Below are 144,179 nucleotides of genomic sequence, written 5' to 3'. Positions count from 1 at the left end.
AACTAGGAGGTTCTAAGGCCAACCCACCCGTGGATACCAAGGTACCCGAGTTACCAATTCAATTCAAAAGTGCTTTATTCGAGTATTACTCATAAAAGCAGACATACAAACACATAAGTTAAAAAACAATTAAATTTACAGAGGTCATGTATGACATAAGCACGTTACACAATAAAAAAGATACAATTATATTTCAACAGGATTCACATAATCACAGCTGTAAAGTTCATATAGTAAGAATCAAGTTAAAAACAGATCCAATATCAATACTAAAAATCAGTAAAATTTTTCATCCGAAAAGACACATTACGTGGGACGATACAGAGAATAGATAATCTAGCAATCTCTGATCAACTAGGCAGAGAGTAGTTACCCTACTAGCAATCTCTGCCTAATTACCCACGCCCACCCCAGGTACTTTGCAATCGCAATTATAATCCAGGTCAAGGAGGTAGGTTTAACAATACGCAAAGCTACCATACTACTTTTAGTACCCAGGTTTCTGCACATGGGCGCCAACCAAACACGTCTTGGAGCTGAATATACATGGCAGGAGAACAAAAAATGGCCAAGCGTTTCCTTTCCTTCCTCACATACTGGGCAAGTAGCTGGACCTCCATCTCTCCACTTTGATGTTAAGTTGCGGAGAGGGAGAGAACCAGCCCTTAATTGGAAAAACAGTTTCCTATCCATGGGTTTCGATATATAATCCCAATACAATTCATACATAGGAAACTGTTTAACCTCAAGGAAAGTGGTAGTCATGGACCCGTTATTAATGCTGAGCAAACTCCTATTTTCAACCCGTTCCCAAAATAAGTTTTTTAGGGTTGACTTAGAGGGGAAAGATGACCCAGCTGGATCGGACCATAATGCATTTAGTCCTAATTCACATAATGCTAATCTTAGTGATTTGAACCATCTAATTTTGTTAAATCGGTCCGCTTTAATAACATCAGAAAACCCTTCTGCATAATGGGAGAGCTCAGGGGTGGTCCAAATCCTGCGCCAATATAGTATCGGTCGTAGTTTACCCATTTCCGAGATTTCTTTCCTGCCAAGCTCATATCTCAGAGGCAGAAGCGGACTGCTCTGTGGGGTGCCTGTAAGTTTCCTTAGGAAGTTATTCTCCGATGTTTGTAACTCCTGCAGGTTTTCTTGCCCCCACAACTCAGCCCCATACAGTGCTGACCCTATTGCCTTTGCCTCATATATGATCAAAGGTGGTTTGATCGGTTTGGTCAACGATTTCCTATGTTCCTTAACGATGGTGCCAGCCAATTGCTTATGTCTTAATACTGCAATATTTAAATGTTGGTTCCATCTATTGTCATTAGAGATATGAATCCCCAGGTAAGTAAAGGAATTTACTACTTCAAGGTAGCGCCCGCTCATGGTTATTTTGGATTTAAAATTTCTATGAGGATTAAAAACCATGAGTTTTGTTTTAGAAGCGTTCACCTCCAGGCCGTGGCCACCACAAAACTTATCAAAAATTGCCAGTGCTTTTTGCAGACCACTTGGGGATTTAGATAAAATTAGGGTGTCATCGGCAAACATTAAAATAGGAACTTTTACACCTGCGAGAGAGGGAGCATCCACAGCCTGAGATTGCATGCGGGGAACAATGCCGTTAATAAAAAGGGTAAACAATGTTGGTGCCATTGAGCATCCTTGACGAACCCCACGCTCAACAGGAAATTCGACAGTGTCATTTCCATAGCCACCCCATTGAATTTTAGCGTAAGTGCCTTCGTGCAGTCTCATGATCAAGGTCAGCAGGGTCCCTGGGACCCCCAGAGCCGCCAGCACGTGCCACAATTTTGCCCTTGGTACCAGGTCGAATGCAGCCCGCAGGTCAACAAATGCTGCATAAAGACTACCTCCACCCAGTACCACAGTCCTCCACTGGATCAATTGAAAACGGAAGACCTGGTCCACAGTGCTAGTTGCTCTGCGGAACCCAGCCTGAAAAGGAGATAGAATGTTATGGTCCTCCGCCCAGTCAAGCAAATTGTTAATAATCACTCGCCCCACAACCTTTTGAACAGTGTCAATTAAGCTGATTGGGCGGTAATTACAAGGTTGGGCACGGTCTCCCTTTTTGTATACAGGGATAATTACCGCACCCCGCCATGATTCCGGGATTTCAGCACCCTTGGCAATATGATTTAGTAGTAAGTAAATGTATTTGCTCCACCTGACGGTGTCATTTAAAAAAACATCCGCAGGGACCCCATCAATGCCTGGAGCTCGGCCACTGTGTACGGATTTTAGGGCAGACAGTACTTCACTCTGAGCAAAGATGTTGTCATCTGCAAACAAGTAAGTAGGGCAAATACTATTTACAAGCTGATCCCTAGTAGAATATTGTTCGCTGAAAAATTTGACCCATGCATCATGAGGGACGTTGTTGTTACTAGCTTCTACAGACCTTTCATGACCCCATTTGACAATGTGCCAAAATAGTCTAGAGTGTTTGCGATCACTTGCACATTTCAACTTCTGCCAGTGGGCTTCGTCCCATTCTCTTTTCGCCTTAGCAATACAATTTTTATAATGCTTCCTAGCAGATCGAATCTCACCCAAATTGTTGCTCTTGATAGCGACTCCTAGATTGGATCTTGCCACCTTACAATCGTGATTATACCACTTTGCAGCTCTATATGCACATACCCTCTTTTTGTGTACAGGTTTTAGAAAATAACTTTTAATTTCGCTAAAGAGAGTCACGTGTGCTTTGGTTATGTCGTCATGGCCCAGAGGGGTCCCAGCAACGCACTCCAGGGCCGCAATAGCCTTGTCTGTCGCTGCTCCTATTTTTTCAAGGACCTGCTGGTCTGTCCTGACACCTGACCACCTTAACCTGCGCATATCATTAGTTGGTACAATCGACGGAGGCAAAAGTTGGTCACAGGGGGTCGATACAATTTCTTTAGACAGCCACCAATTATGAGAGACGCATAAAGGGTCATGGTCACTTTCTGGCCTTACTGTTACCACCATGTCGCTAACAAATGACCATATAGATATGCTACAGATGACATAATCAATGCGGCTTTTGTTTCGCCCATTATTAAAAGTCATGGCTGGAACTCGATCTGACTTGGTTCGACCATTCAAGGCTCTTAGCCCATACTCCAGGCACATTGCATTTAAGCCTAATATATCTGCCGTCCAACGAGTTACCGGAGAAGTATCTAATGTGGGGATATCCCATAGCTTATCTTCCTCTTCCCCCAGTGGGGCCTCACCAGTGATGAGAGGTTCGAATGTGCGATTTAAATCATGGTTGGTTAATGAAAATTTTTTTATGAGATAAGATCGGAACACAGTGACCAGGAATTGTGACTAAATAGAGTACTGGTTGAAGAGATGCCAAGACCAATGCAAAAAATGTAACTCTGTTTTTAAATCTTTTTAAATTTGTTTAGAATCAGTCCTGAAGAAGGTCCAAATACAGAAAACCGAAACGCCGCGTCGACTTGTGATTCTTGTTTTTAAAAAAATCTTTTTATGAAATGTATAATAATGTGTTTTTTAAAAATCTTGTACATTGTATTGTGATCATATAATAAATGTATAACAGAGTCTTATTGCAATTCTTGGTGTGGAAAATAATTTTTAATACCTCTTTGAACCACCTTTTACTGTGTTTTCTATGTAATTCATTCTGGTGAAAAAACAATGCTTAGATTTTAACTCAAACTGTTTACGGTCAAAATGTGTTTAAGAAATGCTCCTTTATTTACATAATTCACCAAAAATCTAGCCACTACAGAAATATAGCTGAGCTGAACCATAGACCTTGTCTCCCTGATTGAAGCCTGCCTTTAGAGATTGGTATTTTAAACTTTGTAACTTTACCTTTCCCGCCGAATTAACGGCATGCTATTTTTTGGGTAGAATACTCAACCTGTGTGGTTTTTGTTTGAGGGGACGCCCAAGTTTGTTTAAACGATTTAAATCGCCTGCAATTAATATATTTTTCCTTGCCGAATGTATCTCAAGGAGATTAAACAGGCTCAAGAGAACCTCAGATTTACCTTTATTTCCACCTCTAACATAGATATTATAAATGGAGATGGAGATGGGTAGATCACTAGTGAGTCTAATGAGCTGGATATCTTTTTGGTCAAGCTCCACACATTTTATTACAATCTTTAAAGACTGCCTGACCCATATGGTAAGGCCCCCCATCGGACGCCCTTTGGGGCCCTTGGTAGCAGGAACATGAAAATGCATGTACCCCAAGGCAAAAACAGGGTCACATGCCCAAGTCTCTTGGAAGATACAGAGATCGTACTTATTTATAAATCCAAACCAGTCTGCACAATCCAACTTGGAACATAGCCCAGCCACATTCCAAGACAAAAGATTCCCCGTATTAGTTTCCATGACAGAACTGGGGCTTAAAACAATCTCATTCATTAACTTATCAACAATAACATTGGAATTAACATTTTCATTGATTGGTCCAGCTGGAGCCTCAAAGGGGGACCCCTTAGTTCGATCTTTAGTTAAATAACTGGTCTCCCCAGTGGTGCTTACATCACAGGCAAGTTGCGGCATAGAGTTGTAGTTAGATGGTTGTCAATCACAAGCATCCAGGTTTGAAAAAGCAGAGAATCTATTTTCCAACCCCAAACCCCACTCTGTAGAGTCAATATCCTTCCTCCCCCTCTTGGTCACAATATTCCATTTTGTTCTTAGAATGCTTGAGTTTGGTCCGCTTCCCTTCCTAGGGTAGAAAAAATCCAAAGTCAGTGGAACTATTGAAGTTGATCTTCGCTGTGGTGGTAAGATGTTGGGCAAGATATTAGGCAAAACCCCAGGGTCTGAAAAGTGAAGGACAGCACACTCCCCCTTAAACTTTTTGACCCTATCCCCAATCCACTGAACCCTTCTCGCATTTACAAGCTCTTCCGAGAGTTGCTGCTTTCCCCAGGGAGAAATTACCATGTTGTTGGTCAGCCATGATAAAGATTTATTTATTAAGGAGGATGTTGATTCATGTTCTCCTTGAGCCAAGGGAGGGACATTGGCAAGGACAAGAACCAATGGGGAGGCTTCAACTACAAGCTCAAAAGTCCCTTTCCCAGCGTTAGAGTCAGCAACGATGGGAGCTGGTATCGTAGCATCCGAAACACCACCTGGGAAGTTAATCTGAGCTGCCATTGGTGGATTTAATGCAGGGATAGGGATAGATCCACTTTTTACTACCGTGGCTGGTTTGCTCAAAATAGGCTCGATCCTAGATAGAACAGCTTCCGGGAGTTTGCCTACTTCCCCCAGAGTTTTTTCAAGTAAACCTTCTAATCGTCTAACCTCAGAGGTTAGCTTGTCTATTTTACTGACCAGAGGTTTAACTATACCTTTAATTTTTGTATCCATCATGATCAATCATTTATTAAATTGAGCATTTGAAAGAGTAACATAGGCCTCGCTAGTCAAATCATCCTCCTCATCCTCTATTAATTTCCTCGGTGGGGTTACAACTTTATTCTTAGCTGACCTTAAACCCTCCCGTTTTGACATAACCTTTTGGTTATCCCCTGTAATCCTCGGGGCTAGGACGAGTGCTGCAAGGGGGATTGGGGACTCTTTACTAGTGGATATCTCTATCAGAGCTTCATTATCACTAATGTCTTCAATGCCAGCGACAATACCACTAGGCTGGATGATGATAGTATCATGGAGAGAATCATGTATTTCACCAGTTAAACTACTATTTTGCTGTTGCGCAAAGGGATCATCTGGCTCTATATCAACAAAGGGAGATTGGTTAGGTGAATCTAATCCCAATGAAGATCTCCTATCACTGTTAATTCTTTCCACAACATGTACAAGATAGTTATCAATAGTATTATTAGGAGTAATTTGCTTTTTCGCAGGCATAATTCAAATGGGCGATTTACTCGAGGCACTCAAGGCACGATATTTTCCCACAAGGCACAACAGTTACAATGGATGCGCTGGGTAATGATATCCGAAATGAACAAAGTACTGCAGCTGGATGTATATGAAATCAAACAGAGTTCCGGGCCCAACCCAACCTTGGCCAACCTCGGACGGCCTCAGACGGCCCGCCCTTTGTCCGGGCTTCGTCCGGGCGTCCCGCTCGCGTCCCGCGACGCGGAGGGAGCAGCGCTTTTCAAGCGCCTCCGGGCGCGGTGACCCCACTGGAGTGTTTCCGGGTCGCTGGGCAGGCTGGGAGGTGTAGTCTCCCTCCGCTCGGCGGCCGCTAAGAATGACTACAGCGGCGGCGGGAGGGAGACCGGGGCTCAGCCAGGCAAGGAGAGAGTTCTGCTAGTACGGCCAGCAACAGGCAAGTTCCCTCGCAAGATGTCGAACACCCGCTCCACCGAGGGAGCAGCGCTTTTCAAGCGCCTCCGGGCGCGGTGACCCCACTGGAGTGTTTCCGGGTCGCTGGGCAGGCTGGGAGGTGTAGTCTCCCTCTGCTCGGCGGCCGCTAAGAATGACTACAGCGGCGGCGGGAGGGAGACCGGGGCTCAGCCAGGCAAGGAGAGAGTTCTGCTAGTACGGCCAGCAACAGGCAAGTTCCCTCGCAAGATGTCGAACACCCGCTCCACCGAGGGAGCAGCGCTTTTCAAGCGCCTCCGGGCGCGGTGACCCCACTGGAGTGTTTCCGGGTCGCTGGGCAGGCTGGGAGGTGTAGTCTCCCTCCGCTCGGCGGCCGCTAAGAATGACTACAGCGGCGGCGGGAGGGAGACCGGGGCTCAGCCAGGCAAGGAGAGAGTTCTGCTAGTACGGCCAGCAACAGGCAAGTTCCCTCGCAAGATGTCGAACACCTATCCCAGAGGAGCTGGGCGCATAGGGGTCAAGTGGTGTCGGAAACCTCCATCGTTTCCAATGGCGTGCTGAGAAGAAGTGTTGCTGCCGTGGAAGTGGAAAGTGTCCCATGGAATCCAAGCCTGGATTCAAGGTGAGAAGAACCTGAAAGCAGAGGGGACAGAGTCTGGTTCACTTCACATGGCAAGGTGCTCAAAAGGCGAATGCCCACCGATGTCGGGTGCTTCAGGTGAGATGAGGTGCTGCTTGACTCTTCAGCCACGGGGACCAAGAGATTTCAAAGATAGCCAAAGTCTGGAAGTGAGCTGTCTCATGAAGGATGTTGAGTGCTGAAGGGTCAGTGTCCGGCTGGAGCACCAACAAGCCTTGGCAAATGCAACCCACGTGGAAAGAGGAAACAAGTTCTGGTGTAGACCAGCATGGTCCATGGGACTCCCCAAGCAAAGTAGAGTCTGGGCCCGTCTGGAGCAACCAAGTAAGCCCAGGAAATTAAAAGATGACCCTCGCCAGGACCCACAGGCCAATGGACCAGGGATTGCAAGGAGACCTCAAGCAGGATTACAAAGTACAGGCCCACGGAGCACACGGGGCAAGGAAGCTGGCGATCTTTGAAGGAAATACTGCTCAGGGTCAGGAGAGTCCGAAGTACAATTTCGGCAAATGCTGGCGAGTACGTGTAGTAGTAAAAGAGCGCGGTGCACAGGGGTACGGGTCACGCAGTCCCCACAAGGGATACTGGCCTCAGCTTCGCTGTAAGGGCAGATCAACCTAGAAGACCCTAAGGGACCTACCTCCTGTGTTGCAGAAATCTTCAGAGTCCTCAGGAGCTCGGGAGATGCAAGCCGGACAATCGCGGTTCTGGTGCCTGCTTTTGCAGGGGAGTAACTCCTTTACTCCAAGGGAGATTCTTCAGCTGTCCAGCATCATGCAGACAGTCGAAGTACTTGGTTTCCTCTTTGAAGAATCTTGTCCAGGTAAAAATCAAAAGTCCTGTAGCCAGGTAACCCACTTTATACCCACTAGAAGGGGTGGACAGATTCTGGGGGGTCCCTCTTATGGGAGGGACAGGACAGAGGGGTGGCTACACCCATGTCCTTTGTCCAGTTTCGTGCCAGAGCAGGAGCCACATGGCTCCTGAACCGGTTTGAGCTGGACTATGCACAGGGACACCAAATGTGCCCCTGTGCAGACTTTCTGGCACTCTAAGAGTGCCCCCACACAGGTTCCAATACACTAAAGCCTGTCTGGGAGGTGGTTACACCTCCCTGTGACAGGAAACGTATTGTAAAGGCCTTCCCCTGCTCGAGCTTGGTTCTAAATTCTGGTTCAGTGTAGATCTTAATAACGAAAGATAACAACTCAGACAATCGAAAAGGACTTGGAGACTAAACCCTTCGACTATCCACCTAGCCAATGCAATCCAATCCAAAAATTCTTTATTTCGGCCATTTGAGACCATAAAAGATTCATTAAAACATATAAAATGCATCAAACATACAATAAAACAAGGCAGGGTACATTACACAGCTAGTTCAATTCCCTGTAGGATCTAGGCATGAGGAGGCATTTAACTCTCTTTCATTACAGATCATAACACGTTAACTGAAGAGCGGGCTTTTAGTATTTTTCCCCTTATCTGCCACATGGCCATTAAAAACTTGGCAACTGCAAAAACTATATAGTGAAGGGTACTTGTCTTCAGAATTCTGTATGAATGTAGATAGTTTCTAATGCCCAAGTTCCTACACAGTGGCACTAGCCAGTATTTCCTCGGTCTAGTGTAGGCGGGGCAAAAAAACAACACGTGTGTTTCGACCTCCTCATTCTTACTGCACCCAGGGCAGATTTTATCGTCCAGCGCTGTCCATTTGCAAGTAAAAATTTTGAGGGGCAGGGTGCCTAGCCTCCATTGAATGAACAGTTTCCTTGCCATAACGGGAAATACAATATCCATAAAACCTTCAAAGTAAAAATAATTTTTGGTGTTCAGAAATTGTTCAGTTAGGGTACCGACTTTGGGGGCACACACAACGGAAACTAGACGTTTCTCCTTGAATATTTCAGCAAGCCTTTTGCGTGGAACCCCTTGGCAACCTCTTTCAGGAACCTCCCACAACTCAGGAAGTCCCGAGCGATAGAATTTTCGTTTGATGTAAGCCAACCACGGAATTCTGTCACGATGGTTAAGATTCAGGACGTGCTTGAGATCTTGCCTGTAATGGGAAAGTTCACCGGTGGACCAGAGCCTGTGCCAAAACCTCAGTGGTTTTAATGCCAATTCATCCCCTATAGAAGGGAGCCCCAGATCTAATCTCAGAGGTTGCAAGGGTGTACCTTGGGGAAGAACCAGGAGGCGTCTGAGGAAGTTATTTTCTACCTTGACGAGTTCTGTCCCAGCTTTATGACCCCACAACTCACCACCATAGGATGCGGCTGCTTTGGCTTGGGTTTTATACATCTCGAAGGCTGGACTAATGGGTTTAAAGGTGGATGTATTCACAAACTTCAGGATTGCCCCCGACATTTGGGCCAACTTTAAACGGGATCTAGCTATCTGAGGACCCCATAATAGATTTTCGTGTAAAGTTACCCCCAAATACTGGAACGTTCTGACCCTTTCCAGAGTTGCAGAACCCAATGTGGGATTAGGCCTAGTTGTAGAGGAGGGATTGAATACCATGAATTTGGTTTTCTCTGTGTTGATCTCCAGGCCATGCGCCCTACAGAAATCCCCAAACCCGTCTAGTATCCGTTGGATCCCCATCGGGGATTTGGAAAGCAGGAGGGTATCATCGTCGAACATAATAGCCAGAACCCTCCTGCCTGCCAACATCGGTGCGTCATTGTCCCTGACATTGTCAAGATGGAATATGACACTGTTAACAAAGAGGCAAAACAGTGTCGGCGCAAGAACGCAACCCTGTCTTACCCCTCTGAGAACTGGAAATCTGGAGGACAGCGCTCTGTCCCTCCCACACCTGACCTGAGCAAAATTGCCTTCGTGGAGCCTGATTATAGCCTGTAGCAGTTGTGGTGGAACGCCCAACTCCTTAAGGACCTCCCATAATTTCTTGCGGTGTACCAAGTCAAATGCGGACCTCAGGTCCACGAACACCAAGTACAGACTCCCCCTCTCAATCCTCACTGTTTTCCAGTAGAGGAGGACGAGGCGGAAAATCTGGTCCATGGTGGACGTGTTTTTCCTGAAGCCCGCCTGGAGGGGACTAAGAATCGCATTGTCCTCCATCCAGTCAAGAAGATGGTCCAGGAGAAGGCGGGCAAAATGTTTTTGGGGTACATCTATGAGGCTGATCGGCCTGTAGTTGGCTGGGAGCAGAGGAGAGCCCTTTTTAAAAATTGGTACTATCTCTGCCACCAGCCAAGTACAGGGGATCTCCATCCCTCCCAAGATAGAATTAAATATGAATAGAAAGTACGGGCCCCAGATCTCTGGGTGGTATTTAAACAAATCTCCGGGGAGTCTGTCAAGTCCTGGGGCCTTCCCCGACGCCAGTCTCTCCATGGAGTTTACTACCTCACCCAATGTGAATTCTAGTTTATCTGCGGAATCAGATATAATATCAAGGGCCACATCGCTAGCAGATTCAGGAGTGTCTTGGTACAATTAGCTAAAATGGGATTCCCATACCGGGGCAGCAATATTTGGCTCCACTGCCGATTTTGGTTCGCCTGTCCCAGTGTTGACCAGAGACCAGAATTTTCTAGAATTCCTGGTTTCCAGTGCCAGAGATAGGTCCTGCCATCTATCCCAATCCCATTCTGACTTTGCCTGGGCGATGGCTTCCCTGTATTTGCGTCTCAGCTCAACTACCTTGTCCTTATTGGTGCCGGACTTTATCGTATCAATCAGCTCAGTTTTTATCTTTTTACAGGTAGAGTTATACCAGGCTGAGGTTCGAGTCCTCTTCTTCCTGGGTAAAATACCACAGGGTAAAAAACCTCTCCTAAAGTTCCCACTAAATCTGTGTGGATTTGGGCTAATTTCTCATTAAAATCAATGGCTCTGGGTTTGTTAATTAGTCCGTCCATTTCATCTATCTTCGGTAGTGCCAATTCATAGATTTTTATTAAGAACTCTTTTGAACTTACTAGTTTCCCCCATCTTACCCTACGTCTGTTGTGACATAAAACCAAGTTCCCTGTATCTTCACTGGAGTCTGTAAGTGACGACCCTGCTTCGGGAGAGGGTGAGCCAAATCTAAACAGAGGGCGTTGTGATCGCTGTCTGAACTTTCTATTACCCTAAAATCCTGGACCTTGGACCACAAGCCTGTATCTACAAAAATGTAGTCCAACCGTGATTCGTGGTCCTTCCTGTTGAAGGTACACGATGAAGGGGTATCAGATGGAGTACGCCCATTACAGGCCCTCAGGGCGAAGTTCAAAGTCAGGGACATAATCTGCACCGCTAGAGGGGACCAAGATTTTGGATGGGGGGATTGGCATGGAGGAATCCCCCAGTAATCGTCTTCAGCAGTTAGGGCACCCTCCTTCAAGCCTTCCAAGGGTTCGAAGAGGCAGTTGAAGTCGCCGCCCATCAATATCTTGCAATCGATGGGTAGTTGCCCAAAAAATGAAGATAAATCGTTTAAAGTGGATGATTCCATGGACGCACTGACTGGGCGCGAGTACACATTGACAATCGCCAAATTAAGGGCGTTAGGTCATTTAAGAAGAACACATTGTATGTCCTCCAAAAAAGTTGGTATTATCTCTGCGCTACAGCCAATATGACTGGCCACCCAGACAGCGAGTCCACCGGAAGGTCTCCCCTTACCATTCCACTTGGCATTGATTCAAAAAGTTGCGTAACCTGCCCTGAGAAAGGGTTTCCTAGCCCAAGTCTCCTGAAAGAGACAGATATCATTGCTGCCTACTAGAGAAACCCAATCATTGGAATCTAATTTGTTGGCGATGCCTGCCACATTCCAGGAGTGGACCTTCACGGGTCCTACGGGAGTCTTAAAGGCCATTCCCCTAGTTCTCTCAGCAGCCTTGCCTATGGATGGTAGAACAGACCTATCCGGTAGTACTCCCAAATTAGTTGTAGCTTGGGGTGTTGAATTACAACGGAAGGATCTCGGGGATAAATTGGCAGGATAGCCCTGGGTACTGGTGGTGATTGTACTCTCCAAAGGAGGTGCAACAGGGTCTTGGTTGATATTAACAATAGCAACTGTCCCTGTTCCCAGCAAAGCAGTTTCGGGAGCTACCCCTTCAGTATCCCCATCAGATGCGCCCAACGGGAGTCAGTCAACCTGGTCAAGGCAACTGTATCTATTGGAGTGGACATAGTTGCCATAGACAGAAGTGTCATGGCGAGGGGGCCTATACCTTGACCCATCGATAGCAAATCCCACCCTGGTCCAACCGTCGTCCTTCCCCATGGTCAAATCTCCACCACTAGGATAAAAAAACGACAGGGGGACCAGTTCTATCGATGTATTCCCCAGACTCCCAAACCAATTACAGATGTGGGGCACAACCTGGGCATTCCTAAAGCTTACAATTATACAATCTCCCCCTTTTTTCTTAACAGTATACCCAACCCATGGGACTTTCCTAACCATCAATACTTCTCCTCTCAGATTGGGTGGTAGGGGCCTGTGAACATTTAGCCAGCTAATGACTTTGTTACGTAGGGAGTCAAAAGATTCTACCACGTTACTAGAAAGCTCAGGTACCCCCATCAGGATTAAAGTATAAGCCGCCGCCTCTGGGGGTAAGATAACTGCTTTTCGCCAGTTATGGCTATTACTAATCCGGTTAGGGCAGTCAGCCATTACGTTAGGCAATCTCTCCTGTCCCGTTGTGGTAGCCAGAGTGGGTAGCCTCGACTTCCTAACAAGCGGCACCGGAGGGAGTTGCCTGGGGAGAGGTGCTGGGACAGGTTGAGATAGAGTGACTATGGGGACATTCGCCATGGGAAGGGAAGTGGGCAGAGTTGGAACCACAGCCATAAAAGCACTAGGCGGAAGAGATATCCCACTATTTGTCCCATTTGCTCCATTAGTACTTAATCGCAACCCTTGCTGGTCCACCCTGCACCCGCTTAATTTTTCTATAGCTAAAAGTCTAGCCTCAATGCAGTCGAGTTTGATCGACAGGGGATCCAACAGGTTTTTAATAATGTCAGTGATAGAGCAGATGATATGGTCCGTGGTATTAGAGAGTCCCCCTCCAAAGATAAACGGGCCCGAATGGGAAGGTATGTGGTTGAGGGTAGGGTGTAAAGGGCTCCCCGTTTCGCTGGTGACCGCGGTGGGAGATATTCCTGAGGCATCCGTGCTGTTGTCAACGGTGTCAGGAATGAAATCTACTTTGGCCCTCTTAACACCCTTTGATTGCCTAGATCTTTTCCTTTTCGGGACTGCACCCTCCCGAAGACCCATGTGATGTGATGCAGTAGAGACATCCCCCTCTTCCCGAGTCGAAACTATCTGAGAAATCGTGGGAGACGTCGACTCATGGATGGTATGAACTGAGTCTCGATCCCTCTGTGAGTTGGATGGTGTCCTCAGCTGCTGCAGCACTGACTCTATAGTTTGATCGATGCTGTCCATAAGTGATAAATGGGTAGCGTCCAGCAATTCTGGGGATCTAACACTCGTAGATACCCCTAAGGATGCTAAGTGGGAGCTTTCCATCCCCTTCTGCTATTTGTTTTTCTAGGGCTGTAAGACCCTTGTTTACCACGGTATTTGCCTTAGCAAGAAAATTGTCCAGAGTACCTGTTACCAGGGTGACCGCCTTGCTTCTTGTTTCCCTGGTTGCCATGTTGATCAGCACCGTACTTCACGGGAATGAGGCAGTTGGAAAGTTAGGGTATCCTGCTGAGCAAACGCTTAGGGGGTAGCCCGGTCCGGTCTCTTCCGTCCTCTAACAGCCTCAAACGGCCCGCCCTTTGCCCAGGCTTTGCCCGGCGTCCCGCTCGCGTCCCGCGGTTGTGCAATGGACCTGCCTTAAGTACAATGAAAAAAGGAAGAGGAGGAGTCACGGGAAGAGGCGGCAGGTGGCGTGATGTAGGAAGCGCACTGCCCTGTGGGCCTCGCAGTCCCGGTCCCGGTCCCCGACAGTCCAGCAACAGTTCAGGGTCAGCAGCCACAGTCCCAGGGTCAAAGTGCGGGCAGTTCACCTCCAAGACGGTGAAATCCGACAATTCAGCAAAATCCAACTACGAGCGGCTCCCGCGGAACGGGGGCCCTGAGTCGAGATTTAATCTGTCAGAGGCTCTACGGGAGGAGTCACGGGAAGAGGCGGCAGGTGCGCGTGATGTAGGAAGCGCACTGCCCTGTGGGCCTCGCAGTCCCGGTCCCGGTCCCCGACAGTCCAGCAACAGTTCAGGGTCAGCAGCCACAGTCACAGGGTCAAAGTGCGGGCAGTTCACCTCCAAGACGGTGAAATCCGACGATTCAGCAAAATCCAACTACGAGCGGCACCCTAGCGCAACTTAGCTCGACCTGACAGGCATATAAAAAACACATCTTTAGAGAAAAGGCCTCATTCTTTCGCACCCAACTAGACCAGGCAAAGAAGAGACCTAGAGAACTCTTCAACATTGTAAAACGGCAAACTAACGTCACACCCCCACAAGAAATAATAGCCAACAAAGATCGATGCGAAGAAATTGCCAGCTTCTTCACAGATAAAGTCACAAGAATTGAGCAATCCTTCTTCCAAACCCCAAAGCCTCCCTCCCCCGCAACCTGCCCCCTTTTAACCACTCCTGACCAAACAGACCAAAACCTTACCACAGACAACCAGGCCTGCTTCCAACTGAAGAATTGTGCTAAGTGGACGAACTTCGAACTCATGTCAGAAATCAAAGTCTTCAATATAATTGCCAGCTTAAAGCCCACTTCCCACACTTTGGGACCCCTTCCATCCACAATAGTAAAAAATCTCAACCACATCATTGCCCCTTTCTGGACAAAAATCATCAACTCCTCTCTCGCATCAGGTTGAGTCCCAGACTCCCTACAACTAGTGCAAATCACCCCTATACTCAAGAAACCAGGGGCCGACCCCAAAGAGCTTAACAACCTCAGACCTATCTCCAACCTTCCGTTCCTAGCTAAAACATTAGAGAAATGTGTTCTCAAAACAACTCAACTAACATATGGACGACTTCAACCTGCTGGACACCTTTCAATCAAGTTTCAGGAAAGGTTGTAGCACTGAAACTGCGATGGTCAATATCTCAGATGATATCCACAGAGCCTTAGATGAAGGTGAGGCCTGTCTCCTCATCCTTATTGACTTATCAGCGGCATTCGACATAATAAACCATACAGCTTTACTTGAGACTCTGAATAGACGCTCTGGCATTAAGGACACAGTTCTTAAATGGTTCAGTTCCTTCCTTCAGCACCGTTCACAACAAATTAAAATCAACTCCTGCCTCTCTACACCATCACGTGTCAAACATGGAGTCCCTCAAGGAACGATTCTCTCACCATCCCTCTTCAATCTTTTCATGGAACCCCTTGCAATTATTCTGAAACAAGCAGGGGTTCAATACCACCCCTACGCCGATGACACCCAATTATACCACACAATCAAATCACCCAAGGATATCCTACACCTCAATACCACGCTTACCAAGATCCAATCCTGGTTTAACGCAAACCATTTAAAGCTGAACCCGGACAAAATGCAATTAATACTGTTCTCTCCGAAAAGTAACCACCGACCTATCCAACCTGACTCAAAAATCGTAATGCTCTAAACTGCTCCTTTGTCCTATCGGATTCAGTAAAATCTCTAGGCATTACCCTGGATAAGAACCTGTCAATGAAAGATCACATCAGGAACTCTGCAAAAGGTGCACTTTACTCTCTAAAACACCTCAAGAAAATTAAACTTTTCATTCACAAGGATGATCTTGACAATCCCTAGTCCTTTCTAAACTAGACTACGGGAACACATTCTAACAGGGTCACCAAAAGCTCACTTTGCCCAACTAAGGTCAGTCCTAAATATGCCAGCCAGTCTCATAACTGGTGGAAAAAGATTTGAACACATCACACCTACCCTCAAATCTCTCAACTGGCTCCCCATGGAAGGCAGATGTATTTACAAACTGGCCTGCATCACACACCAGGCCCTTCACACCCAATCCCCCACTTACCTGAACAACAAACTGGTTAAAGCAGGAAAATCAAGAACTCTGAGAAGCACCAACTCACTTCTTCTCATCCTCCCGAAACTGAAAAGAAAAGCGACGCAATGCTGATCCTTCACTGGTAATGTTCCCAGGATATGGAACACACTCCCTACTGACCTCAGATGCAACCCCTCCTTCCCTTGCTTCAGAAAGGACCTGAAACTACTGCTTCTCAACCAATACTTCCCTGACCAAGTCAACCAACCTAGACATCAATAGACTAATGGTCTCCCCTCTCACTCTGACTTTTGCTAGGAGGGGGGGTCATCTGACTGTTTCAACCAACTGCGTTCTTCACACCTCCAATGTATATTTAAGTGTGATGTATTTGCTTATATATTTTATGATTCCTCATGTTCTATGATGTAATGCAACTTCTTCTCTTCTTGTGTATGTAAAGTGCTCTGATACCCCCGGGTCTTGCTAGCGCTATATAAAACTTTATAAAGAAATAAAAAATAAGATAAAATAAGTGCTGGGTTTTGTGTAAGAGGGTGCCCATGCATGAGCAGGAACCCTCTGCAGCTTGCGGAATCTATTCTCTGAGGCTGTTCTGTGATACAGCCATACCATATACTCTTAAGTACATTATAACCTCGCGGTAAATGCTAACTTTGGAATGGCTGCATCAACATATGTTGTGTTTGGCGTCAAACACTTTGAATCTTACCCTCCCCCCCCACCCAGTCCTGGCAGCGGGGTTAGAATTCCACCCTTCTAGAGGGAGAAGACATGTACACACTGGTCTGAACGGTAATAGTTTAAAAGAGCCCCAGCATTTCAAAATGTATGCTGCAGCCACAGACACTGGTCTGACCTACTGCTGCTGGACGGAACTCCGGCAGGGGAGGACTGGACAATAGGTTTCCTGTCACAGGGAGGTGCTACCACCTCCCCAGACAGGCTTTAGTGTATTGGGGCTGGGTAGGTGCATTCAGTGAATGATTGTCAGACAGTGCTGGGGCCACACCTGGTGTCCCTGTGCATACCCCAGTTCAAAACCGGTTGCAAGGTCACTCAGCCCCTGCACTGGTGCAAAACTGCACAAAGGGAAAGGGGTGTAACCACCCCTCCCTGGGTCCTCCCATAGGTAGGACCCTAGAGTAAGTCCAACCCCTAGACTTAGTATCGTCCTTAGGACTTTAGATTACACCTGGACGAAACTCTGCAACATATATCCCCGGAACTTCGACATTCTATTTCGACTAGAAGATGGAAGAATCTCCCTTGGGGTCAAGGAGTGACTCCCCTGTTCAAACAGGCACCAAGAAGCATCTTGCTGGTCTGCATTTCCGAGGTTCCCGCCAAACCCCGAAGTATTTGTGACTCAGGACATGGACTTCCAGACATCTCAGAGGCCGACACAAGATCCCAGAAAAGCTTAGACCTGCAGCCATCACGAGAGACGTGGGACCGGAACTCCTGGATACCGTGCACCCACTTCTCAAGCTTTTCCGAAGTTGTGCATTGGGCTAATTGTAGTCCAAGATCTGAGCACCATCTGCACCGAAGACTGTGGGCCTACACTCCACAAGTGTTCCGTGGGCCCGCTTCTAGTATTCCTGCTTGAGGCCCCTTCGCGATCCCTGGTTCGTCGACTGGTGTGTCCCTCCGAAGGTAACTCTTCTTTCCTGTGGGCTTTCCTGGTTGCTCCAGACATGCCCTGACTCCCCTCTAAAGGGTGAGTCCCTCAGACCTTGCTGGTTGGCACCAAAGCCAATCTCTGCTTTCTGTGTGGGTTGCTGTTGCCAAGGCTAGTTAGGTCCCATCTAGAATCCTTGATGCAGCAATCAACATCCTTTGTGGGACAGCACGAATCCAGCGTCACCGCCTCCTGGTCCTCGTGGCCGAAGAGATAAGCCTCAGCTTTTCTACCTGCAAGCACCAGACATCAGTGGGCACCCGCTCATCACCTTCCTGGTCACTGGCTAGTGACCCAGACTTTGTCCCTCTGCTTTCAGGTTCTTCCCATCTCCGATCCAGGTTTGGATCCATCCGGACACTTTCCACTTGGTCGCCTGCAGCACAACTCAGCAGCTCGCCATCGGAAACAACGACGAAACCCAACATGAAAAGACACCTATGCACCCGGCTTCCCTGGGTGAGGTAACTCGATTACTCCGGTGCTCCCATGGGTATTGACTCTAGAACTGCCTAGTTCTGAAGGGGTTTGCTCCAAGTCCTCTTTCAAGTGTCCTCCTTCTTTAATTTTCCAACCACGACTTTTCCCTTAGAAGCTAATGGTGATTCGCGGCAGTGTTTAGACACTACACGCGTCCCCGGTGGGTCCCCTGTGTCACTACCTTGGGTGGTTCCTGGTGGCCCCAGCGGTTCTAAAGGCTCTAGGCCTTGTATCTATGACAGTCATGTTTCTTATAACACTTACTTTGGTAAGTACTTATTTGGTACTTCTTTGGTACGCCCATGGGGCTCAACGTATATTGTGCTAATTTCCTGTGTGCTAAATAAGTTTCCGAATGTACTTTTGCCTCTAGCCTCATAAAGAGACTAGAGGGAAGCCTTTGGAGACTCTGTCATTTGCATTAATCGAGTGGAACACTTGCCTGTTGGGGAGCCTGCTGACCGGTCTCTACGCCGCGGAGCACAGCGGAAAGCTCTGAACTCACGCTCCTTACTTCTTGCCCCGGCCGCCCCAACGGACCACAACTCCCAGGCTGCCTAACGGGGGCACTTCCTAATTGGTGTCATTGAGGCGCCTGGAGGCGCATAAATCGAACGGATGCCTCCCGCAGCGCGGGAAGTCTTTGGAGACTCTGTCATTTGCATTTATCGAGCCGAACACTTGCCTGTTGGGGAGCCTGCTGACCGGCCTCTACGCCGCAGAGCACAGAGGAAAGCTCCGAAATCACGCTCCTTACTTCTTGCCCCGGCCGCCCATACGGACCACAACTCCCAGGCTGCCTAACGGGGGCACTTCCTAATTGGCGCCATCAGAGCGCCCGGAGGTGCATATATCGAACGGACGCCTCCCGCAGCGCGGGCGTGCCCTGGCCAAGGGCGGGCCCGTCCGTGCCCGTCAAAGCCAGGATAAGGCAGGGCAGGGCTACATTTCTTTCATCTAAATATCGACCTGCCCCCCATGGAACAGTGACACCGGACGGTGGTTAGTGACAGTTGATTGATTTTTGATTCTGAATTGCTCCTCTTTATTTCCAAGTGGCGCATGCATATTATTATTCTCGCCTTATTTCTTGTCAGTTAATTGTCAGTGACTATGAGTAAGTCTGGTGACAAGTGGGTGGGGGTCTTACGGGTAGTGGGTACACTGGATTCTTTTTTTATAAGAGCGGAGTCTGTCCTATGCCGGGAGATTGAGCTAACTCAAAGACGCCTGTCGTTGGAACATCGCCGCGCTTCTATTGGTGTCCCTGCTACTGGCCCAATAGTGCTGTTAGAACCAGATGCACCGGAGGCCACCACAGATGATCAGGTGGTCGTACCATCCCCTCAGGCCCCATTAACGCCTTCACTGGACCCACCAGAAGCAGACTCTCCCTCTACCCCCCCCCCCTTCTCCCCCTAAAACTCGGAAACAACGCATGACTCAAGCAAATCGGGGTGATACACTTGTAAACGTAACCTCAGTTAAGAGGAAGGCAGGTAGTATACCGGCCGCACTACAACAGGCGATCAAAGTGTCCAAAAAACGGGGTGGCATACGGGGAAATAAGGGAAGTGCGGGGGAGGCGGTTGGTACAAGCATACTTACTGTGATGGATAGAAGCTCCCAGGTAGGACTGGAGCAGATGATGTTTGACTTGGAGAATCGAATTGTTCTAAAAATTGAGGAGAAGCTATTAGAACTTTTGGGACCCTTCTCCAGTAAACTTTCCAAGTTAGACACCAGGCTCGAGAAGATTCAACAGCAGTTGATGTCCCCAGCAGTTAATCGTCAGAGTGGTAGCCCCAGTATAGCTAATGTTCCGTCTGGGCCCATGGGGTCTGAGTTGATAGAGACTCGCACAGTGGTTTATACTGGGGGCGCTGTACTCTCTGAGGCAGCGGGGTTACATTTAGCCGATAATACGAGTCTGCCACTCAATGTAATCACAAGGGAATGTTCAAGGGCCATTAAAACTAAGCTTATGGGCCAGGGGATAAACAGACAGGATAAATCTCCCCCCTGAGGCAACTCCATACACTGTTATCCTGACAAACGTCCCCCCTCTACAGAGCGGTGCAGAAGAACATTGGATGTCACTGTGTAACAAGGCGCTACATCATGTAAATAACTTGACTGGTTTGGGGGGTTGTTTGTTCAAAGAATTGAGGAGGAAAGTCTGGTAAAATTTTTTAGAGGAGATTGTGTTATACTGAATTTTGCCTCATCACAGATTGTGAAACTGATTCTGGAGAGGGCGGGCACAAGGCATGGCCCAGAGGAGGGCATTGGTTTGATTCCCTTAGGGTTTTTTTTATAGAAATTCTGCAGCTGCGTCCGAGCCTTGTCAGGGCATAGATACCCACCCACGGGGAAAGGTCCTTATGATTTTTCTGTACCCGTTCAAAATAGATTTGATGTTTTCTCAAATCTGGAGGATGTTGAGTGACTAGTAACCCCAGAAGCAATACCCACTGTTGCCCACTCAATTGATGTCCAAAGAAAGGTACCGTTAGTGTTAAACATTTCCCCCACAGATAGAGCGGGCCCGATTGATTTTAAGGTAGGCATTAAGTTCCTAACTGGGAACGTTGCAGGCCTTAAAAACAAACTAGATGATCCTATCTGGAGAAAATCCTTGTGTGGGGTTGATATTATTGGGTTACAGGAAACATGGGATACTGATAACCTGCTTAGCCTAGACGGTTATACATCCCACTGTATTCCAGCTGTTGCCTCTAGTAAGGGGCGGCAAAGGGTGGGTTGGTAACATTGGTTTCGGCTAGCATCCCAGATACCCATACCCAATTGGACACAGGGTCACCACACTGCCTGGTAGTGCCAATTGTATGTAATAATGCTGGCACTATTCTGATCATTAACTTTTATAACTCCTTTGATAGAGTTACCACGATTGAACATCTTGTTGAGCTTAATTACTTTCTCGAAAATTATAGAGAAGCCAACAAAAACTCTTGTGCTATTATTGTATTAGGAGACTTCAGCATTCATTGTTGCCCTGATAAATGTCAGGTTATGGATTGCCTAGGCCCCACAGATCAAGGAGATATCCATTTTGAGCATTCTGCTCAAGGAGAATTCCTCGAAACCCTATTGGCAGACAACGGCCTAATACTCCCCTGTATGTGGAAAGAGGATGTACCCACTTTTAAAGGGAATGGAACACCCTCTATTATTGACTACATTTTTATCAGCTCTACACTGGGTGATAAGATTCATGGTTATTCAGCTATTTGGTCTACCTTTAGCGACCATAACCCGGTGGCTCTTATTATGACGGATCTGATCGATAAACCGGAGTTATGTTATAGGAGGAGGGATAAGTCAGATATCCGTCCGTGTGGAGTAGTATCCGGAGATTTTCACACCAATCTATTAATTAAGGTTGGAACAGAGATGCACACCTGTATGAATGTGCAAGCGGGGGATAAGGAGGTGTTAGAGGCATACATTATAATCTGTTCCCAAATCTCGGATGACCTTAAACGTCCGTGCGAGGTGAAAGAGACGGCTGGGGAGGGTTGGTTCAACCACAATTGTTCGATAGGTCATCGAAATTTGATGGCGGCCCTGAAACATAATCCAGTGGACAAGCCCGCCGTGGCGTCTTTAAGGGAGGTGTATAAAGACGCCCCGGAAACTAGAAGACGAGAAATCAGAGACGAGGCCTGGGACGAACTAACCTCCACTGATGTTCTCAAAAATAGTTCCAAATTTTGGGCAGTGGTCAATAAACCTTTTTTCCATGATCCCTGCAATGGCCAATTAGATTGTGGAATACAGGAACAGGAATGGTGCTCCCATTTTAAATCAGTCTACGAAGGAATGACTCGGGGGGGGGTGTGGTAGCATCCCTACCTATTGAGGATCCCTAATACTTTATCGGTAACAGAGGTAGAGATGGCAGAGGCCATCTGTAAGATGACAAGCAATAAGGCACCCGGTCCAGACGGCGTTCCAGCCGACCTTTTTAAATCGGATGTCAAGACCTGGTCAAAGGTTTTATCTAATGTTTTTAATAGGGTATGCAAATCAGGCATAACGGGTACATGGTCTGAATCGGTCATAGTACCCATTTTTAAAAAGGGAAATAGAGGGGAACCCAGTTGTTATCGGCCCATCTCCCTTATTGACTCTGCTGTTAAAGTCCTCGGTCGGGTGGTTCTAGGTAAACTCACAGGATGGTTGGCTGATACAAATACCCTTTCGGGTTTGCAATTTGGGTTTACGAAAGGGCGAGGCACAATTGATCAAAGCCTCAACCTCCAACTTTTAAGTGAAGTACACAATCGCCAAAAGGGGCACCCTATATCTAGCCTTTATGGACCTTTCCTCGGCCTTTGACCGTGTGAATAGGTCCAAATTATGGGTTATGCTCCTCCAATTGGGCGTGGATAAAACTATTGTGTACTTCCTTGCTGACCTCCATAGGGACCTATCGGCCACAGTTAGATACGACCGTAAGGGTAACTGCACAAGAAAGATCCGTATCATCAATGGTGTTAGGCAGGGCTGCATCCTGGCACCCCTACTCCTCACCTTATACATTAACGGTTTGGGCACTGTGCTAACGAAGGTGTGTAAGGACATATCAAGGGTAGGCAAACGATCCATCCCGGCATTATTAGTTGATTGATTTTTGATTACGAATTGCTCCTCTTTATTTCCGAGTGGCACATGCATATTATTATTCTCGCCTTATTTCTTGTCAGTTAATTGTCAGTGACTATGAGTAAGTCTGGTCACAAGTGGGTGGGGGTCTTACGGGTAGTGGGTACACTGGATTCTTTTTTTATAAGAGTGGAGTCTGTCCTATGCCGGGAGATTGAGCTAACTCAAAGACATCTGTCGTTGGAACATCGCCGCGCTTCTATTGGTGTCCCTGCTACTGGCCCAATAGTGCTGTTAGAACCAGATGCACCGGAGGCCACCACAGATGATCAGGTGGTCGTACCATCCCCTCAGGCCCCATTAACGCCTTCACTGGACCCACCAGAAGCAGACTCTCCCCCTACCCCCCCCCCTTATCCCCCTAAAACTCGGAAACAACGCATGACTCAAGCAAATCGGGGTGATACACTTGTAAACGTAACCTCAGTTAAGAGGAAGGCAGGTAGTATACCGGCCGCACTACAACAGGCGATCAAAGTGTCCAAAAAACGGGGTGGCATACGGGGAAATAAGGGAAGTGCGGGGGAGGCGGTTGGTACAAGCATACTTACTGTGATGGATAGAAGCTCCCAGGTAGGACTGGAGCAGATGATGTTTGACTTGGAGAATCGAATTGTTCTAAAAATTGAGGAGAAGCTATTAGAACTTTTGGGACCCTTCTCCAGTAAACTTTCCAAGTTAGACACCAGGCTCGAGAAGATTCAACAGCAGTTGATGTCCCCAGCAGTTAATCGTCAGAGTGGTAGCCCCAGTATAGCTAATGTTCCGTCTGGGCCCATGGGGTCTGAGTTGATACAGACTCGCACAGTGGTTTATACTGGGGGCGCTGTACTCTCTGAGGCAGCGGGGTTACATTTAGCCGATAATACGAGTCTGCCACTCAATGTAATCACAAGGGAATGTTCAAGGGTCATTAAAACTTAGCTTATGGGCCAGGGGATAAACAGACAGGATAAATCTCCCCCCTGAGGCAACTCCATACACTGTTATCCTGACAAACGTCCCCCCACTACAGAGCGACGCAGAAGAACATTGGTTGTCACTGTGTAACAAGGCGCTACATCATGTAAATAACTTGACTGGTTTGGGGAGTTGTTTGTTCAAAGAATTTAAAATGTCACACAGGATACCTTGGGTAGGAATGTCTGGTAACATTTTTAGGTTTAAATCATTTTTATTGAAGCAGCACAAAGAAACGGAACATACATTGCATGTGAGATGTGGGTCTGCGATGGATAGAAGCACGTGTGGGGCTCAAAAGCCTTCCTGATGACATTCCAAAAATAATCCAGCCAGCAGAATTATATCGGTATAGACAGTGCTGCAATAACGAAGAAAAATCCCTCTGAATAGACCCCCCCCGAACCCCAAACTCCACAGCCCCGTCCAGTGCTCAGGTCCATCCCACCTCGAATCTCCCTGGTACTACCTCGGAGGGACCTCCCATGTGGAGCCGTAATAGGCGAAGATATCTCGGGCAGGTGATTTCATTAAATTCAGTGGCCAACAGGGAGTGGAATGGCTGCCCAAGTTCATCAAACTGGTCTATGTCTCCGGCTAAGGTAAGGGACAACTTCTGCATTCCCAGCACATGCCACAGTCTATGTAACCACCCCGTAAGTGAAGAAATCGTGGAAGTGCCCCAATGTGTAAGTATATTCTGCACCGCAGAGCCTAGGGCGATTGCAATCTGACGTCCCCTACGGGAGAGCAAGGGGTATGTCAATCGGTTAGGGAGCCCCAGTAGAATGTTGGCAGGGAAGCGGGGCAGTTTGGTCTTAAAATGGGCGTCAATGTCATCGATCACCTGTTTCCAGTAAGAGTGTAAAAGCGGACAATCCCACAGGATATGTGTTAGTGTGCCTACCTGCCCACATTCCCACCAACAGGTTTGGGGCTTGCTGCGGTCCATCTCATGTATCTGTTCCGGGGTATAATACCAGTATGTAGATACCTTGGTCAGTGTTTCTGTTAGCCCTGTGTGGTATGCTGAGTGTCGAGCTCTATATGAAATCTGGTCCCATTCTTTATGACTCGTTCCCAGCGCTCCCGGCCTGGGTTATGAAGGTGCCTGGATAATGGTTGCAGGAACCTGTGCAAGATCTGTTATAAGTTTGGCGTCCGAAGTGCGGGATACAAGCCACTGTTCTTAGGGTAGGAGTTTCCTGTCAGCCGTCTCTCTCACTTGTGGGTGCAGCGCCCAGTGACGGACCTGCATGTAGCGCAGCTGTTCCGTCTCTGGTAACATGTATTCCTGTTTAAAGAGTGGGAAGGGGATGACGCCATCCGGACCATAGATATGGTAGAGGAAACGACACCCCGCGGGTCGCCAGTGTGTAAAAGCTCCCTTGTCTAGCCCCGGAGTGAAATCTGGGTTATCGACAGAGTGTAAGTGGCGAAGGGAAAGTGGTGAGCTCGTGTATGGTGTTGGTGGCATCCCACACCTTCAGGGGAACTCTCGTGACAAATGAAGCCTATAAGTTAGCGGGCCGGTGGGCTTTGAGTAGGAAGAGAATTTCCTGGAGTGGGCGCCCTGCTACTGCCCGGTCCTGGAAGAGACAGTGTTTGTCCAACTCCCACTTGCTCCATTCCACCAGATAGCATAGCTGTGCTGCCTGAAAGTATTTACGCAGATCCGGTATCCCCAGTCCCCCGGCCTCTGGGGCCAGAGTGGATAGTGTCCTCTTTAGTCAGGGTTTCCGACCCTGCCAGATGAAGCGCGAAACATCTGTCTGCATTTGCTGAATCCAGCCCAGAGGTGGCTGTAGTGGTAGCGCTCTGAATAAATAGAGAATCTGGGGGAGGACGGTCATTTTGACTGCAGCAATTCTGCCCAGCCAAGAAAGGGTGCTGCGTCTCCAACGTCTCCAACGTCTCAACTCCTCTTGTATCTTCCCATGGAGTGTGGCATAATTGGCCCTCACCATGGCCGGCAAAGTAGGGGCCAGCTGGATCCCCAGATACGGCATGAGGTCTGACGTCCATTGTAGAGGAAAGAGGTCCTGCAAGAAAGTTCTGGTGGCGGGAGCAAGGGACAGATCTAGGGCTATGGATTTATCTAGGTTCATTTTGAATCCCGCAACCTGTGCGAAGGTGTCTATCTCCGCGATGCAGGCCGGGAGGGCTGTTCGTGGATTCTCTAGTGACAGTATGACGTCATCTGTGTAGAGACTGATAGTGTGGGTGAAACTGCCAAACTTCACCCCCGTTGCCGCTGGGGTCTGACGGATTCTCTGGGCGAATGGCTCCATATATAAAGCAAAAAGGAGGGGCGACAGCGGGCACCCCTGTCTCGTGCCTCTCTCGATGGAGAAGCTCTGCGAGCTGTTACCATTCACGCGCACCACTGCCGTTACCATTAAATACGAGGGAGCGAAATTTTTCTCCAATACCGACTTTCGTTAGGCCCCATCTAGGTATGGCCAGTGTACATGGTTAAATGCCTTTTCCGCGTCCACCGCCAGCATCAACCTCTACCCAGGGATCCGGGAGGCTTTTTTTTATGAGATGGACGATTCGCTTGGTCCACCGTCTGTCGTCCAGGGATAAACCCCGCCTGGTCTGGATCTACGAGTCCCGGCAGGTGGGGGGCCAGTCTAGCTGCCAGGATCCCGGTATATAACTTAAGATCCACATTCAGGAGAGATATCGGCCTATAGGAGCCGCACTTGGTTCTATCTTTTCCCAGTTTGGGAATGACTGTAAGGGACGCCCGCAGGAGGTCAGGTGGAAAGGTGCCTGGAGCTGAAAAGGAATTGAAGAGACGAGTGAGAATCGGTGCTAGCGTCGTGCAAAATATTTTGTAAAAGAGGGACATGTAACTGTCCGGCCCTGGTGCCTTCCCATGTTTAAGTTTGGCAATGGCGGAGATCACTTGATCTATGCGGATATCCCTGTCTAGGAATTCCGCCAGCGATGGAGTCAGGGAGGGGAGAGCGACCGAGTCTAGATATTCCTCCGCTGCTAGGTCGTCTAGAGGGCTACTTGTGTAAAGAGCCGCGTAGAAGCTGCAGAAGGTGTCCGCGATTTGGGCATCCTCCGTGACCACGGCCCCGTCGGACCCAGAGAGTTCCTTCACCAGGTGCCGTTGGCGCGCAACCCGCAGCCTATTCGCTAGGAGACGGCCACATTTGTCCCCTCCAGTATAGTAGGCGTGCCGCAATCTCATTGCCACGTACTCCGCCCGGTCCATGTTCAGGGCTGCTAGGAGTTTCCTCGCCACTTTAAGTTGCTTCCAGATTCTGGGAGCTCCCGTGCGTTGATGCATGTGTTCGAGTTCGCGCACCCGGTGTGTGAGCTCATCTCGTTTGCATTGCCGGTCCTTATTTTCGGCAGAGGAAAGGGCTAGAAATTCTCCCCTAAGTACAGTCTTCATGGCAGCCCATTGGGTTGCTAAGGAGGTGTCGGGGTTGGCGTTGTGGGAAAGGTAGTCACGGATAGTGTCCTGGATGCGCGTCACCACCGCTTTTTTGTGCAATAAGGTGTCTCTGAGGCGCCAGACCCTGGGGGGGGTATGATATCGGTGGCAGCTGGATTGTGGTAAATACTGGCGCATGGTCGGACAGGGAGATAACTCCTATCTCCGTCTTGTTGGCTAAGGCGCACACAGGCCCCGTGACCAGGAGATGGTCCAGTCTAGCGTACGTTTTATGCACATTGGAGTAGTACGAATATTCCCTATCCTGGGGGTGTGAACGACGCCAGAGATCATGAAGATCAAGGTCCGCCAACCTGTCCCTACACTCGGACGAGAACATACCAGTTTGGGGGGTGCGCTGGGCGGACCTGTCCAGGACAGTGTCGAAGACCATGTTGAAGTCCCCCCCAAGGACGATGTGTCCGTCAGGCGTGCCTGTAATGTCCGCCAGGGCCGAGTGCAAAAAGTGTTCCTGGTTCTCGTTAGAGCTATATAGGGACCCGACCGTAAACGTGAGGCCCCCTTTCCGAAATCGGTATGCCAGCAGCCTCCCCTTCAGTTCTGCGCATTTGTGTAGAACCTCCCCCTTAAAGTGCCGTGCCACCAGAATCGCCACCCCTGCTGTCTTGTTGTGACCTGAAGAAAAGAGTTGAGTCGGGAATTTGTGTGAACGGAGTCGGTGGCAGTCATGGGGCAGCAGATGAGTTTCTTGTACTAAGCAAATGTCTGCGTGAGTGCTTTCTAAGTGGGACAGTATCACGCGCCATTTTACTGGATTATTTAAGCCCCGAACATTAAGGGACAGAATCTTAAAGGTTGTAGGTGGCATGTGGGACAGTGGAGACTAGAATGCTGTTTCCCTGCCGAAGCGGTGTTTGGCGTGGACTTGTACCCCCTATAACTGAGACCTGCTTAGAGCACTGGACAACCTACCCCCTCCCCAAACACCCCCCCACCCCTCCCGGTGCCCCCCCCGAACCCCAACTTCAGAATCCTCAGCCCTCTCCCCCAACTTCAACCTCCATCCCCCCACCCCTACACCAATGTGAAAAACGCGAGTGCAAACCATAGTCTCGGGCCTGTTAGAACAAAGTCCAAGTCCGTAGCGTGTCATCATGTAAGGAAACGTGGCAGTGGCAACTCCTCTGGCTCCCCGGCCCGTCCCACCAGTCAAGGCAATGCGTTAAAGGTTTCCCCCCAAATTCGAGGCCTCTTAGGGTGCAGCTGTAGTGTCCTTGACCACCTCCTGTACGGCCGCTGCTTGCTCCTGAGCCATTGTCTCCGGGTCAGGTTTGAGGTGCGCTTTCGATTGGCGTCGTCGCCGAACTCGCTGCCAGCCATCGCGGTTGTGCTGTATGGGCCCATCCTGCGACCTGCGTGGGGAAGCCTCCCCAGACTCCTCGTCGTTCGGCAGGTCGATTTTCAATAGAGCGCATGTGTCACTAAGAGAGCGGAGTTGGTGCAAAGACCCCTGCCATTTGAAAACAAGGCAAAAAGGATTACCCCAGGAGTATGGCACCTGATTGTCGTGCAGAAACGTTGTGACCACTTTGAAAGATCGCCTCTTCTGCAGCGTGATGGCCGATAAGTCCTGGGACAGAGCGATGGAGTCGCCCCGGAACTGCAGAGGTTGCTTCTGGCGAGCTACCTGTAGAATCCGCTCCTTCAGGGGGAAGTCCGGGAGGTATGCCAGGATGTCTGGTGGTGGGGCCGGTGCACGCCTCGTCAGGCCCCCTCTGTGTGCACGGTCGATGCGGATGGCGAATTCAGGTGGTTCCCCAAGGATATCTCTGAAGAGGTCTTGTAGGTAGCAAGTGATGCTATTCCCCTCTGCCTTTGACGGCACACCACAGACCCGAATTTTGTTTCTCCGGGAGCGGTTCTCGAGGTCCTCCGCGTGTGCCTGTAGGTCCACTTGTTGTTCCTGAAGGTGGAGGACCTCCTGCTGAAGGTGAGCTAGCTCTTCACTGCGGGTATGGTCAGCGTCTTCCACTGCGGCCACCCACTCTCCCAGCCCGTCAATGTCCCTGCGTAGTTCTCGCTGCTCTCCAGCCAAGTCCTGCTTCAGTGTTTGGAAATCTTCCTGCAGGGTGTTAAAAAGGGATTCCAGGAATGACCTCGTAATGGGCGCCTCTCCTTCCTCTCGATGTTGCCCAGTGGCGTCGGTCATTGGCGAGGGGGGCGTCCGTGTTTTCCCCCCTTTAGGGACGTTTTTGCCGAGCATGTCGGTTATCGTGCAATTGCCTTTGCGCCCCCCCGCAAGCCATACCGCTGCCAGGTTCAGGATCTTGAGGGCCACGGGGCCCTGTGTCCTTCGGGGGGCCGCTGCAGCGCAGCCCAGTCTCTGTCAGCGCCCTAGTCCGTCTTGAGAGGGGGGCCGACCGCCGAGAGGAGTCAGCCGGCGTTTCTTCGGTGCCTGGGCCTCTGGGATCAGGGCCGCCGTCGTGTGGATAGTAGGTAAGTCGGAAAGCAGTCCGGGGCAAGGCCCGCAACGTGCGCAATCACCATGGGGAATCTCAAGTCCCCCCTCAGCGTCGGTGGCGCCCGGGCGTCACACTCCGTGACCGTGCTGTGGCGCCAACCGCGGAGGGCAGGGCTCCTCGGCTCAGCAGCAGCGGGGTCTCCAAGTGCTGGGTGTATGGGTGTCAGAGGGCCCGCCGGGAGGGTCCTGCCCCCAGACGTGCAAGCCAAGGACCCGTCCCTGCCGATGTCAGTCTAGGCCCGGCGCCGGGGACTAAATTTGGAAGGCCCCCTGTGCAGCGCACGCAGGCCTCACTGTCCGCCGCCGTCCCTCAGGGGAGGGGGTCCGCCTCGGATTGAAAAGTCTCTCTCCTTCCCCCCGGAGTCCGGCCTCCGGGTCCAGGCTGTAGGCGTAGTTCTATCCGGCACCGGGGTTAGGCCCAAAGCCGGGGGCTCAATTTTGGCGACTGCCTGCTGCTCACCTCCGTCGGACGTACAATGCTCCCACGCCAGTCGCCGCTGGGTATGGAGCTTCGGCACTCCGGGGACCGGCCACTCCAGTCGGGTCCACAGCTGGGGGTTCTCGTTCAAGGGAGGGCGGTCGGTGGAGTTCCTCCCAAAGCTGGGTCGGTCCCGAGACCGCAGGCCTCACTTCAAGGTCATGTAGCTCCTGCATCGATTGCAAGCTTGTCGAGCCCCGAGAGCCCTAATCGCCCTCTACTGCCCTGCTTCACTCAGGCGCCATCTCGCTGATCGGAGTGATCCATCATTCACGATCAGCTGCCGATTCCGGAGAAACGGCCCGGTCTCAGGCCACTCACGCCACCCCGCGTGCGTGATCTACACTGCCCTCATCGACAACCCTGTCCTGATGACGATCCCGACTCACGGGGATCGAAACGCCGTCGACATTACAGCATAATTATATGGCGCAATCTACGTTTTGTGCTCCTGAAAATTTATTTAACCATGTTTTAAGTGACTGCAACTTGACCTTGTGGAGCCATCACTGTATATCTCTTTGTCACTATGCGTCGTTCACGCTGTTCACCTTAGCACTTGCACCTTCACCTTCACCAACTGTATATATCACTATTCACCAAGTGCCCTTGGGTTGTCACATGATTTGCTCTGTACAGTGCTGTTTAACTGTATTGCCATGTGAAAGACTCTCCTAATTGGTGAATAATAAGCTACTAAAACTTTTTTGAGACACCTTGTTTCTTGTTGGTGTAATGCTGATTGCATACATTGTTTAACTGCCCTCTATTGATACCTGTTGGGAATTGTTTCTGTTTATACTACATACCCATCCCAACGTGGACTATGGGTCTACTCCTGTTGTTCCTATACATCACTTCAAGGTCAGACAGGCCCGGAGAGGCCAGGTCACCACCGGGTACAGCGTCCGGTGAACCCCAGCGCCCCCAGGACCAACCGTCACTGCCGGGCTCCAGTCCCCGCCTCCGGGTGCGCCGGTGCACCCCTCCGTTATTCAGTCGAATGCGGAACAGTGGTCCGACACGCAGGGCGTTTCAGGCCGTCGCCGCCATGACAGTCTCTCTTCGCCTGGTGCGCCGTGCAGGATCAGAAAGGGGCTCCGGCTGTCAATTCCCTCGCCAGAAGCCGGGCAGACGTTTCTCGCCGCGTTGCCGAATGCAGGAAGGTGGAATCGGTGAGTTTTGAGGGGGTATTCTGCTAATAATAGGGCCGGGGAGCCGATGGAAGGACGTCTGATCAGGTCGCCATCTTGGCCACGCCCCCCTGGTAAAATTTTTAGAGGAGATTGTGTTATACTGAATTTTGCCTCATCACAGATTGTGAAACTGATTCTGGAGAGGGCGGGCACAAGGCATGGCCTAGAGGAGGGCATTGGTTTGATTCCCTTAGGGTTTTTTAATAGAAATTCTGCAGCTGTGTCCGAGCCTTGTCAGGGCATAGATACCCACCAACGGGGAAAGGTCCTTATGATTTTTCTGTACCCGTTCAAAGTAGATTTAATGTTTTCTCAAATCTGGAGGATGTTGAGTGACTTGTAACCCCAGAAGCAATACCCACTGTTGCCCACTAAATTGATGTCCAAAGAAAGGTACCATCAGTGTTAAACATTTCCCCCACAGATAGAGTGGGCCCGATTGATTTTAAGGTAGGCATTAAGTTCCTAACTGGGAACGTTGCAGGCCTTAAAAACAAACTAGATGATCCTATCTGGAGAAAATCCTTGTGTGGGGTTGATATTATTGGGTTACAGGAAACATGGGATACTGATAACCTGCTTAGCCTAGACGGTTATACATCCCACTGTATTCCAGCTGTTGCCTCTAGTAAGGGGCGGCAAAGAGTGGGTTGGTAACATTGGTTTCGGCTAGCATCCCAGGTACCCATACCCAATTGGACACAGGGTCACCACACTGCCTGGCAGTGCAAATTGTATGTAATACTGCTGGCACTATTCTGATCATTAACTTTTATAACTCCTTTGATAGAGTTACCACGATTGAACATCTTGTTGAGCTTAATTACTTTCTCGAAAATTATAGAGAAGCCAACAAAAACTCTTGTGCTATTATTGTATTAGGAGACTTCAGCATTCATTAATGCCCTGATAAATGTCAGGTGATGGACTGCCTAGGCCCCACAGATCAAGGAGATATCCATTTTGAGCATTCTGCTCAAGGAGAATTCCTCGAAACCCTATTGGCAGACAACGGCCTAATACTCCCCTGTATGTGGAAAGAGGATGTACCCACTTTTAAAGGGAATGGAACACCCTCTATTATTGACTACATTTTTATCAGCTCTACACTGGGTGATAAGATTCATGGTTATTCAGCTATTTGGTCTACCTTTAGCGACCATAACCCGGTGGCTCTTATTATGACGGATCTGATCGATAAACCGGAGTTATGTTATAGGAGGAGGGATAAGTCAGATATCCGTCCGTGTGGAGTAGTATCCGGAGATTTTCACACTAATCTATTAATTAAGGTTGGAACAGAGATGCACACCTGTATGAATGTGCAAGCGGGGGATAAGGAGGTGTTAGAGGCATACATTAAAATCTGTTCCCAAATCTCGGATGACCTTAAACGTCCGTGCAAGGTGAAAGAGCCCACTGGGGAGGGTTGATTCAACCACAATTGTTCGATAGCTCATCGAAATTTGATGGCGGCCATTTGGGCTTATTGCCGCTTATTTATAAGCCCCTTGCGCAGCTGGTATCCCACATTTTCCCTTATTAAAAGGGATGCACTGGTGGCTCATGGGGCTTGTGAATTAGCCCCTTTTTCTGGAAGCCCTTCCGGCTCTTCGTCAGACTCCCCTCCCCCTGGGTTGTGGCCACCCAACTTCTCCCTGGGGGATCAGACAGCACTGTAGGGCCTTGTTTCCTGCAGGTGCTCCTGATGGTGAACTTCAGTCAGGATACCCATTTGACAGCACACATACAGCAGCACTGAATCCCAAGATGCAAGTAAAAGTTGATACTCCCAAGGTTGTCCAATCCACATTTGTGAAGACATTGTGTCCCCACACAGTTTATTTTATATGTATTTATTTATTTTATTTAAAGCGTTTGAGGCATGATTTTAGTGGTGCTGTGTACATTTTTGGTAAGCCTGCTAAAGTTGTACATCCGTATTCAATCCTCGAGATAACCAGTGATTTGACTGCTAGTTTGAGATCCGCCTTAGAGATAATTGGTTTCACTTTTCTAATGTAGTTCAAATGAAAACTGGTGTTTTTTGCCATTGATTTGATGTGGGCTTTCATGTCTAGGTTCTCATCCAGTGTAATTCCTAGTGAGTCAACTAGGGTAGGGGTGCAATTTAACGCCAAGATCATTTTGGACCATTCCTTCACTTCTGTGTGATTATTGGTGGTGAGATTAGTATGAATTCTGTTTTTTGTGCGTTTAGCTTCAGATGATTGTTAGTTAACCATTGTAATGTCATTTTTAAGGCTTCATTCATAGCTTGATGTCTTCCCGAGACGCGATCTTGATGTATATCTGCGTGTTATCCGCGTACAAGTGATAAGATACTTTGGAATTTCGGAGAATTTCTGTAAGAGGTTCGACATACAGGTTAAACAGTGATGGAGATAATGTAGATCCTTGAGGGACTCCAATTGAGTTAGGGCATGATGGTGAAAGTGATTGGTTCACCAGGAATCTTTGCGTTCTATTCTGAAGGAAGGATTCAAACCATTTCAGCACATTACCAGATATTCCCATTCTGTCATGGAGCCTGTTCAGTAATTTTTCATGATTTACCGTGTCAAATGCAGATGACAGGTCAAGGAGGATAAGTAGACATGTTCTACTGTGGTCTAGGGCCTGTAGAGCATCATCAACAATGTGCAGTTTCGCCATTTCCGTGCTGTGTCCTGTTCTGAATCCCGACTGGCAGTCGTCCAGTAGCGAGAAATTGGCGATGTGTTGGCTCAGTTGATTTTGCACACATTTCTCTATTAGTTTGGCAAGTAAAGGAATGTTGGTCACTGGACGAAAGTTATTAGGATCTGCCGGGTCCGCTGTAGGTTTTTTGATGATGGGGACTACTTGACTTGTTTTTAGGCATTCGGGAAGCATCCCGATATGGCTGATTTCTTTCAGGCATTTTGATGGGAGTGGGGCGTTATAGTAGTTATTAGGTTAGATATCTGACAGCGTTTTAGCGATGGTATTCTGGTCCAATAGTTTGAAGGTATCCCATTGTGCCTTGTTTTTTGTTCTATTATCGACAATTTTCGAGGTGGTTTTGCTCGTTGAGGGTGTTTGGTTGTTAAGGTTGTCCGCTGCTCTCCTGAGCCCTCTTTCAAGCGTGTTGGCCTTGGCGGTGAAAAATGTTGAAAATTCTTCACAACTTAGTTGTGTTTTTGTGATTTCTTGGGCGGACTTGGCCAACTTATTGGATTGTTGTGTTAAGATCTCGAATAGTTTCCGTGGTCTGTTTTTGGCATTGTCCAGTTCTGATCTAATAAATTCCTTTTTGGAATTGAGGATCTTTTTGTTGTACTCGTTTCTGATTTTTCTGAGGGATTTCAGTTCGGGGGATGATGGGTGTTGTCTCCATTTTCTTTCCGCAAGTCTCAGTTTCCGCCTGTCTTCATTCAGTGTCCCATTGAACCATGGATTAACCTTGGCTGTAACTCTTTTCAGTTTTAGTGGCAAGGTGGCATTGACTATTTTTGTTACTGATGTAGTGCAGTGGTCTGTTAGATCATTCACATTCTGCAATTTTTTAGGTGGATTTAGGTCCTTCTCACAGCTTTCTACTAGTAGTTCCATATTCGAGTCTTTAGTGTACCGCATCCACTTTTTGAGTTTGATAGGATTTTGTGGTCTTGTCCTTTTTCCATGTGGGTATCAGGAAGGTTATGTCATGGTGATCTGACCAGTCGCACAGCTCTGTTGAGAGAACTGAAGTATTATCGTTTTTTTTTTAATTATCCAGTTCAAAGTAGCTCCTTTTGTGTGTGTTGGCTGTGTGCATGCTTGGGAGAGGTTTAGCTCTGCTAAAAAGTCTTTGAGAGTGTTGACCTGTTTGTCGTGCTGCCGTTCCAGTGTAGATTAGAATCCCCTAGAAATATGTTATTCGCGTCAGTGTTAGAGTTGGCCGTGATGATCTCCATTAGCTGGTCTATGAAAGTCACATTGTTTCCTTGTGGGTGATACAGCTCGTGCAGGTTGCACCTCTGATTGTTGGCCGATCTTATATTGAGACCTAGGTATTCACAGGATTCTAGAGGGTCGGATTGTATTTGGCGAACCTCTATATCCGATCGGTGAATGCAGGCTATACCACCCCGTCTTTTTTAGTCTATCAAGTCTCACAATGTTATACTGAGGGGGCACCAGTAGATCCATGAACAGAGACGAGGATTCCAATAGCCATGTTTCAGTAAGGATTGTCATGTCAATTTCCTGGTTAATGATGAGGTCAGCTATGTCTGATGCATGTTTAGCTGCGGACCGACAGTTGAGCAGTAGGCATTTCAGTGGTTTCCCTGCGCTACTTGGGTTCCGATTTTGCAAATCGGTGATTAGCTGGACTTGTTGTAAGTTGTTAATGTTGGGTTTCCTCTCAATCTGTCTGGATGTTCTGTTAGCATCGATCTGGACTGTTCTATTTTCCTCCCCTCTACTGCGGTCAGTAGGCTCATACTCCCGGAGTAAGGATAGGGTTTCTTCTTCCGTTAAGTATTTTCGATTCCTATCGGGTCGATTGTGCCTATTTGGTAATGACATTGCCGTCTCATTGCTCTTTCTTTGAGAGTTATATACTAGTTCTCGGATGTGCTCGACTTTGTGTGAGTGCTTTCTGTAATTTCAAGTAGCTTTTCCATCGCTTGTAGGGTGCTTAGTATGTCCTGTGACATGTTGCCCATTTGTGTTTGAAGCTCTTTGATTTCTTTCAGAATCTGGGGTGACATATTAGGATTGCTCACCCGCTTATTTCGGGATTCACATTTTGTGTTCCTGTGTTTTAGCTCTGATCTCTTCATCGGGATCCTTTTCTTTTTGTCATTAGTTCGGTTGTCTGCTCCACCTTTATTTGCAGTGTGGGATGCGCTATCTATGCTTTGTGCTCTTAATACCATATTTGTGGGATATACAATTTGTATGGTTCTAGATGAACTTTGAGCTGAAGTAAATTAGGGTATGGAAGGGGTGATATCTTCCGTATCAGTTATTTCCAGGTTTCCATTGAGTGGCCTCCTCGTCGGAGATGTTCCGTCATTGAGGAGAGGCATCGAGTCCCTCTGAAGAAGCTCTATGTAGTTATTCGCATATCGTGTAGACAGTTACCTCTCCCTGCTGAGGCTGTGGACCCAGGTCCTGTTGGGCTGAGTTCCCTGTGTGCAGTTGCTGTTTTCACGTTTGTTCAACTACCTCATCTGTGAGGCGGGGGTGTGGTAGCTGACTGACCTCCCTGTGGCTGTATGTAAGGGACATTTGGGTTTCCCTTGGCTTGGTTTTGTGGTGGCGGACCTTGGCCATCGATTTTTGTTCATTCGTTGCAGAATAGGTGTGAAAAGAACTTGCCTTCCTTGGGGGTCTGCCTATTCTTCCTGTGGGTTCAGGTGGAGCAGCGTACGTCCTTGTCGCTGCTCCCCTCTTGCATGCGCAAAGGTGTCATTTTGTTTTTCCTGTATCTTTAGGTTGGGTCAGCACCAGGCTGCCTTAGTCTACTATTTCCTGGTCAACTGCTCTCCTATGATGAAAATTTAGTGAAGCTCGGTTCCATGCCAGAAGCCTTCCATCCAAATCTATATCTGATTCTTCCCAGATCAGTGCCCTATATCTACCCCCACTTTCCCCATGTGGTGGGCGCGCTGCGCTGTTTTCTCTCTGGGCTTCCTGGGTGCAAGCTCTTTCTCTCACCCTCTTTAGCTTGTGCTTTTCTTCCTCATCCAGTCTAGGATGCCTCCTTTGCTCTGAGCTATGTGCTGTTATTTTTGGTCAGACTTCACCCTCAAATCCGCTCTCTGTTTCCTCGGCTACATGAGCAAATCCTGTGACCTCACCCTCACCATCGGTTTCCGGGGAGTGGGGTGAGTGAGGTAGAGTAGACTGAGGCTAGTGTGGGGTAGACTGGAGCAGAATGGGGTAGAGTGGGGTGAGGAGGCTTGAGGTAGAATGGAGTGAGGAGGATTGGGGTATAGTCGTGTAGTTCCTATATACCTATATAGGTTCTGCTCGTTTAGACAACAACATAGACTGTAGGATTGGTGTCAGACTGATTCTCAGACACCCCTATTTGGTATGTTAGTCTGTATACCAGCAACTCACAGTGCCACGAGAAACCCCTCATATCCAAGTAGAGAATAGTTCTTGGCAACTATCGAACATGACAACCCTGATCCCTCAGGACCGTGGAAACAGTGTACTACTTTTCGATCAGTCACTCGTGCTCACTTGGTCTCAGAGGGATACAAAGAATAAACTCGAGGGATGTTTTTAGGTCTCGTGACCTTAAATGCGTGCAAGCGCATTGAGGAGCGAGAATTCAAGTGCTCGAAATCCTCTTCAAACCAAGGGCCTCGTTCCTTGGCGTTGTCTTGAAGTTCACGTGGCCACAGGCACGCGCTTTTGGGCCATAAACTCTGTTCCCCACAGTCTTACATTCATTTCTCCTCCCCCTCCCCAGCCAGCTTCCCCCAGGCCGTAGCAGCACTCCTCCCACACTCCCATACTTCAAAGGCTTATCACTTCACACGGCCGCAGGCCGTGCAACCAGAGCACTTCAGTTGGTGCGCAGCCCCCCTCCCAGCACTGCCTTGTTACTCTCGGCAGCCAACTTTCGTTTCATGGTGGAACAAACCTCACTGATAACACTTCACACGGCCGCAGGCCGTGTAACCAGAGCACTTCAGTTGGTGCGCAGCCCCCCTCCCAGCACTGCCTTGTTAAGGCAGCCAACTTTCGTTTCATGGTGGAACAAACCTCACTGATAACTATCGTCTATTGTGCCTTGAAGTAGCATCCTGATGGCTTAAGGCGCTTGCTCACAAGTCCGCACTCGATGCACTCTCTTATCTTCTCCTTCCTGCTGCCCAGGCTCTGCATTTCACCCATTGAAATAACTTTAGAGCAGCATAAAAGGGTATACAAACAAAGTAATGTAACTAAACAGAACATCTATTCTTAACTAAATGTGGCATATACATGGATAATATATGGAACGTATGTAAGCATAACATACCATATGTAGAGTGCAGAGTGCAGATTCAGAGTGCAGTGTGCAGAGTGCAGTGTGCAGAGTGCAGATTGTGAGTGCAGATTGTGAGTGCAGATTGTGAGTGCAGATTGTGAGTGCAGATTCAGAGTGCAGATTCAGAGTGCCGGATGCAGATTGTGAGTGCAGAGTGCAGATTCAGAGTGCAGATTCAGAGTGCAGATTCAGAGTGCAGATTCAGAGTGCAGAGTGCAGATTCAGAGTGCAGATTCAGAGTGCAGATTCAGAGGGCAGATTCAGAGGGCGGAGTGCAGATTCAGAGTGCAGATTCAGAGTGCAGATTCAGAGTGCAGAGTGCAGATTCAGAGCGCAGATTCAGAGTGCAGATTCAGAGTGCAGATTCAGAGTGCAGTTGCAGAGTGCAGTTGCAGAGTGCAGTTGCAGAGAGAACTCAGCAGCACCACCACAGCATCACTCAGCACCACCACAGCACCACTCAGCACCACCACAGCACCACTCAGCACCACCACAGCACCACTCAGCATCACCACAGCACCACTCAGCACCACCACAGCACCACTCAGCACCACCACAGCACCACTCAGCGCAATCCCAGCATCCATCTGTGCAACCATTCAACAACAACTGGTTCAATTATGTTCTCTCAATGTTTCAAGCTTTATTACAAATGTCACAAAAAGATGTTATTTCACTTCTGTTCTTGGATTTTCATCACAATAAAATACACTGAACATAATCTTCACAAACGTTATTTACAAAAGTTTAAGCTATTGCCAATATAAATTACAATCACTTTTATTTAAGTATTAATTATTTAAAAAAATTAAAAGCCGTTGCTATTTGTAATATCAATACATCTAAGTCACGTAAATACAAAACATGTTGCATTACAAATGCTATAGTCGTCACATGTGCGAAAGTTATAACTATTGGCATTGAAAATGACAAAGCTATTAATTTAGCTATTTTCAAAATCAACACATAAATAAAAAAATTGTCATTTACAAGACCAATAGCTCAAACATAATGCGAGACCTATTGCATTGCAAATGCTTGTTCAATAAGTATCTATTGAACAGTCGTTATTCTAGTGTAAAATGGATGTGCTGAAACAATCATCAGACAGAAACACATATAAAAGACTAGAAGCTAAAATCATAAAAGCAGGTAAGTATATAAAATATATGACAATAAAATGCGTACTCCTACAATGCAATCCTAGCTAGATGTACCTAGCATGTGTGTAGGTGTTAAGCCAAGAATCCCGCTAGGATAAAGTCAACCTCCATTACCTAAAGTGAGAGACTGTGGGACCCTGTTCTGGTCTCGAGGTGGACACCCCGCAAGAGATGTCAGACCACTGCGAGCTGGATTACCTGCATGCAGGAACCTCAGCGGCTCGCATCCATTGTGTCGGCCTGGAAGTCCTGATCTCTCCTTCTATCTCAGCAAGATGTGATGTTCATGTACCCAAAGGTCTCCCCAGGGGTTTTACCTTGCTGTTCCATGGTTGGATTTAGGATGAAGTCTGGAATGAACCTTGTACATAGTTATTATGCAGGAGACGGTGGTCCTGCTGTGATTCCGAGAATCTAACAGCCAGCGGCGGCGCTGGTGTTATTAGAGCTGAGCGCCGCCTTTGATACCGTCTCTCACCAGACCCTTCTGCAACGTCTGGAGGAAGCAGGCGTCACCGGCCCCGCACTCCAGTGGTTCCGTTCTTTCCTTGCCAACCGATCTTTTTGCGTGGCTGTTCCGCCCCATCAGTCCAAATTCTATCCTCTGGATCTTGGATTCCCTCAGGGCTCCTCACTGAGCCCCACATTATTTAATCTTTACGTGAGACCGCTGGCCGAGGTCGTCAAGCGCTGGGGTATGACTATGGTGTCATATGCTGACGACACTCAGTTAGCGGTCACGCTCAGCGGGGACGCTGATGTGGATGCTCCTAGATTCCAGAACGGACTTCGGGCGGTCACCAGCTGGATGACCTCCAACTGTCTCCAGCTGAACGCAAAAAAGACGGAAATTATGATCTTTGGCAAGCAAACGGAACTCTGGGGTGACAGGTGGTGGCCTTCGGAACTGGGTCCCACGCCAACCCCGGTGTTGGAGCTAAAAAATCTTGGGGTGTGTGTGGAAAAGTAAATTTTGCCATGTTCTGTGTCCCTACGCCCCATCCATCATATGTTATGTGTGCATGATTAAATATGCATATGTACTCCCCATGTCTGATCAAGACGCAATTATAGTTGTGTCCACCTCTAATATGCCAGTTTCCAGTCCTCGTGAATACTACGAATATCAGGCCTATGTAAAGCTACGTTGCCACGTTTCCCAGTGTGCACGTTATTCCATTATAAAGTCCCCGTTTCTAGGCCTCAAAAGGGCCCGGACATCAGATTCAGCTCCTGTCTCCTGAAGTCTCGCTAAGGAGCGATACAGCCCCCACCTGTATCCTCGACCTTTCACTTGCTTCCTGCCTCGCAGTGCCCGGTGCAGCCTGGCTCTGCCTCTGAGTCTGCCAAGAGTATGTTATGATTCCAGCTATCAGTTCAGTCCTCCTTCTCTGCATTCCTAAGCTACTGAACTGCATCAATAGTTACCGTCATTGTCTAGCCTTCACGTCTCCATGTTAGAGAAATACTGTATGCCTGGTCATTTAATATTCTTCATCACGCACTACATGTAGAATAATGCATGGTCCAGTCTTAAAGTCAAGTTAGCTTTTCCCCTCATGACTTCTAGTTTATATCAACATGTTCTCTAAACATCAGATACTAGATAGGGTTTAGGTACATGTCGCTCCGACCCTCCAGACTTTAGTCTCTGCTCCTAGCACCGAGTTCATAGCCCCCAGCTTCTCCTAGTGATACGTCATTGCCAGTTTACGCGCACCACCAGGTTAGAGGTCCCGGCTCTTTAGGTAGCCCCCTCCTATGTTTCCGCCCCATTCATGACATATTCTGTTACGTTTGCACCACATGTCTATGTATACGCCCAGTTACACCTACTTTTACTGTTATCTTTCGCGACTGCTACGCGTCACGCCTTCTGCTCCACCCACTGCTACGCCTACTGCAATGTAATGCTATGTGTTTGCGTTATGTATATAAGTTCATGTATTGTTATTAGAAGCCAGCGCGCTCATCCCAGACCCAGCCCCGGCAGCTGCCGGGCCACTCTAGCCCTGCCATTCTGTTCCTATGCAGGTTGTCCTGATCCTGTCCTTATGCTGTAATAAACCTGCAGAAACTCCTACTACCTCGAATCTTGACTCTTATTTATTGAGCTATCTGTTATGATATATGCCTAGTCAAAAATAGGGTATTATTTATTTATTTACCACATAATGGCGCCCGAATAGGGACTTGCCCTTTCCCCACGCGTCGGTGAAGCCACGCCGACCCCCTGACCCTCTGCAGTCGTGACGGAACCATACTGGCCAAGTGCAGATATTTCTGCTTCAAGTATCCCTCAGGCCCACGGAGGAGACGGAGGAGGCCGTCCAGCATCCAAACGAGACGGTGGAGGAACGCGGCGAGTCCCGACCAGAGCCCAAGCCGAGAGTCCAAGGTCCGAGGTATCCGGAGGCCCACCCGTAACTAAAGTCCGAAGTCCGAAGTTCGTCGTCATCAGTCCAGTCCAGTCCGAGGCTTTCCGTTCCGTGCTGCCCGGTGAGTACCATTGCTGGGGTAGTATCTAGACAGGACCAATCTAAATTGACTCCTGGTCCGTGGGTTGGTGGTACCCAGACTCACAAACGAAGTGTTCACCTAGGTGGATACGGGTCTTGATGCGTCCCTTTATGGGACCGGTATGTTCCGTACTGTTACAGCAGTGCATCCAGTAACTCTAGTCTGTTCCGTTCTCGAGAAAATTCTTGTATTTCTGTTCTCAGTATTCCAGGTAATATTCTGTTCGAACTGTTATGTTATGATATTGTTTAATGTATTTTCAATGTCGTGGTATGCCTGAATTGTTTTTCCAATTGTTATTGTTCTTTGTGTATTGTATTGTGTTCCGATTCAAGTTTACAATGCCGCTCTTTTCCAAGTTACGTCAGTTAAAAACTAGAAAGGGTTTATTAGAAGAAGCAGTTCCTGTTCCGCCGAGGGACAGTCCAGGTCATTTTATGTATCAGAAACATGGCATAAGTGCCATATTGTATCTAGATTTATGGGTAGAGTATACCAAACAGTTAGAAGAAAAGTATAGATGGCCTGTATCGGGTACATGGGATGCCGAATGTATCATGCGAGTAGAAGAAGCATTATGGAAAAAGAAAGCCAGACAGTCACAGAAAGATGCCATCGAGTTATGGCGTAAAGAAGCGCATAGAAGAACCGAAAAGGAAGTCAGAAAGTCAGAGTTAAGTAGAGAATCCCAAGAACGAGCCCAAGAAAGAGAATTAATCGAGATAGGTGAACAAGTCAAAGCCGAACAGTCAGACAGACAGAGGCATGCCCTTATTAAGGGTATGTATCCTCTTCTTGCCGAGGGCTTGTCAAAAGCGACCCCAGAGGCATCCAGTAATTTCCCGCCACCATTAGTTCCGACCAAGCTACGTCACAAACAGACCGCAGCTGATATTTTTATTTCGTCCTATTTGGACGACACAGTCCCAGAATATGCAAATCCTGTTCGCGCTCCGCCAGTCCCTGTAAATCAGGCACTTCCCGCTCTTCCAGACACCAGAGTACCTGCTACGGTACCCCCGGTCCAGCCAGCATTTCAACTTCCCGCTCCGCCACGAAGAATGTCCGTCGATGATTCTAGTTTAGGGGCCGCAGGAGGAGGTCCTCCTCAAACCCCGCCGCCACACAAGCGTTTAACGTTAGCCGAATTACATGCACAAGCGTCACAGCGTACGCCTAGACATCAGACTGTAGCAGAAATAAGAAAATCCCTTGCCGAATGTGTCTATGATCCAGTCCCAGGCGAGGATAATATGGTTTTATATTCATTCCGCGTAAGAAAGGTGGCCGAGTATCTAGTCACCCTACCAGATATGAAAGAAGATCTAGACAGAATATATCGTTTCATCCGTACAGGGGATGATCCAGAAAGTATTAGCGAGACTATGTCTCAAAGGAAAGCCGAGATCCAGCTCATGATATTAAAGTTTCTGATTAATTGTCTAATAAGAGAACAAGATTACCCGTCTAAAGATTCTGCCGAAATGAGAATCCTGACAAGGTGGAGTGATAATATAGCCGAGGGTAAGCACAAGACCGTCGGTGCTATGGAGAGTATGTACAAGAAAATCCGTAAAGAGATAATAAAGATACACGAACAGCGTAAAGCAGCACAAGTAAGCGAGAAAGAAAGTATCTCTGATCCCGAAGAAGAAGAGGACGAGAATCCCGCCAGAATAGCGTATGTAGGAAAATCTAGATTTCCAGATCGCCATTTACGTCTAGAACACAAGTCTATTTTCCACCATTCAGTACCAGAACAAGGTTCCCTAGAACAAGTGTTCCAAGCTACCGATCACATTCTGAAATCACGAATCGGTTATAGTGAGTTAAGTACTATGCATGAACAAGAACTAGTCCGATCAGCAGTCCGATGGATTACTGATTCTACCACTTTTCCAGACGAAATAGTGGCACAAATGTTCCTGAAACTGCCCCCAGCCGAGCAGCGACTGGTGGGTATGTATATGATCCAGCACCTCATTACTCTGTATGAGGGTCAGCACTCTGATCCAGGCCCGTTACATGATGTCCTGAACGAGTTACTCCAGTACAAATGGAGAGGTCTAGGTACCGATTTAATTAGTGTCATTCTAGAACAGCGCCACAAATATAGAACGTTTCTGAACCCGCATTTTGTTCATGTCTCACCCCCAGAAAGTAAATCATTTTACATAGACAGACAGAATCCGTTACGAGAAGTCCACCCAGTTAAAGGGACGGGTGGCGAAATGCAACGAGTGTTTGTATACACTCCGATTACAAAGATGGAACTTCTCGAGATGAAGAAATTAATTCCTTGTCATGACAAAGATCCAGCAGGGTTCCATAGAGAATTAAAAGACATGCTCCGTATGGGAGAATACACTTACCCAGATATCATTAAAATGTTAAAGGTTCTGCTACCCGCAGGGGTGTATGAAAAGCTAAAGGAAAAAGAATGGGAGGTGGGAGAGAAAAAGATAGATTGGGCAGTTCTAGAAGCTGAAGACAAGGCACGAGTACCAGGTACCGGTCTTGGAGATAAATGTAAAGAGTTACCAGAATTATTAATACAAGTTTTACCCAGATTATTGACAACGAGAAAAGAAGACTGGGATGCAATCTCAGCCTGTAAACAGAAACAAGATGAAGATATTAGTGATTTTTATTCTAGGTTTGAAAAATGTTTCAGTATTAACAGTGGCCTCAAGACAAGTAGTGAGTCATACCGTCACCTTTTCGTTACTAAATTAGTCGAGAATTCAAGTCCACAAATTAAAAATCGAGTTTTGAAAGTCGAAAGCACCTGGCAAGCAGATACTCCGTCCCAGATGCTCCAGATGCTCCAGTACCACCAGAATAGAATCAGAGAAGAGCAAGAACACGAAAGAAAACGTATGAAAGACACGAAAATGAAAGTGCTAGTTGCACAATCTGTTCCTCAAGACAGTCAGAAGAGGGGTCCGAATCAAGCCAGTCATCCTGCAGCTCCCGTTAAAGGGAACTGCAATTATTGTAAACAGCCAGGTCATTTTATAAATGAGTGTGCAGTTCTGAAACACAACATAGCTACTGGTAAGACTAAAGAAAGACCACGTCCGCCTAGACAAGAACAAGTTTCACAGATTCCTCAGCTACAGAATGCACAACAGACAGTTACAGCACCGCAGCCTATTGCTGCAACGCAGCATGTCACATCACAGATGTACCAGTATGCACAGTCTGAGTATCCAGAGTACCAGCCATATTCATGAAACAGCCTAGAGAGGGAGGTAGGCTTGCCTCTCATCGAGATACCTGTAGATCAAGAAGGTCCCTATGTTCACAGTCAAGTATTAGGGAAAGACAGAAAGTTTCTGATTGATACAGGGGCAAGTAGGACCACAATTAGTCATGCCGAAGTTCCAGGGGCTCCGCTCTCAGGCTCAAGAAATGTTTCCCTTGGATTTTCAGGAAAACCTATCGTTAACGAGATATCAAAGCCAGTTACTCTAGAAGTAGGTCCATTGTCCCGTACTACTGATCTGTTACTTACTAAGTCATGTCCAGAAAATCTGTTAGGCATTAAGACACTGAAAGAGTTAGGTGCAGTTATTTGCTGTTCCCCAGAGGGAATACGATTGTTCCTACGTGACTTCAAGGGTCACTATGTATTACGAGATTTTGATTCAAGACTGTCTAAGGTTCCGCAGCATTTATGGGCGCAAGGTCCAACTGATGTAGGTTATATGCAAATCACACCCTATCGTGTGACTCTCAAACCAGGTGTAGTGTTACCACGAATCAGACAGTATAGATTGCCACCTGAGGCTGTAGCAGCCTTATCCAAAATTATTGACAAGCTCATTGTTCAAGGAGTAGTTGTAGAAACTGACTCAAACATATGTAATTCTCCGATCATTCCAGTCATGAAACGCACTGATCCAAATGCAACCCCAGTATATCGATTAGTGATTGATTTACGAGAACTTAACAAATGTATTATTCCTCAGTACCCAGTTGTCCCAGATATCTCTTCCCTGTTGACAGCCATTGATCCCGAAGCCATGTTCTTCACTGTCATAGACCTCAAGAATGCATTTTTTAGTGTTCCCATTCATCCAGACAGCCAGTTTCTTTTTGGATTCTGTTTAAATGGAAGGAGCTATATGTTTACACGCGCTCCTCAAGGTTTCACAGAAAGCCCTAGTATTTACAGTCAAGCACTCAAGAGACAACTAGACAATATTCACATGCCAACTGACACTGCCCTGCTCCAGTATGTCGATGATCTACTGATCACAGCCCGTTCTGAACGTGACTGCGAGCGGGCATCACTGACAGTTCTGTATTTCCTAGCCGAGATGGGGCACAAGGTGTCCCCTTCGAAGCTTCAATTCTGTGTCCAGCAAGTGGTCTACTTAGGACACTTACTGTCCAAGAGGGGTAGGCAGTTGACACCCGACCGTATCCAGTTGATAGCGAGTCTTCCCCAGCCCAGAACCCAGAAGGAGGTGCGTGCCTTTATCGGCCTTACTTCTTATTGCAGACAATGGATTCCCCAGTATGCATTTCTAGCCAAGCCACTGATACAGTTAACGACACAGGAGGCAGCCGTATCGACTGTCCTCCCTTGGACATCTGAACATACACTTAGTTTCAATGAGTTAAAGACAGCTTTATGCCAAGCTCCAGTTCTAGCTACACCGAACTACAGTAAGCCTTTTACACTTTTCGTCACAGAACGTGAAGGTACAGCATTATCTGTTCTCACACAAGATCAAGCAGGTCAATACAAGCCCTGTGCTTATTTTTCGAGCACATTAGATCCAGTCGCCCAGGCGTTGCCTGCGTGCCTCAAGTCAGTTGCAGCCACAGCACTAGCTATCAGACAAAGTGATTCCATAGTTTTAGGACACTCCCTGACAGTACAAGTTCCACACTCCGTAGAAGTTCTTTTAAACCGAACACAAACTCAGCACTTGACGATTGCACGTTTAACAGGTTATGAATTGACACTGTTTCAGCCACACATAGAAATTAGACGCTGCAACGTCCTGAATCCTGCTACACTGTTACCATCAGTTAATTCAAATCCTGACACACATGATTGCGTGGAAGTAGTTAACATTACGACAAAGCCAAGACAAGACCTGACAGACATTCCGTTACCAGATCCTGACCTGACACTTTATGTGGATGGTTCATGTATGAGAACTAGTACAGGAGAACTAGTCGCCGCATATGCAGTGACTACTGACACTGAAGTTATTGAGACACACCGCATTGACACCCTTTCCGCTCAAGCAGCAGAGCTAGTTGCTCTGACACAAGCCTGCATACACGCCAAGAACCTGAAAGTTAATGTTTACACAGATTCACGTTACGCATTCGGAGTTGTACACGACTTCGGAGTGCTCTGGCAAGAGAGAGGTTTCATGACTTCTCATGGAACCAAGATTCAGCATGGTTTCCTTATCCAAGCTCTGTTAGATGCAATACATTTACCGACATCTATCGCTATTATGAAGTGCAAAGCACATACGAAAGTTACTGACATTATTTCCCAAGGTAATGATCTAGCAGATCGCACAGCCAAGCTTACAGCACAGACTCCAGACAGTCCAGTTAACATGACACATACTCCAGATCCGACTACATGTATGACAATTAAGGACCCTACACAGGATGTCATAGATATCCAGTTACATGCTACTCCCGAAGAAATCAAGAAATGGTCCGAACAAGGAGGGGTCCAGACAGATCAAGGATGGTTAACAAAGGGTAGAGCCACATGGTTTCTCCCCGACTCTATGGTTCAAGTCATCATTAATACCGCACATAGTCCAGCACATTTAGGAGAAAAAGCTATGTTAGACAGTATCCAGAACATTTGGTTCAACAAGCATTTACGAGCTGCAGCCAAGCAGAAAGTCCGTACCTGTATGATATGTTGTCAGTTTAATCCAGGTAAAAGTGTCCCGGTGGAACAAGGTGGTTTCCAGCCTCCTGACCACCCTTTTGAAGTCCTCCAGATGGATTATATTCAGATGGAGCGATGTCGAGGTTTCAAGTATGTCCTTGTAGTTGTATGTGCTTTGTCCAGATGGACAGAAGCATATCCAGTCCCAGATTACACAGCCGCGACCACTGCCAAGCAGTTGGTTCGTGAATTCTTCCCTAGATATGGACTCCCTAGAGTCGTATATTCTGATAACGGCCAGCCATTCTCATCTGAACTCATGAAGCACGTTTCCCTTTTGTTAGGGTACCAGTGGAAGTTCCATTGTGTACGCCATCCCGAAGCAGCCGGTCTAGTCGAGAGACATAATCAAACTCTGAAAATCCGTATCGCCAAAGTTTGTAAAGAAAAGGGTGTGGACTGGCTAATAGCTCTGCCAGTCGCTTTATTTTATATGCGCATGGTCGCACATTCCAGATCAGGTCTGTCCCCGTATGAGGTCGTTTTCGGCCGCCCCCCTAACATGTGGGGTACTCCTAGACCCCGAAGTATTACCGATGTTTCATGTAATATGCTGACAGATTACCTAGCTTCCTTGATGTCTGCCCTCAACTCATGTCGTTCACAGGTTGCCGCCGCATTTCCAGACAATACCGAGGTGGCACCGCATGAAATCGTTCCAGGTTCGCTGGTGATGATCCGAAACTTTGACAGATCAAGTCCGCTGGAACCTCGTTGGAAGGAGCCCCGTCAGGTCCTCCTCACCACCCGTACAGCCGTGAAGTTAGAAGGCCGGAAAGGATGGATACATCTTTCTCATGTAAAACTTTTCAATGGATTAAAACCCGTTTCTAAAAACATTTCCAAGGATTCCCAGGATTTTAAGGACTGCCGAAATATTGTTCCTAAGGACTGTCCCGCAAAAGACATTGACACAACCCCTTCCCTGTTAGAGAAAACTCCGCAGCAGGAGTATAAGCAAAAGCTACGGTCTAGTAAGTCAGTCAGTTTGATTGTATAAGTCCTCCCCTAGGTGAAACGGTTAGGCTGTTTCTGACATGTATAAAATAGACCCCCATAGTGAGAGAGTCAGTCAAAGCTCAATTCAATGTATCATTTTTCTAAGCTTCATATTATTCATCAGCATTATGATTTCCTGCACCAGTTATGCATTCCTCCTGTATTTTTCAGTTCCTCATGTAAATAAGTCCGCTAATGTTACAGTAGAGCACACGTTTAGTGATCTGCCTCCTCACGAATATGCTTACCGCCTCGCTATGCGTAACAACACATTTATCCGTATGTTACATTACTCACACCAGACCAGCAATGCCACTAATTGTTGGGTGTGTGGTCGACTCCCCCCTTTCCAGACCCCGAAGGGAGTTCTGCCACTTTTTCCTTATCCTTTTTCACATAATGGTTCGTGTGGAGCATGGTCCACGTTAACGTCCTCCTCAACAGATATGTCTTTTCTTAACAGTACATGTTTCTCAGACAAGCAAGGTTTCCCCCACAGAACAGGTTTAGATCTAGAAAATGAAGTGTATAATTTAGGTAATTATTCGTCGAATTTCATGGTCCTGAATGTCCAGTCTGATACTACTCCAGACTCACCTGCTATTTCAGTACTACCAGTCAAAGGCGAATTATGTGTCCGTAGTCATGGTTCTGTACACGTAGGACATAGTGATTGTACTACTATTATCCAGTATAGTGACAGTAGGAAATCTGTTTTCAAAGCTTCACGTCATTCTTATTTTGTTTGTGGTCAAACTGCATATGTTCATCTGCCCCTCGATTGGGAGGGAACCTGTTACATTGCCTTCCTACTGCCACCTGTTTTTCTAGCCCCACCTGACTATCATAGAAACACACATCTAGTACATACTAGACACAAGAGAAACCTCCCGATTGTCGATTATACTGAAACTGCCGCAGAGCAATTCATTGATATAGATAAAGGTGTGTTCCCTTATTTAGGTACAGTTGTAAACAGTAAGCTAATCCGTAGGTTAACAAGAACCCTTGAAGCAGTAGTAGATGAGACTGCCTCCGCTCTAGGTAACCTAACCGAAGAGCAATCCTTTATGAGAATTGTTGTGCTCCAGAATCGTCTCGTCCTTGACGTCATACTGGCCGATAGGGGCGGGGCCTGTAGAGTTCTCGGATCTAGTTGCTGCATTTTCATTCCTAATAACGCGCCGTCTGTTTATTCAGCTATAACCAGACTCCATAAAATTGCCCATCTGTTACACCAAAATCCAGGCACCTGGACATGGTCCGGTTGGTTCTGGAATATAATTTCCGCATGGGGATGGAAAGTCCTGTCCTTTCTAGGTATTGCAGTAGCGATCATATTAAGCTGCTGCCTCTGTATACAATGTGGCCCTGCGATTTGCGGCATGTGTGCTACCTCTTGTATTCCTAGTCCCAAGCCCCGTTCTAAATCCCGTTCCAAGACAATTCGAGATGAACAAATGGTACTGTATGAAATGATAGATGGTATCATGAATATTGATGTTTCCTGATGGAAACGTAGTGACAAGGAGGGAATGTGGAAAAGTAAATTTTGCCATGTTCTGTGTCCCTACGCCCCATCCATCATATGTTATGTGTGCATGATTAAATATGCATATGTACTCCCCATGTCTGATCAAGACGCAATTATAGTTGTGTCCACCTCTAATATGCCAGTTTCCAGTCCTCGTGAATACTACGAATATCAGGCCTATGTAAAGCTACGTTGCCACGTTTCCCAGTGTGCACGTTATTCCATTTTAAAGTCCCCGTTTCTAGGCCTCAAAAGGGCCCGGACATCAGATTCAGCTCCTGTCTCCTGAAGTCTCGCTAAGGAGCGATACAGCCCCCACCTGTATCCTCGACCTTTCACTTGCTTCCTGCCTCGCAGTGCCCGGTGCAGCCTGGCTCTGCCTCTGAGTCTGCCAAGAGTATGTTATGATTCCAGCTATCAGTTCAGTCCTCCTTCTCTGCATTCCTAAGCTACTGAACTGCATCAATAGTTACCGTCATTGTCTAGCCTTCACGTCTCCATGTTAGAGAAATACTGTATGCCTGGTCATTTAATATTCTTCATCACGCACTACATGTAGAATAATGCATGGTGCAGTCTTAAAGTCAAGTTAGCTTTTCCCCTCATGACTTCTAGTTTATATCAACATGTTCTCTAAACATCAGATACTAGATAGGGTTTAGGTACATGTCGCTCCGACCCTCCAGACTTTAGTCTCTGCTCCTAGCACCGAGTTCATAGCCCCCAGCTTCTCCTAGTGATACGTCATTGCCAGTTTACGCGCACCACCAGGTTAGAGGTCCCGGCTCTTTAGGTAGCCCCCTCCTATGTTTCCGCCCCATTCATGACATATTCTGTTACGTTTGCACCACATGTCTATGTATACGCCCAGTTACACCTACTTTTACTGTTATCTTTCGCGACTGCTACGCGTCACGCCTTCTGCTCCACCCACTGCTACGCCTACTGCAATGTAATGCTATGTGTTTGCGTTATGTATATAAGTTCATGTATTGTTATTAGAAGCCAGCGCGCTCATCCCAGACCCAACCCCGGCAGCTGCCGGGCCACTCTAGCCCTGCCATTCTGTTCCTATGCAGGTTGTCCTGATCCTGTCCTTATGCTGTAATAAACCTGCAGAAACTCCTACTACCTCGAATCTTGACTCTTATTTATTGAGCTATCTGTTATGATATATGCCTAGTCAAAAATAGGGTATTATTTATTTATTTACCACATGTGGCTTGACCCAAATCTCACCTTCGTCTGCCATACAAAGCGCACGGCGGCTTGCTGCTTTGGCATCCTGCGCGGCCTACGTCCTGTATTAAAATTCTTTGATGCGACGACCAGGCAACTCGTGGTGCAGGCAATGGTGATCTCTCGACTCGATTACGCCAGCTCCCTTTTGGTAGGGCTGAATCGGGCCGAAGTATCCCGCCTTCAGCGCGTACAGAATGCAGCGGCTAGAGCAGTTGTGGGCCTACCCAGATTCTGCTCTACTACTAATACTCTGCGTTCTCTGCATTGGCTGCCGATTGCGCAAAGGATCCAGTTCAAAGTACTCTGTGTGGCCTACAAGATCCTTAAGGGCTCTCCTGCTCTAATCCTTACGAATCTCTTGTCTCTCTATGTCCCGGTCCGTTCTTTAAGATCATCGGACCTTGAACTTGCAGTCGTTCTCCGTTTCAAGCGTAGCCGTGCTGGCGGCCGCTCATTTCAAGTACATGCCGCAGTTCTGTGGAACTCTCTTCCCCTAGAGATACGTGCCCTTGGTGATTTGCTCTCTTTCCGTAGAGCTGTCAAGACTTTTCTGTTCCCTTAATTCTTCTTTTTATACTCTTTACAGTTGTGTTGTGTTGTTACCTTGTTGGGCGCCAGGACGCTCCTTTGCTGGAGCATCTGTGCGCGTAATAAATGAGCCTAACATAACAACATAACATGCATCAAGCTCAAAACCGGTCGCAAACAGGCAGATTCTCAGAATCTGACCCCTTTTCGACTGGTATTTTTGCATTTGGGATGCATCATCCCAAATGCAAAAATCACAATTTAAGGAATCTCTAAATTGAGATTCCTTAAATTGCGATTGCATTTAAGGAATCTCAATTTGAGATTCCTTAAATGCAATGCATCTAAGTCAAAAAATAGGAGTAGCAAATTACCATGAAGTTCAACTTCATGGTAATTTGCAAAAACTTAGAAAAATGACTTTGGTGCATTTTTCAAAGTTTCATGTTGCGCACATACATGCCCTAAGGGCATGTGTGTGCGCAACATATGTGCAACATATGTGCATAGATCAATTTCAGGGGGTGCAACAGAGTGTCCTTTAGACACCCCTGCACCCTTGAAATTGCATTCTCAATTTGCGATTCGCTAATTGCGATTCGCAAATTGAGAAAGTTTTCCCATTCATTCCAATGGGCCTCTAGGCCCATAGGAATGAATGGGGAGGTATTCCTTAATTGTGACTCGCAATTTGCGAGTCGCAATTAAGAAATATTAAGAAATCGCAATTTTTTTAGCAATTTCTTCATGCATATGGTTTTGCGATTCCTTAATTGCGATTCCTTAAAATTCGCAATTAAGGAATTGAAAAAGCCAACAATGATGCATGTGCCTGTAAGGATCCCCATGCATAATGTATGAGGCTATTGTTCAGGGAAAACCCCGCGTTCTGTAAGCAGTACTGTAACTAGGTAAAGGGTCAGTCGTAGCATCCGTTATGTATGTAGTATAGAAACGAATATAGGTGAAAGGTTGATATGTTACCCTAGCCTATATTGGGGTACCTATATGGAATATAACAGGGTGGATTTGACTGTATTGGGGTAGAGTGGGGTGGGGTAGATTGGAGTAGAGTGGAGTGGAGTAGATCGAATTAGAGTAGTTTGGGCTAGAGTAGGTAGACTGGAGTAGAATGGGGTAGAATGGAGGGGGGTAGACTGGAGGGCAGTGGGGTAGATTGGGGTACGGTGGAGTGTGCTAGACTGTAGTGGAGTAGATTGGTGTGGAGTGCCGTGGTGGGATAGAATGAGAGATTGCAGCGGAGTGGGGTACATTGTAGTGGGGTAGATTGGGCTAGAGTAGAGTGAGGTACAATGGGGTTGAGGGGATAGATTAGGTTGGAGTAGGGTAGAGGAGATTGGGATAGAGAGGAATGAGCCCAGTGGGGTAGAGTGGAGTGGGGTAGATTGGGATAGAGAGGAATGAGTCCAGTGGGGTAGATTGGGATAGAGAGGAATGAGTCCAGTGGGATAGATTGAGGAACAGTGGAGTGTGCTAGATTGTAGTGGGGTGGATTGGGCTAGAGTAGAGTGGGGTACAATGGGGTCGAGGGGATAGATTAGGTTGGAGTAGGGTAGAGGAGATTGGGATAGAGAGGAATGAGCCCAGTGGGGTAGAGTGGAGTGGGGTAGATTGGGATAGAGAGGAATGAGTCCAGTGGGGTAGATTGGAGTGGGGTAGATTGGGATAGAGAGGAATGAGCCCAGTGGGGTAGATTGGAGTGGGGTAGATTGGGATAGAGAGGAATGAGCCCAGTGGGGTAGATTGGAGTGGGGTAGATTGGGACAGAGTGGTGTAGGAAGCTGGCTCTGAATATACTATACCAAAGTAAAGTATAGTATACACAGAGTCCAGTGATTCCCCAGAGGCTAAAGTAGATAATACCGTACTCTCTTTTGTGGTAGTGTGGTTGAGCAGTCGGGCTCATCAGAGGGTAGTGTTTTACACACTCAGGCAAGAAATTATGTCACACACTCAAAGACTGAATCCAGACCAACTGTTTGTAGACAAAGAATGTACTTTGTTATTTTTATTACTAGAACCAAGATTTACTTAGAAGCAGGCAAGTGATACTTTCAATACAATAATACTTCTAAAGATACAGGGTGTACTGGTTTTGTAAACGAATACAAGTTGCTTTACAGTAGAGAAAATTGAGTGTTAGCTCTTTGGAATACTTGGAATTACTTTAGATTACTTTCCAGTTACATTTAAGTTTTTTTTCTAGCTTAGGCCAAAACAAACTAATAACACAGCTTAGGCATTGCAGTACATCAGTAAGCAGGTTAACTCAGTTCAAGACACTACGTTACTTTGTTGTAGTACAAGACAGGGACAACACTTTTCAGAGAAAAACCCACCATGCAATCCTATGGGAAAAAACAAAGTGTTAAGTTGACAGGTAAGTAAACTGTTTTGAAAGTTCAATCTCAGGCTGGGAACACTAACACAAGGGTGAGGCCAGGCAGGTAATAAGAGTGCACCCTCGGCAGCACAGGGGCAGACGGCTGCAGACGTCAACGGAGAAGTTGTGGTAAACAGAGGTGTCACGTGTTCCATCATTCCAACTGATGAAATTCCAGGTTGTGAATCCCTGGGCTTTTCCATATCCATATCACCGCACCAATCTTGTACAGGGCTGCTGATTTATAGGCCACCGGGACCTACTGGCCCCTTCCGGTGAGTAACGCCCTTAGTCGGCCTTGTCAGGCCCCACGGGCTTACCATCGTGTCACCCCGGAGATGTTGGCCCAGGCTTGTTTATGCCATCCATGTCCGCTGTCTGGTACTTTAGAGAGGGATCTTGACTCCCTGCAGACGTGGTTTACGGAAAGATTAGATGAACTTGCCCCTGTGACTTCTTCCCGCAAACCTGCCAGCCGAGCCTCTGGCCCCTGGTTTACTGAAGCCTTGGCTTCGCCGCAGCAGCAATGTAAGGTCGCGGAAAGATCCTGGCACCGTTATTACGACAACACGGCGAAGCTGGCGTATAGGGCTTCCATTAAATCCTACCATCATGACATTCTGTTAGAGAAGAAAGCTTATTTCTCTAGGAGAGTCGAGGCTGCCGCAAACTCCAGCAAGGAGATATTTTCCATAGTGAGGGAATTTACCTCCCCTAAAACGAGTACACCGTCGTGCACGCACTCGGAATCCTGGGTGACCTCATTAGCCAACTGTTTCACTAGTAAAATCAAGACAATTCAAGACTCCTTCTTGTCATCTGGGGTAGTGGCAGCACCCGGCACTACCACCCTGTCTGGCTCTTTAGCGGGTGTGGAGCCCACTCTTTCTGAATTCCCATTACTTTCCGCTGCAACATCTCTGGATATCATATCCAAATTAAAGTCAGGTTCCCCTCTGGATCCCTGCCCAGCCACATTCTTGGCGAGAATGGCAGAAGTAATAAATCCCTTTATCAACCCCATGCTGAATCTTTCTCTCGGCACTGGAGTGGTTCCTCCAGCCTGGAAGCAAGCCTTGGTCTTACCACTGCTGAAAAAGCCCAATTTGGATCCAGAGGTTCATGCCAATTATAGGCCTATTTCCCTTTTGCCAGCCTTTGCCAAAGTTGCGGAGAAACACGTACATACCTCCCTCTCCAACGTCCTTGAGAATAACAACCTTTTACATAGTACTCAATCTGGCTTCCGCTCTAACTTGAGCACTGAGGCCGCTCTGTTGGAAGTGACGGAAGCAATCAAGGCGGTATTGGATGCAGGAGGCAAGGCTATGCTGGTAATGCTCGACCTATCGGCGGCCTTTGACACCGTCCCCCATGAGGGTCTCCTCACCAGACTTAATGAGATCGGTCTGCGGGGGACGGTGTTCAGCTGGTTCAGATCCTTCCTGGCAGGCCGGTGGCAAGCGGTCTGGGCCCCCCCTTCTCCGCCGCGGTGCCTCCATTTGAGGTGGGAGTCCCTTAGGGGTCTATTTTGAGCCCGACTCTTTTTAACATCTTTATGACCCCTCTGGTGGCACTGGCGGAGTCGCTTGGTGCCCAGATCGTGTCGTATGGCGACAACGCTCAGCTCCTTTTCACCTGTGGGAAGGGGTCCAATTTCGATGGGGAGAGCATTAGTGGCTGCCTTGGGGCGGTGTTTAAGTGGTTCCAGCAAAACAGCCTCAAGTGTAACTCGGATAAATCCGAGGTGTGAGGTACTGGGTTTTTCAGAACCGGTACTGATCCGGTAACCCAGCGGTGCCAGGGACAGCACCCAAAGACCTCAAGTACTTTCCTGATTCGGACCACAGAAACTCAGAGTCTTCTAGGTGAAGTCAAAGATCGAATTTATTGGCTGCCAAGTAACAGGTCCTAGAAGTACAACAACACGGGATGTATGTTCTCAGGAGACTGCTCAAATTTACAAAGTCAGGCTTCTCTTTTTATACGAAATATTAAGCTTCAGGCAAACATTCCTAGATTTACAGTATACTATTCGCATAGTTCTAGTACAAAGAAAAAGGCAGAGTCATGATGACAATCTCGCATTTCATCTGTCTAACCCATAACAAATTACCCGGCAAGGCCCAACATTTCCATCAGATATCAGTGGACCCCCAATAAAAACGGGCACCTCCTCATCATAAAACAAGTGAGAGATAAAAGAGCAGGGACAGGTGTGAGCAAGTTTAGGCAGGGTGTGTGTGCGATGAAGAGGGTTTATGGCAGGTTGTGCCTCGATGCTATCTTGCTCGGCCACTGGGAGAGGAACTGACCTAACAGGTCTGGCCCGGGGCAATGGTTCCAACTTGCCTAGGTCACAGGGAAGTCAATTAAGGAGTATGTGTCCTTTGATATCGAATAAAGCCTATGTGAAGGGCAACACACTAAATGGCTGCCGCATACAAAATGGAATGATTTACAAAAAAAGGGGTGACCCGGTGTCCCTCAGAACCTGGGTATATGATAGTTCAAAAAATGTTTGGTTCTGTTGGGTGAGACAGGTTATTTGAACAATGCTCATAGATGCATAAAAAAAAAAAATCAACTCTCTGATACAAGGAATAGTATTGCAATGAGAAATCAATTACTCAAAACATGAAAAAACCAAGGTTATATATTCCAAAGTATTGTATTGTACATATTAACACATGTTTGCTCCTTTATAAAACGGAATTACTTCATTCATAGATCAATTTATACAAACATAGCAAGACCATGAAACACAAATTTGTGACTTATTGTGAAATGAGTGCTTAGTGAACAGGGAAATATATACAGTGCAGGGAATGAATCTATACAGGTATATATACAGGTACACTTGGGGTTTGGTCAGATGGTGGTTTGATTTCAACCAAAATGGAAGCCAAGGGTTCAGGGCGCAAGTGACGATTTCGAGGGGAAATCGTCACTTGAATGCGACGAAAATGCTTGTACATAATGTACTCCTCATTCTCGGTCTTTTGATATGAAAATCGTCGTGCTACGAGTCCAGAATTCTCAGAACTACAGGGGCTCTTTTTCGGCTTCCGGTCTGAACCCATCTGGCATTCTTGGTGGCCTGTGAATATGTTTCCACCGTTGGCTGCCTCCTCCACGGCCAAGAACCTTGGAGTTAAGATCGATATTGACTTGTCTATGAAGCCCCAGATTCTTGGCCTAACAGGGAAATGTTTTGGTCTTCTTAAGATGCTTTGCAAATTCCTTCCGCTGCTTACGCTGGCACACAGGATAATCACGGTGCAGGCGCTTATTGGGTCGCGCCTTGACTATGCCAACATCCTGTACTTTGGTTTGCCAGAGTACCTTCTCCAACGCCTGCAAATAGTTCAGAACTCGGCGGCGCGTGCCATCTTTGGCCTCCATCGGTGCACCAGAGCATCTGAGCTCTTGCAGACTCTTCACTGGTTGCCCATCCGAAAGCGTATCGTGTTCAAGGCACTCACTTTGGCCTTCAAAGCGCTTCATGCTACCGGTGCCAAATACATCCAGAGGCGTCTGTATTTTTATCAGCCTTCCAGATCACTGAGGTCAGAGTCGTTGGCTCTTGCCACGGTTCCGGTTATAAGAAGAGTGCAGGTTGGTGGCCGGTCTTTTAGGCGCTTGGCGCCCCAGCTGTGGAACACTCTGCCAGTCACTCTTCGCAGGAATGCTAATCTGTTAGCCCTTAGGAAGGATTTGAAATCTTGGCTGTTTTTTCAGTAGGGTCCCCTCCTCCTCTTTTCTGCTCCCTGTCTGTTTTGGGTTAAAAGCGCCGGGACACTCCTTGGAGTAGCTGAGCGCTATATAAAGCACCCCCTAACATAACATAACATAACATAACATAACATAACATAACATAACATAACATAACATAACATAACATAACAGAAGTCGGGCCCATTATAATGCTATGGAGCCAGGGGGCACTCAGAAGAGCATCGTTCACATGTAGGTACCTACGGTTTCTGGGTCAGGGACTATGGTTCAAAGGGAAGTATAGAGGGGGCCAGAAGCAGGTACCGCAACTCCAGTGGCACCCAGGGGGTAGGGTGCAAAGTAGGCGTCGTGCTCCCAATGGAAATCAATGGAGGACATCGGTCAGAAAGAAATGTTGCAGGCTTGGACCAGGAAGCTGAACGAACGCAACCACTGGCTACATAGGTAAGTTTGAGAGCTGGTGGACAGCTGGGTACTGTCAGCTGGGCTCTCTAAAGTCGGGTCGGAAGATGCAGGGGTGTCTTTTGTGTGTCAGGTTTCCTCAGTTGGGTCCAGTTGCAGTCGGGGGGACCCCCTTGAACATAGGCTGCAGGCATCAAGGAGGGATCTTGGGGAAGTCAGACACGGGTGCAAATGAGGCCAAGCTCGCCAGGGAGACATCTCAGGGTAAGTGGTTCACTTGAAGTCAGGCTGTGGGCTTCCGGTACAGAGTGGTGAGGTGTTGTGGATCTGCCTGGAACTGGAGACTGGTGTTGGTTTGTTTGCTGGACAAATCCGATGTCCACAGGAGACTGGAGTTTTTGTCAAAGACATCATAGGTCCACTGGGGTTCTTGAGGTTGCTGGCTCCAGGCCATGCCGATTTCAGGAAGCACGGTAGCTGGAGGAGGAAACAGGCCGGTAAGGCTGGAACCAAGTCAGTTGTCGTCTTCTTCTCCACTGCTGCATGGCTCTTCTGTCCTTCTCCTTAGGTCGTTGAATCTGAAGAGGCAATGTTCAGGGGTGCCCCTAAATACTAAATCTAAAGGGTATTACACAGGTGTGCAGGGCAGGACCAAGGGGTTCCTTTCCTGTGGTGTCTCCACTCCCTATAATGCCACCTTCTATTGGGGGGGCGGGACATAGGCCTCTTCTTGATTGGGTGAGTCCCCTCAACTTCAAAATGGAGGGGACTGAGATGTGTGGTTTACTTTGCCTCCCCCACCTGAGAGGTGGGGTTGGCAAAGGTGGACTCACCTCCCTTCCTGGCTAGGGTTTCCAGTTGATTCTCCTGCCCAAAGTGGGGGTCAGAACCAGTGGGGACCAGTTGCTGGTAGCAGCAAAAGGCTAGAGGCAGCTCACAAAGGCAGAAGGCGTTTGAAGCTACCCATTTGTGGACCGTGCCCATCATGGGGAGGAGGCATGAGAGCAGGGCCCAGGATGGACTTTGTTTCAGGACCCAGAGAGCGGAGGCTCTCTACCCAGAGATCCAGAAACGTGTCTAGTGGTGGCAGGTGGCTGATAGCCAGTAAGAAACCATACCAAGGCTGGTTGTTTTTCAGGCATCTCTGAGATACTCCCCGAGTGCATTTTACATGAAATCCCGCACTGGCATCAGTGTGGGTTTAATGTGCTGAGATGTTTGGTACCAAACTTCCCAGTGAAGCCATCCTGGGGCTGTGGAGTTTAAAATACCAAACTCCCAGCCCCTTTACTCAAAAATGACAACACTACACTTATAATGCCTCTGAATGGCACAGACGCTGTAGGGTCCTAGAGCTCATGCAGCTATGCCATCACTAGTGGTATGGTGCACCCTGCCTGTAGGTATGTAAGGCCTGCTACAGGGGTGAATTACCCATGCCATGGCAGTGTTGGGGGGTTTAGTCTGCACCAGAACACACAACCTGCAAGGGAAGTGTGTGGGTGTTCAGGTGTGGGGGCTCCGAGGGTGACATAATACAAGCTGCAGAGGCCCTCTCTGGTCAAAGGCCATTGGTACCAGGGGTACCTTTCACAAGGGACTTATCTGTGGCCCAGAGTTGTTCCAATTGGGGTTCAACTGTACAATGTTGGGAAATATCATAGGTACTGGGCCTGGTTAGCAGGGACCCTTGGCACACTAAGCCAAGTTGGCATCAGGTAAATGACAAATGTTTGGTGGTCACCATGAAAAAAGGGACACTTACCTACAAATGGGATATCGTGAGGTATTGTGGGGTGAGGTAGACTGGTGTGGGGTAGATTGTGATAGATTAGGGTATAGTTGAGCGGGGTACAGTTGGGTATATTGGGGTAGAATGTTGTAAAGTGAATTGGGATTGATAGGACTGGAGTAATTGAGATTGATTGTGGTAGAGTGTAGTGGGCTAGATTGCAGTAAATTGGGGTAGTCAGAGTAGGGTAGAATGGAGTTGGGTAGATTGGAATGGGGTAGATTGGAATGGGGTAGATTGGGGTAGAGTAGGATAGATTGTGGTGGGGTATGTGCTGGGTTGTGGTAGATTGGGGTAGGGTGCATTGATGTAGATTGGGTTAGTGTGGCGTGGGTAGAATAGGTAGAGTAGGGTAGATTGGGGAAGAGTGGGCATGGGTAAAATAGTGCAGATTGGGGTAGATTGTAGTGGGGTGTAGTGGGAGAGAATGGGGTAGACTGAGGTAGACCGTGGTACATTGGAGTGGGATTGATTGGAGAGGAGTGGGGTAGAGATGAGTGGGATAGACTGTTGTAGAGTGGGATAGATTGGTGTGGGGTAGATTGTGGTGGAGAGGGGCAGTTTGGAGTAGAGTGGGGTAGATTAGGGTAGAGTAGGATAGAAAGTAGTGGAGTGAATTCAGGTAGATCAAAGGAGAGTGCAGTGGGGTTCATTGGGATAGAGTAGAGTGGTGTAGAGGGGGGGAGTGGGGTAGAGATTTGCAGAGTGGCATGGGGTGGACTGGACTAGGCTAGATCGGGACATGGCAGGGTAGATTTAAGTGGGGAGAACTGGCGTAGTGGAGTGAGGTGGAGTAGAGTGGACTGGGGTGTGGTATAGAGTGTGGTAGATTGTAGCGGACTGGGGAGGTTATAGTGGGGTTGATTGGGAGGAATTGGACTGGGGTAGATTGGTGTAGAGTGGAATGTGGTTGAGTGGAGTGGGATAGCTTAGGAGAAGAGTGGGGAAGATTGGGATAGAGTGGGTACATGTTAGAGGGGCGATCCCAGGGGAGGGCAGACTTGGCACCTGACCACCCTGTGACCCACCTCTCCTAGGAACACAGCCGAGTAATGGCGGGAGATCCTCAGGGAGAGGACCTTGAATCTAGGATCGTATGCACTGCGCTAGCACCACTCGACAAAGGGACACCACACCGTAGGATTAAAGGAACGTATTCTTTATCTTCAAGTAAAAATGGATCTTTATGATCCGCAGATTCTTATGTACAGGTGAGCAAGGGCTCAAAGAGTCTCGGTAGGGGTAGGGTAGCGGGACAGTCTCAAGGTTCAAAGTCACTTGCGGGTGCATATCCGGCGCACAGCTCTCAATCCTCGAGCAGGGGGATACGGGGTGATCTTGGGTCCAGCCGGACCAGGATAGTCTCTGAGCCGCGAGCGAATCAGCAGGGCTCGAGTAAGGATGTAGCAGTTCTTACGGTCTGTAGGGAGCTGCGATGGAATCAGCAGGGCTCAGGAGTTTCTCAAGGTTGCAGGGGAGCCGCGACAGCGTCAGTAGGGCTCAGGTGGTCTCGGGCAGAAGTCCTTCTCTGCCAAGTGGGAGCCGCGACAGCGTCAGCAGGGCTCGGGTGGTTCTTCAGGTTGCAGGGGAGCCGCGACAGCGTCAGCAGGGCTCAGGTGGTTCTCCAGCAGATGTCCTTCTCTGCTTGGTAGGAGCCGCGATGAGGTCAGCAGGGCTCACGTAGTCCAGGATACAACTGCCTTGGTCATCCAGAGCAACCCTTGATATAGGACTCCTCGCCTTTGATGTCCGGAGTCCTCGCAGGCAGAGGTCTTAGCACCTGGGGGTCGGTTGTTGTGGGTCCCGCCTCGGCGGCTCCTTTCATCCTTTCAATTTGGGTCTGGAGGGATCCCAGACACTCAGCAGGCCTGGAGCCAGCCCTCAGGGAGGCCGGATGGGTGATCGAAACTCATCTCTCGAGGGGAGGTGGGAGGTGTGATCGAGCTACTCCTCCCTCTCTCGCTCCCAGGGAGCGCTCTACCCCCTGGCCGGGTATGGCGCCAAAGGCCGAGGTCGGGCTGGGGCCGGGGCGCCCATCTTAGGTGCAGGGACATGGGCATCGGCCTCGGGTACCAGGGAAAATGGAGGGAGAGGACGGGGAAGCCGAGTGTCGGGGATGTGGGTCATGGAGGGAATGGTCGGGTGAATTAGGGCCAGGGGGAGCTGCACGGGCAGGAGGGATCTCTACGGGTCAATGAGGACCACGCCACGAGGCCCGGTCCAACAGTACATTTTAGTGAAGTGATGTAGATTGGAGTGCGGTAGTTTAGGGTACAGTAGCGTGGGGTAGAGTGAAGTGGAGTAGACTGAGGTAGAGTGGGGTATAGTGGGGTATTATGGAGTCGGGTTGAGTGAAGTGAGTAGAGTGGAATGGGGTAGAATGGGGTGGACTAGACTGGGGTAGTTTGGAGTGGAATCAATTGGGGTAGAGTGGGATAGTTTGGTGTGGAGAAGATTGCCATAGATTGAAGTGGGGTAGAGTAGAGCAGATAGGTGTAGATTGGGGTAAAGTGGAGTGCAGTAAAGTTGGGTAGATGGGGTAGAATGGCTGACTGGGATAGGGTGAAGTGGAGTAGAACGAGGTGGCGGGGTTAGATTGGGGTAGGAAACTATGAGGCAGAGTGTTGTAGAGTAGATTGGAGTGCAATACACTGGGTAGAATGGGGTAGAGTGGAATAGAAAGGGGTAGATTGGGGTGGGGTAAAGTGGGGAAGAGTGGGGTAGAAGAGCAGGGAGGTGGAATTCCTATAGCCGGACGCCCTGGACATATTGTTTGGGGTCAAGGGCAACAAGCTTTCAAATGTATTTTGTCCTTGAGATAAATAGGCTCAACCCCTGCAGCAAAAAGCCCTTGGCCGCCAGTTTGCAGTACCACATTATGGATCAGGGAAGGGCACTGTCTGCAGTTAGGGTAATATTTGTGTCCATATGTTAATGCTGTTCAAACTTGTATTTATGGTTCATTAATCGAAAGACTCTATTATTAGGGTGAGCCCTCTAAATAAATGGTGTAAGCTCTGACTGCATTACTGACAGTGTATACAGTATTAAAAAATGTATACAGACATTTTCATATGTTAGCAATATGGGGCTATGTATAACGCCCCCACAATTCTCTCTGATTAGATGCAAATATTTGCAGAAGCTTGAAAGCAAGATTGATGATTCTTTGCTTTCAAAATCAAATATTCATGAAAAAAATGAAAGCAGGAAATGTTTTTTTCTCGATAAACTAATGTATAATTTCAGGTACCCTTTCTTTGCAGCATCATTTAGTAACATGTGTTGATTCATGCAAGTATTTCACTAAAATATTAATTACGGAAAATCAGTGTAGCCAGTTTCAATAAGATTATGGGAAATAAAAATAAACAAGCATTGGCAAAGCCAGTAGGTCTCAAATAGGTGGTTAACGTTTTAGTTTTGTCAATATGTGACTTGTCTCGTCATGGCTTTTGTAAAACCTTATTAGTGTGGGGGCAGCCAGGCCCACACCATTATAACAAACATTGGCAAAAGCTACATTTTTATCTGAAATTAGTTATGGATTCTTCACCTTAGAATTACCCCAGAAGTCAGACTGGATCCAGAGAATTTTTCTTCACTAGTACCCCTGTGCGTCGATAGGTGGTGTCAGTCGACTCTGCATTCCTCGTTGGCAACGTGGTCGCCATATTCATGTCACTGTATCTACTTAGACGCCACCCTCGCGCGCTGATGTCAGTTCTTTCTTTTTCCGCGCCAGCTACAGTGCAGATCCGGAGAGACCGGTACCCGAGTCACTTTTTGTCTCTCCTTTTTGCGACTTTTGTCGATTTCTTTTTGAGTCGTTTGACTCCTGGTGTACAGGGGTGTCTCATCCTTGAACTGGCATCAAGGTTGGTGACTCCTTTCACAAGCTGATGTCGGTAACGGACCCGCACCATGTGTGCCTCAGGTGTTTGGAGCGCGACCTCGACCCGAACTTGTGTTCCGACATACAGGCTATGAACCTGAAGTCTTTGCGGGAGCAGTCCCGAAAGCTTCACGAAGCCCGGCAGTCAGCTCCGTGCGGCCCGAGGTCCCAGTTGAGAGGAAGGTCGTGGGACCATTTGCGTAGTCACCACCAGCACTCCTCATCAAAGTCTTCGGGTAAGTCGAAGCACAAAAAGAAGGCGAAGAAGCACGGTCGCACTTCGTGTTCTCCCCATTTGTCAGCCAACGTAACGCGGCAAGGGGAAGGTAATCCTCCTGCTCCGCCCGAGGCGCCTGTTGGATCGACTCTGACCTTCCCTCCCTTCCTGGAGGCTGGAGCGACACCTGCCCAGCTTCACAGCTTTTACAAAGCCTTGCACTCCATCTTCACACAGCCCGACTCCAATGGGGCGCCATCGGGCCCCGCAGACTCGGTTGGGGGATCTGGGCCTTTGATGCTGGCGGATTCGACTCTGGCCCTGCAGGGCCCCCAAGGATCCAGGCCTGGATCAGGATCAACACCAGTCGACCTCGTGACACCTCCTCCGGCGCCGAATCCAGTGACAACACCTCAGCCTCCTCCGAAGCCTGTTGTGTCCCCAGGCAACGTCGACCCCAGCCTTCCCCTCGATGTAGACGCGGAGCCGGACCAATGTCGACCTACGTCAGGATCAGCACCATCCGGTACTTTTGGACCAATATTCTCCCCTGGTGTTTCTTATGGCACTGTGTGGCCACCACAGGAGGGTGAGGAGGACCGAGAAGGGTCTGTGGACCCTCTAGCAGACCAGTTGGAAGAACCGGACTGGAGAGAGAAGTTGGATGAGGCCAGTGGTCTGGACACGTCCCCAGACCTTGGCTGCTTCTTACGCAGTGCTGTTACATAGGGCGGCTGAGGCCTTAAACCTCGAGCTTCCTACAGTGACATTCAGGATAATCTCCTGACTGAGGTGCTTCAGCCTGCAGCAGCCTCTTTGGAGCCCCTGCTGGCGTTCAATGAGGCCCTCATGGACATCCTTTTGGGCACCTGGTCCAAGTCCAACACAGGGGCTCCCATGGATAGGATGATTGCCCGACACCACCGCCCGGCTCCGGGCAACCCCTTTTTTCTCTCCCAACACCCCACTCCTGAGAGCTTGGTAGTCCAAGCCTCAGTGTCCAAAGGCACATTCCCTAACACACCAACTGATAGGGAATCCACGAAGCTGGACCACCCCACCTTGGGAAGAAGCTGTTTTCTTCCTCCAGCTTAGGACTGCAGTCAGTGTGGGACACGGTTGCTCTGGTGCTGCCACAAGCCCCGGAAGAGACCCGGGCCATGCTCTCCCTTGCTGTTGCCAATGGGAGAGACCCAGCAAAGTTTGCCATCCAGTGTGGGCTGGACACCACCGACTCACTAGGCAGGACGATTTCCACGTCGGTAGCCCTTCGATGCTTTGCCTGATTGAGGTCCACTGGCTTCTTGGGTGATGTCTAAGCTACACTTTTGAACATGCCCTTTGATGGCCGTTGCTTGTTTGGCGACAAGGCAGACAACGTGCTTGAGAGCTTTAAGGACACCAGGGCTATGCCCTGGTCCTTGGGCCTGGCTTCCACCTTCCGCCCAGCGCAGTCTGCCTTTCATCCCTTTCTTGGCTACGGAAGGAGTGCCCCACCACATTCTGCCCAGAGCCACAGGCCTCTGCAAGCTGTCCAGCCTCTGTGCTGCCAGGTATGTGGGACCCACAGTCATGGGTCTGGGGGCCAGCGGACTGGCGAATCTTCCAGCACCCCATTTGCAGCTGTCTCCAAGCCATCCTTATCCGACCTTTCAGGGCCACCTTTAGCCAGGGGATGGCAGGATTTGACATCACCTCCTCCACTAGCTCACCCTCACGTCAGAGAGGTGTGTTTTTCAGATAGTCCGAAGGGGCTACTCCCTCCCCTTCGAGACTACCCCTCCATCCATGCCACCTCAGACCCATCGCATGTCGGAGGATCACTTGGCCCTTCTCCAACAGTAAGTTACAGCACTCTTGGCCAAGGGAGCCATCGAGCGAGTACCTGCCCCAGAAGTAGGTTGTGGTTGTTATTCCCTCTACTTTCTAGTGCCCAAGAAGGACAAGGACCTGCGTCCTATCTTGGATCTCAGGAAGGTCAACCACTTACTCCGGAAGGAAAAGTTCAAAATGTTGACTCTGGCTCAGGTCCTGTCTGCCCTCGACCCTGGAGACTGGATGGTATCATTGAACTTGCAGGGCGCTTATTTTCACATCCCCTTCCTGCAAGCCCACTGGTGTAAACTGCGGTTCACGGTAGGCCATGAGTACTTTCAGTTTACCATGCTCCTTTTTGGCATTACCAGCGCCCCTCGGGTGTTCACGAAAGTGATGGGGGTGGTCGCAGCTCATCTGCGCAGGTCAGGGGTTCCAGTCTTCCCCTATCTCGACGACTGGCTGTTTACAGCAGGCTCATCCAAGGCTGTCGTCTCCCACCTTTAGACTACGGCTGACCTCCTGCATTCGCTGGGGTTCACCATTAATGTGCCGAAGTCACACCTGATTCCCTCTCAGAAGCTCCTTTTCATTGGAGTGGTTCTAGACACAGCGCAGTTTCTGACTTATCCTCCCAAGCAGCAAGTCCGGGCTATTCGGGCAATGACTCCAATCTTTCAGCCTCTATCCCGGGTTTCGGTCAGAATTACCCTGAGGCTACTGGGCCTCATGGCTTCCTGCATCCTACTGGTGGACTATGCCAGGTGGCATATACAAAGACAACAAAGAAACAATTGGTCAGGTAGGTTATTTTTACAACAAAGTCTGGTACCACTTACCAAATTAATCTAAGTGGACACACTTGTGGTTTGCTATTTTTACTTATTTTTTCGTTTTTAGCAGTTCATTTCATGAATGGCTGAAGAAGGGTACAATCAAATAGCAACGAAATTCACATAAAGTATATGCTTATTAGACATGAAATGTACAATCACCGTGAGTGCCAGCAGGAAGCCTTTTGGATGTAATTATTAGCCTGCTAGCTTGCCTATACTGGAATGCACCGATTTCTAGGGTCAAAAAATCAGGTTAAATTAATCTTAAAATAGAACTCCTGATATGCCCTTCGTGTAAATTCTTCCAGTATAAGGCTTCCTGCTGGCTTGTAGGTTAAATACTAGGACTGGTGCCTTGAACATTCAATGAGGATAGGCATTTCTCGTTTTTTACTGTTTTGTTTGTATTAATTGTATATTTGTAAATATGTTTCACTCACGGTGATTGTACATTTCATGTCTAATAAGCATATACTTTATGTGAATTTCGTTGCTATTTGATTGTACCCTTCTTCAGCCATTCATGAAATGAACTGCTAAAAACGAAAAAATAAGTAAAAACACCAAACCACAAGTGTGTCCACTTAGATTAATTTGGTAAGTGGTACCAGACTTTGTTGTAAAAATAACCTACCTGACCAATTGTTTCTTTGTTGTCTTAGTTTGAGTGGTCTAGGCCAGATAGTGTACAGACCCAAGCCTTATTTGTTTCTCCAGGTGGCATATACAGGCACTGCAGTGGGACCTGAAGTTCCCGTGGGCACAGCATCATTCCGATTGCGTCCAGATCCCGGAGGGCACTGCATGCCAATTGCAGTGGTGGCTGATGAACCAGGATTGGGTCAGCAGTAGATCCCTCTCCCTTCCCCAACCAAAGTTCACGGTGGTGACAGATGCATCACTACTGGAGTGGGGTGGCCACACGGGAGAGGCAGAGATCAGAGGACTCTGGTCTCTGGCGGAGTCCGGTCTCCATATCAACCTTCTGGAGCTTCAGGCAATTTGTCTTGCACTAAAGGCATTATCTCCCTCTGTCTGGGGAAGAGTAGTGCTCACGGACAACACCACTGCCATGTGGTACTGAAACAAACAGGGTGGGGTGGGGTCGTGGACCCTATGTCAGGAGGGCATTTCTCTGGTGGTTCAACACCTGGAAGGTTCTCTGAACACCAGTGCAGACAAAAGCAGGTGCAGGATGGATCATGAATGGCGGCTTCACTCGGAGGTGGTGCAAGGTCTCTTTCAGCAGGGGGGGAGAGCCTTGGTTAGATCTATTCGCCACCGAAGACAACGTGCTATGTCAGCAATTCTGCACGTTTCAATTTTCAAGGCGGCACTCGCTCGGCGATGCTTTTCGTCGCAAGTGGAGTTGCAGTCTTCAATATGCTTTTCCGCCTATACCACTTCTGTCAAGAGTGCTGAAGAGAATCAAGCGCGACCGGGCTCCATATTGGGCACTATGGTGCATTTTTCAAAGTTCCATGTTACACACACAAAAGCCCTTGGGGCAAGTATTGCGCAACATGTGGTAACAAGGTGTCCTTTTGGCACCCTTGGATCCTTGAAATTGCATGCACAATTTGTGAGTACCTATTTGGGACTCACAATTTGCACATGCAATTCCCATTCATTCCTATGGGCCTATAGGCCCATAGGAATGAATGGGCCGCTATTCCTTAATTGCGAATCACAATTTTCAATTCGCAATTAAGGAATATGTAGGAATCGCAACATTTTTTGTGATTCCTACATGCATAAGGAATTGCAATTCCTAAATAGGGATTTTTTAAAAATCGCTATTAAGACATCGGAATTCCTTATGATGATGAATGTGCCTCTTAATCTCCTGGCATACAAAAATTAACGTGAACTTGTGTAATGTAACTCTTGCTCATGGAAAGCGCCTAACACTTTCTGATCAGATCACCCTAAATAAAAATGCAACAAAAAAAAGTACCTCAATTTGTAGCGAAAACAGTGGACCGACTTGAAGTGAAATCAATCTGTACTTCGTCCATGCTTCATAGAAACACAAGGAAGTCACGCAGCAACTGACGCCTGCAAGTGCTGCCAAATTTGAATGAAGTAAAGAGTGATAAAGAAGCCAACAAATGGTAAGTAATGGGCAGGCTTGAAGACAATTTTTAAAAGCTTTCTTTAAATTTTCTTTTTAAATACAATAGGTCACCGCCAAGCGACAGCATGCTACAGGCTTGACCTAGAAAGATGGCTAATGTTGCTTGCTATTAGGTTTGTGTTGTGTCTTGTCCAATATCACCATATCCGATTGAGATCTATAAATACCATTTTTATTACTTTGCTTTCGCAAGTGTGAAACTATAGTGAAGCGCCACTTGTCATGGCCAGAATACCCAATTACTTGTAACGTGCAGGTAAGTAGGTAATGAATGAAGAGCCACGTTTGCTGTGTAGTGGTGAAACACAGTCCACATTCCACCGGGAACACAACCTTTAAGTGAATTGCATTGTCCACAATGTGTTGGGGGTGTGTTTGTGATTCACAACAAACCAAGAACAGGAAAACTAAAATCTGTTATTTGTATTTGTCTTGAAATAATTTCCAGGCCATCCTTATCCATTGTTTCAGTAGTTCATGTTTGCCTCACTGTAGACAGGCCCAGCATCGCATGTGTCAAGGCATTTTCAAGATGCCAAAAGTCTTCAGCCTAAACCTGGGCCCTGAGGCTGGGGATACATCTAACGCTAAAATCCAGTTTGAAGCAGACACAGGGCCCACCACAAACTTATAGAAAGAAGGGTATTAGGACAGGAGCAGGGTTCTTCAGCAGCCAAGCAGGGTATCTACCAAAACCGTCTTAGCATTCAGTTCTTTCAGTTTTAATTGCACTCCTGTTACACGCGGCACAACAGACCTGCTAAGTAGGATTTTACACAGTTGTTAGACCTGGCATCCTTGGCGTGGGTCTCCCTTCCATTTTTGTTGCTGTTGCCTCATGGGTTTTGCTGATGTTAGCTGTTCAGAGCACTCTGCCACTGCCAACCAGTGCCACAGTGCAAGTGCTCCCTATATAAAATATATACATTGATTGGTTTCCATGATTGGCATATTTGGTTTACTGTCAGACCCCAGTAAAGTGCACCAGGAGTGCCAGGGCTTGTAAACACAAATGCTGCTAGTGGGCCTGCAGCACTGGTTGTGCCACACACAGAAGCGGCCTGGTAAAATGTGTCTAAGGTCTGCCATTGCAGAACCTGCGTGCAGTCTGGTACTGTCATGTGACTGGGCAAGGGTACCCCCTTGCCAGTCCCTAAACCTTCCCTTAACCTCATGTTAGTCACCCCTATGGTAGGCCCAAGGGCAGGGTGCATTGTAAGTGTAAGGTAAGACAAGCCCTGATGTGTGTGGCATGTCCTAATATTGAATTACAGCCATTTTCGTTATTCACTATTCTAAGGCTACCTGTTCTCATAGGCCAGAATGGGCTGCTCGAATTTTTACACTCTATAATTCTAGTAGACTCAGGGAACATGGTAGAAATTCGAGTTTGGTATGCCTGAACTCAGAATAATAAATTACATATTTTAGCAACGTTTATTTTAATGTTCTGTGTTTGCAAATACCACTTTTAGAAAGATGGTATTTACTTGCCTACCCATTTCAGCCTGCCTCTGCTCTGATATGTATCTGATGTTTGGTTTCTGTGTGTGACATGGATGGGGGATTCCAGGAGACCGTCTGGGCAGCCAGATGGTGATTAGAAATATTACACCAGGATGGGTGGGAGGAGTGCCCCTTGATTCTGAATAGGGCTGTGCTCTGCCACCTCAATGCTGCCTCCATCTCCTGTGGAGCGTCTGATGTCTCTGCCCTGCACCATGAAAAGATAAGCCAGAGTCACCACAAAAAGTTCTCCAGAACCGGACTGAACAAGGTACAGGCCCCCTGGCCTGAAAGAACAAAAGATTTGCTGTGTAAATGTAGGAGCCTAGCTCCTAAGAAATCAGATCCTTTTTAAGCCAAGAAGAACCTCTGCCAGACGAGAAGGATCTGGAAAAGCTGCATGGAGGATTACTGTCTCTGACCTGGGAGACTGGCCTGTGGTGGGTCCCTTGCTGCAAGAAGGAGAGGAAAAGGCTGAAATAACTTTCATTCAACTTGTGCCTTTTTTTAAACGATCTCCAAGGGCTTGCGTGTGAGCTTGCCCCCTGAACATAGCCCCAGGACCATTGGGCTCTAAACTCCCTGGAGAGAAGCTGCTGAGAGTGCTGCATTTTCCCACAGTGTCGACGGAGAAAGCTGAGTGCGCCCCGTGGAAGTCCACCGCGCACTCTGAGGAGCCCTGTGCGCGCTTGTCCTGCCGAGCAAAGCAACTTCTGCCTGTTCGAGCCGTAGCTCGCAACATAAGGACCAGCCCTGCCTGGCCCGAGCACCACGACGCCTGCCTGTCCGAGCCATAGCTCTCAACGTAAGAGAGGACTCGTCCGGTCCAAGCACCACGTCTATTTGGCCCCGAGCCGTAGCTCGCATCGCAAAGAACGGACCTCGCCTTGTGCCCGCTTCCCTCTGTGCATCGTCCTCCTAGAAGCGCCCCCGCCGCTGTTGTGAACGGCCGCGGCCTGTAGTGCGGCTGGGTACGTCTCGTACCCTTCGAATCGTACCGCCGCCTCGCACCGCGCTCAGGCGGGTACGCCGCAACGAAGAGCCTGCCCCCACAACGCATCGTCTCCTCAACGTACAGTGACTATTGAGCCCTACGAGCCGTAGCTCGCACCCCAAGAGGAGGGCACCGCTGCGTGGGACGTCTGGCTTGACATCGTACCGTCCACATCGAACTTCATAAGCAAAGGTACTGTGTTCGCTTTGCACCGTGTGGGCAGCGCAGCGGACTGAAGTGTGCGCTAGGCGCGTGAGACTCCTTGGGGCATTTTTGTAATCGCACGAGTCGCATGGAAAGAATACGACTCGCACAACCTTTACAAATCACGCATTTCTAAGATCTGATTGTTGCTAAACAGTATGGTGGATATTTTGAGATGTTATTGAGACTTGTGGTAACCCTTATATAAAGAATAGTATATTTTTACATAAAGCTAGACTGGTGTCTAATTGTAGTGTGTCACTTAATCACTGTATGTTGTCACAAATGCTTTACCCATAACGCTCTGGGGTTTAGCCTTGTCTGCTCGCGCCACACAACCTAGAGGGTGAGCAGGGGTTCTTTCTAAGAGTAAGTCTCTTGCCCTGACTAGAGGAGAGGGTCCCTGCTTGTCACAAGTACTTACCTGTGCCAACCAGAGACCCCCAATTCTAACAACAGTGCTATCAAAACAAAAGGTCATACTGCAGGTTTACACAGCAGCATTCATGGTACACAGTGTAGGCATATAGCCACGTTTACTACCACTTGAGTAAATTGTACAATGGGTGCTGCAGTTTACATATGCCAGGAAAGGTGAATAAGCCACTTTAACCAGGATTAAAGGGGGAGCACACGGGTCAGGAGTGGTACTGTGCACAGAGTTCTAAAGCCAGCAAAGATATAGGGTCTGCCAAAAGGTGAAAAGTCCAGAGTGATCATGCCAAAAAGGCGGAATGCCTTGCCTTTAAAGCCCTACTGGCCCACTCTTGTGAAGGTCCTCCTCAGTGTGCTCACCCAGTCCTTCATGTTAACATCCTGAGTATGTGTTATGTGTTTGCATGTGAACCAAGTGTAGCACATGAATGCTGTGCGTAAGGGAGCCAGAGAAATGGAGGACAGTGGTATTCTTCTTGAATGCTTCTGCATTGCACAAGATGGAATTGTGAGGTCTCTGTTCCCACACAGTAGAAGTGTATTGCTCACATTTCTGTATGTGGAGTGAGGAGACTGTAGTATCCTGTGTGCTGCCTTTCCCTGTGTGCCTGAGCTAGCATCTGGAAAGCTAAGACTGGAATACTGAGACTGAATAATGTAGTGGAATGTTGGTGTGTTATCTGCAGTGGTAGCTAAGAGGTAGGCACAGTCGGAGGGAGAATGGAGCCCTAACTGGACCTACCTGGTAGTCACAACCTAGTTGTTGTCTCTTTTCTTTGTTTGGTATGAGGTGTGTTGAGACTCATGCCTTTGCCTGTCACACAGTTTCTGTAAATGCTATTTGCTGTCAGAGAGAGTTTAAGAGGTTGATGTTGGGTGAATGTGTAAGCGAGACATGTAGGAGATGTGAATGATCATTCCACTTCTTCATATGCAATGGAGTAGCTGTTATTTATTTTGTTTGAAATGAAGAGAGTTGTGTCGTACCCTGTATGTCTGAGCGGTGTCTGGAATGCTGCGAGTGAAGGGTGTAATAGAATGTTGGTGAGCGGCTGTGAGGAAATGGGGTGTATTATATGGGGTGGTTGTTCAACCTCACCATGTAATACACTTACAAACCCTTTCAGGATCCATAGGTTTGTTTGTTAAACGCCAGCTTAACCCTGGGTAGCTGCGGCTCTGAGCAGCAAGGCTTACACCAAGGAACCAGTGTAAAGCATGTAATAAAGCACCAAAACAACTGAAGAAGAAATAACTGAGACACTCAACAAATCTGGCATAAATTTATAAAAATAAAGTAGATTTTATGTATTTCTAGAAACCACAATAAAAAGCTCCACTAGCGGTTTCCAGAGATCACTTAATTTCAAAGAAGCATAGGCAACTCTAACTAGTTTGGCACTTAGAAGCTTTTTCACCAGAAAGCCTAACTAGTTGTAAGGCAGTCAGTTAGAGTTACTTTGGGCAACCAACTCCGTCAGGGAGCGAATCAGGGGGACCAGCAAGGTCTTCAGAAACAGTTACCTCCACAGAAGAAACCGTCTCCTGAAAGTTACAGGCACTTTACCCTTGTTGCAATGGATTCCTATGGAAGTTGTCCTGTGTCTGAGGATACAGGATGCTAAAGATGCTCAAAGGTGGTGTGGATTCAGTATGGTTGAAGGAGCTCTTCCTGCAGATGCTCCTCTGTCCCCCAGTCTACGAGTTTGGTGAGATGATCCTGTCCACAGCGGTCTACATCCCTCAAGGTCTTCTCATGTCTGGCAGAACTCCAGTTGCACTGAACTGAAAGTTCTCCAGTGACACGGTCACAGCCAAATCCTTGGGTGAGCTGTACCTTGACTTCTAGGCAACCAAGCTGCACTCCGACAACCCACCCGGGGCCAGCAGACTCTGGTGCAACTTCTGACAGTGGAGTTCTGGTCCACGGTTCTGCACAGCGATGAGGAGCAGCGATCAAGGAGATCTGGGCTATCTCCAGCCCTTAGTAAACTTCTTTAGCTGTTTGGCGCAAGTACAGCGGAATTTGCCGCGGAGGTCGCCACGGGAGCCGTAAGTACCGCGGGTGCCACGAGTGTTGTGAATGCCGCGGGTGCCCTGAGACTATCGCCTCATTTCCCGCCACAGAGCTGCGAGGTCTTCCTGATCTCCCCGCTCAGAAAAGCTAAACAGTCATCAAGCAGCCTAACCAAATAACAATTAAACAACAAACCCCACATCTTCTAAGAAGGCATACTCGTACTTAAGGTTGGAAATTGATTATCGGTGCTGGGACCTGGCTGGAATTGGTGCCGGCGGCGCTCCTTGAGTGCAGAGGTGGTCTGTGGTCTGTGTCTCGGCGTGGTGAGCTCGAACCTGACGATCCTGCCCCCTGCCCCCTTCTACTGCTTTTTCCTTCTGGTGCTGTTTGGGGCAGTTCATGTCTTGTCTGTGGATCCCCCTCTGGTGTGGAAGGAGTGGGGCTGAGACAGAGGCGGTGATGGTGCCCCAAGGCACAAACCTTGAGTCCTGAATCAGCGATCAGAGAGAGCGTTGTTGCAAAGTTGGAGCAGGAGCCTGGTGCCGGAGCTTTGGAACGCGGAGCACGGAGCCTCTAAGGAATTTTAAGCGGCAGTGGAAACAGAAAATCCTTGCAGCAATTTTGAGTGTCTTTATTATTTTATTATTTTAACACCTACATTAACATTGTTTTGCATTGATCAACTAATGGGGCAGGTGCCCAGGAGCCCCGGTTCGCTCATACAAAGAGTGTTGGCGACTAACTTTAGCGTTGGTTTTCCACGTTGCCAAGGCTAACCGCGGAGGGCGTAGCGTGGAGAGAGGTGCAGAGCCAGAGCCAGAGCAATTATGCGGTCTGGCAGGGTGAGAAAGACTCCAGGTGAGAAGGCCGCAGCCCTAAAGGGACTCTCTAAACGGAGAAGAGTCGAAAAAACAAACGTAAATGAGGCAAGTTACACCTCTAAGAGCCCATTAACCTCGCCAATAGCTTTCTTGTTTGAAAAAGTTAAACCAAATAAAAAAACTACATAAAATCTGAGATTTCAATTCTTAAAGGATCCGGATCATCTCTTTGTGCAACCCCAGGGGAAGTATCAGCACTGATGACTCCTTTGGCACCTTTAAAACACCTATTGGGGAGAGATCCGAAGAGGGAAGACGACATTCAAAAAATTACCCTTGAGGAATCAAACTTATCCTTTACTGAAAAATGTAATTCACTCAAAAGGACGGAACAAACAGATGAAAAAGATAACAAAAAATCCAATTGGGGAAATGCCAACACAAAATAGCTTTACAACAACAGCGACAGTACACATGGCCCCAGACGATTTTAACACTACAACAGTGCAGCAAGGGCTCCCATTCACCCCAAGTATAACCAAGGGAAATAGCATATTAAGTAGTGTGGCTACAACTCAAAAGTCTCAAAAGACTCAAGTCGCTGAAATCACAGCGAGTCCCAGTTCGGAAGCTATAAGGAAAGATCAACTGAACAGTATACAGTCTTTACATTCAAGTACTGAGGATCTCGCACACCTTTGGCTTGACTCAAGCTTTTCGCTAGCTAAAACGGAAGAGCCTCTGGAAAACAAACCCTCAGTAGACATAGAAGTGATACTAGAGGAGGACAAATGATGTGAAGAAGTTGAGAATAAAATATCTAGTATATGCCACAGCAGTAGCCAATACAGGCTAACCGATGTCAGAGAAAATACATCATCAATACAAATCGAGAGATCTTGTAAGACGCCAAAATACGGGGATAATGTCAATATTAGTAACACTGCTGGGCAACCTTATTTCATTACACCATTATTGCAAGCGCCGGAAACATCAACAGCAACGTTAATAATGCAATCAGATAAATGGATTTACAAATAGACGTAATGTACGTTATTGCATCATACATAGCTGGGATAAACACGAAACTGGACAATTTAAGCAATCTAATCAAAAGAGTACAAACCATCTATCCCCCGCAGGAACCTGTCTGTACCTGTGGGCCAATTTTAGATAAATTAAGTTCATTACCAACAATGTTAGAACAGATACTTACTTTGAACAAACGTTTGATTATCCCAGCAGTTAAGACAGAACAACTAGGAGCCTCTGCAAATCAGTCACAATCACAAGTAGATGCCTATTCCAGATTGGAGCAAAAGAACGAAGTACAAATCTCTACATCTGGGAATGCGGAAGATATAGGAACTAATAATGATATGTAACGAACGATACGATTAACCAACAAGAAATAAAGCCGACACAATCAAAGAGACAACGAAAAAAGGAAAGAAAAGCAAGAAACAAAAAACCTGTCTCAGAGTCTCAGCCCGGCATCAGAGTATACTCTTTTCTAAATCCAAAGCAGGAAGTCCGAAAGAGGAATTTATTTTTGAAACTAGAACGGATAGATCTTTACGTAATTCTGCTTCTTCTATTGAAGGAACAGGCGATAAGTACTTGAGCACAACTCAGACTCCGGAAAAAGAACTTAAGGGTTCAATAATAACGGATAGAGAGGCTTGTTCCTTACAATCGACAAAAGATCTCCAGAAAGAGGTGCTACCAGGTAAATCTGTAATTATGACAGGAATTTGTGAAAAAAATACACGAATCACAAAATTGGCAGTCTACGCAGTCAGCCATTGCCATAATGTAGAAAAAATACAGCTAATAGCTACCCCAAAGAGTATGCAGCCTCAAGATAGGGTAAAAGGTATAGGAAGTAATCATACATTAAAAAACAATTGAGTTAAAAACGCTACCAAAGCCCCAAACCCAGCTGAACGCCCCAAAATTTGCTTGGGAACCACCCATAATTAGGGAAATAGATAACTTAATCATTCGAACAATTTCGGTAAACGGTACAGAAGAAGAGATAAAGAAAACGATATCCTCATCACCGCAGATGTTGAAAGAAATGGGTGATCAAAATCCTTCAGAAGCACATCAAAGCCAAACATCAATACCTAATGCAGCAAAGCAATGTAGCTTGAAACAAGGCTAACTAAGCTTCTGTATATTAAATCAGGGTAAATCATATTTGAAGAATCATGAAGATAAGGATATAAAAAGGGGAAATCCACAGTACAATGAGATACATCAACAGATAATATGGACACCTGAATATGAAACGCAGAGTAGGCACGATACTGTGGAAAAGTAAATTTTGCCATGTTCTGTGTCCCTGCGCCTCATCCATCATATGTTATGTGTGCATGACCAATATGCATATGTTATTCCCCATGTCTGATTAATGACGCAATTACAGTTGTGTCCACCTCTAGTATGCCAGTTTCCAGTCCTCGTGAATACTACGAATATCAGGCCTATGTAAAGCTACGTTGCCACGTTTTTCAGTGTGCACGTTATTTCATTATAAAATTCCCATTTCCAGGCCTCAAAAGGGCCCGGACATCAGATTCAGCTCCTGTCTCCTGAAGCCTCGCTAAGGAGCTATGCAGCCCCCACCTGTATCCTCGACCTTTCACTTACTTCCTGCCTCGCAGTGCCCGGTGCAGCTTGGCTCTGCCTCTGAGTCTGCCAAGACTATGTTATAGTTCCAGTTATCAGTTCAGTCCTCCTTCTCTGCATTCCTAAGCTACTGAACTGCATCAATAGTTTCCGTCATTGTCTAGCCTTCTCGTCTCCACGTTAGAGAAATACTGCATTTACTGGTCATTTAATATTCTTCATCACGCACTACATGTAGAATAATGCATGGTCCAGTCTTAGAATCAAGTTAGCTTTTCCCCTCCTGACTTCTAGTTTATATCAACATGTTCTCTAAACATCAGATACTAGATAGGGTTTAGGTACATGTCGCTCCGACCCTCCAGACTTTAGTCTCTGCTCCTAGCACAGAGTTCATAGCCCCCAGCTTCTCCTAGTAACACGTCATTGCCAGTTTGCGCGCACCATTAGGTTAGAGGTCCCGGCTCCTTAGGTAGCCCCCTCCAATGTTTCCGCCCATTCATGACATATTCTGTTACGTTTGCACCACATGTCTATGTATACGCCCAGTTACACCTCTTTTACTGTTATCTTTCGCGACTGCTACGCGTCACGCCTTCTGCTCCACCCACTGCTACGCCTACTGCAATGTAATGCTATGTGTTTGCGCTATGTATAAATGCTCATGTATTGTTATTAAAAGTTAGCGCGCTCATCCCAGACCCAGCCCCAGCAGCTGCTGGGCCCCGGTTATCCTGCTGGGCCCCTGTCTATGCAGGTTGTCCTGATCCTGTCCTTATGCTGTAGTAAACCTGCAGAAACTCCTACTACCTCGAATCTTGACTCTTATTTATTGAGCTATCTGTTATGATATATGCCTAGTCAAAAATAGGGTATTATTTATTTATTTACCACATAATGGCGCCCGAACAGGGACTTGCCCTTTCCCCACGCGTCGGTGAAGCCACGCCGACCCCCTGACCCTCTGCAGCCGTGACGGAACCATACCGGCCACGTGCAGATATTTCTGCTTCAAGTATCCCTCAGGCCCACGGAGGAAACGGAGGAGGCGGTCCAGCATCCAAACGAGACGGTGGAGGAACGCGGCGAGTCCCGACCAGAGCCCAAGCCAAGAGTCCAAGGTCCGAGGTATCCGGAGGCCCACCCGTAACTGAAGTCCGAAGTTCGTCGTCAGTACAGTCCAGTCCGAGGCCTTCCGTTCTTGCTGCCCGGTGAGTACCATTACTGGGGTAGTATCTAGACAGGGTCAGTCTAAATTGACTCTGGTCCGTGGGTTGGTGGTACCCAAGCCCACAAACGAAGTGTTCACCTAGGTGGATACGGGTCTTGATGCGTCCCTTTATGGGACCGGTATGTTCCGTACTGTTTCAGCAGTGCATCCAGTAACTCTAGTCTGTTCCGGTCTCGAGAAATTCTTGTGTTTCTGTTCTCAGTATTCCAGGTAATATTCTGTTCGAACTGTTATTTATAATGTTGTTCAATGTATTTCCAATGTCGTGGTATGCCTGAATTGTTCTCCCAATTGTTATTGTTCTTCGTCTATTGTATTGTGTTCCGATTCAAGTTTACAATGTCTCTCTTTTCGAGATTACGTCAGTTAAAAACTAGAAAGGGTGTGTTAGAAGAAGCAGTTCCTGTCCCGCCGAGGGACAGTCCAGGTCATTTTATGTATCAGAAACATGGCATAAGCGCCATATTGTATCTAGATTTATGGGTAGATTATACCAAACAGTTAGAAGAAAAGTATAGATGGCCCGTATCGGGTACATGGGATGCCGAATGTATCATGCGAGTAGAAGAAGCATTATGGAAAAAGAAAGCCAGACAGTCACAGAAAGATGCCATCGAGTTATGGCGTAAAGAATCTCATAAAAGAACCGAAAAAGAAATCAGAAAGTCAGAGTTAAGTAGAGAATCCCAAGAACGAGCCCAAGAAAGAGAATTAATCGAGATAGGTGAACAAGTCAAAGCCGAACAGTCAGACAGACAGAGGCATGCCCTCATTAAGGGTATGTATCCTCTTCTTGCTGAGGGCTTGCCAAAAGCGACCCCAGAGGCATCCAGTAATTTCCCGCCACCATTAGTTCCGACCAAGCTACGTCACAAACCGACCGCAGCTGATATTTTTATTTCGTCCTATTTGGACGACACAGTCCCTGAATATGCAAATCCTGTTCGCGTTCCGCTAGTCCCTGTAAATCAGGTAATTCCTGCTCCTCCAGACACCGGGGTGTCCTTAACAGCTCCCCCGGGTCAGCCCGCCATACAAGTCCAGCCCACGTTACAATTACCGACCCTGCCAGGACGAAAAGCATCAGTTGATGATTCTAGTTTAGGGGCCGCAGGAGGAGGTCTTCCTCAAACCCCGCCGCCACACAAGCGTTTATCAGCACTCGAATTACATGCTCAAGCATCACAGCGTACTCCTAAAAGTAATAAGTCTGTTACAGAAATCAGGCAAACCCTTGGCGAATGTGTCTATGACCCAGTTCCAGGCGAGTTTAATATGGTTTTATATTCCGTACGCGTAAGGAGAGTGACCGAGTATCTAGTCACCTTGCCGAATATGAAAGAAGATCTAGACAGAATATATCGTTTCATCCGTACAGGGGATGATCCAGAAAGTATTAGTGATGCCATGTCTCAAAGGAAAGCCGAGATCCAGCGTATGATATTAAAGTTTTTAATTAACTGTCTAATAAGAGAACAAGATTACCCGTCTACAGATCCAGCCGAAATGAAAACTCTAACAAAGTGGAGTGATAATATAGCCGAGGGTAAGCACAATACCATTAGTGCCATGGAAAGTATGTACAAGAAAATCCGTAGAGAGATAATAAAGATACACGAACAGCGTAAAGCAGCACAAGTAAGCGAGAAAGAAAGTACCTCTGATATTGAAGAGGAAGACGACGAGAATCCCGCCAGAATAGCGTATGTAGGAAAATCTAGATTTCCAGATCGCCATTTACGTCTAGAACGCAAGTCTACTTTCCCTCATCCAGCACCAGAACAAGGTTCCCTAGAACAAGTATTTCAAGCTACCGATCACATTCTGAAATCACGAATCGGTTATAGTGAGTTAAGTACTATGCATGAACAAGAACTAGCCCGATCAGCAGTCCGATGGATTACTGATTCTACCACTTTTCCAGACGAAATAGTGGCACAAATGTTTCTGAAAATGCCCCCAGCCGAGCAGCGACTGGTGGGTATGTATATGATTCAGTACCTCATTACTTTGTATGAGGGTCAACACTCTGATCCAGGTCCGTTACATGATATCCTGAACGAGTTACTCCAGTACAGATGGAGAGGTCTAGGTACCGATTTAATTAGTGTCATTCTAGAACAGCGCCACAAATATAGAACGTTTCTGAACCCGCATTTTGTTCATGTCTCACCCCCAGAAAGTAAATCATTCTATATAGACAGACAGAATCCGTTACGAGAAGTCCACCCAGTCAGAGGGGCGGGTGGCGAAATGCAACGAGTGTTTGTATACACTCCGATCACAAAGATGGAACTTCTCGAGATGAAGAAATTAATTCCCTGTCATGACAAAGATCCAGCAGGGTTCCATAGAGAATTAAAAGACATGCTCCGTATGGGAGAATACACTTACCCAGATATCATTAAAATGTTAAAGGTCCTGTTGCCCGCAGGGGTGTATGAAAAGCTAAAGGAAAAGGAATGGGAGGTGGGAGAGAAAAAGATCGATTGGGCAGTTCTAGAAGCTGAAGACAAGGCACGAGTACCAGGTACCGGTCTTGGAGATAAATGTAAAGAATTACCAGAATTATTGATTCAAGTTTTACCCAGATTATTGACAACTAGAAAAGAAGACTGGGATGCAATCTCAGCCTGTAAACAGAAGCAAGACGAAGATATTAGTGATTTTTATTCTAGATTTGAAAAATGTTTCAGTATCAACAGTGGTCTCAAGACAAGTAGTGAGTCATATCCTCACCTTTTTGTTACTAAATTAGTCGAGAATTCAAGCCCACAAATTAAAAACCGAGTTTTGAAAGTCGAAAGCACCTGGCAAGCAAATACTCCGTCCCAGATGCTCCAGATGCTCCAGTATCACCAGAATAGAATCAGGGAAGAGCAAGAACACGAAAGAAAACGTATGAAAGACACGAAAATGAAAGTGCTAGTTGCACAATCTGTTCCTCAAGACAGTCAGAAGAGGGGTCCGAATCAAGCCAGTCATCCTGCAGCTCCCGTTAAAGGGAACTGCAATTATTGTAAACAGCCAGGTCATTTTATAAATGAGTGTGCAGTTCTGAAACACAACATAGCTACTGGTAAGACTAAAGAAAGACCACGTCCGCCTAGACAAGAACAAGTTTCACAGATTCCTCAGCCACAGAATGCACCACAGACAGTTACAGTACCGCAGCCTATTGCTGCAACACAGCATGTCACATCGCAGATGTACCAGTATGCACAGTCTGAGTATCCAGAGTACCAGCCATATTCATGAAACAGCCTAGAGAGGGAGGTAGGCTTGCCTCTCATCGAGATACCTGTAGATCAAGAAGGTCCCTATGTTCACAGTCAAGTATTAGGGAAAGACAGAAAGTTTTTGATTGATACAGGGGCAAGTAGGACCACAATTAGTCATGCCGAAGTTCCAGGGGCTCCGCTCTCAGGCTCAAGAAATGTTTCCCTTGGATTTTCAGGAAAACCTATTGTAAACGAGATTTCAAAGCCAGTTACTCTAGAAGTAGGTCCATTGTCCCGTACTACTGATCTGTTACTTACTAAGTCATGTCCAGAAAACCTATTGGGCATTAAGACACTGAAAGAATTAGGTGCAGTCATATGCTGTTCCCCAGAGGGAGTACGATTGTTCCTACGTGACTTTAAGGGTCACTATGTATTACGAGATTTTGATTCAAGACTGTCTAATGTTCCGCAGCACTTATGGGCGCAAGGTCCAACTGATGTAGGTTACATGCAAATCACACCCCATCGTGTGACTCTCAAGCCAGGTGTAGTGTTACCCCGAATCAGACAGTACAGATTGCCACCCGAGGCTGTAGCAGCCTTATCCAAAATTATTGACGAGCTCATGGCTCAAGGAGTAGTTGTAGAAACTGACTCCAATGTATGTAATTCTCCGATCATTCCAGTCATGAAACGTACTGATCCAAATGCACCCCCAGTATATCGATTAGTGATTGACCTACGAGAGCTTAACAAATGTATTATTCCGCAGTACCCAGTTGTCCCAGACATCTCTTCCCTATTAACAGCCATTGATTCCGAAGCCACGTTCTTCACAGTAATAGACCTCAAGAATGCATTTTTTAGTGTTCCAATTCACCCAGACAGCCAGTTTCTTTTCGGATTTTGTTTAAATGGAAGGAGCTATATGTTCACACGCGCTCCTCAAGGTTTCACAGAAAGCCCTAGTATTTACAGTCAAGCACTCAAGAGACAACTAGACAACATTCACATGCCAACTGACACTGCCCTGCTCCAGTATGTCGATGATCTACTGATCACAGCCCGTTCTGAACGTGCTTGCGAGCGAGCATCCCTTACAGTTTTGTATTTCTTAGCCGAGATGGGGCACAAGGTGTCACCTTCGAAGCTTCAATTCTGTGTCCAGCAAGTGGTTTACTTAGGACACTTGCTGTCCAAGAGGGGTAGGCAGTTGACACCAGACCGTATCCAGTTAATAGCGAGTCTTCCCCAACCCAGAACCCAGAAGGAGGTACGTGCCTTTATCGGCCTTACTTCTTATTGCAGACAATGGATTCCCCAGTATGCATTTCTAGCCAAGCCACTGATACAGTTAACGACACAGGAGGCAGCCGTATCGACTGTTCTCCCTTGGACATCTGAACATACACTTAGTTTCAACGAGTTGAAGAAAGCCCTATGCCAAGCTCCAGTTCTAGCTACACCGAACTACAGTAAGCCTTTTACACTTTTCGTTACTGAACGTGAAGGTACAGCATTATCTGTTCTTACACAGGATCAAGCAGGACAATACAAGCCTTGTGCTTATTTTTCGAGCACATTAGATCCAGTCGCCCAGGCGCTGCCTGCGTGCCTCAAGTCAGTTGCAGCCACAGCACTAGCTATTAGACAAAGTGATTCCATAGTTTTAGGACATACCTTGACAGTACAAGTTCCACATTCAGTAGAAGTTCTTTTAAACCGAACACAAACTCAGCACTTGACAATTGCACGTTTAACAGGTTATGAATTGACACTGTTCCAGCCACACATAGAAATCAGACGCTGCAACGTTTTAAATCCTGCTACACTGTTACCATCAGTTAGTTCGAACCCTGACCCACATGATTGCGTGGAAGTAGTTAACATTACGACAAAGCCAAGACAAGACCTGACAGACATTCCGTTACCAGATCCCGACCTGACACTTTATGTGGATGGTTCATGTATGAGAACAAGTACAGGAGAACTAGTCGCCGCGTATGCAGTGACTACTGACACCGAAGTTATTGAAACACACCGTATTGATACCCTGTCCGCTCAAGCAGCAGAGCTAGTTGCTCTGACACAAGCCTGTATACACGCCAAGAACCTGAAAGTTAATGTTTACACAGATTCACGTTACGCATTTGGAGTTGTACACGACTTCGGAGTGCTCTGGCAGGAGAGAGGTTTCATGACTTCTCATGGAACCAAGATTCAGCATGGTCTCCTTATTCAAGCTCTGTTAGATGCAATACATTTACCGACATCCATTGCTATCATGAAATGCAAAGCACATACGAAAGTCACTGACATTATTTCCCAAGGTAATGATCTAGCAGACCGCACAGCCAAGCTTACAGCACAGACTCTAGACATTCCAGTTAATATGACACACACTCCGGATCCGATTACATGCATGACAGTTAAGGACCCTACACAAGATGTCATAGATATCCAGTTACATGCTACTCCCGATGAAATCAAGAAATGGTCTGAACAAGGAGGGGTCCAGACAGATCAAGGATGGTTAACGAAGGGTAGAGCCACATGGTTTCTCCCCGACTCTATGGTTCAAGTCATTATTAATACCGCACATAGTTCAGCACATTTAGGAGAAAAAGCTATGTTAGACAGTATCCAGAACATTTGGTTCAACAAGCATTTACGAGCTGCAGCCAAGCAGAAAGTCCGTACCTGTATGATATGTTGTCAGTTTAATCCAGGTAAAAGTGTCCCGGTGGAACAAGGTGGTTTTCAGCCCCCTGACCACCCTTTTGAGGTCCTCCAGATGGATTATATTCAGATGGAGCGATGTCGAGGTTTCAAGTATGTCCTTGTAGTTGTATGCGCTTTGTCCAGATGGACAGAAGCATATCCAGTCCCAGATTACACAGCCGCGACCACTGCCAGGCAGTTGGTTCGTGAGTTCTTCCCTCGATATGGACTCCCTAGAGTCGTATATTCTGATAACGGCCAGCCATTTTCCTCAGAATTAATGAAGCACGTTTCCCTGTTGTTAGGGTACCAGTGGAAGTTCCATTGTGTACGCCATCCTGAAGCAGCCGGTCTAGTCGAGAGACATAATCAGACTCTGAAAATTCGCATTGCCAAAGTATGCAAAGAAAAAGGTGTGGACTGGCTAGTAGCTCTGCCAGTCGCTTTGTTTTATATGCGCATGGTCGCACATTCCAGATCAGGTCTGTCCCCGTATGAGGTCGTATTCGGCCGCCCCCCTAACATGTGGGGTACTCCTAGACCCCGAAGTATTACTGATGTTTCCTGTAATATGCTGACAGATTACCTAGCTTCCTTGATGTCTCCCCTCAACTCATGTCGTTCACAGGTTGCCGCCGCATTTCCAGACAATACCGAGGTGGCACCGCATGAAATCGTTCCAGGTTCTATGGTGATGGTCCGAAATTTTGACAGATCAAGTCCGCTGGAGCCTCGATGGAAAGAGCCCCGTCAGGTCCTCCTCACCACCCGTACAGCCGTGAAGTTGGAAGGCCGAAAAGGATGGATACACCTTTCTCACGTTAAACTTTTTAAAGGATTGAAACCGGTCTCTAAAAACATTTCCCAGGATTTTAAGGACTGCCAAAATATTGCTTTCAAGGACTGTCCCGCAAAAGACATTGCTACAACCCCTCCCCTGTTAGAGAAAACTCCGCAGCAGGAGTATAAGCAAAAGCTCCGGTCTAGTAAAATAAGTCAGTCAGTTTGATTGTATAAGTCCTCCCCTAGGTGAAACGGTTAGACTGTTTCTGACATGTATAAAATAGACCCCCATAGCGAGAGAGTTAGTGACAGCTCAATTCAATGTATCGTTTTTCTGAGTTTCATATTATTCATCAGCATTTTGATTTCCTGCACCAGTTATGCATTCCTCCTGTATTTTCCAGTTCCTCATGTAAATAAGTCTGCTAATGCTACAGCAGAGCACACGTTTAGTGATCTGCCTCCTCACGAATATTCCTACCGCCTCGCTATGCGTAATAATTCTTTTATCCGTATGTTACATTACTCACACCAGACCAGCAATGCCACTAATTGTTGGGTGTGTGGTCGACTCCCCCCTTTCCAGACGTCAAAGGGAGTTCTGCCACTTTTTCCTTATCCTTTTTCACATAATGGTTCGCGTGGAGCATGGTCCACGTTAACGTCATCCTCAACAGATATGTCTTTTCTTAACAGTACATGTTTCCCAGACAAGCAAGGTCTCCCCCACAGAACAGGTTTAGATCTAGAAAATGAAGTATATAATTTAGGTAATTATTCGTCGAATTTCATGGTCCTGAATGTTCAATCTGATACTACTCCAGACTTACCTGCTATTTCAGTACTACCAGTCAAAGGCGAATTATGTGTCCGAAATAAGGGTTCTGTAAATGTAGGACATAGTGAATGTACTACTGTTGTCAAGTATAGTGACAGTGGGAAATCTATTTTCAAAGCTTCACGTCATTCTTATTTCGTTTGTGGTCAAACTGCATATGTTCGTCTGCCCCTCGATTGGGAGGGAACCTGTTACATTGCCTTCCTACTGCCACCTGTTTTTCTAGCCCCACCTGACTACCATAGGAATTCCTTCCTAGTACATACTAGACACAAGAGAAACCTCCCGATTGTCGATTATACTGAAACCGCTGCAGAGCAATTCATTGATATAGATAAAGGTGTGTTCCCTTATTTAGGCACAGTTGTAAACAGTAAGCTAATCCGTAGGTTAACAAGAACCCTCGAAGCAGTAGTAGATGAGACTGCCTCCGCTCTAGGTAACTTAACTGAAGAGCAATCCTTTATGAGAATTGTCGTTTTACAGAATCGTCTCGTCCTTGACGTCATACTGGCCGATAGGGGCGGGGCCTGTAGCGTCATCGGATCTAGTTGCTGCATTTTCATTCCAAATAACGCGCCGTCTGTTTATTCAGCTATAACCAGACTCCATAAAATTGCCCATCTGTTACACCAAGATCCAGGCACCTGGACATGGTCCGGTTGGTTCTGGAATATAATTTCCGCATGGGGATGGAAAGTCCTGTCCTTTCTAGGTATTGCAGTAGCGATCATATTTAGCTGCTGCCTCTGTATACAATGTGGCCCTGCGATTTGCGGCATTTGTGCTACCTCTTGTATTCCTAGTCCCAAGCCCCGTTCTAAATCCCGTTCCAAGACAATTCGAGACGAGCAAATGATACTGTATGAAATGATAGATGGTATCATGAATATTGATGTTTCCTGATGGAAGCGTAGTGACAAGGAGGGAATGTGGAAAAGTAAATTTTGCCATGTTCTGTGTCCCTGCGCCTCATCCATCATATGTTATGTGTGCATGACCAATATGCATATGTTATTCCCCATGTCTGATTAATGACGCAATTACAGTTGTGTCCACCTCTAGTATGCCAGTTTCCAGTCCTCGTGAATACTACCAATATCAGGCCTATGTAAAGCTACGTTGCCACGTTTTTCAGTGTGCACGTTATTTCATTATAAAATTCCCATTTCCAGGCCTCAAAAGGGCCCGGACATCAGATTCAGCTCCTGTCTCCTGAAGCCTCGCTAAGGAGCTATGCAGCCCCCACCTGTATCCTCGACCTTTCACTTACTTCCTGCCTCGCAGTGCCCGGTGCAGCTTGGCTCTGCCTCTGAGTCTGCCAAGACTATGTTATAGTTCCAGTTATCAGTTCAGTCCTCCTTCTCTGCATTCCTAAGCTACTGAACTGCATCAATAGTTTCCGTCATTGTCTAGCCTTCTCGTCTCCACGTTAGAGAAATACTGCATTTACTGGTCATTTAATATTCTTCATCACGCACTACATGTAGAATAATGCATGGTCCAGTCTTAGAATCAAGTTAGCTTTTCCCCTCCTGACTTCTAGTTTATATCAACATGTTCTCTAAACATCAGATACTAGATAGGGTTTAGGTACATGTCGCTCCGACCCTCCAGACTTTAGTCTCTGCTCCTAGCACAGAGTTCATAGCCCCCAGCTTCTCCTAGTAACACGTCATTGCCAGTTTGCGCGCACCATTAGGTTAGAGGTCCCGGCTCCTTAGGTAGCCCCCTCCAATGTTTCCGCCCATTCATGACATATTCTGTTACGTTTGCACCACATGTCTATGTATACGCCCAGTTACACCTCTTTTACTGTTATCTTTCGCGACTGCTACGCGTCACGCCTTCTGCTCCACCCACTGCTACGCCTACTGCTATGTAATGCTATGTGTTTGCGCTATGTATAAATGCTCATGTATTGTTATTAAAAGTTAGCGCGCTCATCCCAGACCCAGCCCCAGCAGCTGCTGGGCCCCGGTTATCCTGCTGGGCCCCTGTCTATGCAGGTTGTCCTGATCCTGTCCTTATGCTGTAATAAACCTGCAGAAACTCCTACTACCTCGAATCTTGACTCTTATTTATTGAGCTATCTGTTATGATCTGAACAGAAGCAACATTTTGAAACTTATGGCTGAAATTACGGAATTAAGAAACATTCAATCAATAGATCTAGTAGCTGTCCAATTTCTTCCAGGGAATAACAAAGCAACAAAAGAACAAACATTAACTACATAGAAAACGCCAGTGCTAGCGCAAATGATACTAAAAAGATCGGATCTTTTTCTAACCCGGGAGATACAAATATCAGCACCAATTATTCCTCATTACCCATTTCCTTTGAAAGAACTTCATGCACAGCAAAACTACAGGAAACCAGATAAGAGGGTATTACAAACTCAGGTCTACTCAATTCTACAAAACGCAAGAGGTAGAAGTGACACAGCCTGCTCCCCCAGAGAGAGCAGTTATAGATACTGACGGGGAGCTCACCTCAAACTTAGATCAATGGAATTGGCTTCCCAGCTTGCTAAGCAATAAGAGGAGTAATTGACCTAAGAGAGATAGGGAGATCTATGCTGAATCTGAAGGTATACATTTGCTATCGTGGAATATAGCTGGCGCGAGGAAATTACTAGAGGAAGGATTGCCTCTAAAGAATTGGGCTAATTGTGACGTAATTGCCATGCAAGAAACATGGTCGCAAGTAGATCTCCCGATAGCAGGCTTCATCCACTATACTGTAGCAGCAGAAAAATGTAAGCACTATGGCCGTGCAATAGGCGGACTGACAGTCTACGTATCTACAGCTTTAAAAATTAAAACCGAACAGCTGAAATCTCCTGACCCTAGTAAATGTAAATGTAGTATACTTGTAAAGCGCACAGCTGCCCCAGCAACGGGGCGTCCCGGCGCTGTATAACTCTGGGGAACCCGTCCTGGCTTTCCCTGTGGGATGGTCCCTTGCTGGGAGTCCCCAAGGTGGAGCCAGGCATCCCCGGAATTGGTGAGGCCGTTGTGGAGATTAGGCAAACTAATGCCCAGAGTCGCCGAGTGGAACCCCTGATTAGAGTAAGCACCGAAGCGAGAATTATCGAGTCCGCTGACCAAGGTCCACGACCCTGCCGCGTCGGGAATTGAACCCTGGTCCCGGGCTGACTTCTGCTCTCAGGCCTGCCGCCTCTAACCAGTGAGCCACACCACTCCAACTAATACAACTAATTAAATTCTCAGATCAAAAAACAGTCAATAAAAGAACGATAATTTTGATTAACTATTACACACAACCGAAGTTGCAAGTTAAAAAGGAAAAAAATGCTGTATTAAGCAAAGTAATTACAGGCCTACACTGTGCCGAGCCTACATGGTGTTTAATAGTGACTGGAGATTTTAATTCTAACCTGATATTCACGCCGGAAGAAGACAAAATCTTGACAGCAGATAATATACATTGGTGTGTTCCGCATCAATCTCAAGTTGGGGTGAAGGTTCGCAAGGATAGACTGGGCCAGGAATTAGTGACAGATCTTGAATATCAAGGAATGCGGGTGCTTAACGGAAGGACAGAGGAAGACCATCTGCCAAAAAAAAACGTATTATGGCCCTCGGGCACAAACAATACTCTATCTTACAATTATAAGTCTTTCACTATTGCCATTAATAGTCAGTTTGTATATAGACTACACCCCCTTGAGTGACCACCCGTTTCCACACATCAAATTTAATTTTTGCGTGGAAAGATTCCAATCATCTAATATACTGGAGGGCCAAATAAATATAACCAATTTAAAATGAATTAATTGTATAAATACAAACACAATTGAGTGGTTCTCAATAATAAAGGATATCCTGGCTGAACTGGGAAATGAACGTGTGAATAAGATTCAAACCTGGTCTCTCTTCTTAGGTAAACTAACGATGAAAATGAAAGTACCAAAGGTGAAGGACAAAAGATATTATCCAACTACTGACCTCCCGAAAGAGATGCAAGTTCTAAAAAGGGCCTTATGAAGAACACAAAAGAAGTTATAATCAAATAACACAGAAGGGACATTACTGGAGACATTTCACCTACATAGAAAACAATACAAAAAGAAGATTTGGGTATTCAAAAAAGGAAAAACAGAGAACTTCCGGACTAAACTGATATTCAGCATTATGCATCCAAACTCAAATAAATTTTGGAACACAATAAATCAATTGACTAGGCATCGAAACATCCTAACGTCAAACGTTCAGGAAGCAGAATGGGTTAACTTCCTTTCGCAGATATTTAAACAGAAGTCATCGAATGTTCAACGGAGGCAACTAACATCTGAAATTTCAAATAAACTAAAAATAGTAGAAGAAGGCAGCTGTCAATCTCTATCAACAGATTTGACCCAATCATTTATGCCAATATTAAATCACGGTACCTATTCAGCTGAGGATATAGCAAAGACAATCAAAAAAGGTGAAAGTGATGGGGCCTCAGGTCCGAATGGCATTCCACAAGCGATCTTCAAACATGACTCTGAATACTGGAGCTTACATTTAGAGAAACTTTACACAGATGTAGAGGCTAACAATCAAGTACCAGATAGCTGGCAAAGATCGATTATAACCCCCATTTATAAAGGAGGAGAAAGAACAAATCCTACTAATTATAGGCTAATTGCCCTACAGGATGCAGAAGCCAAATATTTTGCTTCAGTACTTCTGAAAGATTTGGTCACTTGGTCTGGGGAAAGTAATCTGATCCCAATCAATCAAACAGGCTTTAGAAAAGGGATTGGAACTATCTCAAACATCTTATCAATCACAATGGCAGCTGAAAAATGTAAGCACGAGAAACAGGAAATGCATCTGTGTTTCATAGATTTAAAAGCTGCTTTGACAGCGTGGACTGGAATCTGCTGTTGGCAAAATTGAAGGCATGGGAAATACCAGAGAGAATACTGAGGTGTTTGTTAATATTCTATACCCAGGGTCTCCAACCGGTCGATCGCGAGCTACCTGTAGCTCGCGCAGACCCCAGGAGTAGCTCGTCTTGCCCTTCGCTCGGATTGGGCATAATGTGTGGATGGGGCGGGCGAAGAGAATGAGGGGATGACGCTCCTCTCCTGGAGCTTCCGATTTCTCTTGTGAGAATCTGACGTCTGACGTCATTGTCTACTGAAAACGCGCTGGCATCGCACTGTCTGCCATTGAGCGACGGGTGCCAGCGTGGAGCAGTAGGAGACGTGACTTCCACCGCCAGAAACAGCCACTGCAGGTAAGCTCGGTTTTTTCGTGCCTCTCCCCCCTGATTGTGCCGTTTTTTGTGCCTTTTTTGTTAAAATCTGCAGATTATGCAGCAGTTGCAGTGTGTGGCAAACGTATACTTCTGCGAAAAGCTTTGAGGACGCACAATCGCATCATTCCAGTGGCCCCAGGAGTTAAAATATTTGCGGTGGGATGCGGAGAGAATTGTGCATGGAAGGGGTGTGACATCTGTGTCGTATCAGATAAATGTCGTCATACAAGTTTGGCATGAGGACTGCAACCCGCAAGCACATAATACGCTTCTGTACGCTACATGTGTGTTACATGCAGTTGTGACGTGCGCTTGTTTCATACATGTGGACCATGCTCCAGACAGGGCCAGAAGCCAATGCCTCACATCTGGTGCCCCTCTGGGCTCCAGCAGCCAGGGCCCCTCCCGCTGACCCCCGCTCGGGCCGCTCTCCTGCCCCGCTCCCTCCCTTCCCAGTAGCCAGGGCCCCTCCCTCTGCCCCAGCCCCGGCTGCTGTTTTGGCCTCCTCCTTGCCTCCGCTCCTCTTCCCTTCCCAGGCTGCTGTTCCCTCGCCCTCCTCCCAGCGACGGAGCTAGTCTAAAACTCTGCAGTTTATTACTTGTCGGGCACACAGTGGATAAAGGGAGTTCATCATATCCCGCTGATCTCAAATAAACCTTATAGTCACTGTAGTGTTGGGGCCCTAGGCCCACATGGTGAGTAAAGGATGACACAGGACACCAGTTAGGGGATCGTAGATCTGGCCCCGAGCACGTGCGCTCTGGCTCTTTTATTGGCAGCGTCACCTGACCCAGTGACGTCTGTGGTGGGTGGGTGTACAGTGTATGGTTACACTGCAAACAACTAGACTGTGTCCTGGCAGGACACTACATTCCTCCCAAACTTTAATGAAAGGAAAAGCGAATGTCCAACCTGCAAGAAAACAGAACAACAACATTTGATAGCCCCAACAGATCTTCTTCAGGCGATCAGCTGGGAGAATGTTGAAAGTTCCAGGACTACAAAGTCAGTCAGATGAGCTTCACCTCGGCGGTGTACTTCAGATCATCCTTGTCTTGCTGTGTTGACGCCTATATACAGTGTTCATCACTTGGGTACCTGGAGCAGAATGGGATTGACCCTTGAGGGGTCTCGCATGTGTTCCTAGTCCCGTGGATCACAACGCTTGTTGGTTGTTGGAGACGACAATGGCACGAGAGGTCTTTCTTTGGATTTGCTGATCTTGATGCCTTTACACCTCCGTCCGGCCAAGTAACTTCCGACTTGCCTTTCTTGCCAGACTCCTTTCTCACTGGAGCCTCGAAGACTGGCCTCTCCTGCTTGGACTCTTCTCTCACTAGAGACGCTGGGAGGACCCTCTTGCCGGACACGATGGGACCGGGTGGGCCGTGCGGGCTTCGCATGAGCCGCGCAAAGGCGTCGCTGCCGAACTGCCAACGGACTCACCGCCAAGCCTCTCATGATGTCCTCGGGGGTGTTGATGTCATCCGCCAGGATGGTCTTGCCGTTAGGACATGGGTTCAGTGTCTTCACCAGACCGTTTCTCGGTGCCAGGTGTTTACCTGGGGCCTTCATGCTTCCTGTTGCCTGTCGTGGAGCTGCCGCTGCTGCACCTCTCCCATCCGGATTCCTCTCTCACAGGACATGCGGCCGAGCCCCTTGTCCCCTGGACTGCCACTTGATCGCGTGGGCTGTGCGGGTCGCTGCGGAACTTCGGACATGGCCACAGTCGAGTCTTGTGTAGTCCACAAGGGTGGATTGTCTAGTGCTCGGGTATGCTCTGCTTCGGCAAGCTTCAGGTTCACGGGGCACCCATGCAGTTCTTCAGTGGTTGGTCTCCTCGAATGCAGGTTGTAGGGATTACTGGGATCCACACGGATGTTGCGATGTTCCTTGGCCAGCACCGATGTTCCTGTGTGCTGACTGTTGCGATGCTCCTTGGACAGCATCGATGTTCCTGTGTGCTGTGGTTCTCTCTCTTCCTCTGTGGAGTGATGTTGTGATTCTCCATTCTTCCTCTACGTTCTCTTCCTCGACGCGGTCAGGTCTTCTTTCTTGCTTTCTCATGCTAACCAGGATTCTCCATGTAGCGGGCCCTCTACATGTTGTCCCCGTGGTCTTGTCCATGTGGTAGGACACTGTCTTCACTTGGCTTGGTGACTAGACCTGTCGTCGTATCTTCCTGTCCCTTCTTCCTTTTCTTCATGGCGTCGCGCCCTTCCTTTCCATGTTCCCTCTTGCGACGTGGTCTGGTCCTTTTGCTGTCGTTGGCCTTCCCGACCAGTCTTCCCCAGGCGGCGTGTACTCCACCTGTTTCTTTCTGGTCTGGGCATAGCTCTCCAGCATGGTATTCTTCTCTTCTCGGACTGGACCGTTTGTCGCAATCTTCTCTGTTGCTGCTTTTCTTTCCTTGGTGACCAGACTAGGTGGTCGGCTTTCATCTTGGGCATGAGTTGTCATGCTGTGCTATTTTCTTTGTGGTTGCTATTCACCGTCACGGTGTTTTGGCGTTGGCGCGCTTTGTCTGCGCGGAGGAGGGATGCGTCACCGCTCCTGGTGCAACTCTGGTGCATGCTGCCATGCGTGCTGACGATGGCGCTCTGGTTGCTGCGAGACATCGCTGTCTCTGTTGGGGACCTTTGTGTGCTGTCCCGTGGCGTTGGCGTGTCACTGTGCAGCGTCACTCTGGCGCTCCTGATTCCTGGCACGTTCCGGCGCAGTGCTGCGCGGTCCTGTCGTGCGGGTGTGGAGTTCTTGGACTCCTGTCGCGTTCTTGCGCTTTGTGGTACGGTTCTGTGCTTCTGGCGCGTTCCTGCGCGGTATCCCTTTTGTCCTCAGGAGGTTGCGTATTGACGTGGAGTCGTTTGAGCGTGGCAGTGTTGCTGCACATGGTTTGCTCAGTTTCTCATTGTGTTGTTGCGGGCTTGCACTGGTGCTGTCTGGTGCGTGGAGTTCTTGGACGCCTGTTGCGAGTCGTTGGGTACTTGCTGCTTTGGCTGTTGTCAGGGACTTGCTGCTTTGGACCGTTGGCGGGAGTGGTTGATGCTGCGGTGAACACCTGTGGCCACAAGGCGTCGCTGCTCTCTCCGTCGTTTGATCTCGGCACTCGTTTTCCCTGGACGTTCTCCCAGTGCTTGGCAGTCGTTTCCTCCAGACGTTGTCAGTGCTTGGAAGCTTAGTGAGGCGTTCGTGCCTCTTTCCCACGTCGTGCTGGAAGTGGCATCTGCAGACTCCTTGCTGGTGTGTGTGGGTGTCTTCTGCGTGGTTGCGCACTTACTTGCTGCGTGGTAGTAGATTCTCCTTGGGGGCGTTACTCAGTCTGTTGCCCCTTGCTGCTGCTGACCCATCGTGGGTTTGTGCAATGCTTGTTTTATTTCCTCTGGTGGCAGGTGCGCTTTTCCTTTTGGCCACTGGGTGGCAGTAATGCTGGATTCCTCCTTAGTCTGCCTTGCTCACTACTTTCCTCACTTGTTGAGCACTCTATTATCTCGGTGCACATGAGGGGGCAGGGGCTGCTGCTAGCTGGCCTCCGGGACTGGACGCCACCTCTTTGCCGGTAAGTTTTTCTTTTTGAATGTATTCCTCTTTGGGGGCAGTAAGGCACAGGCTCCAGTTCGAGTTTGTTGTCTCTGCGGGAGGGGCACACTTCCTCGGCGGCGCTGGCCGCACACGGGCGCTCCCTTCTTCTCCCCCTTCCCTGCGCTCGGCAGTCCACGCTGGGGGGGGTGTTGATGCTACCCTTCGGCGGGGGAGCGCGTCGCTCCCGTCACTCCTCCCTGGGCGGGGGGCGCTCGAGGTAGGCCGCGGGTGGGCTCCGCTGGCTCTGCCTATTAAATCGCAGGTGATTGTCCGGTGCGGCAGGCTTCACTTTCCCCGGTCTCCCGCCGCAGCAGCTTCAACTCGCACCTGCTGCGCGGCGGAGACCTGCCATGCCTCTCGCAGGCCGCGGGTGGGCTCCGCTGGCTCTGCAGTCTTTCCTCGCTGGGGTGCCGCCGGCAGGCCGCGGGTGGGCTCCGCAGGCGCCTCTGAGTCTTCCTTTGGGGGGGGCGCTACCGGCGGGCCGCGGGTGGGCTCCGCTGGTCCCGCTTATAATTGGGCATAGTTCATGAGAGTCACTTCGCCCCTGGGGCTCACCTTCGGCCGGTGGGCCTGATGCTCTGTCACGGTTGTGGCGGGTGGGCTCCGTCCGGCCGGTGCACCTCTCCGGTGGGGGTTCCCTGCCTGGCGGCCGTCTCAGGTGGGCACTGGGCGGTCCGCTCTTTCCCGGTGGTGCTGGATGGTGGCGGCCGACGCGGGTGGGCACCGGTCGGCTCGTCCCTCAAGGCTGGTGCGGTGGGCCTCACGGTCGCTGCAGGCCGCGGGGCTCCGACGTGCCCACCGGCCCTTCGGCGCCCTGCGCCCTGCTACATGGGGTGCCCTGCAGGCGGGCAGCCCTCTCCCCCTTTTCCCAGGATGTTTGGCAGTGGCACGCGTGGGCGTCACCACCGACCTCGTCGCCAGTATAGTGTTGGGGCCCTAGGCCCACATGGTGAGTAAAGGATGACACAGGACACCAGTTAGGGGATCGTAGATCTGGCCCCGAGCACGTGCGCTCTGGCTCTTTTATTGGCAGCGTCACCTGACCCAGTGACGTCTGTGGTGGGTGGGTGTACAGTGTATGGTTACACTGCAAACAACTAGACTGTGTCCTGGCAGGACACTACAGTCACATTGTTCACAGAGCCGCCTGTAAAGTATGGCGCTGTTGACCCAGAAAGATATTCAGTAGATTTAAAAGTCACCATAATTAACAGGGAGTTTCTGGTCTAAATAATTGCACACATTCTTATGTGCATCTAGTGTGCTTTTGTATCATTAATTGGGCTTCATTTGCATGTTTTTCATATTACGTACCCCTAATGAGGAAGGCTTGAGTGAAATGTATTTTTGTTTGCGAGGCGTATTGTTACTTTATTGTACTGCGCATTTTTAAGTACTTTGCAAGTTGGTTCCATAAAAAAGTTCTCCTCCTTTGTAATGCATGCACTCGATTGCACAGTTTATATCGAAATAGAGAGTGGTAAAACCTTGGTAAAGCTTCTGAGCATTGGGTCATTTGTGGTTAGTTGTATGTTTGCCGTGTTCAAAGTAGCATGTGTATATAGGCATATCAAACTAGGCAGCAAGAAGGCCTCCTGGTTCAACGATGACCTTAAGAAATCCAAGAAACTCTGTCGCTCCCTCGAGAAGGCCTGGAAAAAAGACCCAACCACCAGCACCAAGGACGCCTTCAAAAACGCCACCCGCATACACCACCAACTAATCCGAAATGCCAAGAAAGCAGCCTTCAAGGACCGTCTAGATAACAACGCCCACAACAGCAAGGAATTATTCAACATCGTCAAGGAATTTACCAACCCCTCAGCCAACTCCAACGACATCACCCCCTCTCAAGCCCTCTGCGACTCCCTAGCCTCATTCTTCCACAACAAAATTGCTGACATCCACAACAGCTTCGACAACCAACCCGGAGACCAACCCACCCAATCCCCTGCAGGACCCCCACCTCCCCTGAACATCCTCAATGACTGGAAGCCAATCTCCACTGAGGACACCATCCGTCTGATGAACTCTATCCACTCAGGATCCCCCACTGACCCTTGCCCTCACCACATCTTTAACAAAGCAGACTCCATTATTGCACCGCACCTCCGAGACGTCATCAACTGCTCCCTCAACTCTGCAACCTTCCCGGAAAGCTGGAAACATGCCGAACTCAGCGCCCTCCTGAAGAAACCCACAGCTGACCCCACCGAACTCAAAAACTATCGCCCTATCTCACTCCTTCCATTCCCGGCCAAAGTCATCGAGAAAGCTGTCAACAACCAGCTCGCCGCATTCCTCGAAACCAACAAATCCCTCGACTCCTCACAGTCCGGCTTCCGAGCCAAGCACAGCACCGAAACCGCCCTCATCGCAGCAACAGACGACATTCGAACTCTACTGGACAATGGAGACACAGTCGCCCTCATCCTCCTCGACCTCTCCGCAGCCTTCGACACAGTCTGCCATAACACCCTTCTACAGCGCCTCAAAAACATCGGAATCCAAGGAAAAGCACTGGAATGGATCACCTCGTTCCTCTCCGGAAGAACCCAGAGAGTCCGCCTTCCACCATTCAAGTCAGAGGCTACTGAAGTCATCTGCGGCGTACCTCAAGGGTCCTCACTCAGTCCCACCCTCTTCAACGTTTACATGAGCCCCCTCGCCGCCATCGCACGCCAACATAACCTCAACATCATCTCCTACGCCGACGACACTCAACTGATCCTATCACTCACCAGAGACCCTAACACGGCCAAAACCAACCTACACGAAGGAATGAAAGAAGTAGCCGAATGGATGAAGCACAGCCGTCTGAAACTGAACTCAGACAAAACAGAAGTCCTCATCTTAGGTACCTCCCCCTCCGCCTGGGACGATTCTTGGTGGCCAGAGGCCCTTGGAAAAGCACCCATCCCGACGGACCACGCACGGAACCTGGGCGTCATCCTGGATTCCTCACTCTCGATGAACAGACAAGTCAACGCCGTTTCTTCATCTTGCTTCAACATTCTTCGCATGCTCAAAAAAACATTTCGCTGGATCCCTACCGAAACTAGAAAAACAGTCACCCATGCTCTGGTCACGAGCCGACTGGACTACGGAAACACCCTCTACGCCGGCACCACCGCAAAACTCCAGAAAAAACTACAACGCATCCAGAACGCCTCAGCCAGGCTCATATTAGACATCCCGCGTAAAGAACACATCTCTGATCACCTGAAAAACCTCCACTGGCTCCCCGTCAATAAGAGGATCACTTTCCGGCTCCTAACCAACGCACACAAAGCACTCTACGAAATCGGACCAGAATGCCTCAACACACGACTGTCCTTCTATACCCCCTCGCCAGCTACGATCCTCCAACCAAGCCCTTGCCACTGTACCTCGCATCAACAAAACCACCATGGGAGGTAGATCCTTCTCCTACCTAGCAGCTAAAACTTGGAACTCACTTCCCACTCACCTTCGCCTTACTCAGAACCACCTAACATTCAGAAAGCAACTCAAAACGTGGATATTCGACAAGTAACTCCCCACCCTTCTTCAAGCGCCTTGAGACCCTCTGGGTATGTAGCGCGCTATACAAATCTTTTGACTTGACTTGACTTGACTTGTTACTTACACACGCAAGCTATAAACCGAATGCACTAATTGTCTGAGTGAGACATTGAGTTCACCTCAGCTCCTACCTGTATCAATATGTTTACTCCTACCTCAGTTCCTACCTGTATCCCTTCACTGACTTCTACTTCAGCTCCTACCTGTATCCCTTCACTTACTCCTACCTCAGTTCCTACCTGTATCCCTTCACTGACTTCTACTTCAGCTCCTACCTGTATCCCTTCACTTACTCCTACCTCAGTTCCTACCTGTATTCCTTCACATACTCCTACCTCAGCTCCTACCTGTATCCTTGCACTTACTCCTACCTCAGATCCTACCTGTATCCCTTCACTTACTCCTACCTCAGATCCTACCTGTATCCCTTCACTGACTTCTACTTCAGCTCCTACCTGTATCCCTGCACTTACTCCTACTTCAGTTCCTACCTGTATCCCTTCACTTACTCCTACCTCAGTTAATACCTGTATCCCTTCACTGACTTCTACTTCAGCTCCTACCTGTATCCCTTCACTTACCCCTACCTCAGTTCCTACCTGTATCCCTTCACTTACTCCTACCTCAGTTCCTACCTGTATCCCTGCACTTACTCCTACCTCAGATCCTACCTGTATCCCTTCACTTACTCCTACCTCAGATCCTACCTGTATCCCTTCACTGACTTCTACTTCAGCTCCTACCTGTATCCCTTCACTTACTCCTACCTCAGTTCCTACCTGTATCCCTGCACTTACTCCTACCTCAGATCCTACCTGTATCCCTTCACTTACTCCTACCTCAGATCCTACCTGTATCCCTTCACTGACTTCTACTTCAGCTCCTACCTGTATCCCTGCACTTACTCCTACTTCAGTTCCTACCTGTATCCCTTCACTTACTCCTACCTCAGATCCTACCTGTATCCCTTCACTGACTTCTACTTCAGCTCCTACCTGTATCCCTGCACTTACTCCTACCTCAGTTCCTACCTGTATCCCTTCACTAACTTCTACTTCAGCTCCAACCTGTATCCCTGCACTTACTCCTACCTCAGTTCCTACCTGTATCCCTTCACTGACTTCTACTTCAGCTCCTACCTGTATCCCTGCACTTTCTCCTACCTCAGTTCCTACCTGTATCCCTTCACTTACTCCTACCTCAGTTCCTACCTGTGTCCCTTCACTGACTTCTACTTCAGCTCCTACCTGTATCCCTTCACTTACTCCGACCTCAGTTCCTACCTGTATGCCTTCACTTACTCCTACCTCAGTTCCTACCTGTATCCCTTCACTTACTCCTACCTCGGTTCCTACCTGTGTCCCTTCACTGACTTCTACTTCAGCTCCTACCTGTATTCCTTCACATACTCCTACCTCAGCTCCTACCTGTATCCCTTCACTTACTCCTACCTCAGCTCCTACCTGTATTCCTTCACTTACTCCTACCTCAGCTCCTACCTGTATCCCTTCACTTAGTCCTACCTGTATCCCTTCACTTAGTCCTACCTGTATCCCTTCACTTGCTCCTACCTCAGTTCCTACCTGTATCCCTTCACTTACTCCTACCTCAGCTCCTACCTGTATCCCTTCACTTAGTCCTACCTGTATCCCTTCACTTACTCCTACCTCAGTTCCTACCTGTATCCCTTCACTGACTTCTACTTCAGCTCCTACCTGTATCCCTTCACTTACTCCTACCTCAGTTCCTACCTGTATCCCTTCACTTACTCCTACCTCAGTTCCTTCCTGTATCCTTGCACTTACTCCTACCTCAGATCCTACCTGTATCCCTTCACTTACTCCTACCTCAGATCCTACCTGTATCCCTTCACTGACTTCTACTTCAGCTCCTACCTGTATCCCTGCACTTACTCCTACTTCAGTTCCTACCTGTATCCCTTCACTTACTCCTACCTCAGCACCGACCTGTATCCCTTCACTTACTCCTACCTCAGATCCTACCTGTATCCCTTCACTGACTTCTACTTCAGCTCCTACCTGTATCCCTGCACTTACTCCTACTTCAGTTACTACCTGTATCCCTTCACTTACTCCTACCTCAGATCCTACCTGTATCCCTTCACTGACTTCTACTTCAGCTCCTACCTGTATCCCTGCACTTACTCCTACCTCAGTTCCTACCTGCATCCCTGCACTTACTCCTACCTCAGATCCTACCTGTATCCCTTCACTTACTCCTACCTCAGATCCTACCTGTATCCCTTCACTGGCTTCTACTTCAGCTCCTACCTGTATCCCTGCACTTACTCCTACTTCAGTTCCTACCTGTATCCCTTCACTTACTCCTACCTCAGATCCTACCTGTATCCCTGCACTTACTCCTACCTCAGTTCCTACCTGCATCCCTGCACTTACTCCTACCTCAGATCCTACCTGTATCCCTTCACTTACTCCTACCTCAGATCCTACCTGTATCCCTTCACTGGCTTCTACTTCAGCTCCTACCTGTATCCCTGCACTTACTCCTACTTCAGTTCCTACCTGTATCCCTTCACTTACTCCTACCTCAGATCCTACCTGTATCCCTGCACTTACTCCTACCTCAGATCCTACCTGTATCCCTTCACTTACTCCTACCTCAGATCCTACCTGTATCCCTTCACTGACTTCTACTTCAGCTCCTACCTGTATCCCTGCACTTACTCCTACCTAAGTTCCTACCTGTATCCCTTCAATTACTCCTACCTCAGCTCCTACCTGTATCCCTTCACTTACTCCTACCTCAGCTCCTACCTGTATCCCTTCACTTACTCCTACCTCAGCTCCTACCTGTATTCCTTCACATACTTCTACCTCAGCTCCTACCTGTATCCCTTCACTTACTCCTACCTCAGCTCCTACCTGTATTCCTTCACTTACTCCTACCTCAGCTCCTACCTGTATCCCTTCACTTACTCCTACCTCAGCTCCTACCTGTATTCCTTCACTTACTCCTACCTCAGCTCCTACCTGTATCCCTTCACTTACTCCTACCTTGGTTCCTACCTGTGTCCCTTCACTGACTTCTACTTCAGCTCCTACCTGTATCCCTTCACTTACTCCTACCTCAGATCCTACCTGTATCCCTTCACTTACTCCTACCTCAGTTCCTACCTGTATCCCTTCACTTACTCCTACCTCAGCTCCTACCTGTATCCCTGCACTTACTCCTACCTCAGATCCTACCTGTATCCCTTCACTTACTCCTACCTCAGTTCCTACCTGTATCCCTTCACTTACTCCTACCTCAGCTCCTACCTGTATCCCTGCACTTACTCCTACCTCAGCTCCTACCTGTATCCCTGCACTTACTCCTACCTCGGTTCCTACCTGTGTCCCTTCACTGACTTCTACTTCAGCTCCTACCTGTATCCCTTCACTTACTCCTACCTCAGATCCTACCTGTATCCCTTCACTTACTCCTACCTCAGTTCCTACCTGTATCCCTTCACTTACTCCTACCTCAGCTCCTACCTGTATCCCTGCACTCACTTCTACCTCAGCTCCTACCTGTATCCCTTCACTTACTCCTACCTCAGTTCCTACCTGTATCCCTTCACTTACTCCTACCTCAGCTCCTACCTGTATCCCTTCACTTGCTCCTACCTCAGTTCCTACCTGTATCCCTTCACTTACTCCTACCTCAGTTCCTACCTGTATCCCTTCACTTACTCCTACCTCAGCTCCTACCTGTATCCCTGCACTTACTCCTACCTCAGATCCTACCTGTATCCCTTCACTTACTCCTACCTCAGTTCCTACCTGTATCCCTTCACTTACTCCTACCTCAGCTCCTACCTGTATCCCTGCACTTACTCCTACCTCAGCTCCTACCTGTATCCCTGCACTTACTCCTACCTCGGTTCCTACCTGTGTCCCTTCACTGGCTTCTACTTCAGCTCCTACCTGTATCCCTGCACTTACTCCTACTTCAGTTCCTACCTGTATCCCTTCACTTACTCCTACCTCAGATCCTACCTGTATCCCTGCACTTACTCCTACCTCAGATCCTACCTGTATCCCTTCACTTACTCCTACCTCAGATCCTACCTGTATCCCTTCACTGACTTCTACTTCAGCTCCTACCTGTATCCCTGCACTTACTCCTACCTAAGTTCCTACCTGTATCCCTTCACTTACTCCTACCTCAGCTCCTACCTGTATCCCTTCACTTACTCCTACCTCAGCTCCTACCTGTATCCCTTCACTTACTCCTACCTCAGCTCCTACCTGTATTCCTTCACATACTTCTACCTCAGCTCCTACCTGTATCCCTTCACTTACTCCTACCTCAGCTCCTACCTGTATTCCTTCACTTACTCCTACCTCAGCTCCTACCTGTATCCCTTCACTTACTCCTACCTCAGCTCCTACCTGTATTCCTTCACTTACTCCTACCTCAGCTCCTACCTGTATCCCTTCACTTACTCCTACCTCGGTTCCTACCTGTGTCCCTTCACTGACTTCTACTTCAGCTCCTACCTGTATCCCTTCACTTACTCCTACCTCAGCTCCTACCTGTATCCCTTCACTTAGTCCTACCTGTATCCCTTCACTTACTCCTACCTCAGTTCCTACCTGTATCCCTGCACTTACTCCTACCTCGGTTCCTACCTGTGTCCCTTCACTGACTTCTACTTCAGCTCCTACCTGTATCCCTTCACTTACTCCTACCTCAGATCCTACCTGTATCCCTTCACTTACTCCTACCTCAGTTCCTACCTGTATCCCTTCACTTACTCCTACCTCAGCTCCTACCTGTATCCCTGCACTCACTTCTACCTCAGCTCCTACCTGTATCCCTTCACTTACTCCTACCTCAGTTCCTACCTGTATCCCTTCACTTACTCCTACCTCAGCTCCTACCTGTATCCCTTCACTTGCTCCTACCTCAGTTCCTACCTGTATCCCTTCACTTACTCCTACCTCAGTTCCTACCTGTATCCCTTCACTTACTCCTACCTCAGCTCCTACCTGTATCCCTGCACTTACTCCTACCTCAGATCCTACCTGTATCCCTTCACTTACTCCTACCTCAGTTCCTACCTGTATCCCTTCACTTACTCCTACCTCAGCTCCTACCTGTATCCCTGCACTTACTCCTACCTCAGCTCCTACCTGTATCCCTGCACTTACTCCTACCTCGGTTCCTACCTGTGTCCCTTCACTGGCTTCTACTTCAGCTCCTACCTGTATCCCTGCACTTACTCCTACTTCAGTTCCTACCTGTATCCCTTCACTTACTCCTACCTCAGATCCTACCTGTATCCCTGCACTTACTCCTACCTCAGATCCTACCTGTATCCCTTCACTTACTCCTACCTCAGATCCTACCTGTATCCCTTCACTGACTTCTACTTCAGCTCCTACCTGTATCCCTGCACTTACTCCTACCTAAGTTCCTACCTGTATCCCTTCACTTACTCCTACCTCAGCTCCTACCTGTATCCCTTCACTTACTCCTACCTCAGCTCCTACCTGTATCCCTTCACTTACTCCTACCTCAGCTCCTACCTGTATTCCTTCACATACTTCTACCTCAGCTCCTACCTGTATCCCTTCACTTACTCCTACCTCAGCTCCTACCTGTATTCCTTCACTTACTCCTACCTCAGCTCCTACCTGTATCCCTTCACTTACTCCTACCTCAGCTCCTACCTGTATTCCTTCACTTACTCCTACCTCAGCTCCTACCTGTATCCCTTCACTTACTCCTACCTCGGTTCCTACCTGTGTCCCTTCACTGACTTCTACTTCAGCTCCTACCTGTATCCCTTCACTTACTCCTACCTCAGCTCCTACCTGTATCCCTTCACTTAGTCCTACCTGTATCCCTTCACTTACTCCTACCTCAGTTCCTACCTGTATCCCTTCACTGACTTCTACTTCAGCTCCTACCTGTATCCCTTCACTTACTCCTACCTCAGTTCCTACCTGTATCCCTTCACTTACTCCTACCTCAGTTCCTTCCTGTATCCTTGCACTTACTCCTACCTCAGATCCTACCTGTATCCCTTCACTTACTCCTACCTCAGATCCTACCTGTATCCCTTCACTGACTTCTACTTCAGCTCCTACCTGTATCCCTGCACTTACTCCTACTTCAGTTCCTACCTGTATCCCTTCACTTACTCCTACCTCAGCACCGACCTGTATACCTGCACTCACTTCTACCTCAGCTCCTACCTGTATCCCTTCACTTACTCCTACCTCAGTTAATACCTGTATCCCTTCACTGACTTCTACTTCAGCTCCTACCTGTATCCCTTCACTTACTCCTACCTCAGTTCCTACCTGTATCCCTTCACTTACTCCTACCTCAGCTCCTACCTGTATCCCTGCACTTACTCCTACCTCAGATCCTACCTGTATCCCTTCACTTACTCCTACCTCAGATCCTACCTGTATCCCTTCACTGACTTCTACTTCAGCTCCTACCTGTATCCCTGCACTTACTCCTACTTCAGTTACTACCTGTATCCCTTCACTTACTCCTACCTCAGATCCTACCTGTATCCCTTCACTGACTTCTACTTCAGCTCCTACCTGTATCCCTGCACTTACTCCTACCTCAGTTCCTACCTGCATCCCTGCACTTACTCCTACCTCAGATCCTACCTGTATCCCTTCACTTACTCCTACCTCAGATCCTACCTGTATCCCTTCACTGGCTTCTACTTCAGCTCCTACCTGTATCCCTGCACTTACTCCTACTTCAGTTCCTACCTGTATCCCTTCACTTACTCCTACCTCAGATCCTACCTGTATCCCTGCACTTACTCCTACCTCAGTTCCTACCTGCATCCCTGCACTTACTCCTACCTCAGATCCTACCTGTATCCCTTCACTTACTCCTACCTCAGATCCTACCTGTATCCCTTCACTGGCTTCTACTTCAGCTCCTACCTGTATCCCTGCACTTACTCCTACTTCAGTTCCTACCTGTATCCCTTCACTTACTCCTACCTCAGATCCTACCTGTATCCCTGCACTTACTCCTACCTCAGATCCTACCTGTATCCCTTCACTTACTCCTACCTCAGATCCTACCTGTATCCCTTCACTGACTTCTACTTCAGCTCCTACCTGTATCCCTGCACTTACTCCTACCTAAGTTCCTACCTGTATCCCTTCACTTACTCCTACCTCAGCTCCTACCTGTATCCCTTCACTTACTCCTACCTCAGCTCCTACCTGTATTCCTTCACATACTCCTACCTCAGCTCCTACCTGTATCCCTTCACTTGCTCCTACCTCAGTTCCTACCTGTATCCCTCACTTACTCCTACCTCAGCTCCTACCTGTATCCCTTCACTTACTCCTACCTCAGCTCCTACCTGTATCCCTTCACTTACTCCTACCTCAGCTCCTACCTGTATTCCTTCACATACTCCTACCTCAGCTCCTACCTGTATCCCTTCACTTGCTCCTACCTCAGCTCCTACCTGTATCCCTTCACTTACTCCTACCTCAGCTCCTACCTGTATTCCTTCACATACTTCTACCTCAGCTCCTACCTGTATCCCTTCACTTACTCCTACCTCAGCTCCTACCTGTATTCCTTCACTTACTCCTACCTCAGCTCCTACCTGTATCCCTTCACTTACTCCTACCTCAGCTCCTACCTGTATTCCTTCACTTACTCCTACCTCAGCTCCTACCTGTATCCCTTCACTTACTCCTACCTCAGCTCCTACCTGTATTCCTTCACTTACTCCTACCTCAGCTCCTACCTGTATCCCTTCACTTACTCCTACCTCAGTTCCTTCCTGTATCCTTGCACTTACTCCTACCTCAGCTCCTACCTGTATCCCTTCACTTGCTCCTACCTCAGATCCTACCTGTATCCCTTCACTTACTCCTACCTCAGATCCTACCTGTATCCCTTCACTTACTCCTACCTTAGCTCCTACCTGTATCCCTTCACTTACTCCTACCTCAGCTCCTACCTGTATTCCTTCACATACTCCTACCTCAGCTCCTACCTGTATCCCTTCACTTGCTCCTACCTCAGTTCCTACCTGTATCCCTTCACTTACTCCTACCTCAGCTCCTACCTGTATTCCTTCACATACTTCTACCTCAGCTCCTACCTGTATCCCTTCACTTACTCCTACCTCAGCTCCTACCTGTATTCCTTCACTTACTCCTACCTCAGCTCCTACCTGTTTCCCTTCACTTACTCCTACCTCAGCTCCTACCTGTATTCCTTCACTTACTCCTACCTCAGCTCCTACCTGTATCCCTTCACTTGCTCCTACCTCAGTTCCTACCTGTATCCCTTCACTTACTCCTACCTCAGCTCCTACCTGTATCCCTTCACTTACTCCTACCTCAGCTGCTACCTGTATTCCTTCACATACTCCTACCTCAGCTCCTACCTGTATCCCTTCACTTGCTCCTACCTCAGTTCCTACCTGTATCCCTTCACTTACTCCTACCTCAGCTCCTACCTGTATTCCTTCACATACTTCTACCTCAGCTCCTACCTGTATCCCTTCACTTACTCCTACCTCAGCTCCTACCTGTATTCCTTCACTTACTCCTACCTCAGCTTCTACCTGTATCCCTTCACTTGCTCCTACCTCAGCTCCTACCTGTATTCCTTCACTTACTCCTACCTCAGCTCCTACCTGTATCCCTTCACTTGCTCCTACCTCAGTTCCTACCTGTATCCCTTCACTTACTCCTACCTCAGCTCCTACCTGTATCCCTTCACTTACTCCTACCTCAGCTCCTACCTGTATCCCTTCACTTGCTCCTACCTCAGCTCCTACCTGTATTCCTTCACATACTCCTACCTCAGCTCCTACCTGTATCCCTTCACTTGCTCCTACCTCAGTTCCTACCTGTATCCCTTCACTTACTCCTACCTCAGCTCCTACCTGTATTCCTTCACATACTTCTACCTCAGCTCCTACCTGTATCCCTTCACTTACTCCTACCTCAGCTCCTACCTGTATTCCTTCACTTACTCCTACCTCAGCTCCTACCTGTATCCCTTCACTTACTCCTACCTCAGCTCCTACCTGTATTCCTTCACTTACTCCTACCTCAGCTCCTACCTGTATCCCTTCACTTGCTCCTACCTCAGTTCCTACCTGTATCCCTTCACTTACTCCTACCTCAGCTCCTACCTGTATCCCTTCACTTACTCCTACCTCAGCTCCTACCTGTATTCCTTCACATACTCCTACCTCAGCTCCTACCTGTATCCCTTCACTTGCTCCTACCTCAGTTCCTACCTGTATCCCTTCACTTGCTCCTACCTCAGCTCCTACCTGTATTCCTTCACATACTCCTACCTCAGCTCCTACCTGTATCCCTTCACTTGCTCCTACCTCAGTTCCTACCTGTATCCCTTCACTTACTCCTACCTCAGCTCCTACCTGTATTCCTTCACATACTTCTACCTCAGCTCCTACCTGTATCCCTTCACTTACTCCTACCTCAGCTCCTACCTGTATTCCTTCACTTACTCCTACCTCAGCTCCTACCTGTATCCCTTCACTTACTCCTACCTCAGCTCCTACCTGTATTCCTTCACTTACTCCTACCTCAGCTCCTACCTGTATCCCTTCACTTGCTCCTACCTCAGTTCCTACCTGTATCCCTTCACTTACTCCTACCTCAGCTCCTACCTGTATCCCTTCACTTGCTCCTACCTCAGCTCCTACCTGTATTCCTTCACATACTCCTACCTCAGCTCCTACCTGTATCCCTTCACTTGCTCCTACCTCAGCTCCTACCTGTATCCCTTCACTTACTCCTACCTCAGCTCCTACCTGTATTCCTTCACATACTTCTACCTCAGCTCCTACCTGTATCCCTTCACTTACTCCTACCTCAGCTCCTACCTGTATTCCTTCACTTACTCCTACCTCAGCTCCTACCTGTATCCCTTCACTTACTCCTACCTCAGCTCCTACCTGTATTCCTTCACTTACTCCTACCTCAGCTCCTACCTGTATCCCTTCACTTACTCCTACCTCAGCTCCTACCTGTATTCCTTCACTTACTCCTACCTCAGCTCCTACCTGTATCCCTTCACTTACTCCTACCTCAGTTCCTTCCTGTATCCTTGCACTTACTCCTACCTCAGCTCCTACCTGTATCCCTTCACTTACTCCTACCTCAGATCCTACCTGTATCCCTTCACTTACTCCTACCTCAGATCCTACCTGTATCCCTTCACTTGCTCCTACCTCAGTTCCTACCTGTATCCCTTCACTTACTCCTACCTCAGCTCCTACCTGTATCCCTTCACTTACTCCTACCTCAGCTCCTACCTGTATTCCTTCACATACTCCTACCTCAGCTCCTACCTGTATCCCTTCACTTGCTCCTACCTCAGTTCCTACCTGTATCCCTTCACTTACTCCTACCTCAGCTCCTACCTGTATCCCTTCACTTACTCCTACCTCAGCTCCTACCTGTATTCCTTCACATACTTCTACCTCAGCTCCTACCTGTATTCCTTCACTTACTCCTACCTCAGCTCCTTCCTGTATTCCTTCACTTACTCCTACCTCAGCTCCTACCTGTATCCCTTCACTTACTCCTACCTCAGCTCCTACCTGTATTCCTTCACTTACTCCTACCTCAGCTCCTACCTGTATTCCTTCACTTACTCCTACCTCAGCTCCTACCTGTATCCCTTCACTTACTCCTACCTCAGCTGCTACCTGTATTCCTTCACATACTCCTACCTCAGCTCCTACCTGTATCCCTTCACTTGCTCCTACCTCAGTTCCTACCTGTATCCCTTCACTTACTCCTACCTCAGCTCCTACCTGTATTCCTTCACATACTTCTACCTCAGCTCCTACCTGTATCCCTTCACTTACTCCTACCTCAGCTCCTACCTGTATTCCTTCACTTACTCCTACCTCAGCTTCTACCTGTATCCCTTCACTTACTCCTACCTCAGCTCCTACCTGTATTCCTTCACTTACTCCTACCTCAGCTCCTACCTGTATCCCTTCACTTGCTCCTACCTCAGTTCCTACCTGTATCCCTTCACTTACTCCTACCTCAGCTCCTACCTGTATCCCTTCACTTACTCCTACCTCAGCTCCTACCTGTATCCCTTCACTTACTCCTACCTCAGCTCCTACCTGTATTCCTTCACATACTCCTACCTCAGCTCCTACCTGTATCCCTTCACTTGCTCCTACCTCAGTTCCTACCTGTATCCCTTCACTTACTCCTACCTCAGCTCCTACCTGTATCCCTTCACTTACTCCTACCTCAGCTCCTACCTGTATTCCTTCACATACTCCTACCTCAGTTCCTACCTGTATCCCTTCACTTACTCCTACCTCAGCTCCTACCTGTATCCCTTCACTTACTCCTACCTCAGCTGCTACCTGTATTCCTTCACATACTCCTACCTCAGCTCCTACCTGTATCCCTTCACTTGCTCCTACCTCAGTTCCTACCTGTATCCCTTCACTTACTCCTACCTCAGCTCCTACCTGTATTCCTTCACATACTTCTACCTCAGCTCCTACCTGTATCCCTTCACTTACTCCTACCTCAGCTCCTACCTGTATTCCTTCACTTACTCCTACCTCAGCTCCTACCTGTATCCCTTCACTTACTCCTACCTCAGCTCCTACCTGTATTCCTTCACTTACTCCTACCTCAGCTCCTACCTGTATCCCTTCACTTGCTCCTACCTCAGTTCCTACCTGTATCCCTTCACTTACTCCTACCTCAGCTCCTACCTGTATCCCTTCACTTACTCCTACCTCAGCTCCTACCTGTATTCCTTCACATACTCCTACCTCAGCTCCTACCTGTATCCCTTCACTTGCTCCTACCTCAGTTCCTACCTGTATCCCTTCACTTACTCCTACCTCAGCTCCTACCTGTATTCCTTCACATACTCCTACCTCAGCTCCTACCTGTATCCCTTCACTTGCTCCTACCTCAGTTCCTACCTGTATCCCTTCACTTACTCCTACCTCAGCTCCTACCTGTATTCCTTCACATACTCCTACCTCAGCTCCTACCTGTATCCCTTCACTTACTCCTACCTCAGCTCCTACCTGTATTCCTTCACATACTCCTACCTCAGCTCCTACCTGTATCCCTTCACTTGCTCCTACCTCAGTTCCTACCTGTATCCCTTCACTTACTCCTACCTCAGCTCCTACCTGTATTCCTTCACATACTCCTACCTCAGCTCCTACCTGTATTCCTTCACATACTCCTACCTCAGCTCCTACCTGTATCCCTTCACTTACTCCTACCTCAGCTCCTACCTGTATCCTTGCACTTACTCCTACCTCAGCTCCTACCTGTATCCCTTCACTTACTCCTACCTCAGCTCCTACCTGTATCCCTTCACTTACTCCTACCTCAGCTCCTACCTGTATCCCTTCACTTACTCCTACCTCAGTTCCTACCTGTATCCCTTCACTTACTCCTACCTCAGCTCCTACCTGTATTCCTTCACATACTCCTACCTCAGCTCCTACCTGTATCCCTTCACTTGCTCCTACCTCAGTTCCTACCTGTATCCCTTCACTTACTCCTACCTCAGCTCCTACCTGTATTCCTTCACATACTCCTACCTCAGCTCCTACCTGTATTCCTTCACATACTTCTACCTCAGCTCCTACCTGTATCCCTTCACTTACTCCTACCTCAGCTCCTACCTGTATTCCTTCACTTACTCCTACCTCAGCTCCTACCTGTATCCCTTCACTTACTCCTACCTCAGCTCCTACCTGTATTCCTTCACTTACTCCTACCTCAGCTCCTACCTGTATCCCTTCACTTGCTCCTACCTCAGTTCCTACCTGTATCCCTTCACTTACTCCTACCTCAGCTCCTACCTGTATCCCTTCACTTACTCCTACCTCAGCTCCTACCTGTATTCCTTCACATACTCCTACCTCAGCTCCTACCTGTATCCCTTCACTTGCTCCTACCTCAGTTCCTACCTGTATCCCTTCACTTACTCCTACCTCAGCTCCTACCTGTATTCCTTCACATACTCCTACCTCAGCTCCTACCTGTATCCCTTCACTTGCTCCTACCTCAGTTCCTACCTGTATCCCTTCACTTACTCCTACCTCAGCTCCTACCTGTATTCCTTCACATACTCCTACCTCAGCTCCTACCTGTATCCCTTCACTTACTCCTACCTCAGCTCCTACCTGTATTCCTTCACATACTCCTACCTCAGCTCCTACCTGTATCCCTTCACTTGCTCCTACCTCAGTTCCTACCTGTATCCCTTCACTTACTCCTACCTCAGCTCCTACCTGTATTCCTTCACATACTCCTACCTCAGCTCCTACCTGTATTCCTTCACATACTCCTACCTCAGCTCCTACCTGTATCCCTTCACTTACTCCTACCTCAGCTCCTACCTGTATCCTTGCACTTACTCCTACCTCAGCTCCTACCTGTATCCCTTCACTTACTCCTACCTCAGCTCCTACCTGTATCCCTTCACTTACTCCTACCTCAGCTCCTACCTGTATCCCTTCACTTACTCCTACCTCAGTTCCTACCTGTATCCCTTCACTTACTCCTACCTCAGCTCCTACCTGTATTCCTTCACATACTCCTACCTCAGCTCCTACCTGTATCCCTTCACTTGCTCCTACCTCAGTTCCTACCTGTATCCCTTCACTTACTCCTACCTCAGCTCCTACCTGTATTCCTTCACATACTCCTACCTCAGCTCCTACCTGTATCCCTTCACTTGCTCCTACCTCAGTTCCTACCTGTATCCCTTCACTTACTCCTACCTCAGCTCCTACCTGTATTCCTTCACATACTCCTACCTCAGCTCCTACCTGTATTCCTTCACATACTCCTACCTCAGCTCCTACCTGTATCCCTTCACTTACTCCTACCTCAGCTCCTACCTGTATCCTTGCACTTACTCCTACCTCAGCTCCTACCTGTATCCCTTCACTTACTCCTACCTCAGCTCCTACCTGTATCCTTGCACTTACTCCTACCTCAGCTCCTACCTGTATCCCTTCACTTACTCCTACCTCAGCTCCTACCTGTATCCCTTCACTTACTCCTACCTCAGCTCCTACCTGTATCCCTTCACTTACTCCTACCTCAGTTCCTACCTGTATCCCTTCACTTACTCCTACCTCAGCTCCTACCTGTATTCCTTCACATACTCCTACCTCAGCTCCTACCTGTATCCCTTCACTTGCTCCTACCTCAGTTCCTACCTGTATCCCTTCACTTACTCCTACCTCAGCTCCTACCTGTATTCCTTCACATACTCCTACCTCAGCTCCTACCTGTATCCCTTCACTTGCTCCTACCTCAGTTCCTACCTGTATCCCTTCACTTACTCCTACCTCAGCTCCTACCTGTATTCCTTCACATACTCCTACCTCAGCTCCTACCTGTATTCCTTCACATACTCCTACCTCAGCTCCTACCTGTATCCCTTCACTTACTCCTACCTCAGCTCCTACCTGTATCCTTGCACTTACTCCTACCTCAGCTCCTACCTGTATCCCTTCACTTACTCCTACCTCAGCTCCTACCTGTATCCCTTCACTTACTCCTACCTCAGCTCCTACCTGTATCCCTTCACTTACTCCTACCTCAGTTCCTACCTGTATCCCTTCACTTACTCCTACCTCAGCTCCTACCTGTATTCCTTCACATACTCCTACCTCAGCTCCTACCTGTATCCCTTCACTTGCTCCTACCTCAGTTCCTACCTGTATCCCTTCACTTACTCCTACCTCAGCTCCTACCTGTATTCCTTCACATACTCCTACCTCAGCTCCTACCTGTATCCCTTCACTTGCTCCTACCTCAGTTCCTACCTGTATCCCTTCACTTACTCCTACCTCAGCTCCTACCTGTATTCCTTCACATACTCCTACCTCAGCTCCTACCTGTATTCCTTCACATACTCCTACCTCAGCTCCTACCTGTATCCCTTCACTTACTCCTACCTCAGCTCCTACCTGTATCCCTTCACTTACTCCTACCTCAGTTCCTACCTGTATCCCTTCACTTACTCCTACCTCAGCTCCTACCTGTATTCCTTCACATACTCCTACCTCAGCTCCTACCTGTATCCCTTCACTTGCTCCTACCTCAGTTCCTACCTGTATCCCTTCACTTACTCCTACCTCAGCTCCTACCTGTATTCCTTCACATACTCCTACCTCAGCTCCTACCTGTATCCCTTCACTTACTCCTACCTCAGCTCCTACCTGTATCCCTTCACTTGCTCCTACCTCAGTTCCTACCTGTATCCCTTCACTTACTCCTACCTCAGCTCCTACCTGTATCCCTGCACTTACTCCTACCTCAGCTCCTACCTGTATTCCTTCACATACTTCTACCTCAGCTCCTACCTGTATTCCTTCACATACTCCTACCTCAGCTCCTACCTGTATCCCTTCACTTGCTCCTACCTCAGTTCCTACCTGTATCCCTTCACTTACTCCTACCTCAGCTCCTACCTGTATTCCTTCACATACTCCTACCTCAGCTCCTACCTGTATCCCTTCACATACTCCTACCTCAGCTCCTACCTGTATCCCTTCACTTGCTCCTACCTCAGTTCCTACCTGTATCCCTTCACTTACTCCTACCTCAGCTCCTACCTGTATTCCTTCACATACTCCTACCTCAGCTCCTACCTGTATTCCTTCACATACTCCTACCTCAGCTCCTACCTGTATCCCTTCACTTACTCCTACCTCAGCTCCTACCTGTATCCCTTCACTTACTCCTACCTCAGCTCCTACCTGTATTCCTTCACTTACTCCTACCTCAGCTCCTACCTGTATTCCTTCACATACTCCTACCTCAGCTCCTACCTGTATCCCTTCACTTACTCCTACCTCAGCTCCTACCTGTATCCCTGCACTTACTCCTACCTCAGCTCCTACCTGTATCCCTTCACTTACTTCTACCTCAGATCCTACCTGTATCCTTGCACTTACTCCTACTTCAGCTCCTACCTGTATCCCTTCACTGACTTCTACTTCAGCTCCTACCTGTATCCCTGCACTTACTCCTACCTCAGTTCCTACCTGTATCCCTGCACTTACTCCTACCTCAGTTCCTACCTGTATCCCTTCACTTACTCCTACCTCAGCTCCTACCTGTATTCCCTCACATACTCCTACCTCAGCTCCTACCTGTATCCCTTCACTTACTCCTACCTCAGCTCCTACCTGTATTCCCTCACATACTCCTACCTCAGCTCCTACCTGTATCCCTTCACTTACTCCTACCTCAGCTCCTACCTGTATTCCCTCACATACTCCTACCTCAGCTCCTACCTGTATCCCTGCACTCACTTCTACCTCAGCTCCTACCTGTATTCCCTCACATACTCCTACCTCAGCTCCTACCTGTATCCCTGCACTTACTCCTACCTCAGCTCCTACCTGTATCCCTTCACTTACTCCTACCTCAGCTCCTACCTGTATCCCTTCACTTACTCCTACCTCAGCTCCTACCTGTATCCCTTCACTTACTCCTACCTCAGTTCCTACCTGTATCCCTTCACTTACTCCTACCTCAGCTCCTACCTGTATTCCTTCACATACTCCTACCTCAGCTCCTACCTGTATCCCTTCACTTGCTCCTACCTCAGTTCCTACCTGTATCCCTTCACTTACTCCTACCTCAGCTCCTACCTGTATTCCTTCACATACTCCTACCTCAGCTCCTACCTGTATCCCTTCACTTGCTCCTACCTCAGTTCCTACCTGTATCCCTTCACTTACTCCTACCTCAGCTCCTACCTGTATTCCTTCACATACTCCTACCTCAGCTCCTACCTGTATTCCTTCACATACTCCTACCTCAGCTCCTACCTGTATCCCTTCACTTACTCCTACCTCAGCTCCTACCTGTATCCCTTCACTTACTCCTACCTCAGTTCCTACCTGTATCCCTTCACTTACTCCTACCTCAGCTCCTACCTGTATTCCTTCACATACTCCTACCTCAGCTCCTACCTGTATCCCTTCACTTGCTCCTACCTCAGTTCCTACCTGTATCCCTTCACTTACTCCTACCTCAGCTCCTACCTGTATTCCTTCACATACTCCTACCTCAGCTCCTACCTGTATCCCTTCACTTACTCCTACCTCAGCTCCTACCTGTATCCCTTCACTTGCTCCTACCTCAGTTCCTACCTGTATCCCTTCACTTACTCCTACCTCAGCTCCTACCTGTATCCCTGCACTTACTCCTACCTCAGCTCCTACCTGTATTCCTTCACATACTTCTACCTCAGCTCCTACCTGTATTCCTTCACATACTCCTACCTCAGCTCCTACCTGTATCCCTTCACTTGCTCCTACCTCAGTTCCTACCTGTATCCCTTCACTTACTCCTACCTCAGCTCCTACCTGTATTCCTTCACATACTCCTACCTCAGCTCCTACCTGTATCCCTTCACTTACTCCTACCTCAGCTCCTACCTGTATCCCTTCACTTGCTCCTACCTCAGTTCCTACCTGTATCCCTTCACTTACTCCTACCTCAGCTCCTACCTGTATTCCTTCACATACTCCTACCTCAGCTCCTACCTGTATTCCTTCACATACTCCTACCTCAGCTCCTACCTGTATCCCTTCACTTACTCCTACCTCAGCTCCTACCTGTATCCCTTCACTTACTCCTACCTCAGCTCCTACCTGTATTCCTTCACTTACTCCTACCTCAGCTCCTACCTGTATTCCTTCACATACTCCTACCTCAGCTCCTACCTGTATCCCTTCACTTACTCCTACCTCAGCTCCTACCTGTATCCCTGCACTTACTCCTACCTCAGCTCCTACCTGTATCCCTTCACTTACTTCTACCTCAGATCCTACCTGTATCCTTGCACTTACTCCTACTTCAGCTCCTACCTGTATCCCTTCACTGACTTCTACTTCAGCTCCTACCTGTATCCCTGCACTTACTCCTACCTCAGTTCCTACCTGTATCCCTGCACTTACTCCTACCTCAGTTCCTACCTGTATCCCTTCACTTACTCCTACCTCAGCTCCTACCTGTATTCCTTCACATACTCCTACCTCAGTTCCTACCTGTATTCCTTCACTTACTCCTACCTCAGCTCCTACCTGTATTCCTTCACATACTCCTACCTCAGTTCCTACCTGTATTCCTTCACATACTCCTACCTCAGCTCCTACCTGTATCCCTTCACTTACTCCTACCTCAGTTCCTACCTGTATCCCTTCACTTACTCCTACCTCAGCTCCTACCTGTATTCCTTCACATACTCCTACCTCAGTTCCTACCTGTATCCCTTCACTTACTCCTACCTCAGCTCCTACCTGTATTCCCTCACATACTCCTACCTCAGCTCCTACCTGTATCCCTTCACTTACTCCTACCTCAGCTCCTACCTGTATTCCCTCACATACTCCTACCTCAGTTCCTACCTGTATCCCTGCACTTACTCCTACTTCAGTTCCTACCTGTATCTCTGCAGCTACCTCAGTTCCTACCTGTATCCCTTCACTTACTCCTACCTCAGCTCCTACCTGTATTCCCTCACATACTCCTACCTCAGCTCCTACCTGTATCCTTGCACTTACTCCTACCTCAGATCCTACCTGTATCTCTGCAGCTACCTCAGCATAGATGCAGTAGCGGGGAGTCCTACTTCAGCCTCAGGAATTACTTTTACTACAGCGGAGACCGCGCCTGGGGCAGGCAGTCCATTATTGGATGCCGCGCGTGGGTGGTGGCCAGAAATGTGGGCTTGGGAGTCCCAGCATGAGCTGTCCTGCGGGATATAAAGCGAAGATTTGATAAAGGTGCCCTTGGACAAATCAGAGCTGACCGAGATGCAGCGGGGATGAGGACGAGCTAAAAAGAAGTGGCTGAGAGATGAAAAGCAAGAAGGAGATGTAGGAAAGGAAGAGGGCAACTGAGGCACAGAAGAAAAAATGTCAGTGAAAAGTTGGCGACTGAGAAAAGTAGATGAAGAAACAAAATGGAAACATAATAGGGAGCGAGATGTTATAGGCAGAGTGGGGAAAGGAGGAACCGCTGTTGGTGTAATATGGAGAGAGAGTTAAAATAAAAGCGTAAGAGGAGAGAGAGAGGGAAAGGAAGAGTGGGAAGAAGTAAGAAATGGAAAGGGCGTGAGCAAAGGGGAGTGCAAAGAGTGACAATGAGAGGAGAGTGACAGGGATGGAGATGAGAGAGAAGTTCACAGAGAGGAGAACGCGACAGAGGGGAGGGGAACGAGTGGCAATGAGAGGGGGTGGCAGAGATGCAGATGAGAGAGATTTGCAGGGAGGGACAAAGGGGAAAGCGGTACAGCAAGGAGAGTCACACGGATGGAGATAAAGAGCGTGAGATGAGATTCATAAGGGCCAAATGAGAGTGGAAAGCGCGGCAATGAGAGGAAAGTGACAGAGATGGAGGTCAGAGAGAGGAGGGAAGGGCAAAGGGGAGTGGAAAGAGTGACAGCAAGGAGAGAGTGAAAGGATGAACATGAAAAAGGGTGCAATTCAGGCAGAGCTGTATGGGGGGGAAACAGGAGGTAGAAAGAGCGATGGGGAGACCCAAAGGTGAGGGGGAAGAGCAGAGGGCAGCTGAGGAGAGGGTGGCGGAGATGGTGAAGGGTGTGAGACACAAAGACACCGAAACACAGAAATGAGAGGGGTGCAGAAAAAGGTCATTTTTTAACACAAAAAGACACTCGACTGGCTGGGACAAGCACTCACTATTTCCTCGTCCAGCCCAGTGAGTCTCATGGAAGCTACCAGAAAGGGGAAGGTGTGACCAGGGGGGTGCTTGTGAGGTGGCACCGGGCCCACTACTACTGGCTTCAGGTTTTGTGTTTGTCACTATGTGAGTAAATCGAGTATTTCAATGTCTGCTTGCAGCTGCAGCAGTCTCTGTGTACTTTTTTGAGTACAGGTCTTTAAGCCTAAACAAATGTTTGTGAGTCTTGCTTTATGTGTGTACTTGATAGTGTTTGCGTGTGTGTTTGTACTTGTGTTGGGGTGAAGTTGATGGATATAAGGATGTTGTTACAGATCCTGTCATAACACTTTCGCAAGTGCTTTATCAACCATCTGCTTCCTCAAATTTGCTTGAAAATGCTCCATATATCAACTCTTTTTTTCAAAATTTTCTCGGGGGCGAACCCCCCGAACTCCTCGTAGGTTGTTAGGGGTCGCTCATTCGCCTAAGTGCAATACCACGATCACTTTACGCTTCACCACTTTCAAATGTCACCAGCCGCCCCTGCTTACAGCATTATTAAAAGTGTCCATGTGGTATTCTTGCCTTTTGTGGATTGGATGTGGACTTCATCAACATTTTTACTCTTGCTACAGCCTCAACAACCAATGATGGGTGAAGAGCCAGGTCCCTCCAAAAGGCCGAAGACTAACAACTTCCATCAAGAGTGGGAGAACACATTTTTATTTACACAACTCAAAGACAACTGTGTGTGTTTAATCTGTGGAGCAAAAGTTGCAGTGGGGAAAAAGGGCAATGTTGAGAGGTATTTTTCAACAAAGCACATGCATTTTGAGAGGAAGTTCCCTAAGGGAAGCAGCCTGAGGTCACAAAAAGTAAATGAAATGAAATCTGCATTGCAGACACAGCAATCTTTTTTTACAAAGCCAACGAAGAAAGCCAGTGCGGCAACTGAAGCATCCTTCGTAGTTACTCATCACTTGATCAAGCACAAAGCAACATTTTCAGATGGAGCAATTGTGAAGGAAGCAATGCTTCTAATGGCCCACTCCTTATTCAAAGACTTTAAATATAGCCCTGAAATTATGTCTGGAATTTCAGATGTGCAGTTGGGGTCAAACACTATGGTAAGAAGGGTATCTGCATTATCGGTCAACATGATAGAGCAGTTGGAGCGGGATTTAAAGACATGTAAATATTTTTCTCTGCAATGTGATGAATCTGTTGAAGGAAGCAATATTGCACAGTTGGCTATCTTTGTTAGAATGTTTTTTGAAGATTTCACTTATAAAGAAGCATTTTTAACTCTGTTGCCTCTGAAAACCACAACCAGAGGATCTGACATCCACAATGAGGTGAAAAATTATTTTGTGAAACAAAATGTCCCATTGAAAAAGTTAGTGGCGATAACAACTGATGGTGCACCCGCAATGATAGGGCGTCATTCTGGCTTCATTGCCAATTGTAAAGCAGATCCAGATTTCCCTCCGTTATTAAACGACCATTGCATTATACATCAACAGGCAATATGTGCCAAGGTAATGGGGTTTGATCATGTGATGACTCCTGTTGTTAAAATTATTAATTCAATTTGTGCAAAGGTCAAGCAGCACCGAACCTTCAAATTGTTCCTTGAAGACCTTTTAGCTGAGTATGGTGACGTTTTACTGCACACTCAGATCCGATGGCTTAGCAGAGGAAGAATACTGCGAAGATTCCTTTCCCTATTGCCAGAAGTCAAAGCTTTCATGGAGTCTAGAAATGAAGATACTACACAGCTGTCAAACACTGAATGGTTGCTCGATTTAGCTTTTTTGACAGATGTCACAGAGAAATTTAATTTATTGAACTACGAGTTGCAAGGCAAAAAAAAGACAATAGCCAACATGATTAGTTCTGTGAAAACATTCAAAACCAAACGTAACCTTTTCATGTAGCATGTACGGAAAAGAAAGTTGCAGCACTTTCCCTCTGTGCTCCAAATCCTGTCAGAAAACAAAGTTGAGGCTGGGATCCTTGAGATACAAAAATACAGTTAACCTCCTCGTGAGGCTTAATCAAGAGTTCAGTGACCAGCTTAGTGATTTTGAGCAACTGGAGCCCTGTGTGATGTTCACTTCAAAACCCTTCATGGAAGTGGATGTTAGTGACCTTTCTGAGAAAATTAGTGTTCTTCTGAACCTTGACTCTGACAACCTGGAAATGGAGATGGTCTCACTTCAAAATGACATTGAATTGAAATCAAGGCAATCTGACATTAATTTCCGGAGTCTTGTAGATGCAGAAAAGTTTAAGAACATCCACACAGCTGCATTGAAACTTTTTTCCCTGTTTGGCTCTACCTATCTTTGTGAATCTGCATTTTCCGATATGAACTTAATAAAATCTAAGTTTTCGCACACGTCTGACTGACGAACATTTAACTGACTCCATAAGAGTTGCCCTCTCAAGCTACACCCCAGATTACAAGGCATTACTGGACACCATGCAGTGTCAAGTCTCTCACTGAAATTATTTGTATGCAGTCGTAATCAATACTTGTTCAGTCGCAGTTCCTGGTGAAATCACAAATCTGTTTCATTATTAAAACCAAGATTAAAGTCTCTGCAGAGAAGAATCTTCAGCCTCCTGCAAAGCTTTTTTATTATTTGAACAAGAACAATGCAATGTGTACTGCAGGCCTGTATTACAAACACAATAAAACTTATCTGGAGAGAAGAATCTTGAGCACGTTTCCAAATAATTATTTGCAGCATAAGAACGAATCAGTTCCACATTGAAGGTAAGATCGCTTTCCATGTATGTTTGTTAATTGAGCCGCATTACAATGATAATTTCAATGACCACTATTACTGGAAGGTCTTAATTTTGGACCTTAATTTCGGACCTATTCATTGAAATGACTTGAAGCGTCACAAATCCAAAGTCATTCCTTTTGGTGTTCTAGGGAACTCTTAAGTCAGGCCTGTTTTGGGTATTTTGTTCAAACCACAGTATGGGCTCTGATGAAAAAGTCAATGAAACTGGGCGTGGGGGGGTCTCTCGGAAAAATGCGCGAGTTGATTCGGGTTCAGTAGCTCACGATGATTTTCACTGGCCAGAAGTAGCTCTGACTACACAAAAGGTTGGAGACCCCTGTTCTATACAGATACCAGGACTCAAGTAAAACTTGGGGAAGGTGTTAGAATATCAAGAAAAGTGTATACAACTATTGGCTTAAAACAGGAGTGCATACTTGCCCCGCACCTATTTAATCTATTTATATCAGATCTCTCTGGAAAACTTGATAGAACTAGCTCACATTCCCCGAAATTAGGCAAGTTAAAACGTTCTCACCTTGCCTATGCAGATGACATTGTGCTATTGAGCTTAACTAAAGTTGGTTTGAAGAGGCTCCTAACCGAACTCTCAGCTTTCCTGTCTACAAATAAGTTGGAACTTAACTCATCTAAAACAAAAACAATGCTTTTTACCACTCGGCAAGCCGCACAACACAACATCTGGTTAGAAGGCAAGCAACTGGAAAAAGTATCCTGTTATAAGTACTTGGGATACTACATAGATGACAAGTTATCCCTACAAGATCACAAAAACTACATGACACAGAGAGCGGGGGCCTTAATATTTGCATTTAGCTCATTGGCAAAGAAGTTGGAAGGGCTATCCCTGAGGCCACTCCTGACGATTATCTCAGGCAAAGCACTGCCAACCTTATCATATGCCAGCGTTGCAATGCATGGAAAAGACTCGGACATTCTAAACAAATCAATAACAAAGATTTATAAAAAGGTTCTTCAAATTCCCACTTCTGCCTCACCTGCGCAAATGCGATTAGAATTTGGGTTAATGAACGAATCACTGGGCAGACTTTATACATATATAAAGGTGTGGTATCGAATCAAGCAAAGCGCTAGTGAAAACAACCTCAATAAATTCTTATGGCTGGAATTGGAAACACAGAAAAATCGCAGGCCAACACATTTTTGACCAGTGCATTAGAGGCAACTTGCTCTTCTAACCTTTAGAATAAAAACTTGCCTTTTTTTAATCATTAAGCAGGCATTAAATAGAGCATCAAAACTTCATTCGTTGTTAACAGATAAAGGTATTTCCTTACATCGCTCCCATTTTTGGACTGTGATTAATAACTACAAAACTCTTAAACCGGCGCCCTACCTAGACACCACGTTCTCTATTTATATTAAAAAACAACTAATGGCATTGCGTTTTGGCAAATTTCCAACATTAGCCGAAGACCATCTTGGAGGCATATTGAGTCAAAAGAATGCCGTCTCGGTGGTTACGAAAAGGAAGACTTAATTAATCTAATATGCCACTGCAAGAAGCTGTAACCCGAGCGTGTCACCTTTCTGAAGAAAGTCTTACTGGACAGAAGAATACGCTCATGTAGAACCGCCATTATTGGAGGCCTGGATCCAACTGACCCCCAAATGAACTGTAGAATGCTAAAGTTCTTGCAAGCACATGAAAAACTATTTAAGGCAAGCGAGTCCTCACCGAGATAATCTCAAATAGGATGAAGGTGAAAAGAAAAAAAAAGAAAATGATTGCTATTTCAGATCCTTCAGACTTGTGGTTAAAAAAGATGGTAAACAGCGTTTACAACGCAACTTTTACACGCACTACCATTACCACGCAACTTTTACAACGCAATTCGTTCCAACGAATTGCGCTGGGGGGCGCTGTAGGATAGGTAATAGTTTAATTTACTATCCAACACCTTCCCTACTATCCACGGGGACTGGAGTTGGAATAGTAAATTAAACTATTCACTATCCAGCGCCCCCCAATGCAAGTCGTTGTAACGACTTGCGTTGTAAAACCTGCGTTGTAAAGGCATGCGTGGAAAAAGCATGTGTTGTAACGACATACATCCAAAAAGACAGATGGATGTCTCTTACCAATACTGTGAAACATGTAAATATTGATTTATGAATTGCTTTTATACATTTTATGCTGAGCTCATGAAATGAAAGGAAATCTTATGAAAACTTGTTTTAAGCTAATGTTTGCTGAATTTCGTTTTATGTAAATTGTTACGGTTTTTATTAACTAAACAATAAACAAATTATTATTATTCTTTAGCTGTTGTGTCAGCTGACTCTTGGAGTCTCTTGCTCTGGCTGGGTTCAGAAAACGACTCTCCACAAGAAGGACAAAGCAGGCACAGTCCTTTCCCCCTTGCTAGCCACTAGGTGCAGCAGATGAAGTTGGCATCTGTGCAGCCTCTCTTCGCCAAAAACTTGGCGCAGTAATCCTTCTTCCAGTCCAGTCGATATCAGAGTTCTGTGTGCTAGGGGTGCCCTGTTTATCATCAGAAAATGACCTCATGGCAGGATGTTGTTGTGCTACTTTCCACCTGATGACCACATTCTGGAAAGTGTGGTATCTGGCTACCCTAGGGCGCACCATTCTTCCCACTCCCAAAATACCATATAACTACGAAGTTGGTGGTATGTCGGAATAACTATAGCTGTCAAGGCAGCCCATTTTAAGCATTCAGATAGCACGATAAATGTGTTATTATTGAAGGTGTCCCCCAATATTACCAGATTTTCTGCAAGGCAGCTGGCTAATTACCCCAGGGTTAGTTAAATCTTTCCTCGAGTTATGAAGTAGAGGGAAGTTTGGCGAGTACGGCCTGGGTTTCCACACCAGTTTAGCAGCTTATTCCATGCCCCGCAGGTGCATCGTACCGGATGGACTTCACCACATGGGTGCCGGACCTGTTGCCACAGACCGGTACGCGGTGGAACAGGGGCCGCTAGTTTCACTTCAATGTCACAGTCTGGTGCTTGTCTAGTGTTGAGGAAGCAGTGATGGCCAAACTGTGCCTGGGCCGTAAGGTAATATGCTTCAAAGTTGGGAGCTTGAATCCCCCAAGCTTGTATGGAAAGTGCATCTTGCTCCGCGCTATTCAGGGCTGTCCACCTCTCCACACTGATTTTTATCAATGGAAAATATCCAGATCCAGCTTTATTTAGGAGGATCTCGATTTTCTAAAATAGGTACAGAAGCGCCATCTTCAGAACGCACTTCACCACCACGGATATCAGCACTTTGATCCATCTATCCGTTTAGTACTTTGGTCAGGGACTTCCCATAGTTTTCACTAATTATTGTGGATAAATCCTAAAACTTCCCAACTCCCAGGTATCTTACAGGTTTCAATTGTCACCTCAGCGGTACCTGCAGCTAAGGGTAAGTTGTCCACCTGGTTAGGAGCATCATTGCTGACTTAGACAAATTGGTTTTTAATCCAGACAATTCCTCTAATTTAGTTATTTAAGTAATTATAGGATGAAGATTACATGCAGGGTCGTTGAGCAATAGCCAAATATAGTCAGGCATACATCGAATGATCCTACACATGCCTAATTTTAAGCCTCTGTAGTGGTGAAGGCTGGCAAGTGGCTCAACAGCTAGGGTAAAAAGGATTGAAGAGAGGACAGCCTTGCCTGGTGCTCCTATGTATCGATATTGAAGAAGGCAATACATTGTTAACCTTTACTCTTGCCTTCGAAGTGGTGTATAGTAGAGTGAGCACAGCTTTACACACTGCCATCTTTTCTATTGGTGTGAGTTAGAAGGGTCATTCTACAGACTCAAAATCTTTGTAGGTGTCTAAAACCAATGCACCTGCCTCAATATAGGTGTCGATTTGATAAGTAACTGCAAAAATGGTGCTCAGGTTATCTGTTGTTGATCGCCCCCAAAATTGAACCGGACTGTTCTGGCAGAACCAGGCAAGACAAGAGGGGAAGTAACCTGTTGGCAACAATTTTATCTAGTATTTTATTGTCAACTTTTTTAGTGACAATGGGTGGGATGATTATACTTATGCGGTGGCTTATCAGGTTTTTGTAATATAATCACAATGTTTTTTAAAAGAGGGAATTTATTTGGGGGGAATTCGTTCTTGTATTTTGCTGTTTTCAGCGATTGGTTTTTAATACATACTAGATAGGGCTTCAAAACTTGAAACTTTATCTTTTAAAATTTGAGAGCTCCTTACTTTCTGTCCCTTGGCTGCATCTGCGTGAGGTAAGTAATAATAAGTAATATAAGTAATAATTTTATTATTTGCATAGTTACTTAAAACCATTGCAATACAAGCTTTTAAAATAAACTGTATGAAAAATAGAAACATTTAAATAGCCTCTATATATACAGGAGGAAATAGTATATCAACTCACAAATTTTCCTTCCTAAGAAAGGTCAAGAAATCAAATGATTTAGTTAGCAATAAATAATATAGATACATTAAAAAAACTAGCTAAAAACAGTTAAATACAGGTTTTGGTCAAATTCATTCCCTTAACATTCAAAGGTTTAACAAGACTACTATTCTACTTAAAGTCCGGAAATATCAAAATTATTTAAAAGACAGTTAGGAGCATGTCACACTGTTAACTTTTCTAGTACCTTACTGAGCTTCACGAGTGCAAAAAATGTCTTAAGGCAATTAAGAGTCAGCTTTTATCAATTTATTTTTCACTCCCATGATAGACCTCACAAATCTACAGTTCAGCTGGGGATCCTGGGGTGCAAGACAGGCAAGAACTGCCTGTCACTGTAAGCGGATTCCTTGTGCGTTAAAATAGGATTTTAGCAGATGCTTACGTTCTTCCAGCAATTTGTCACAAGAGCACAGCAAGTGCGGCATGTCCTCAGGCGCCGAGTGGCTTTACCGACAGAGGAGGTCCGCCAGTTCTTTTAACCAGTGTGGAAGGTGGCGGATGCAAGGTAAACAGACCCAGCCTGTACTTTAAGAACTTTATTTTTGTTGTTTTTGAGTAACCTAGTTCAAAATAATTCTGTGGTGCCTGGATGATATAAGAGTTCTGGATCATCCAGCAATGTGACCTCTTTGTGAATGATGCCTTGACTTAAATCCATGAGAGGTACTTTATTGTTTTCTTGACCAGTCTTTTCAGCATTATATGGCTTGTCGGGGTATCCCCAAGCTGTTGTAAACCAAAATTCAGCAGGCTCCTTTTAAGATACTTTGCAGCTGGCGAGGCCGGGTGTAGATCTAGCTCTTCCCATAGATGGTTATTCAAGGTTCCTTGTTTACTTTTCCGCATTTTGTCCCACGCTACTATGTACGTGCCTTGTCTTACCAGGGTCTGTGAGAAGTTGGCCTGGTATATGATGCTCACTAGTTCTAGTGATCACCTTGTACCATGCCAAGCAACCCTTATGGTGCAGGTTGTAAAGTCAACCTTATAGACAAGCTATCCTAGGGGTAGCATGGACTAAGTAGTCTTAGGCTAAACTCTGTAAAGGCATGTGAAGCAAGCTGTTTTACCATACACAATCCCTTGAATACCAAATGAAAGGACACCACACAGGTATATATTGAAAATATATACAGATTTATTTCTCAAAAGATACCCTATACTCTTTATGAGCACAGAAGCACAAGCGTTAAAACAAAACACAGTTAAAATACACAAAAGTTGCACGAATATGGATGAGCCCTAGGGGCCACCTAAACCATATACAAAAATAGTGGTATAAGAACCACTATGAGGAAAGTGAAGAGGCCTAGGGCCTGGGGAATCGCTGGAGCTGATCGGGACTAGCAGTGAAGAAGTCGGGAAAGGCTCGCGGGACTCGGGTGCAGTGCGGAAAGTGCACGCAATATCAATGCAATGTCAATGGTGCGTAAAAAGTACAAAGTTAGTTAAAGAGGAACCTTCCGAGTGACCTAGAAGGATGAAACTTAAGACACAGGCCCTAGAGGTGTGTACCAGTGTGGGAACACCTTCGGAGCTGAGTTTCCTCACCCACAGGAAGCGGGTGCACAGGGTCGAAGTAGTGTCGGGTTTCGTCACGCTGGTCGATGGTGCTTGGAGCTGAAGATGCTGCAGGCGACTCGAGGTGAAGAGTTCCGGTGGATCCAAGGGTGGATCTGAAGAGGTGAAGACCTGAAAGCAGAGGGGACAATGTTCAAAGTCACTAGTCAGTGACTACCGTGGAACCAGAGTGGAACCAGGCGATGTCGGGTGCAAACAGGCGTCGAGGTGTCGCTTCTCTCTGCAGCCACGTGGACACGAGGGGTGGAAGACGTCCAGGAGTCGGTCACGAGCTGTCCCACGCAGGCTTCTCGCTGTTGGCGGTGTCGGCAACCGGATGGAAGCAAACAGGCCTTGGCTAATGCAAGCCACGCAGGAATCAAGAAAGGCTTGTCACTCGGAGCAGCAAGGTCAGAGCGGGTGCTCCTTTTCACAGGAGCAAGGGCAAGTCTTGAGCAACCAGACCTGCAGTGAAAGTTGTAGATTTCATTGCCAAGATGGCCACTAGCCGCGTGGCAAGTGGACGGGATGGCGCGTCGAGTGGCACGGTGCAAAAGGGCCCCACGCAGATCGTGGAGATGCTGGGGGGCTGATCTTCGGTGCAAGGGCTGCTCGAGGTTGGGGCTTCTCAAACCCCAAAGCACAGCGTCGAGGGTGCCTCTGATGCTGCGCAGTCAGCTTTTTGGGGGTCTTCCAAGATGTCCGGTCCCACGTCTCTCGGTGCTTCCACGGGTCCCTTCTTCGCAGGGACTGTGGATCGGGCGGTGAGAAGTCTGGGAGTCTGGATCTTGTCAGGCTCTGGGCTCGGGCTCCGGCGGGAGGCGGCGGCAAAGCAGACGTCGAGTTGCTGGTTGGTGCCTGTGTTCACAGGGTGGTCACTCCTTGGCCACAAGGGAGATTCTCTTCCGTCTTCTGAGCAGCAGAATGTCGAAGTCCAGTCTTCTTCTGTATTTCAAGTTGATTCAGGATGATCTGAAGTCTCAGGACACAGCTCCCACTCTTATTCGAATCTGGGGGGCCGGATCACCTACTAGGTCCCTCCTCTGGGTGGAACCAGGAAGGGGGGTGGTTACACCCCCTTTCCTTTCTCCAGTTTCGTGCCAGGACTGGGGCAGGAAAGCCCCAGCACCGGTTTGAACTGGCCTATGCACAGGGACACCTTGTGTGCCCCAGGCATGTCTGATTCTATTCAGCCCTGTCCTACCCAATACACAAAATCCTGTCTGGGGTGGTGCCAGCACCTCCCAAGGCAGGAAACCCTTTGTCCAAGCTGCCCTCGCTGGAAGGACTCCCAGCAGCAGGAGGTCAGACTTGTGTCTGTGGTGGCAGCATCCATTTTGAGATGCTAAGGCTCTGTTTAACTTTAACCGGGGTTCAGGCTAGGTACATGTCGTGTCCCTCTAGAAGGGTGGAATGCTACCCCCGTCGCCAGAACTGGCGAGGGGGTAGTATTCCAATTCGTATGACACCTTACTCGACATGTTTTTATAAAGCCAAACCTAAGATAGCATTTAACCGCGAGGATTATGATGCACTTAAGAGTATATGGTATGGCAGTATCATGAAACAGCTAAAGGACATGGTTCCGAAAGCTGTAGATGGGCTCAGCTCATGCCAGAGCACCATCTCACATATTTCCAAGCACTCTGCCTCCAGGATTGATGAGGCCTTCCATAGGAGTGGCTGATAGGAACATATGTGTCCATCTTAGGTTAGGTATAGGGATACTACACCTAAGTAAGGGGTGGTTACACCGACTTACCCCAGCTGAGTGATCAGCCAGTTGTGTCAAATGTGGAGGCCAGGCCAGGGGTGGCACAATACGTGCTGCAGCCCCTGGTAGGCCTTTGGAAGCACCTATGCCCTGGGTACCTGGGTACACTGTTACAGGGGCCAATAAGGTGAACCAGTTCCAATGTCGTTATGCACCTACAGTGCATGGGGTACAATTTAGAGAGAGAACAGCAGGCTGTGGGTCTGATTAGCAGGCCCACAGCCACATTAAGTCAGAAACCAGTGAAGCAAAAAGCAAAAATTTGGGGTGACCATAGGATAGCAGACCCTACTTTCCTACACAACCCCCCCCCCCAAACGCAGGGACATTAGACTAACCTTGACCAGTTGTGTCTTCATGTTCTAAGTGGAAGTACCTGGAGAGACCATCTGCGTTGCCATGGTCAGTCCCTGGGCGGTGCTCCACTGTAAAGTCCATCCCCTGTAGGGAAATGGACCACCTGAGTAGTTTGGGGTTTTCACCCTTCATCTGATTAAGCCATAAGAGGGGCTTATGGTCGGTCTGAATCTTGAAGTGAGTGCCAAACAAGTATGGTCTCAACTTCTTCAGGGCCCACACCACAGCAAAGGCCTCCCTCTCAATGGCTGACCAACGTTTCTCTCTGGGGGTCAGCCTTCTGCTAATGAAAGTGTGGTAAATAAATAATTAAATACCGGTTCTATTTTTCAGGATACTCGTACAAACAGATAGCTCAATAAATAAGAGTCAGGATTCGAGGTATCTTGAGTTTGCAGGTTTTAATCAGGCATAAAGGACAGGAACAGGACAACCTGCACGGGAATAGGATGGCAGCTGCCGGGGGCAGGAATGGGCAAAAAGGCTACTTTTAATAACAGTGCATAACATATATATACTAAAACAATTGCATTACATTCAATACAGTAGGCGTAGCAGTGGGCGTTTCTAGTAGCAGTTGCGAAAGATAAGAGTGAAAGTGGGTGTAACAAGAGGCATGTACAGGGCGTATACATAGACATGTGATATGAACGTAACAGAAGTGTCATAAACGGGGCGGAAACATGGAGGGGGCTACCTAAGGAGCCGGGACCTCTAACCTAGTGGTGCGCGCAAACGGGCAATGACGTGTTACTAGGGAGAACTGGGGGCTATGACTTCTGCGCTAGAAGAGGAGACTAAAGTCTGGAGTGTCAGAGCGACATGTACCTAAAGCCTATCTGGTATCTGTTGTTTAGAGAACATGTCGATAGAATCCAAAAGTTATCAGGGTAAAGGCTACTTGACACTAAGGCTGGTGCATGCAGTATTCTACATGTATTGCGTGTGCTAGGGATATTTGATGAACATTAATACAGTATTTCTCTTACATGGAGACATAAAGGCTAGACTATGACTGAAACTATTGATGCGATTCAGTAGCTTAGGAATGCAGAGAAGGAGGGCTGGACTGATAACTAGAAGCATAACATACTCTTGGCAGACTGGGAGGCAGAGCCAGGCCGAGCCAGGCACTGTGAGGCAGGAAGTAAGTGAAGGGTCAGGGATGCAGGTGGGGGCTGTATCGCTCCTCGGAGAAGGTTCAGGAGACAGGAGCTGAATCTGGTGTCCGGGCCCTTTTGAGGCCTAGAATCGGGGACTTTATTCTGGATTAACGTGCACACTGTAAAATGTGGCAACATAGGTTTACATAGGCCTAATACTCGTAGTTTTCACGAGAACTGGAAACTGGCATACTAGAGTTGGACACAACTATAATTGCGTCTTTAATCGATCATAGGGGATACATATGCATATCGATCATGCACATATAACATAAGATGGGGAACACGTAGGGACACAGAACATGGCAAAATTTACTTTTCCACATTCCCTCCTTGTCACTACGTTTCCATCAGGAAACATCAATATTCATGATACCATCTATCATTTCATATAGTATCATTTGCTCGTCTCGAATTGGCTTGGAACGGGACTTAGGACTAGGAATACAGGATGTAGCACAAATGCCGCAAATCGCAGGGCCACATTGTAAACAGAGGCAGCAACTGAATATGATCATTACTGCTATACCTAGGAATGACAAAACTTTCCATCCCCAGGCAGAAATTATACTCCAGAGCCAACCGGACCATGTCCAGGTGCCTGGATTCTGGTGTAACTGATGGGCAATTTTATGAAGTCTGGTTATAGCTGAATAAACAGACGGCGCGTTATTAGGAATGAAAATGCAGCAACTAGATCCGATGACTCTACATGCTCCTCCTCTATCGGCCAGTATGACGTCAAGAACGAGACGATTTTGGAGCACGACAAATCTCATAGCAGATTGCTCTTCAGTTAAATTACCTAGAGCAGAAGTAGTCTCATTCACTACTGCTTCAAGGGTTCTGGTTAATCTACGGATTAACTTACTATTCTGGATAGGTCCTATAAAGAAGAAGAAACCTTTATTGAAATCTTGATATTGTTCTAGAGTAGTTTCAGTTTGATCGACAATCGGGGACTCGATCTCCCTTCTATGTCTAATGTGTACTAGATGTGTGTTTCTATGATAATCGGATGGGGCTAGAAAAACTGGTGGCAGTAGGAAGGCAATGTAGCATGTTCCATCCCAATCGAGGGGCAGACGAACATATGCGGTCTGACCACAAACAAAATATGAATGACGTGAGGCTTTGAAAATAGATTTCCCACTGTCACTATACTCGACAATAGTAGTACAATCACTATGTCCTACATGTGCGGAACCATTCTTTCTGACACATAATTCGCCTTTGACTGGTAGTACTGAAATAGCAGGCAGATCTGGAGTTGTATCGGACTGAACATTCAGGACCATGAAATTCGAAGAATAATTACCTAAATCATATACTTCATTTTCTAGATCTAACCCTGTTCTATGGGAAAGACCTTGCTTGTCTGGAAAACATGTACTATTCAGAAGGGACATATCAGTTGAGGATGACGTGAACGTGGACCATGCTCCGCACGAACCATTATGTGAAAACGGATAAGGAAAGAGTGGCAGAACTCCCTTCGGTGTCTGGAAAGGGGGGAGTCGACCACACACCCAACAATTAGTGGCATTGCTGGTCTGGTGTGAATAGTGTAGCATTCGGATAAACGTGTTATTACGCATAGCAAGACGATAGGATAACTCGTGAGGAGGCAGATCACTAAATGTGTGCTCTACTGTAGCGTTAGAAAACATATGTACATGTGAAATTGGAAAACATAAATGGAAAGCATAACTTGTGCAGGAAACCATAAGACTCAAAAACATAAGAAAACATAGAATAACGATACATCTTTTAGAGTTTTGACTAACTCTCTCACTGTGGGGGTCTATCTTATACATGTCAGAAACCTGTCTAACCGTTTCACCCAAGAGGGACTTAGACAATTAAACTGGCTGACTTATTTTACTAGACCGGAGTTTCATTTTATACTCCTGCTGCGGAGTTTTCTCTGACAGGGGAACATTGAGTTCAGAGTCTGTTTTTAGGCAGTCTTTAGAATTTAGGCAGTCCTTAGCAAATGTCTTTTCACGCACTCCATGGAACTTCTTTATGTGGGACAGGTGGATCCATCCTTTCCTTCCCTCCAGCTTGGCCGCGGTCCTTGTTGTAAGCAAGACTAGACGAGGCTCCTTCCAACGGGGCTCCAGCGGACTTGAACGATCAAAATTTCGGACCAGTACGAGGTTTCCTGGAACGATCTCATGCGGTTTCACCTCGGTATTGTCTGGAAATGCGGCGGCAACCTGTGAACGACAAGAGTGTAGGGCAGACATCAAGGAAGCTAGGTAATCTGTCAGCATATTACTGGAAACATCGGTAATCTTTCGGGGTCTAGGTGTACCCCACATATTAGGTGGACGGCCGAATACGACCTCATACGGGGACAGACCTGATCTGGAATGTGCGACCATGCGCATATAGAATAGAGCAACTGGCAGGGCTACGAGCCAGTCTACACCTTTTTCTTTACATACTTTTGCAATGCGGATTTTCAGAGTCTGATTATGTCTCTCTACGAGACCGGCTGCTTCAGGATGGCGTACACAATGGAACTTCCACTGGTACCCTAACAGAAGGGACACATGTTTCATGAGTTCGGATGAGAATGGCTGGCCGTTATCTGAATACACGACCCTAGGGAGTCCATAACGGGGAAAGAATTCACGAACCAACTGCTTGGCAGTGGTCGCGGCTGTGTAATCTGGAACTGGATATGCCTCTGTCCACCTGGACAAAGCGCATACAACTACGAGGACATACTTGAAACCTCGACATCGCTCCATCTGAATATAATCCATCTGGAGGACTTCAAAAGGGTGGTCAGGAGGTTGGAATCCACCTTGTTCCACCGGGACACTTTTACCTGGATTGAACTGGCAACATATCATACAGGTACGGACTTTCTGCTTAGCTGCAGCTCGTAAATGCTTGTTGAACCAAATGTTCTGGATACCGTCTAACATGGCTTTTTCTCCTAAATGTGCAGGACTATGTGCGGTATTAATGATGACTTGAACCATTGAGTCGGGGAGAAACCATGTGGCTTTTCCCTTCGTCAACCATCCTTGATCTGTCTGGACCCCTCCTTGTTCGGACCATTTCTTGATTTCATCGGGAGTAGCATGTGACTGGATATCTATGACATCTTGTGTAGGGTCCTTAACTGTCATACAAGTAGTCTGTTCTGGAGTGTGTGTCAGTGTCGTGTTAACTGGAATGTCTGGAGTCTGAGCTGTGAGCTTGGCTGTTCGATCTGCTAGATCATTACCTTGGGAAATAATGTCAGTGACTTTCGTATGTGCTTTGCACTTCATAATAGCGATAGCTGTCGGTAAATGTATTGCATCTAACAGAGCTTGAATGAGAAGACCATGCTGAATCCTGGTTCCATGAGAAGTCATAAAACCTCTTTCTTGCCAGAGCACTCCAAAGTCGTGTTCGACTCCGAATGCATAACGTGAATCTGTGTATATATTAACTTTCAGGTCCTTGGCACGTATGCAGGCTTGGGTCAGAGCGACTAGCTCTGCTGCTTGAGCGGACAGGGTATCAATACGGTGTGTCTCTATAACTTCAGTGTCAGTAGTCACTGCATACGCTGCTACTAGTTCTCCTGTACTTGTTCTCATACATGAACCATCCACATAAAGTGTCAGGTCGGGATCAGGTAATGCAATATCTGTCAAGTCTTGTCTTGGCTTTGTCATGGTGTTAACAACTTCCACACAGTCATGTGTGGCAGGATTTGAAGTAACTGACGGTAACAGTGTAGCGGGATTTAAAACGTTGCAGCGTCTGATTTCTATGTGTGGCTGGAACAGTGTCAGTTCATAACCTGTTAAACGTGCAATAGTCAAGTGCTGAGTCTGTGTTCGGTTTAAAAGAACTTCCACGGAGTGTGGAACTTGTACTGTCAGGGAGTGTCCTAACACTATGGAATCACTTTGTCTGATAGCTAGAGCTGTGGCTGCAACTGACTTGAGGCACGCAGGCAGAGCCTGGGCTACTGGATCTAATGTGCTAGAAAAATAAGCACAGGGCTTGTATTGTCCTGCTTGATCTTGTGTGAGAACAGATAATGCAGTACCATCACGTTCTGTGACAAAAAGTGTAAAAGGCTTACTGTAGTTCGGTGTTGCTAGAACAGGTGCTTGGCATAAGGCTTTCTTTAACTCATTAAAAGCGAGTGTATGTTCGGATGTCCAAGGGAGGACAGTCGATACGGCTGCCTCCTGTGTCGTTAACTGTATCAGTGGCTTGGCTAGAAATGCATACTGAGGAATCCATTGTCTACAGTAAGAAGTGAGGCCGATAAAAGCTCGTACCTCCTTCTGAGTCTTGGGCTGCGGAAGACATGCTATTAACTGGATACGGTCAGGTGTCAACTGCCTACCCCTCTTGGACAGTAAGTGTCCTAAGTAGACCACTTGCTGGACACAGAATTGAAGCTTCGAAGGGGACACCTTGTGCCCCATCTCAGCTAGGAAATACAGAACTGTAAGTGACGCACGTTCGCAGTCATGTTCAGAACGGGCTGTTATCAATAGATCATCGACATACTGGAGCAGGGCAGTGTCAGTTGGCATGTGAATATTGTCTAGTTGTCTCTTAAGTGCTTGACTGTAAATACTAGGACTTTCTGTGAAACCTTGAGGAGCTCGTGTGAATTTATAGCTCCTTCCATTTAAACAGAATCCGAAAAGGAACTGGCTGTCTGGATGAATGGGAACACTGAAAAATGCGTTCTTGAGGTCTATGACAGTAAAGAACGTGGCTTCAGAATCAATGGCTGTCAGTAGGGAAGAAATATCGGGAACTACTGGGTACTGGGGAATGATACATTTATTAAGTTCTCGGAGATCAATCACTAATCGATATACTGGAGGTGCATTTGGATCAGTACGTTTCATGACTGGAATGATAGGAGAATTACATACATTGGAGTCAGTTTCTACAACCACTCCTTGAACAATAAGCTCGTCAATAATTTTGGATAAGGCTGCTACAGCCTCAGGTGGCAATTTGTACTGTCTGATTCGTGGTAACACTACACCTTGTTTCAGAGTCACACGGTGGGGTGTGATTTGCATACATCCTACATCAGTTGGACCTTGCGCCCATAAATGCTGCGGTACATTCAATAGTCTTGGATCAAAATCACGTAATACATAATGACCTTTGAAGTTTCTTAAAAACAAACGAATTCCCTCTGGGGAGCAACATATAATTGCACCTAACTCTTTTAATGTCTTGATGCCTAACAAATTTTCTGGACATGACTTCGTGAGTAACAAATCAGTAGTTCGGGACAATGGACCTACTTCTAGAGAAACTGGTTTCGAAATTTCATTTACAATTGGCTTTCCTGAAAATCCAAGGGAAACATTTCTAGAGCCTGAGAGCAGAGCCCCTGGAACCTCGTCATGACTGATAGTAGTCCTACTTGCCCCTGTATCAATCAGAAACTTTCCGTCTTTCCCTAATACTTGACTGTGTACATAGGGACCCTCTTGATCTACAGGTATCTCGATGAGAGGCAAGCCTACCTCCCTCTCTAGGCTGTTTCATGAATACTGCTGGTACTCTGGATACTCTGACTGTGCATACTGGTACATCTGCTGTGTAACATGCTGTGTTGCAGCTATAGGCTGCGGTACTGTAACTGTCTGTTGTGCATTCTGTGGTAACTGAGAAGTCTGTGAAACTTGTTCTTGTCTAGACGGACGTGGTCTTTCTTTAGTTTTACCGGTAGCTATGTTGTGTTTCAGAACTGCACACTCGTTTATAAAATGACCTGGCTGTTTACAATAATTGCAGGTCCCTTTAACGGGAGCTGCAGGATGACTGGCTTGATTCGGACCCCTCTTCTGACTGTCTTGGAGAACGGATTGTGCAACTAATACTTTCATTTTCGTGTCTTTCATACGTCTCCTTTCATGTTCTTGCTCTTCTCTGATTCTATTCTGGTGGTACTGAAGCATCTGGAGCATTTGTGATGGAGTATTAGCTTGCCAGGTACTTTCGACTTTCAGGACTCGATTTTTGACTTGTGGACTTGAATTCTCGACTAGTTTAGTAACAAAAAGATGAGGGTATGACTCGCTACTCGTTTTCAAACCACTGTTAATAATAAAACATTTCTCGAATCTAGAATAGAAATCACTAGTATTTTCGTCTGGTTTCTGTTTACAGGCTGAGATGGCATCCCAGTCTTCCTTTTTCGTGGCTAATAATCTTGGCAAAACTTGGATCAATAACTCGGGTAATTCTTTACATTTATCTCCAAGACCGGTACCTGGTACTCGTGTATTATCTTCAGCTTCTAGAGCTGTCCAATCTATCTTTTTCTCTCCCACCTCCCATTCTTTTTCCTTGAGTTTTTCATATATGCCCGCAGGCAACAGGACCTTTAACATTTTAATGATATCTGGATACGTATATTCTCCCATACGGAGCATGTCTTTTAATTCACGGTGGAACCCTGCTGGATCTTTGTCGTGACAGGGAATTAACTTCTTCATCTCTAAGAGTTCCATCTTTGTAATAGGGGTGTAAACAAATACTCGTTCTAGATCACCACCCATTGTCCTAACTGGGTGTACTTCTCGTAACGGATGCTGTCTCTCTATGTAAAATGGTTTACTGTCTGGGGGTGAGACATGAACAAAATGCGGATTCAGGAACGTTCGGTATTTGTGGCGCTGTTCTAGAATGACACTAATTAAATCGGTACCTAGACCTTTCCATCTATACTGTAGTAACTCGTTCAGAACATCATGTAACGGACCTGGATCTGAATGTTGACCCTCATACAGAGTGATGAGGTGCTGGATCATATACATACCCACCAGTCGCTGCTCGGCTGGGGGCAATTTCAGAAACGATTGTGCCACTATTTCATCTGGAAAAGTGGTAGAATCAGTAGTCCATCGGACTGCTGATCGGGCTAGTTCTTGTTCATGCATTGTACTGAGCTCACTATAACCTATTCGTGATTTCAGAATGTGATCGGTAGCTTGGAATACTTGTTCGAGGGAACACTGTTCTGGTACTGGAGTGGGAACAGTTTTCTTGTAGTCTGGACGTGTATGTCTGTCGGGAAGTCTAGTTCTACCTACATACGCTATTCTAGTAGGATTCTCGCTGTCTACCTCTTCAGTAGAAGAGTCATTTTCTTTCTCGGTTACTTGTGTTGCTTCTCGTTTCTCATGTAACTTTATTATCTCTTTACGTATTTTCTTGTACATACTCTCTATACTGTTCTGTGTCTTGTGTCTTCCCTCGGCTATATGGTCACTCCACCTGGTCAGGACTTTCATTTCTTCTGGATCTTTTCCTGGATAGTCTTGTTCTTTTATTAAACAATTAATTAGAAACTTTAAAATCATGAGCTGAATCACGACTTTTCTTTGGACCATGGTGTCGCCAATACTTTCTGGATCTCTTCCTGTACGGATGAAACGATATATTCTGTCTAGGTAACCTTTCATATTCGGCAGGGTGTCCAAATATTCGGTCACCCGTCTTACACGCAATGAATACAAGACCATATCATCATCGCCTGGGACTGGATCATAACGGCATTCGGTAAGTGCTCGCTTGATATCTGCAACTGACTGAAGTTTGGGTGAACGCTGTAACGCTCGTTCATGCAGCTCGAGTAACGTCATACGTCTATGTTGAGGCGGGGTACGAGGAGAACCTCCCCCCGCGGCCCCTAGACTAGAATCGTCGACAGGTACTGTACGGGCTGGGAGAGTGACTGATGTAGCGGGTACTTGTACTGTAGGCTGGACCGGGGGTACCGTAACAGGTGCTGTAACGGGTGCCCCGGTGGCTGGAGGACCAGGAATTACATTATTTACGGGAACAGGTGGGACAGGATTTGCATATTCCGGGACTGTGTCGTCCAAATAGGACGAGAGAAAAATATCAGCTGCGGTCGGTTTATGACGTAGCTTAATCGGAACTAGTGGTGGCGGAAAATTACGGGATGCCTCCGGGGTCGCTTTCGACAAGCCCTCGGCAAGAAGAGGATACATACCCTTAACAAGGGCATTTCTCTGTCTGTCTGACTGTTCTGCTTTAACTCGTTCACCTATTTCGATTAATTCCCTTTCTTGGGCTTTCTCTGCGGATTCTCTACTTAATTCTGTTTTTCTGATTTCTTTTTCGGTTCTTTTATGAGATTCTTTGCGCCATAACTCGATGGCATCTTTCTGTGACTGTCTGGCTTTCTTTTTCCATAATGCTTCTTCTACTCGCATGATGCACTCGGCATCCCATGTGCCTGATACAGGCCACCTATATTTCTCTTCGAGATGTCTGGTATAATCAGACCATAAATCTAGATATATTATGGCACTTAAGCCATGCTTATGATACATAAAATGACCTGGACTGTCCCTAGGCGGGACAGGGACTGCTTCCTCGAGCAGCCCTTTTCTGGTTTTTAACTGACGTAACTTAGAGAACAGAGGCATTCTCTAGACTGGAATACTGAACACAATACAATACACGATAAACACAATAATGACTGAAAAAACAAATCACTCATACCACAACATTGAAAACACATTGAATGACATTAAAATAACAGTTCGGGCAGAAACATTACCTGGAATACTGAGAACAGAAACACATGAATTTCTCGAGAACGGAACTTACTAGAATTACTAGATGCACTGCTGAAACAGTACGAAACATACCGGTCCCATAAAGAGACACGTCAGGACCCGCATCCACCTAGGTGGACACTTCGTGTTGGATTTGCGTACCCAAACCCACGGACCAGAGACAAATAAATTGACCCTGTCTAGATACTACCCCAGCAACGGTACTCACCGGGCAGCAAGAACGGAAGGCCTCGGACTGGACTGTACTGCTACGACGACGGACTACGAACTTCGGACTTCAGTTACAGGTGGGCCTCCGGATACCTCGGACCTTGTACTCTCGGCTTGGGCTCTGGTCGGGACTCGCCGCGTTCCACACCGCCTCGTCTGGATGCTGGACCGCAACCTCCGTCTCCTCCGTGGGCCTGAGGGATACTTGAAGCAGAAATATCTGCCGATGCGCAGGATGGTTCCGTCACGGCTGCAGAGGGTCAGGGGGCTTGCGTGGCTTCGCCGGTGCGTGGGGAAAGGGCAAGTCCCTATTCGGGCGCCATTATGTGGTAAATAAATAATTAAATACCGGTTCTATTTTTCAGGATACTCGTACAAACAGATAGCTCAATAAATAAGAGTCAGGATTCGAGGTATCTTGAGTTTGCAGGTTTTAATCAGGCATAAAGGACAGGAACAGGACAACCTGCACGGGAATAGGATGGCAGCTGCCGGGGGCAGGAATGGGCAAAAAGGCTACTTTTAATAACAGTGCATAACATATATATACTAAAACAATTGCATTACATTCAATACAGTAGGCGTAGCAGTGGGCGTTTCTAGTAGCAGTCGCGAAAGATAAGAGTGAAAGTGGGTATAACAAGAGGCATGTACAGGGCGTATACATAGACATGTGATATGAACGTAACAGAAGTGTCATAAACGGGGCGGAAACATGGAGGGGGCTACCTAAGGAGCCGGGACCTCTAACCTAGTGGTGCGCGCAAACGGGCAATGACGTGTTACTAGGGAGAACTGGGGGCTATGACTTCTGCGCTAGAAGAGGAGACTAAAGTCTGGAGTGTCAGAGCGACATGTACCTAAAGCCTATCTGGTATCTGGCGTTTAGAGAACATGTTGATAGAATCCAAAAGTTATCAGGGTAAAGGCTACTTGACACTAAGGCTGGTGCATGCAGTATTCTACATGTATTGCGTGTGCTAGGGATATTTGATGAACATTAATACAGTATTTCTCTTACATGGAGACATAAAGGCTAGACTATGACTGAAACTATTGATGCGATTCAGTAGCTTAGGAATGCAGAGAAGGAGGGCTGGACTGATAACTAGAAGCATAACATACTCTTGGCAGACTGGGAGGCAGAGCCAGGCCGAGCCGGGCACTGTGAGGCAGGAAGTAAGTGAAGGGTCAGGGATGCAGGTGGGGGCTGTATCGCTCCTCGGAGAAGGTTCAGGAGACGGGAGCTGAATCTGGTGTCCGGGCCCTTTTGAGGCCTAGAATCGGGGACTTTATTCTGGATTAACGTGCACACTGTAAAATGTGGCAACATAGGTTTACATAGGCCTAATACTTGTAGTTTTCACGAGAACTGGAAACTGGCATACTAGAGTTGGACACAACTATAATTGCGTCTTTAATCGATCATAGGGGATACATATGCATATCGATCATGCACATATAACATAAGATGGGGAACACGTAGGGACACAGAACATGGCAAAATTTACTTTTCCACAAAAGCAATGGGCTGGTCTTGACCATCTACATTAAGTTGTGAAAGCACAGCTCCCACTCCCAACTCAGAAGCATCTGTTTGGACAATAAACTCTCTTGAGTAGTCAGGACTCTTCAGGATAGGTGCAGAGCACATGGCCTTCTTCAGGTCATCAAATGCCTTTTGACAGTATTCTGTCCACTGAACCTTTTTGGGCATCTTCTTGGATGTCAGATCATTAAGAGGAGTCACAATGGACCCATAGTTCTTAACAAACTTCCTGTAGTACCCAGTCAGGCCCAAGAAAGCTCTGACCTGAGTCTGGGTAGTTGGAGGAGTCCAGTCCTTTATGGTCTGAATCTTACTCTCCAGAGGTTGAACTTGGCCTCCACCCACAAGGTGGCCCAAGTACACAACCTTACTCTGCCCTATCTGGCACTTGGTTGCCTTGATAGTGAGGCCTGCCTTTTGCAGAGCCTCTAGCACTTCCTTCAGGTGGACCAGGTGATCCTCCCAGGTGGAACTAAAGACAGCAATATCGTCCAGATATGCTGCACAAAAGTTATCCAACCCAGTGAGGACTTGATTCACCAACCTTTGGAAGGTGGCAGGTGCATTTTTCAAACCAAAGGGCATCACCACAAACTGATAATGCCCACTGGGGGTAGAAAATGCTGTCTTGGCCTTAGACTCCTCAGCTAACCTGATTTGCCAGCAGCCAGCTGTCAAGTCAAATGTGCTCAAATACTTGGCAGAAGCCAATTTGTCTATGAGCTCATCCGCCCTTGGAATAGGGTGTGCATCTGTCCTAGTGACAGCATTGAGTCCTCTGTAATCCACACAGAACCTCATCTCTCTCTTCCCATCTTTGGTGTGAGGTTTGGGGACCAGAACCACTGGGCTAGCCCAGGAGCTCTCTGAAGGCTCAATGACACCTAATTCCAGCATCTTTTGTACCTAAGCCTTGATACAGTCTCTGACATGGTCAGGCTGCCTGTAAATTTTGTTCTTCACAGGAAGACTATCACCAGTGTCCACCACATGGGTACACCAGTTAGTCTGGCTGGGTGTCAGGGAGAACATATGTCGGAATGACTGCAAAACCTGTCTACAGTCATGTTGCTGATGTTCAGTGAGGCTGCCATCTAAGGCCACACCATCAACTGAGCCATCCTCAGGGTTCTGAGTCAGCAGGTCTGGGAGAGGGTCACTCTCTTCCTCCTGCCCCTCATCTGTAGCCATGAGCAAGCCCATATCTGCCCTGTCAACATATGCTTTCAGCCTGTTAACATGGAGCACCCTGTGGGGGCTTCTGGGAGTTCCAAGGTCTACCAAGTAGGTAACCTCTCCCTTTTTCTCCATGATTGTATGGGGTCCAGACCATCTGTCTTGGAGTGCTGCTGGGGCCACTGGCTCCAGCACCCATACCTTCTGTCCAGGCTGGTACTCAGTCAGGACAGCCTTTTGGTCATGCCAGGCTTTCTGTAAGGCCTGGCTAGCCTCAAGGTTTTTGGAGGCCTTCTCCATGTATTCAGCCATCCTGGAGCGGAGACCAAGTACATAGTCCACTATGTCTTGCTTGGGCTTTTTGAGAGGTAACTCCCATCCTTCCCTCACCAGACATAGGGGTCCTCTTACAGGGTGCCCTGTCGTAGGGTTTCTGTTCTCACACAGAACTGTGCACAGAGGAGTGGAACCTCGGCAAATTAGGGTGTCCCAAAACTCACCTTAGTATCCAACTCACCCCTTACCGAGCTAGCTACAGTGTCTCATTGGACATATCAAACTCCCAATGTTTAGACAAACCAGAACATGAACTTACCGTACCTCAGGGTACGTGGAACTCATGAACACTCTTTCGTTATATTAGCATTACAAACCAGAACATGGAGTAAAGAAGACACATGTGCATTTGAAATGTTTATTTACTAATGCCGTCTTCTCAGGCGCAGTATCTTAGATAATACAAGTATACTTATTATCAGTAGCAAAATTACCAGCATAGTTACCACGGCATAAAAAGCGAATGGTGACAGCATGTTAACATACCATAATGAATATGAGCTAACAACACTTATATCTCACCCACCCTAACACATATATTATATTATTAGCTAAGAAGGTCTCTTTGGGTTGGTTTAGGGCGGGCCCATACCTTAGTGTCCTAGCATGAAGGAATCACATCAGCATACACCAGCTCTCTCTGCATGTGCACTGCATCAAGTGTGTTAACAATTCTCGTGCAAAGCAATATCAATCCCGCCTCAAGCCCAAGTTGGCAAAGGCTGCACTTGTGTTATGACTATGAAGGCGTGGAGATCAGACCTCATAACAATTCCATATCGTGTTGCTCCTGAAACTTCAGCACTCTCCGTGCAGACATGGTTTATTAAACAAAGCTGATATCAGAGCAATAACATATTATTCTCACATACACCACGGCAAACCACTAGGTTGAAAGCTAAGTCAACAATTAAGGGTCGTGTGCAGAAGTTGCAAGAAAGGAAAAATGGCGTTTAAATCGCAAATGTACCTATGCTAACTTAACACGATATAAGGATATATAGGAGCTATATAACACCCCCCCATGAT

The sequence above is a fragment of the Lissotriton helveticus genome, chromosome 6, assembly GCF_964261635.1.
Source record: "Lissotriton helveticus chromosome 6, aLisHel1.1, whole genome shotgun sequence".
Classification (NCBI taxonomy): Eukaryota; Metazoa; Chordata; class Amphibia; order Caudata; family Salamandridae; genus Lissotriton; species Lissotriton helveticus.
Note: the sequence above shows the minus strand (reverse complement) of the source record.